The 144,179-nt window shown below is 36.6% G+C and overlaps 5 protein-coding genes across 12 annotated transcripts; 1 reads left to right on the forward strand and 4 right to left on the reverse strand.

Moving 5' to 3' along the window:
- Positions 1–15,457: 15,457 nt before the first annotated feature.
- On the reverse strand, positions 15,458–20,012 carry LOC104115965 (inactive beta-amylase 9). Its single transcript, XM_009626715.4, has 3 exons — positions 19,598–20,012; positions 16,784–17,266; positions 15,458–16,531 (listed from the first exon to the last, which is right to left on the reverse strand). The coding sequence occupies exons 1-3, from the start codon at positions 19,844–19,846 to the stop codon at positions 15,650–15,652; spliced, it is 1,614 nt and encodes a 537-aa protein (XP_009625010.1). The 5' UTR covers positions 19,847–20,012; the 3' UTR covers positions 15,458–15,649.
- A 6,169-nt stretch (positions 20,013–26,181) lies between these two features.
- LOC138898578 (uncharacterized) lies at positions 26,182–58,795 on the reverse strand. The gene is made up of 3 exons (XM_070184655.1): positions 57,833–58,795; positions 57,166–57,334; positions 26,182–26,453 (listed from the first exon to the last, which is right to left on the reverse strand). Exons 1-3 carry the CDS (start codon positions 58,793–58,795, stop codon positions 26,182–26,184), a joined length of 1,404 nt encoding a protein of 467 aa, XP_070040756.1.
- Positions 58,796–63,457: 4,662 nt separating this feature from the next.
- LOC104115950 (tubby-like F-box protein 3) lies at positions 63,458–67,368 on the reverse strand. 2 transcript variants are annotated; one of them, XM_009626704.4, is made up of 6 exons: positions 66,501–67,368; positions 65,713–65,800; positions 65,305–65,434; positions 65,046–65,225; positions 64,217–64,700; positions 63,458–63,750 (listed from the first exon to the last, which is right to left on the reverse strand). In XM_009626704.4, the coding sequence occupies exons 1-5, from the start codon at positions 66,798–66,800 to the stop codon at positions 64,229–64,231; spliced, it is 1,170 nt and encodes a 389-aa protein (XP_009624999.1). In that variant the 5' UTR covers positions 66,801–67,368; the 3' UTR covers positions 63,458–63,750; positions 64,217–64,228. The 2 variants fall into 2 exon arrangements, with proteins under 2 accessions (XP_009624999.1, XP_009624993.1); XM_009626698.4 differs by having other exon boundaries at positions 64,217–64,703; positions 66,501–67,337.
- Positions 67,369–84,214: 16,846 nt separating this feature from the next.
- Positions 84,215–105,326, reverse strand: LOC104115928 (uncharacterized). Of its 7 annotated transcripts, XR_011411266.1 has the most exons (15): positions 105,023–105,326; positions 102,451–102,546; positions 102,159–102,245; positions 101,839–101,885; positions 95,953–96,010; positions 93,712–93,825; positions 93,414–93,530; positions 92,621–92,732; positions 92,149–92,210; positions 91,584–91,697; positions 91,154–91,365; positions 88,347–88,533; positions 87,885–87,960; positions 86,340–86,445; positions 84,215–85,348 (listed from the first exon to the last, which is right to left on the reverse strand). XR_011411266.1 is itself a non-coding variant. In XM_070186112.1 (13 exons), the coding sequence occupies exons 2-13, from the start codon at positions 102,530–102,532 to the stop codon at positions 87,953–87,955; spliced, it is 1,200 nt and encodes a 399-aa protein (XP_070042213.1). In that variant the 5' UTR covers positions 102,533–102,546; positions 105,033–105,325; the 3' UTR covers positions 87,629–87,952. The 7 variants fall into 7 exon arrangements, 3 of the variants coding, with proteins under 3 accessions (XP_070042213.1, XP_070042214.1, XP_009624958.1); XR_011411267.1 differs by lacking the exons at positions 84,215–85,348; positions 86,340–86,445; positions 87,885–87,960 and adding exons at positions 89,135–89,249; positions 89,339–89,456 and having other exon boundaries at positions 88,396–88,533; XR_001973146.3 differs by lacking the exons at positions 84,215–85,348; positions 86,340–86,445; positions 87,885–87,960 and adding exons at positions 89,135–89,249; positions 89,314–89,456 and having other exon boundaries at positions 88,396–88,533.
- A 23,687-nt stretch (positions 105,327–129,013) lies between these two features.
- On the forward strand, positions 129,014–142,159 carry LOC138899561 (uncharacterized). The gene is made up of 5 exons (XM_070186114.1): positions 129,014–129,504; positions 132,637–132,705; positions 133,840–133,899; positions 140,731–140,799; positions 141,965–142,159. The coding sequence occupies exons 1-5, from the start codon at positions 129,271–129,273 to the stop codon at positions 142,109–142,111; spliced, it is 579 nt and encodes a 192-aa protein (XP_070042215.1). The 5' UTR covers positions 129,014–129,270; the 3' UTR covers positions 142,112–142,159.
- The last annotated feature ends 2,020 nt before the right edge of the window (positions 142,160–144,179 follow it).

The following is a 144,179-nucleotide window of genomic DNA, read 5'->3' on the forward strand; positions in this document are numbered from 1 at the left end:
TTTACTGTTGTAAATGCTCAAATTGTGCGGCCGCACACAAATTTATGTGGTCCGCAGACCACTTGATTAGGGCAAATATTGTGCTTGAAAAGTGCAGACCGCACTCAAAATTGTGCGGTCCGCAGAAAATATTGTGCAGCCGCATAAATATGTGTGCGACCGCACTTTTGAACTTCAGAGAATCAGTATCTCAGGATTGGACTTGTGCGGCAACACTCAAAATTGTGCGGTCCGCAGAAAAATTGTGCGGCCGCATAGAAATGTGTGCGACCGCACTTGTGAACTTCAGAGAACCAGTATCTCAGGAATGGACTTGTGCGGTTGCACTTAAAATTATGTGGTCCGCACTTCAGGATGTGCGGCCGCACTCATAATTATGCGGTCCGCACTTTAGAGTGTGCGACCGCACTTCAAAATTGTGCGATAGTCTGCGGCCGCACTCAGAATTGTGCGATCCACACTGTCTCCATTGATGACTGTTGCGCTGTAATTATTCTGTAAATGTTTGAAGTGTTTTGAACTCAACTGACCTATGTACCTTGTATTGCAGACAATGGTTAGATCATGTGGTGGAAGCAAAACATCAAAAGGGAGAGGTGAACCCTCTCGAGGTAGAGGAAAAGGCACTCGCCCTCTGCGAGTGCAATCGAAGCCTATTGTTAAAAAGCCGACCACCGGGAGAGGAAGGGCCACAGAGCCCTCAAAATCCAGTTCCTATGCCCCATCCAGGGAAGCCTCTGAGGGTCATTCAATAGAGGTCCAACCTGAGGCCCAGTCCCAACCATCCCAACCCACTGGGCATTTTCAATTACGCAACGAACCTACATCTAGTTCTTTTGGGGGTTCTGATGCGGGAAGCCAGGGTTCCGAGTTCTCCTCTACACCTACTACTCCTCGATGATGATAATATCCCAGATGATGGTAGAGGGGGGGACACTCAAGTGGGCGGACTTGAGAGGTCAAAGAAAAAGGAAATATGGGAGGATCGATTCGTGAGCTTGACAGCCTTCAACAGGTTCCGGGAATTGTGGCCCCAGAGGTCGCTCACACTTGAGCGACGGTTATTATTTATGGATTTGGATATTCATAATCCAAATGTCCTTAGACAATTCCACGAGCGCAAGGGGTGGAAGTGGTTCACTCATAGTGTCATCCATGCAAATGAGCACTTGGTCAGGGAGTTTGGCTCACATCAAGAAGGGGACGAAAGTGACAAAGGTGAGAAATTTGAAAGTCCGCTTCGACGACTGCTCTTTGAACACTTATGTGGGATATTAAGATGTGGAGGCAGTCCCCAGTATCTAGAGAAGTTGGCTCTGGGTGACGCAGCTCGGTCGTGGCTAGCTGAGATTTTGGCCGCCCGAGGACCATCACCACCATGGATTACAGCAGGAGTTCCTATCCTCCGGGCCACCTTAAACTTTGAAGCTAAAGGGTGGCAAACCTTTGTGTGTAGCAGGATTGATCCGACTTTGAATGAGAACAACCTCCCACTTCCCCGGGCAGTTTTGGTGGCTTTCATTATGGTGGGGTACCCGATTAATATGGGTGCTATCATGTCAACCAACATCACATTGGCGGTCCGAAAAAGTGAAAAGTATTACCCTTATCCAAACACCCCTCACAGAGTATTTCAATGATGCCAAGGTGGAGCCAAGGCCATATGACACAAAAGTAAAGGCCAAGAATCCTTTCTCATGGTACCACCTGCAGGGTGCTGACAACCCGAAGTTCAAGGGTAAGATCACTACCACCGTTGGTCAGTCTGACGAGCCATCGATGGTGGGTTCTAAGGCTGCTGCTGAGCCATCTATATCTCCCATGCCTTCCACAACAGCCGTGCCTTCCACCGGGACAGCTGCCATGCCTCCATTTTCATCTTCTAGGCCATCAGCTGCAGTACCAGTGCCAGCCTCATCCACTTATCCTCTCACTGTGTTGCGAGTCTCCCAGACTTTGGCGAGCCTCAACAACTGGATGCAGACAGCCACTTCTAAGTTGTCTGACATATCCAGTACTGTTGCAGCACAGTCCTCCACCCCAGCAGCACCACAGGTCCCTCCGTCAGTGGAGGAAACATTGAAGAAGATTCTGGACAACCAGAAGACTATTATGGATACTTTGGTGGCTCACGGGGGTGCTATTGAGGAGTTGACCGAGTAGGTGAAGAAGATGAGGAAATCCCAGGATTCAAAGAAAGCAGTGGAGAGTTTGAGCAGAGAGGTGAAGAAGATAGCAGCAGCAGGTGATTTGCCCTTTGACCTACTGATGGAGACAGATCCATCAGTACCAGCTGACACAGCAGCACCATCAGCAGAGGCACCAGCTGGCCAGTCTGACGAGCCAGATCTCACTGCCCTCACTGCTGAGGAGATGCTTCAGATGCTCACCAACCTTATTGTCCCTCAGCCCGATGATGATGAGATACAGTTGGAGGAGACGGAGGTTGGTGATGCTACCAGTCACCCTGAGACCACATAGGGAGTTTTCTTTACTTTTTATCCTCTTTTGTTTTGATTTTTCTAAGCATTGAGGACAATGCTTATTCTTATTCTGGGGGGTGGTCTATTTTGGTTCATTTTGGATGACTGTGATGACATTTGATTACATTTGGGCCTGTAATAACTTTAATACTCTTTTTTTTATCTTTATTTTTCTTTTCTCCCTCATTATGTATATATATTCATCCCGCTTGTATATATTCTATTCCTCTTGGTTTGTATATTCATTTGCCTTACTTTTAGTATTTTATTTCATAGCTTCTTCATTTTATTTTCTTAATAGTATAGCTTCTTAGTTACTTTATTAGCTTCTTTTTGATTTGTTAGCTTCTTTTTATGTTTTAGTGAACAATAAGTCTTTGATTTTCTTACGGCTACGGTTCTTTACAAAGGTGGTTCTTGTGTGAACCGGGCGGCTCTTCCCAACGATGGATGGAGTGACAACCTTCTTAAGGGATCGAGTCAGTTTTTGATGATTAGGTAGAAACAAGTAGTATTAATGAATAAATAAGGGTCAAGCATGCTTCACTTGGTACCAACACACTTAACTACGCGCTTATGGTTAAAAATAAGTTTTTGTAAAGAAATAGCCCTAGTTAGTGACCCTGTGACTCTTGTGTTGACTTAGGCAATCATCGGGTGGTTTAGTTGAATCATTAGCGATTTTCAATCTTGAATGCGGTTATTGTGGGCCCTCGACTCTATTCTCTTTGACAATCCGGTTGTGTGAGAGGTGAGGTATTTTATTACAAGTCCAAGTACCCATGCGAGTGGTCTAGAACTTGCTCCGAATATGTTTCTAGACGAAATTCTAAGTTAGCCTGGCTTGAGAAGTGATTGTAGGCTTTCCGTGACCCGTTTTGAAACCTTCCATGGCCCACCAATGATATCATACTTAGTAAACCCTTTTGAGCCTAAAGCCTTTTTATTCGATAACCATATTACAAGCCTTTACCCTTTTTATAGTGACTCTCTCTTGGCATTCGAACTTTCTTTAGCACTCATGTGATTCAAATGGCAAAAAATATAAGTTTGGGGGAGAGACAAGGAGTTTAAAGATGGTCTCAAGGCACAAAAAAAAAAGATAAAAGAAATGCAGAAGAGGAAAGGCAAAGAAAGGAAGAACTAAAGAAAAACACAAAAAGAAAGTGAATAATGTGAAAGGGTTAAAAAGATGTAAAATAAAGCTAAAGTTCAAAGCATGGATAACAAAGAAGGAAAGTATTAATAGCATGACAAAGAAAGAGTGATGTAAGTCCCTCTAATCCCCCTAAGTGAAAAGAAAATGACTCAAAGAGTCGGCAAAGTAAGAGCCAAAAAGAGAATATGATGTGCTAAAGGGAAGATGAACCAATTCCATTTCGATATTTTCCTCCTTAGTCAAAAAGCCTTCATTACATGCCGAAAAAGCCCTACGTGATTTTAAGCCGAGCGAGCTTACATTAATGGTGATCTACAAGAGGGACAAGCATATGGTACTTAGAGCTAGGCTTGTGGCATTCTTTTGAGAGTGATGAGCGAATCTTTCTCGAGTCATTGAATTGAATTCTTCATTCGTGAGAGAGATGAGCTTCCGGAGAGTATAGGAGGAGGAGTTTGGGATCCACAGTGGCCTACATGAAAGTGCGAGCTTCCTTGATGAACAAAGTCAATCCTTGATGCTCAAGCGTCACATTAGAGCCATTTGTGCTTTAACATTCAATTCATAGGCTTGTTAATGATTCGTGAGCGTGTGAGTAATTGTTGGTCCCAATTGATTTGTGTTTGATTCAACTTAGGCCAGATGAAATAGCCCTTTTCTAGTGGAGGTGGAAAATTGCCTTAATTTCTTGAGGACAAGCAAAAGCTTAAGTTTGGGAGAGTTGATAAATAGGGATTTTGACCGCTTATTTGCTCTCTTTTACTTACGTTTTAGCTAAAAAATACTTAAAGGTATTCCCGAGAACTAATAAAATGTATTTTCTTGCAGGAATATTGGGAAACGAGCCAAAGAAGTGAAAATCAACTCAAAAAGGAGTAAAATTGGACAAGAACCAAAACAAGGTAACAAGGCTACAGTGCGGACCGCACAATACTGTTTGCAGTCGCAAACTCTGAAGATGCACTGATAAGATTTCTTCACAGAGTGCGGACCGTACAATTATTGTGCGACCGCAGAAGACTAGATTCAGAGAGCTGAAGTTTGGAAGCTTGAAGATGTGCGGACCACATTATTATTGTGCGGCCGCAGGATGCCAAAATGCGGCCGCACTCATAAATGTACGGTCCGAAGAATGAAACCCTGATCCAGTCCAAGAGAAAGAGTGCGGCCACACTCTGAAATATGCGGTCCGCACAATTAGAGGAAGTGCGGCCGCATCTCACTTTTGTGCGACCGCAGAAAGCCATACCCACCAGTCAGTCTCAAAGTGCGGACCGCACACAGAATTGTGCGGCCGCACAACCTTCGCATGGGCAATTTTGTCAGATATTTTCAGTTGGGTATAAATAGATCTTTTTGTCATTTTTAGGTTACGTTTTTATGCACCTTAACACTTAGAGCCGTTTTTATTTACTGTATTGGGCAACTTTGTACTAGTTTAGCATTTAAGCATTAGATTTTCTTTTCTTAATCAATTATTATGTATTTTATCTTAGTTTCTTCTTTAATTTCTTCATTGTCCATGAGTAGCTAAACCCTTAGCTAAGGTTGTGACCCAACCCTAGTATGGGTACTTAATGGGTGATTGATTTAGGGCTTATTTGTGATTGGTTATATGAATTTTAGCCTAGTTCTTGCTTGAATTTGAGAATTGATGGTTGCAAACATTGATTCATGCCTAATTGACTTAGTCTGTACTTGAGAAAGTGAGACTAAAGAAATTGGGGTGAACTCAAGAAATTTGTAGCCCCAATTAAAGGGTCAAATCTAGAGATAGAAAGATCCGACTTAAGCATTTATCACTTGTTTCGTGAAATACCCATTTGGACTTGAGAAAGCCGAATTGGGCAAAATCACTCAAACTACCGAGAGGTATAGAGTGAGTAATTACGTGTGATTGCTATATTGTATCCTGATCAACCAAACATGCCCTAAAGCTATAAATCCGTTAGGTAACCAACTAGACGGAAGTCGCAACCCTAGATCTTTTATAACTTGAAAAACAACCAAAATCAAAAACATTGTCTCTTAGCTTTACAATTACAAGCCTTAGCGTAAAAGTAGAAGTAGAAACAACAATTGAAAATGTGAAAGTGTAATCTTAGGCACGTCATACATTCACACTAGGTATATACCTAATCCCACATCAAGCTCCATGTGGAATCGACCCCGACTCGCGTTGGATTTTTATTATTGCATCGACCACCTCGCAATCTAAATTAGTGGTGTGAGTTTGGGCGACACATAAATTTTTCTCGTTTCAAATAAAAGCGTGCATGTCTCTCTCTTTCACTGTTAAACGCAGTGAATATACATCAAACGCATAATTTTTCTACCTCAACTCGATATATACACGCAGTCACATATCATTGTGTATCGTCATTGGTGGCGAATCATTATCGCATTTGTATTAATCACCACGCCTTCAACTAAGTAATCTACAAATCGATTGTTGCTATCTCAGTGTCCATCGTGCTGTATCAAAATCGGCAAAGTGTTCATTGAATCTATTCTTTTATATAGAGAGATTGAAAACATTCTTCCACTGATTTCGTTGAACTAAATATACAGAAATTTTGTTTTTGAAGAAAGCACTAATTATTGAATCTGAATTCTGAAAATTGATATTCAACTGCCATGATTGTTGAAAAATCTTCGCAACCTTTTTGATTTGTGAAGGAAATATAATTTCTACATTTGTTTTTATTTGTGTCGACTGGGTAGTTACAATTCTGAAGGGATACATCGTGCAAACGTGAAGCGTGGACAGAATCCTAAACATTCCACCTATATTTGAGGGGTTATAAAATCGTGTCTGTTGGGAATTAGGCTATTTAAGTAAAAATAGAATTGCTAGCCAGTTTTCGGACTAATAATTTAAAAATAGTTAGCGTTTGCAAAATTATTGAAAAATAGACACTATTTTTTTTTTGCAATACGGACCGGTCCAGCATAATATACTGGAGATTGGTGCACCTGTGTATGAACTTCCAGCATATTATGCTGGAACTCCAACACGCGGAAAATTCCAGCATAATATACTGGAGATTGGAGCACATGTGTATGAACTTTCAGCATATTATGCTGGACCGATATATTATACTGGAACTCCAGTATATTATGCTATATACTGGAACTCCAGTATAATATATTGGAGTTCCAGTATATTATACTGGAACTCCAGTATATTATGCTGGAATATTTTCCGAATTTTGAACAGTATTTTCGTTCAGATTTATCTTTACATGAAAAGTGGCTAAATTTCAATTACTTTTGAAATTGTGGCTAATTTTTAATTACTACTTGTAAATCTGACTATTTTGAATTTCTTTCGGCTATTTAATGCCAAATTGTTTGGGCTACTATTGCCAAAGTAAATTTTAGGCCAATAAAATACCAATTATAGTTAAGCATTGTTATACCGTGTCAATTCCTCAATCAAATTCCAGGCCAACGAAATAATGTCATAGATCAAGGGGATTTTTTTCTTTCCTATATCATAATTCAAACTTATTTATCAAAATTCTTTAAACCTTGTCATTTACCCACGATAACTGTATATTATTTACAATTCATATATATTTCCCCTTAAAAAGCTCACAAATCATGGTTAGTGCATTCAATCAAGATATTTCATTACACTCTTTTCCTTTTTTTCTCCCCTCTCCCCTCTTCCTCTTATTCTGTCGCCTCTCTCTTCTTTTAATTTGCTGCCAATTTATGCCACATATTGATGCCATCAATTTTTACAAAATACCACATATTCCCATTTATGTCACATATTTTAGTTGCTGCCATTGATTTGTAGATGGTGAAGTATCCTCCATATTAGGACCAAAAAAAATACAGTGATTCAAACGAAATCGTCATTCCCAATTTTTGGGTCATTTTCTCCGGGAACATAAAATTATTCACGTATTGAAATTGGGTAATAAAATTTATTTACAACTTTCATACAATAATAATACAACTACAATATCATACAACTTCAAAATAACTTTCATAAACTATAATATAACTTAAGTACAATTTTGATACATGCATACAACTTTTATACAATATTCATACAAAAAATAATACAACTACAACAAAATATAACTTTCATACAAATTTCATATAACTATAATACATCTATTATACAATTTTGATACATAAATACAACTTTATATAAAAGAGAGTATTTACAACTTAAATATAAATTTCATACAACGATTCATATAATATACAACTTAGTTATTCAATATTCATACAAAAGAATATAGCTACAACATAATACAACTAAATATAATATTTTATACAAAGTTCACACAACTATAATATGACTTTAATACATCTTCTTCTTCGAATTTTAATATGAAAAGTCATCTAAAATCAATTCTAATATTTATTAAATACCCTTCAAATTGAGATATAAACTCCAAAAATTATTTTCGATCGTTTACAATATTACCCAATTCAAATAGATAATAATTTTTAAAAATTCAAATTCAAAATTAAGGATTCGAATTTTTTTAATCGTTTTTAATGTCTAAGGAGGCAACAGACAAGGACAGGTTCGCTGGTGACAGACGACAACGTCAAAAGAAGAAAAAGAAAAAGTAGATGGGAAAAGAGAAAATTAGCATAGAAGATATAGGACAGGAGAGAGACGAACGGGGGAGGGAAATTACTCAACGTGTTAGCTACAATCGAGGAATACCCAATTAATACTAATTTATATAAAATTAATAAATTATATATTAAATTGTTGTTAAATTAAAACCTCAATAATAAAGGTAAATAAGTTTTCAATCTAGTATAACTAAATAAAAATCACTAGATCAATGTGATGCGCATGCACAGTCAAATCGAAGTCCAATTAAAAACCTTCCAAGCCTTCAAGTGACTGGATTTTTGCCAATAACATACGATCTTATATCATATTTATTGTTATAGGTATGAAGATTCACGTGAACCCAATTAAATCAAAATTAATGGAGCTTTGTCTTCATCACAACTCCTCTTTTCCACAATTGAAAATTCTGAAGTCAAAAGTCCTCCAATTAAGTATTGAAAAGGAGGATTCTCTTTAGATTTGAGATGTTTTAGAAATTATAATCCTCATTGTTTCTTTAAATCAAATATTGTACTCCCTCCGATTTATAATAAGTAATTTTTTTAAGTTATTTTCACACATATTAAGAAATTCACCTTTTAACATTAATTAACAATAAAATTGACCATATTAACATTTACTATCTCTTCACATAAACACTCCTAACACATACTCCAACATTATTTACTCTATGGGGAATGTAGGAAAAAAATAGTTAAATCATTCTTGAAATCTGAAAAAATTACTTATTTTGGACCACAAAAAAAAAAAGCCAAAATTACTTATTATGGACCGCAAAGAATAATTTGGTGCTATTTTTCTTATCTTTAATTTCACATGCATAGAAGTTTGTGTTAGATTAGTTAGTGTTTGATGGAAGTATTTGAAAAGAGGTTGTTTTGTCCCTCGTTAAAAAAAGAAAGAAAGGAAGAAGTGTTTAAAAGTATTTCTTTATGGTTATATACACTATTTTTTTCCATTACCAGTGTAATTTAACCAATGATTGCAAGTTAGTTACTACTAATTCTTACAAGGTTAACAACTTTAATGTTTGTAATAAAGATTTGCCTGTAATTGCGTAATAAGTTATTCGATTGTATAAATATTTTACATGATCATATATATATATATATATATATATATATATATATATATATATATATATATATAAAATTTAAACCATTGCATAGTTTTCTTCTTGTCAGATATATAATCGATTATCTCATTGCATTATAGTGTCGGCATTTGAATAAACAAATAGATAATCTAGTGGACACGCCATATGTTGCCAAATGTAAGTTTTTATTCGATGTTCACAAGGTTTCTTATTTGTTTCATGTTACTCTATATTTTGGCCGGTGGCCGCTGTTACAGATACCTACTTTCTTGTCTGTACAATTTTCGTTATCTTCAAAGCAAAGGAAAAACATTATCGTAATTACATCTGTTTTGAAGTTTATGAATTTTAAACTTATTATTAAATATATAGTTTATTTTAGTTATTAAATTTATAATTATATATTAATGTATAATTAATAAATATTCTAATATAATATATCATCTAACTAAAAATTATTGAGTTCGTTCAAACCTAATATTATAGCTTAGCCCCTGGTTTTTTATTTGGTGGGATTGTGCTATTAAAACTTGGGCCCAGTTTTTTTGTCTTTGTAAGGCAGGAATGTCATTTATGTAAAAATATCAGAGATTCTGAGAGGCCCTCTCTTTAATGAACATGAGACGTGCTCTGCAACAGTACCGTAAATATAAGAGAATCCTTTTTTAAAAAATTCTCACATTAAAGAATTGGTTTCGGAAGAATTTATGTTCGGAATAAAAAATACTATCGTAAAAAAATATATCCGAAACCGCATATGAAAAGGACGCAAAAAGCAAACTTGCGCAAATACTTATTGAAACCCTCACGTAAAAGGGATAATTCTCGGAAACAAAGTGCATCGAAGAAAATATATCCGAGACCACAAATAGAAAAATGTGAACAGAAAAACATGCGCAAAATCCTTAAAAGAATACAAGGGTTAAAAAACTTGCACGGATATTCAAGCAAAAGTAATACTCAAACAAACATTTGAGCAAAAATATGTCTTTATTTACAAGAACGTGCCAAAAGAAATACAAAACGGGAAAAGACAAGTAAAGCTAAACTGCAGTACTTCCAGGCCCAGGAGAAAGAGAAGTGTCCACGCCCCCGGGAGTGGTAGACGGTTCCACCGATGGCTCGAGATTTTCCCCAGCCTGATCTCCAACATCGTCGCCCTCCGATTCTTCTTCAGTTCCCGAAAATTCGGAACCAGAACCAGATGGGCCAGATACATCGGACATCGATGGAAGGCTAGTCTTAGCGGCTAACTCAAGCTTGTGTGCCTTAGCAATTTCGGCATCAATATCAATGACACCAACTTTGGCTTCTTTCAAGGCTTTTCTCCTCATGCTGTAAATGGTGTAAGTTTTTTCAACAACGAGGGAAGCATCTCGGCGCTTGAGTTCTTCTTTGAGTTGGGTTATCTAGGCAGAAAGATTTTTCGAGCGGACCTAACAGATTTAAGGCTGACGTCAAGCTCGCGAACAGTTGAACTAAAGAGCATGTTATGCTCGATTGTTTTCCTGTACTTCGCTTCTAGTTGGGCATGCTTCGCCCCCGCGACAGCAAGCTCTTCGACTTTGGAGTTTGAGGCTGCTTCCAAATTAGTTACCATTTCAGCAGCAGCAGCCTCGCGCTCGGTTGAAGCAAGAATGGCGTCCTGGACTTCAGCCCATTTAGCCTTGGCTTCATCAAATCTAACCCTCAACAGGCCAACTTCTTGACTGAGGGTTATCAATTCTTGCTCGCTTTGCTGCAAACGAGCTTCCAAAACGTCGGCCTTGGTGGCTCTGGTTTCCAGTTTTGAGAGACGAAGAATGGTTTGGTCCCGTTCCTCCAAAAGTTGATCCCGTTCAGAAGTAAGTCCTTCCTTCTCACGAATCAACCTTTGAAGGCCCTCAGAAGCAAGAAAGTTGGCATGTAAAACAAGAAGAGGTAAAACTTAAAATACATTCATTCAAAAGTAAGAGAAATAACAGAGGAAGAAAGAAACGTATCGATGCGGCGTTATGCATAGTATTATTCAACAAACACTCTCCCGAGAGTGTCTGAATCTTTTTCCAATCCTAATCTGAAGCCAAAGGCTTCATATAGTAAGCAAACTCCACCGGCCGGGAAATAAGATTGCACCTGATAGAGACCGAAAGAGTGACATTCCTCCTTCTCTGAGGATCTTCAGAAGGGGCAGCATAATTTTGCCCCAAATTCCTATGAATTGGGGATTGTGGAAGAGGAACGCTTTCTTCATGGTCAGGTGCAGCCGCTGGAGATGATGTTGCTGGTGGAATAATGAATGAAGATGGAAGTGATATAGCAATTGCTGGTGTTGGAGAAGATGGTGGTGAAGCTGATGGGGTAGAAGAATGGGAAACAGTTGTGTCAAAAGCAACACTGGATGTTGGGTACTCGCCAACCGAAGACGGCAAGGACCCGGTACTCTGCCTTGCAGTACCGGTCACAATAATTGGGGCCCGAGAACGGGAGTTGGCATTATCTACCAAATAAAATTCTCTCCAAAGTGCCGAGACATCATCCTAGGTTAGTATGACTGTCGCAACAGGTTGAGCGTCATGTTGAGATGATAAGGATCGTCGCCTTCTATGAAGAGAAGCTCCCTCATCACTAGCTTCTTCATCGTCATCAATCATCACAGTGTCTATAACCGGCCCAGAAGGAGGACCAGGCGTCATCGCCACCGGAGATAGCTCGGGGACAGCAGTCTTCGTCCGCTTATTCTTCTCCCCGGCCACGTAGGAATGTCTTTTCTTTGGTTGCTTATCTTCTGGCCGAGGACTCCGTGAAGATGTGGTTGCACCCGAAACAGGCCCGGAGATACCTGTTCGAGTGAGAGCGTCCTGAAGCAGCCTCGATGCATCAACGGGATCAACCAAAACATCCTCATCGGGGATAGTAACAGAGCCCGCAGGTAGACCTAATTTCATAAACAAGTCAGAAGAGTTTAATCGATATGCAAAGCAGAGAAATATGGAAGCGAGGTAAGTTCAAATTATCATGATTTTTGTCCTTCCACCCGTATTTTGGGGCCAACTCTTTCCACAAGCTAGTTTCGGGCGTTGTGACATCCAAAATTTTCTGAACCCACTGGTCTAAGACTTTCACCACCGGTGAGACACATCGAGTTGCTGAAACATACAAATAATAAAAACACGTCCATAGAATAATATTTAATGAAAGAAGGAATATTAGAGATCTTACGAGCGCAGTTTCAAGCGGCCGGAAAGGATGAAGTCGTTGTTGAAATGATACTGCTAGTGGAAACCGTGGTGAACCGTTCCGTCCACCCGCGATCACTATCATCATCCATGTTGATCAACAAAGCATGGTCACCTCATTTGCAGAGATTTATCATACACCCACCCCCCCCCCCCACCCCAAAAAATCTTTGGGGAGTAGAGATTTATCATGTGAGCTAATGTTAACTCTTCTACAGTTTCTTGTCACAAACGTCGAAGGCAGGCAACCATCCTTCACACAGAACGACTTACCTGTGCTAAACACACCTGATAGCGGAGGCAAAATTATGCAATCATGGAATCAAGCTCTCCACTCAAAGAAAACGCACCCAAAGTAAAGGATATGTGTAAAAGTAGTAAAACCTTCCTTGGGAAGGGTCACTCGCTTCGATAGATCGGGAGCGATGATATCCAATTCATGGCAACGGCAACCTTTCTTCACAGCGGAATACTGGAAGGACGAATGGAAAAAGGGTACCTTCTAACAGCTCATGTACAAGCGTTAGCAGAAAGGAATTTCTCCTCAAAATCCTTTGCGGTATTGAGTCTTTTTGGTATGATGGAGTCTACGGTTGGAGCGACAAAGTCGTCAGTTTTGTTTTTGCCTTTTGAAGAACTAGTACGTTTTGAGGAAGAAACCATCGAAAAAGAGAAAGGATTTTTTCTGTTTGAAGAAGATGAAGACTCAGTAGGCGAAATAAGATGAAAAAAGTTGGAATACAAGGGGGCAAGTTCATACGTATAAGTAAAATTTTGGGGGCTAAATCCTTGGCTAAGATTACCTCGATAACCGGCAAAAAACGTGTTAAATCATGGGAAGACGCGTGTTCGGGGCATTAAATACGGAGTGACAGACGTCTAATCAACCGTCAGTGGCCTTCAAAAGGAATTATAGTAATTCCCGCCAAAAGAGTGCTTCTACCAACTTTCCGGTAACACAAAGTTATGTCACTGGAGGACTATCTGTATTGGGTAAAATATGTTATGGCATGTGGCCACCCAAGAAGGGGACACGTGGAACCTAAGCCGGGAGGACGAAAAATCGGACGCAGCTATCTCGTGTGTCACCGGAAAAGATAACGTTCATGAAGGCATTGAATACTCTGCGCCCGGTAGCATTCAATGAGGAATATTCCACAGCATTAAGAGCAACGGCCCGTTACAGAGAATTTGGCATTTATGTTCACCGTTACGTCTTCATCAATGCTCCTCATAATTGACATTAAAGAAGGGCACGACCCTAATACCTTCTTCATAACTATAAATAATAAGCTCAATGATCATTGTAAGGGACATGAATTTTCAGGCTAACTTACACTACATTCTATAAAGAATTTTAATACAGTTTTGCTTTCTCGCTTTTTGATCTCATCATTATCGTACCCGAAAATCCTGTTCCCGGACTCGACAACTCTATCATTTCATCTACATTTTAAGGCTGAGTATTTTGTATTTCATCAGTTATTTTGTTATTTTTTGGATCAAATTAATTCACTTGTCTAGAAATCACGAACAAATTCAACTGTACCGTTTTACGGATAAACATACCTGTAATTGCGTAATAAGTGACTCGATTGTATAGATTATTTTATATGATCAATATATATATATATATATATATATATATATATATATATATATATATATATATTTTAAACCATTGTATAGTTTTCTTCTTGGTGAAGATTCAATCATATATAGTGTCGGAATTTGAATAAACAAATAGATAAGTGCACACGCCATATGTTGCCAAATGTACGGTTTTTTTCGATGTTCACAAATCACAAGGTTTCTTATCTGTCTGATGTTACTCTATATTTTGGCCTGTGGCCACTGTTACAGATACCTATTTCTTGTCTGTACAGTTTTCGTTATCTTCAAAGCAAAGAGAAACATTATCGTAATTATATGTGAATCGAAGTTTATGAATTTTCTCGGTTCACTTTTGTTTGTTTTTTATTTTAAAAATAGATTTTATTTTTACTTGTCACTTTTAACATAACAATATAGACAACTTTTTTTTCTATTATACTCATAATATTAATTACTCATTTTAAATTATTTTTTCAAATTAATTAAAAATATACATCAGTTAATATGTGTATCATGGTAAATTATGCACTTCATTTATTATTTTTTAAGGGTTGTGCAAAGTCCATAGTAAACAAGTAAAAATGACGAAGGTAGTATTAAGCATATAGCTCGTTTTAGTTATTAGATTTATAATTATATATTAATACATAATTAATAAATATTCTAATATAATATACCATCTAAGTAAAAAATATTGAGTTATTTGAAACCTAATATTGTAGCTTAGCCCCTGGTTTCTTACTTGGTGGGATTGTGTTATTAAAACTTGGGCCCAGTTTTTTGTCAGGAATGTCATTTATGTGGAAAATCAGAGATTCTAAGATATCGCTTTGTCCATTTTTGGGTACATGACAATTCTTGGGAGCAATTTAGTTTGAATCATTTGCCTGATTTGAAAGAAATAATATCAATCTATTTCAAACCGTTACGAGTTCTCTGAACCTAGTCATTTTTTTAATTCACGACGTAAAATCCAAATCGTGGATATAGGAAAAAGTTAAAAACCAGAACAATGCTGCTTTAGATTTCACTGCTTGTGTTAAACAAATTACTTAGGCTCATACAACTAAGGAAAAAGAAGAGATATTATTAAGTGGTCCTATTTGGTTCCAGAAACCAGAATACTACCTTTTAACCGCAAAATACGAAAACCAATCACCATCGTAATTCATGAGCTTTCAAAATAAAATTCATAATCCAGAAGGGAATATTTGCAGAGAGACAAATCATATCCTGAGGCTCATTTTGCTCTTCAAGCTCAAGACAACCAAATAGCAGTAAGATCATAAGTTATTTTCATAATTCATGCCAAGGAACTTTCTCATACTAATTATAATAAATATATAACAGATAAACAGGTTTCAGCTACAACCAGCTTATCACTAACAAATGTGTAATACTAGCACTAGAATTTCTAAGTGATATACATAAGGTGATGTCCAAATATATACATAGAATCTGAACCTAAGCTGTTTGCTTCTGGAGAATATTACCAGTAAGCGATTCAACACGTTCTTCCTGTTTCAGCGGCTGATCATCTGAATCCAATTCTGGTTGATTAAGGCTCCGAACGAATTGAGTAAATGAAGGGAAATGTTCAGGAGAAAAGAAATCAGCACCCATTCTTTGATATGTGAACAAGCTCATGACTTCTTTTTCACCTGACAAGTTCTTCTTTATCTGTTCAAAACCATTTGAGGCATTAGCAACCATTGAGTTTTGCCCCAAGATTTCCACTCCGTGACTTCTGCAAGATGCTGCGATTTGAGCAAGCAATAACTCTGGGCTCGAAAGGGATTCATTTGGCTGGTGCTGGTCCGAGAGATCCATCCCGGGCAAGATAATTTGGCACGAATGCTTTGCGAACATCTCAACTACTGCTTCATAACCATCTCTGTTGGTAGTGTTATAGAAACCTGCTGTTAGCTCGCTAGGGTGGGATTGGGTTCTGTACCAAGAGTGCACAAGCGGAACTTTACCACAAATTGAGATCGGAACGTCATTGAAAATTTCAGAGGCAAGAGAAAGAAGTCGGTTTCCATGTGAAATCAGCTGCTCTGAGTACCAAGAAAGGAAAAAGTCACCATAAGTCGTCTCCCAAGATCCTCCATGCTCCTTGAAGAAGTTGCTTGTCATAGGTGATTGATCATATCCAGGGGCGTTGTGTGGACCGCCAAGTCCCCATAGAGGATTCCCGCTATTTTCAGCATACTGTTTGAGAGAATTCAACATGTATTCGTCATAACACTGGAATTCACCAGCTCCCTGATGATTGTTCATTTTGGATGGATTGTGATGAGAAGGATAGCGAAGCTCGCCTTCTGGTCCTAGACCAAAGGAAATTCCCTGAAAGATGACAAAATTTAGCCACTGATGATTTTTGACTTCTATATAGGTCACTTAAACGATAACTACTATAGGCAATCATTCATAGAAGTGAGATTAGTAACACTGACAAAATATCAGGTAACTTACTACAATGGCAACAGGTTAAAATATACTACTAGTATAAATTCTTTACAATCTCAATGTAAGTGAGTTAAATCCGATGTAACTATAATGCTCAAAAGATTGAACGTTAAACTGAACAATTCATACCGTGATTGTGGAATCCATGAATGGGGAAAAAGCATCCTTGAAACTCTCACAGAACTCTTTGTACACTTGAACTGGAGTCTTTCCATCAAGAACAGGAACATCAGTAACCGCGAACGAGAGACAATCTTTATAGTGTTGTCCTGAACGGTCCTTAAAGAAGATACTAGGGTCAGATTCACCAATCCGAGAAACCCATTCTGGAAGTGGGATTTTCGGTTCCTCTGACGCGTGGAAGCAAAGTGAGACATGAAGCTTAAGACCCAGTTTTTGGATCATTTCAGCAAGTGCAAGGTAGCCTGTCCAGTCATACTTTCCCCTGGTTTCCTTCTCAACAACCCCCCACCAAACTGGGAGTTCTATGCCATCTACACCGAGTAACTTCAACGCTTTTAATCCAGCTGCAATTGCTCTAGCATGGTTTACCGTATTAGTACTTGAAACAGCATCAAGTGGCAACCCAACAAATAGTTTCACGCCATCATTCTGCGAAAGCAAGAAATGTCAATATAGCAATAGAACAGTGTTTTCAAAAGCAAAAAGTGCACAAAAACAACGACAAGGTACATCGGGCTTGAAGCAAAAGCGGGAAGTGAAGCGCACAATTTACGAAATTAAAGAATATCAAACATACGTGGATTTAGTATTATAATAATAAAATCGCAATTAGCATAACCAATTTTAGCATCCAATGCACAATAATGTTGATACTAATCCAACTTCTCAAAAATGATATTCAAAAAGACTGATCACTTCTCGTTAAGATCACTTTTCCGTTGTTGTTTGAAGCGCACACTTCTCTGAAGCACATACCTTCACTAATGAAGCAATAACTTTTCACTTGCATGGCTTCATCGCTTTAAGCGACCAAGCGATGTCTTTTAATAAACTGCTATAGATCATGCAGAATTCACAATTACAAGAAAATACAAGGCAAGAAGAAATTCTCCTGAAAAATAGGCATTGGCTTACAAAATCATCAGCAAATACAATGTTGATATGCTGATTGTCATACATTGGTCTATTGACATTCCTAACTGTTGAACTACTTGAGATTTTAAACAAGTCATGCTCAGAATTATCTTCAACAGTATCTAGCTAAGCTCCTAAGAAACAAAAGTGGCCCCTTATAACTAACCTAAATGCAAACAATGCACTCATCATGGTACTGCAGAAGGCACTCAATATTTCTAGCTAAATGCTTTACCAAGCAATGCTGAATGTTGTATTCACAAATTTATAAACAAAGCCTAGGACAATTCAAACCATAAGAAACCATATTTATTGATTAAGGAAACAATGCAATCTCCATTAGCTTGATTAGACTGGCAAAAACACCGCAGGATACAAGTTACTCTCTAAAATTTGAGTAAATTTTATGGGTGGTCATTCAACTTTGTGTTCATTACGCAAAAGTTATTTTTCTTCTTTTTGTTACGTAAAAATCATTCAACTTTGTGTTCATTACTCAAAAGTCACTTTTCTTTCTTCTGTCACACAAAAATTATTTTACTTTTCTCTATTTATCACAAAAGTCACCTTGGACAGATTTTATAATACTTTTATTTGAAAAGTCTATTATGTCCTTGACATTATAAATCCTCTCATTTATGTAATACCTTCTATATTATATACTATATAATTTTTATTTAGGTATTTTACTTATAATTAAAATAAATTTAAATTATTTTATTTATTATTTTTATAATATATCCATACATTTAATTTTTTCATGGCACTCAATTTGTTTAATCATATTCAAACATGAACATATTTTAAATATAAGAATGATAAAAAAAATATTTATTTTTTAATATTTATTTAAAATAATAAAAACATATTTGTTTAACAAATGATAGTTTTTTATAATCAATAAAATTTTAAAAAAAGCTTCAAAGATATATGTGTTTAATATTAAGTTTTTTAAAGCTTTATCTGTTAATATTATATATTTGAAAGTATTAATCTGATGTGTCATTTTGCTAAATGTGCGTATTTTATTTATTAAATTAATGTGTATGGCTTGGCTGATAAATCAATGAGTTTGATTTTTTAATTTTCATTAAACATATTTCATTAAGCATGATTAAGAACGTTAACTTGAGATTTATTCACGGTAATGTTATTGACAAATTTAATTATGCTACTCATATATCTTGAAAATTAATATTAAGAAAAAATTAAATATACAAATATATTATAAAAATAATAAATAAAACAATAATAAATTATTTTAATTATAAGTAAAATATCTGGGTAAAAGTATATTATATTATATAGAAGGTATTACATAAATGAGAATATTTATAATGTCAACGACAAAATAGACTTTTTAGGTAAAAGGTTTGTAAAATATGATCAAAGTGATTATTGTGATAACTAAGCATAGTAAAATTATTTTTATGTAACAAAAAAAAGAAAAACCACAAAGTTGAATGTTACGTAACAAAAAAACAGCGTTTTTTTGGTAAACAACACAAAGTTCAAAGCATTCTAAGCCCCTTTTTCACCATAATTTATAGCAAGAAAGCTTCACTGTTCCTTTAGCCGAGCGTCCGTCAGAAACCGCCTCTCTATTTTATATAAGATAGGGGTAACTTACTAACTACCCAGATTTTACACTAGTTTTTTTTTTGTTGTTCTTGTTATTATAGCTGCAAAGCCCCAAATTTTACAGCAAAACAAAACAATTAACATATTTTCTGAGAAGCTCAAATTTACCAATCTTTTTTTTACCATACAAATGAAATAATAATAGTAATAAACTAGAATCAAGTGAAAAAAAGAAAAAGAAAAAAACAAGAACAGTTCGCTTACCGGCTTAGATTTTCTGTTGGTAGAATCATTCTCTGATATAACTGGTTCAACTTGTGAACAAGCAGAGGCTTTCAAACTGAATCCATTCAAAGATTTTAAAGGCCATTTAATACTTTGGCCAATACATACTCTTGAAATCTTCACAGAAGAAGATATCTTTGAATTTAAATTAAAACTAGCAATTTCTCTACATCCCAAATCACTCCTACCCAAATTTACCTGAGAACTTCCCATAACTGAAACCTCCATAATTTCCAAAGAAAAATCCGGAAAAAGTTTGAATCTTTATAAAATTACAACCAGAAATTTATGATATGACAAGTAAAAGGGGCTTGATTTGAAGAAATTTGGTAAAATAAAGGATTTAGAGGTAAAAATTGAAGAGTTTTGAAGGAATTGTAGAAAGAGGAATGGAGATTGAATTGGATTTGGGACCAGTTTATAAAGAAAGAGAAAAGGAATAAAAATAGCCGCAAGAAGAATGAGCCACGTGTCGCTTCCACGGCAAAAGAAAATTCAGCCGCATGATTTTAAGCCTATTTTCTTTCACTGTTCTTTTCTCTTATTATTTCCCTTTTTTGCTCGAATATTCTGAACTGTTGCGTATGTACAATTTGCTTAAAGTTATTTTGATTGTTTAGGGAAAAAATTAATACAAAATCTCGATAGTTCTAATGAATTAATCAATGTTGCTGGATGATTGTTGGAAATCTAATTTAAAGTTAATGTAGAAAATCTAAATTATTTATGATATAATATTTGTTCGTTTTTTTAATTTATATTTAAGTAGAGTTTGTATTCAGAATTATATTAAAATAAATTTTAGTTTTGAGTTAAAGTAAATTTTATATTATTATAAATATTGGTGTTGCTACCTATTATTTTGTGTGGGGAGTTGTGGAAAATATTGAAAGATGTATTTAACTTAATTTGTTAAATTAATGATGAATTTATTCAATTGATATGTTTTCTTCCGGCTGGATTCACAGAATAATATGTTAAATTTAACCCCATGTTCATTGTTCAGAATAAGAGGGTACTTTTTCTCATAAAGAATTAAGAATGATAATATCTTATCCAACTACTTTAAATTAGCTGAAATGATGAATCAAAATGGAATTAAGTAGAGTACATTTTTCTTTTACCTTTCTTAGGGTGCAGTGTGTAGATTTCTGGTTAAGCTTCTTTCTCTTTCAAAAATATTTTAAAATTATCCATTTAAAATTTTCTGTGGATATTAGAAAAGATCAAAGGTGCACTGCTGCTGACATGTTAAAAGGGCCAGGGATGCCAACCAAATTAACGACCATTTGTTTTATTTACTTTATTTCTCACTTTTTGTTTTTTATAATATAATTTTCATCTTCTACTATTTAAAATTTAAAATCAATTGAATAATTCAGAAACCATAAACGAGATGGCAGGACACGTGTCATGATCCTATGGCTCTGCTGACTCAACTGCTGACTCATTTCCTTGCCAGCTTGTTCAAACAAAGCATTCATTAGATTCGTTGACTGATTGGTTTTGATTGCTGACCATATGAATAATCATTAACAGTACAACCTCAAGAAAATGTGGATAAGGTTTATGCCTTTATGGAAAATAGATTAATTTTTAATTATAATTTTAGGTTGTCTATTTTACTAGAACAATATATGTAATGGACATAGAAAGTTAAGAATATTAATAAGGGATAAAATAATTATCTTCTCTTTCCCAACTAATTGTGATTACATTTCTAGCTTAAGATACTTTTTAAAAATGAGAAAAACTAATTAAAAGTGCAATGGATTTGATCCTAATTCATGTTATGGGGTGCTTTTGGCCATAAAAAATTACATTATAAAAATTTTAAATTTCACTTGAAGTTGAATTTTAAAATTTTTTGAAAATTTTAAAAACTCTAAAAAATCGGTTTTCAAAATTTTCACTTCAAATCACTTAAAAATAAAAATTCAAAAAAGTTCCAAATTGTATTCATGTTCAAACATAACTCTAATTTTCAAATATCATTTTCATTTGAATTTTTTTCCCAGAAATTTCAAAATTCTTATGTGGAAAATATGTCTTATATGGGTTTGGTAGTTGAAAGTCCCACTCAGAATAGCACAAGACTATTATGTAAGCCTTGGTCGATGTCTATTTTGTTAGAAAAATTCTAGATGATCTATAATCCACTTAAATTTTGATAAATTCGTGACCAAGGAAAGTAAGAAATGACTCATTTATATTGTATTATTGTTTATTATCATCATCATGATGTCATGTATTAAATTCCCATCATTCTTTTGCAATTTGTTACGCATAATAAGTGTGCTTTGTCTATCATAAGTTCATAACTAAGAGGACTATTACATGAAAACTTCGACTCATTATTTGTAAATCAAATTATTGTTTGGTTTATTAGCGTAATATTATTTCACAACAAAATTTATACTCCCTCTGTTTCAATTTATGTGAACTTATTTTTTTTAGTCCATGCTAAAAAGAATGACTAATTTTCCTATTTAGAAATAATTTACCTTTATGCAATAATTTATAGCCATACAAAATATATCTGCCTCATTTTATACCACAAGTTTAAAAATCTTATTTATTTTCTTAAATTCCGTGCACAATCAAATGATTTCACTTATATTGAGACGGAGGAAATATAAATTTTTTGAACTTAATGCCAATTCAAATGATGTGACATAAAGTTCAAGTAATTACATACATCACGTTTCTTGTGTTAGGTCTGTCTCCTATTAAGACTAGCTTCTCATGTTCTTGAAAATGCAACTCCAACTAAAATTTGTAGGTAAAGTAAATTATAAGTAATAGCTTGCAAAATAGCAAGAATCTCAATGACTTGGAGCTAAATTATATACATTGGTAGTATATGTAATCAGTTGTAACATATTAAATTATTAGGTTTTTTTTTTGGTAATTAGAAAATTTTATTACCAAGGAGAAAATATTTACAAGCAGGAAAAAAAAACTAAAGTTGAACATAAGCCCCCAACTTTAGTATGAGCAAACTAGCAATCTATCCTCCATTCTACCAATTAATATATCAAACAACAACTAAGGATAAAAATTAAACATATCAAGTTTGTTGGATGAAGTTAGGTTGGCGGAAGGAGTTCGGTTAAGTTAAATCCTCTTCGCTGAAACTTATTTGTATATATATATGGTTAATTTGTTTTTCCATATATTTATATTAAGTGTTGAATATATCCTCTAACTTCTTTGCGTGTTTATTTTTTAAATTTTTTTAAATTTCCTTAATGAAAATTATGTTTCCGCTACTTTGATTCTTATTTTCCATATCAATCTTGAATAATATGATTGATAAAAAAATATAATCTACATTCCTTGTAGGTTCTCTTTTGCCATACATGTATCAATATATCAAACAACTTATCATCTCTTTTGAGCTACAAAAACACGCTTAATTACTATAAACCATCATAGTAATAGTAATCCCTATAATTAAGGCACGGATTATATATGGGGATTGAATCAAGTAGCTCCCACGTAGACGTAGTGGTCAAATCAGCTCATGCAATTTGGCCAAATAAACGTTTAAAATTTGTACGTCTTAAATTATTTGCTTGTCGTTTACGTCTATGTTGCATGATTAATTGCACTCAAGTAATAATTAAACACACCTAGCCCCTTTTCCGCAATGCTTAACAGCAATCATATATTAGTATAAGTGAGTAGAATTATTTAGATTTGTGACCTGGTCAACATGAGACTATGACCTCAATTCTATGTTGATTCACATTTATAATTGACAAGTATTCATTATATATTAAATTTTAGATTGCAATACCGTGTCGAAACTCAACTGGTCAATTGCGTTTGAAAGACCGAAAATTTGCGATCAGACTTATAGTACTTTAAGTTTTTATGCAGTGATAATATAAACAATATTTATATAATTATGTCATTTATAAAGCAATTACCAAAAAAACTCTATAATAAATATTTGATAATAATAATAATGATAATAAATAATATGTTATCACATATTTAAAAATCTCATATAGTATGGCAGAGAGTTATAATTATGTTATCCAGGGAAAGTATTTTATTTCACAATCATTTATGCACAAGCCTGACACAAAAATTATTTATCAGAAATGCAAAAACTGAATATTTGTCTATAGAAACCATTGGCGGTGAACATAACTAGTGCCTAGTGGATATTCCTGTGTAGGCACCAATTGTTTTGTGACAAAACAGAGGTAATTAATTATGTGATACAGGCTAGGTAGGACTAAGGACAAGTTATTACAAAATAAATGTAATAATTCATTCTGCCCATATCATGCATGTAATGTATAAAAACTCTTGAGAAAATTCCAATTTATTATTTCCTCTGCAACATAATCTCTTCCCTTTTTTTTTTTCCTAAAATAAAATATGAGTAAACACATAAAAATGAGTGGCAACATTGACTGCCAGACTGAGATATGTGTAGCCAATAAGGATTCAAGATTAGATGCAGATGGGGTGAGTCATGAGTGAGTCATTGCTACTGAAAAATGCATAGGAATTAGAGAATTGACCAAAGCGGGACGTTTCTAATAAGTTTGATTCATCACAACCCATAGATGGATAGGCCAAACAAATATTACTATACTACTATATAGAATGAGATGCACAATCATTTAAATATTCAACACAACTGCGTACGCAGCAGCTATGCTGTCTGCCTCTATACACCATTACTTGAAATCGGAAGATCGTGAGTTAACTAATACACAATCACACACAAAGTAAATATAGAAGAAAAATTAATATAAGGATTTAACGAGGTTCGGCTAAGCCTAATCTTCGAGGCAAAAGCAAGAGAGTTTTCTACTATGAATTAGAAGAAAAGCACAATACAATTTATACAATCCCAACTACAACCCCTACGTATAGATCCAAAATAGTCTCAAACCTAAAAGAGAAAGGTTTTTCAATTTGACAAGAACTATAGGTTTTTCTTTCCCAAATCTATTAGGACCATGAGTTTTCCTAAATCTATAGGGATTATGGGTTTCCTAAAAATACAAAGAAATAATTCAAGCCACAAAATAACAAATCTTCCCCTTGGCTTGATTTCTCTTCATTAAAGGGAACAACGTCTCTCTACCTTGCCCTCGGCCCTCACGAGGGCTCTATTCATTATCACACACATCAACCAAGGCTAGGCAACGCCTAAACTTATTAAGAGACTCAATCTCTTTAGCCATAACACTAATCCATCGATTTGGTTTTATACTCTAAATAGCTTCTGGATTGCTATAACACTCAAACGCCTCAACGGTCTCTGCAATTGCCAAAGCAAATCCCACGGGATTTGTATATCCGAGAAGATTCCCACCAACTACGTTTGCAAACCTTTGTGGTTGGTTGATCACTCTTTTCTCTCTACTTGTTGCAATGCTATATAGTTGTTGTTGCGCAAGTGCATTAAGATTATCATCTTGATCAATATTTTGCACCTCCTCCACTTCATCTCCTTTAGAACTACTGGGCTGAGATTCAATTTCTAGCTCTATGTCGTCACTGACACCACGATTGTTTCTGCTGTTGCCTTCTCCCTCTGACTGTCCAGCGAGGCAGATTCATTGAATGTTACATCCCTGCTGATAATTAGCCCTGAAGTCTTTTGACCTGTGCACCACAACCTATAACCTTTCACTCCAGTTGCATACCCTAGAAATATGCACTTCTTTTCCCTCGTCAAAAGTTTTCCATCCCTCGCATGAGCATAAGCACAACAACCAAATATCCTTAAATTTGAATAATCAGCAGGCGAACCAGACCATATCTCAAAAGGAGTTTTGAACTCAATAGTTGTGGATGGAGATCTATTGACCAAATAACAAGCTGTATTCATTGCTTCTGCCTAAAAATCCTTTCTAACACACGAGTGTGAAAGCATGCTTTGTGCCTTATCACAAAGCGTTATGTTCATACGTTCTGCAATACTATTTTGTTGTGGTGTTCCGACACAAGTGCGGTGTCTCACTATGCCCTCTCTGCTGCAGAAATTATCGAACTCAGAATTGCTAAATTCCAACCCATTTTCAGTTCGAAGACGCTTAACTTTTCTTTCTGTCTGTGTCTCAACCATCGTCTTCCATTTTAAAAATGTCGGAAATGCCTCATCTTTTGTTTTCAAAAAATACGTCCACACCATCCTTGAGTAATCATCAATCAAAGTCATAAAAAATCTGGCACTACTCTTGGAGGGAACTCTGTTTGGACCTCATAAGTCTGAATGTATATAATCTAACTTGTCTCTGGTCTTGTACTCGGCCATCTTGCTGAACTTTACCCTTGTCTGTTTACCAAACAAACAATGCTCACAAAAATTCAAAACTTGATTTTCTTACCCCATTCAACTTATTATGCTTACTCAACAAAGACAACCCCTTATCACTCATATGACCAAGTCGCAAGTGCCACAACTAGGACTCATTAAACTCATTTTTCCTAGAAGCTACAACAGCTTCCCCTTCAACTACACTGCATGAAGATGATACAATTTAGAATGAAGTTTACCCTTCATGAGTACCACGGAGCCTTTACATACTTTAAGTATTCCATTCTCGGAGTGAAACATATATCCCTAATCGTTCAAAGTCGGAAAGAGAAATCAAATTTTTCTTTATTCGAGGAACATGCCAACACTCAATGTTTCTGATAATTCCATCGAACATTCTCAATCTGATGTTACCAATCCCCTCTACTGGTAATGGATTATCATCTCCCATGTAGACAGTCCAACTCATTTGCTGGAAAGTAGCACCAGAATCAAGAACCCAAGAATTCTGCCCATGACTAGAACTCACGGCACAAACTTCCCCTACATAATCACTATCATCAAAACTATTGCAGTGTCAACAACATGTGCCGAATTATCTATTTTTTGCTTCCCTCTTTTCTCCTTCAGCTTAGCACAATCTCTCTTGTAGTGACCTTGCTCCCTCCACTCAAAACAGTTTTGCTTCCTTGCTCTAGACTTTGATGTGGCATTTTTAAAGTCCTTTTGTTGTGTTCTTCCTCAAATCACAAGACCCCCGCCCTCAATTCTGTTGTGTGGAAAGCTCTTTTTCAACTCTTTAGAGTTTAGGGTATTACTAACATCTTCCACTAAAATATTATCTTTTTCATATAGCAGCGTATCGACAAAGTATCATAAGACTGTGGTAAAGAGCATAACACAATCAAGGCCTGATCCTCACTCTCAATTTTGATATCCACGTTCTTCAGGTCCATTATAATTGAAGTAAACTCATCAAGGTGAGTTTTAACATGTGTACCTTTGTTCATACGGAGATTGTATAACCTCTTTTTCAGGTAGAGGCGGTTTGTCAACGATTTCTTAGAATACAGATCTTCCGGCTTCTTCCATGCCAATATGTATTTTTAGCGGATCTTCCGGGTATGCCACTCGACAGGGATATTGACTTTGGCATTGATTTATTACCGAGCACTCAGCCCATTTCTATTCCACCATATCGTATGGCCCCAGCAGAGTTGAAAGAATTAAAAGAATAGTTACAGGAGTTGCTTGATAAGGGCTTCATTCGGCCCAGTGTATCACCTTAGGGTGCTCCTGTCTTATTTGTGAAGAAGAAGGATGGTTCTATGCAGATGTGTATAGATTACCGCCAACTAAACAAGGTTACAGTAAAGAACAGGTATCCATTGCCACATATTGATGACCTATTTGATCAGCTTCAGGGTGCTAGAGTGTTCTCTAAGATCGACTTGCGTTCAGGCTATCATCAGTTGAATATTTGGGAATCAGATATCCCAAAGACTGCTTTTAGGAGGCGGTATGGTCATTATGAGTTCCTTGTAATGTCATTTGGGCTAACCAACGCCCCAACAGCATTTATGCACTTAATAAATAGTGTATTTCAACCCTATCTTGATTCTTTCGTCATTGTATTTATTGACGACATTCTGGTATATTCCCGAAGTCGGGAAGATCATGAGCAACACCTGAGGACTGTGCTTCAGACTTTGAGAGAAAAGAAGTTATATGCAAAATTTTCAAAGTGTGAATTCTGGCTTGATTCATTGGGATTTTTGGGTCATATAGTTTCGTGCGAAGGGATCAAGGTAGATCCGAAGAAGATTGAAGCAGTGCAGAGTTGGTCCAGACCATCATCAGCTACTGAGATCCGGAGTTTTCTTAGTTTGGCGGGGTATTATCGCCGATTTGTAGAGGGTTTCTCTTCTATTGCTGCATATATGACCAAATTGACCCAGAAAGGTGCTCCGTTCAGGTGGACCGCAGAATGTGAGGAGAGCTTCCAAAAGCTCAAGACAGCTTTAACTACAGCCCCAGTATTGGTATTACCTACAGGTTTAGGGTCTTATACTGTGTATTGTGATGCATCGCGTATTGGTCTTGGTGCAGCCTTGATGCAAGACGGTAGGCTGATTGCCTGCGCGTCTAGACAGTTAAAGGTACATGAGAAGAATTATCCGGTCCACGAGCTTGAGTTAGCAGCTATTGTTGATGCCTTGAAGATTTGGCGGCATTATTTATAGGGTGTCCATTGTGAGGTCTACACCGATCACCGTAGTCTACAATATCTGTTTAAACAAAAGGATCTTAATTTGCGGCATCGGAGATGGTTGGAGTTGCTTAAGGATTATGATATCACCATTCTCTATCATTTCGGGAAGGTCAATGTAGTGGCCGATGCCTTGAGTCGTAAGGCGGAGAGTAAGGGTGGCAAATGGGCCGGTCCCGGGCATTAACGGGCCAAGTAGAACGGTTCAAACGGTCTCGGGCCCGATCCCGGGCCGGTCCCAAATTAAACGGGCTAAACGGTCTTTTTGTATGGACAGGTCCGGGACCAGACCGTTTGGTCCCGGGCTAAACGGTCTCGGCCCACGGGCTAAATGGGCTAAGTGGGCCTAACAGATTTTTTAAAAAAAATTAAATAGAGGTTATCTTATTATCTTATTATATTGTTATATAAAGGGGACAAAAAGTAATGGAGAATAAAGGGGTTATCTTATTATATTATTATATAAAAAAGACAAGAAGTAATGGAGAATAAAAGAGTTATCTTATTATATTATTAAAGGTAATTAAAAAAACAATACACACATACACACATATCTTAGTAACAGGCTGTTACTAAGACTTTCAAATCCACTCTTGGACATAAGATATTTTTATTTAACTCTAATAACAACTATCTTTGACGAAAAAAAGATAATAATAACAAACTATCTACTTTTGGCATTGCAACCGAAAAATGAATCTGGATTGAAGTTGAAATGCTTTTTCCTGTTAGACTGAATTGTTTAATATAGCTTATATATTATACATTTAGTATATACTATACTATACTATACTATATAATATATATATATATATATATATATATATATATATATATATATATATATATATATATATTATATAGTATAGGGTATTTATATATAGTTTATCGAATATAATTTTTATATATATATATATATATAGGTTAAATGGCTATTTTATAAATAGCCCAACGACTATTTAAAAGTTGACCGTTGGGACCGTTTGGCCCGCTAAGGGACCGGTCCGGTCCCGATCCCTGACGGGCCAAATGGTCCCGGGCCTGGCGGGCCCAAAGCATAGGACCGACCCACGAGACCGGACCGGCCCCACTAAAACTGGTCCTAACTGTCCTGGCCCGTTTGGCCCGCGGTCCCGAGCTGGTCCTGGGACTGGACCGGCCCACTTGCCAGCCTTAGCGGAGAGTTTGGGCAGCTTAGCATATATACCGGTAGCAGAGAGGCCTTTAGCCTTGGATGTTCAGGCCTTGGCCAACCAGTTTGTGAGGTTGGATATTTCCGAGCCGAGCCGAGTTTTGGCTTGTGTGGTTTCTCAATCTTTTCTTTATGATCGTATCAGAGAGCGTCAGTACGATGATCCCCATCTGCTTGTCCTTAAGGACACGATTCAGCACGGTGATGTCAAGGAAGTCACTATTGGAGATGACGGTGTATTACGGATGTAGGGCAGGCTATGTGTGCCTAATGTAGATGGTTTGCGTGAGTTGATTCTTCAAGAGGCTCACAGTTCGCGCTACTCCATTCATCCGGGAGCTACAAAGATGTATCAGGACCTGAGACATCACTATTGGTGAAGGCGGATGAAGAAAGACATAGTGGAGTATGCAGCTCGGTGTCTCAATTGTCAGCAGGTAATATATGAGCATCAGCGGCAAGATGGATTGCTTCAGAAGTTAGAAATTCTGGAGTGAAAATGGGAGCGAATCACTATGAATTTTCGTTGTTGGGCTTCCACGGACTCAGGGGAAGTTTGATGCAGTTTAGGTGATTGTGGATAGGCTGACCAAGTCAGCTCATTTCATTCCTGTGATGACTACCTATTCTTCCGAGCAGTTGGCTCAAGTCTATATTCGCGAGATTGTCAGACTTCAAGGCGTACCGGTATCTATCATCTCTGACCGGGGTACACAGTTTACTTCACGGTTTTGGAGGGCTGTACAGCGAGAGTTGGGTACTCGTGTGGAGTTGAGTACAGCATTTTACCCTGAGACAGACGGGCAGTCTGAACTCACTATTCAGATATTGGATGATATGCTTCGTGCGTGTGTGATAGATTTTGGGGGTGCTTGGGATCAGTTCTTATCACTTGCAGTGTTTGCTTACAACAACAATTATTAGTCAAGCATTCAGATGGCGCCGTATGAGGTCTTATATGGCAGGCGGTGCCGGTCTCCAGTGGGTTGGTTCGAACCGGGTGAAGTTATACTATTGGGTACAGACATGATTCAGGATGCCTTGGAAAAGGTTAATTTGATTCAGGATCGACTTCGTGTAGCCCAATTTAGACAGAAGAGTTATGCAGATCGGAAGGTTCGTGATGTTGCATTCATGGTTGGTGAGCGGGTCTTGCTCCGGGTTTCGCCTATGAAGGGTGTGATGAGGTTTGGAAAGAAGGGCAAGTTGAACCCTAGGTATATTGGGCCTTTTGAGATTCTTGAGAGAGTTGGAGAGGTGGTTTACAGACGTGCACTACCACCTAGTCCCTCTGCAGTTCATCCGGTATTCCATGTTTCTATGCTCCGGAAGTATCACGGCGATCTGTCTCATGTGTTAGACTTCAATTCAGTTCAGTTGGACAGGGATCTATCTTATGTTGAGGAACTAGTGGCTGTTTTGGACAAGCAGGTTCGAAAGTTGAGGTCAAATAACATTTCTTCCGTGAAGGTGCAGTAGAGAGGCCAGCCAGAAGAACAAGCTACTTGGGAGACGGAGCGGGAGATGCAGAACAAATATCCACATCTATCTGAGACTCCAGGTATAATTCTAAACCCGTTCGAGGACGAACGTTTGTTTAATAGGGGGAGGACCCAGTCTGTCATTTTAAAAGTTATAACCCTGTTTCCCTATTTATTGTTCATTCTGTACTTTATAACTGATATATGACTTGCCGGAGTAATTGGTTTAGGTTCGGTGAGGTTTTGGAATGAATTGGAACACTTAGTTCCAAGTTTTAAAGCTTAAGTTCAAATAGTGACCAGATGTGAACTTATGTGCAAACTATCCCGGAATAGAATTTTGATGATTCCAACAGCTTTGTATGGTGATTTTTGACTTAGGGGCATGTTCGAAATTTTATTTGGAAGACCGTAGTTAAATTAGGCTTGAAATGGCTAAAATAGGAATTTAAGTTTGAAAGTTTGACTGGGGAGTTGACTTTTTGATATCGGGATTAGAATCTAATTCTGAAAATTTTCATAGCTCCGTTATGTCATTTATGAGTAAAGTGCAAAATTTGAGGTCAATCGGACTTGATTTGATAGGTTTCGACATCGAATGTAGAAGTTGGAAATTCTTAAGTTTCATTAAGCTTGAATTGGGGTGTGATTTTTGATTTTAGCGTTGTTTGATGTGATTTGAGGTTTCAAATACGTTCGTGTGATGTTTTAGGACTTGTTGGTGTACTTGGTTGAGGTCCCGAGGGCCTCGGGTGAGTTTCGGATGATTACCGGATTAAAAGTTGGACTTAAACAGCTGCTGCAAAAGTTGCTGCAATTTCTTCTGCTGGAAATGCAGAAAATCGAGCCCAGGATCGAAGCCCAGAAGTCGAGCCCAGGGTCGAAGGCCAGGGTCGAGGGCCAGGATCGAAGCCAGGGTCGATGCTCAGGATCGAGGGCCATGATCGAAGGCCAGGGTCGAGGGCCAGGATCAAAGCCAGGGTCGATGCTCAGGATCGAGGGCCATGATCGAAGGCCAGAATCGAGGGTCGTGATCGAAGGCCAGGATCGAGGGCCAGGATCGAAGCCATGATCGAAGCCATGATCGAGGGCCATGATCGAAGCCATGATCGAGGGCCATGATCGAAGCCTTGATCAAGGGCCAGGATCGAGGCAGGACCGAGGGCTGCCTGGACAGAATTATAAAACAGGGGACTTCATCCCCTGTGCCATTTTTGACGAATTGGAGCTTGAGGAGAGACGATTTTTGATAGATTTTCAAGAAAACAATATTTGGGTAAGTGATTCTAACTCGGATTTGGTCAATATACACGAATATGTCATTGTTTTTACCATTTAATTAGTGTATTGAGATGGAAATTTGGAAAAATTTTAGAAATCTCAAACAAACGAATTTTTGAGATTTCGGTGTCGACTCGGAGTCGGATTTGAGTGAAACTGGTATGGTTAGATTCGTAATTGAATGGGTTGTCGGATTTTGTAAGTTTCGCAGGATTCCGAAATGTGGGCCCCACGAGCGATTTTTGAGTTAATTTCGAGTGTTTATTGAAAAATATAGTATTTTCTTATGAAATTGATTCCTATAATTTTTGTTGATTGTATCAAATTATTTTGGCTAGATTCGATCCATTCAGAGTCGGATATTCGTGGAAAAGGCATTCTTACCGATTGATTGAGCTTGGTTCGAGGTAAGTGACTTGTCTAACCTTGTGTGTGGGAAATTTTCCCTATGATTGGTATTGGTGTGATAATTATAATGTGATGAAAGTCATATACACGAGGTGACGAGTGTATACACGGGTTAAATGTGAAAGATTATATTTTTAAATTTTGTAGATCACTATTGCATATTAATTAAATTATTAAATCTTGTTATAATCTCCAACATTGATCTAATTTATATATTTTGAATTTGCTTGACCTTCTCCTACTAATTGTTTTTACCTGTTTAGCTGAAACTTAGTTTCTTTTATTCTGTGCATTATTTGAAGGTGGAATTTCTTTAATTTAAATATTATTAATATGAAGTATTTGATATTTTAAATTTGGAACTGAGGCAACGTATTAAAAAATTTTAAATATTATTTTTGTCACGACCCAAACTAACCCTGTCGTGATGGCGCCTATCGTGGAACTAGGAAAGCCGACTCATTTCCAAAACAAACCGATACTTTCATTTCAAAGAAAATTTCAAGGCTATTTAACATAAAAACCTTCGTAAAGGAGTTCAAATAAAAATAAAAGTGCGGAAAAGAAAAGCCCGACATCGGGGTGTCACTAGTCATGAGCATCTACTATAATTTGTTTGACAATATCGAGACTAACATAGTTTGGAAAATAGATAAATACAACTAAATGAAGATAAGAGGGAGAAGAGCAGGGCTACGATCAACAGGCAGTTACCTTGCTATCTCCGAGAAAATCTGCAACCGGAATAGTCAACAGTCGCTACCGTGTCCAGCTACACCTGGATCTGCACACAAGGTGCAGGGAGTAACGTGAGTACGCCAACTCAGTAAGTAACAACAGTAAATAAAGACTGAGTAGTAGTGATGAGCAACAACGCATATAAAGTTCATATCATGAAATCTCGGAAAAATACAACATGCTTTAAAAATAAGTGTTTAAATCAAATCATCTAGTTTAAAACCCAGTTCTAGTAAAAATCATTTAAAGATATTTTTTAACAGTTTCAAACAGAGGCTCAATGTAAAGGTGAGCAAAAATGATGAAATCATAAACAACCCCTCGGGCAAAATATCACTCATATACAGCCCCTCGGGCAAACCTCACAGTCACTCATGCCTCTCGGGCATACCTCACAATCACTCATGCCACTCGAGCATACCTCACAATCACTCATGCCTCCCAGTCACTCAGCACTCGGCACTCGTACTCAGTAGGTACCTGCACTCAATGGGGGTGTGTACAGACTCCGGAGGGCTTCTTCAGCCCAAGCGCTATATCAAGCCAAATCATGGCATAAATCTATCAGTTCCACGGCCTATATCAAACATGCTGTGGCGTGCAGCCCGATCCCATAAATATCCTCATAAATCAGGCCCTCGTCCTCACTCAGTCATAAACCTCTCAAGCCACTCAGGCTCTCAGTAAAACAGGGTATTCAGCCCAAAACAACATTTACATGCATCAAAATAAAGTAATAAAAACTGAGTTATGCAGTAAACAGGTATAATCATGACTGAGTATAAATTTCAAATCGAAAACAGTGAGGGGATAGTAAGAAAAGGCCCCTAAGGGTCCAAATAGCACTGGCACAAGGCCCAAATATGGCATTCAGCCCAATTTACAGAAATTCTTTCTAAAACACATAAGTATCATATAGTTTCAACAAAATATGCAACTTTACAGTTGCTACGGGATGGACTAAGTCACAATCCCCAACAGTGCACACCCACACGCTCGTCATCTAGCATGTGCGTCACCTCAAAATAGAAAAATGATACGAAATCCGGGGTTTCATAACCTCAGAACTAGATTTACAATTGTTACTTACCACAAACCGGTAAAATCTCTACCCCGCGATGCTCTTGCCTCTCGACTCGGCCTCCAAATGCTCCGAATATCACAATCAGTACAATACCATCAATATATACTAATGGAATAAATTCCACAAGCAAAACTACCAATTTAGACCAAAAATCGGAAATTGGCTCAAACCTGGTCCCCGGGCCCACGACTCGGAATCGGGTAAAAGTCATAAATTACGAACACCCATTTACTCACGAGTCCAATCATACTAGTTTCACTCAAATCCGACTTCGAATCGACATTCAAATCCCAAAAATTCATTTTATGAAGTTTCTATAATTTTTCCCAAATTTCCACCTCAAAGTACTAATTAGATGATGAAATCAATGATATATTCATGTATATTAACCAAATTCGAGTTAGAATCTCTTACCCAGATGAATTTCTTGAAAAACCCATGAACAATCGCCACAAACCGAGCTCCCTAGGTCCAAAATGTGAAATAATACCCTAAACCCCATTTATATAGTGCACCCTCTGAACTCCCACTATGCGGTCCGCAAAATTCCAAGCACGGTCGCACCTCCCAGGTCTTGCGGTAGCGAAAAAATGGTGCGGCCGCACTTTTGGTGGCTGCACTGCCAGGCTTTAGTATTTTGGCTATAACTTTCCCTACAGATGTCCAAATGATGACTTCTTTACCTTTATGGAAACTAGACACGAAGGGCTACAACTTACTTTTTCGAATCATCTCAAAATCTCTTGTAGATCAAACGATATAGGCTTCCGAAGTCGGACCAGCGGATCTACAAAACTTTTCCCCGGAGTGCGGCCGCGGCAGAATTATGCGGTCCGCGAAATTCTGCTGAGGTCCGCAAAATTCAAAGCGCCAGAACCATACCTGAGTTCTGAAAATGCCCGGACTCGCTCAAAACCCACCCGAGGCCTCCAGAACCTTAACCAAAGGTACTATCAAGTCCTAAAATACCATACAAACTCAATCTAGCTCTCGAATCACATCAAACAATAACAAAAATATGAATCGCCCACCAATTCAGGCTTAATGGACTTGAAACCTCAAACTTTCACAACCAATGTCGAAACCTATCAAACCTCGTCCGAATAACCTCAAATTTTGCACACACGTCACAAATGACACTACGAATCTAATACAACTTCCGAAATTCCATTCTGACTCTGATGTCAAATTTTCCACTACCGACCGGAAATCACCAAATTTCCAATTTCGCCAATTCAAGCCTAATTCTACCACGGACCTCCAAATTATATTCCGGATATACTCCTAAGTCCAAAATCACCTAACGGAGCTATCCGAATCATAAAAATCCCTATCCAAGATCGTTTACTCATAAGTCAACATCCAGTTGACTTTTCCAACTTAACCTTCTAAATAAGAGAGTGAGTGTCTCATTCCACTTCGAAACTACTCCGGACCCGAACCTACCAACCCGATACAACACAACACAGCTGAACAACACATAAAGAAGAAGAAATAGGGGAAACGAGGCTATAACTCTCGGAACGACCGGCTAGGTCGTTACATCCTCCCCCTCTTAAACAAACGTTCGTCCTCGAACGAGTCTAGAAACATAACTGGAGTCTCAAATAGGTGTGGATATCTGCTCCACATCTCCCTCTCGGTCTCCCAGGTGGCCTCCTCTACCGGCTGCCCTCTCTACTGCACCTTCACTGAAGCTATGTCCTTTGACCTCAACCTTCGAACTTGCCGATCCAAAATAGCCACCGACTCCACATCATAAGTCATATCACCCTACAACTAAACCGTACTGAAGTCCAAAACATGGGACGGATCTCCAATATACTTCCGGATCATGGAAACATGAAACACTGGGTGCACACTCGACAAGCTGGGTGGCAAAGCAAGCTTATAAGCCAGCTCCCCTATCCTCTAAAGCACCCCAAAAGGCCCAATGAACCGGGGGCTCAACTTTCCCCTCTTCCCAAACCTCATAACACCCTTCATGGGTGATACCCTCAGCAAAACTTTCTCCCCAACCATGAAAGATACATCACGGACCTTCCTGTTTGCATAGCTCTTCTGCCTAGACTGCGTCATGCGAAGCCGCTCCTGAATCAATTTCACCTTATCTAATGCATCATGGACCAAGTCTGTACCCAAGAGCCTAGCCTCACCCGGCTCAAACTATCCAATCAGAGATCTACACCTCCTCCCATATAAAGCCTCGTACGGAGCCATCTGAATACTCGACTGATAACTATTGTTATATGCAAACTCTCGAGTGACAGAAACTGGTCCCATGAACCCCCAAAGTCAATGACAGTAGCGCGCAACATGTCCTCCAATATCTGAATAGTGTGCTCGGATTGCCCGTCCGTCTGAGGGTGAAAGGTTGTGCTTAACTCAACCTGAGTACCTAACTCTCGCTGCACGGCCCTCCAAAACTGCAATGTAAACTGAGTACCTCTATCTAAAATGATGGAAACTGGGATATCATGCACGTGAACAATCACTCGGATGTAAATCTCAGCCAACCGCTCTAAAGTGTAAGTAGTACCAACTGGAATAAAGTGCACGGACTTGGTCAGCCGATCCACAATCATCCAAATAGCATCGAACTTCCTCGAAGTCCGTGGGAGCCCAACTACGAAGTCCATGGTGATCCCCTCCCATTTTCACTCTGGGATCTCTAATCTCTTAAGCAAGCCACCCAGTCTCTGATGCTCATACTTAACCTGCTGACAGTTGAGACACCGAGCTACAAACCTAATTATATCCTTATTCATCCGCCTCCACCAATAGTGCTGTCTCAAATCCTGGTACATCTTTGCGGCACCCGGATGGATGGAATACCGCGAGCTGTGGGCCTCCTCAAGAATCAACTCCCGAAGCCCATCTACATTAGGCACACATATCCGGCCATGCATCCTCAACACACCGTCACTGCCAATAGTCACATCTCTAGCATCACCTCGCCGGAGCCTATCCTGAAGAACAAGCAAGTGGGGTCATCATACTGACGCTCCCTGATACGGTCGTAAAGAGAAGACCTGGAGACCACGCAAGTCAACACCCGACTCGGCTCCGAAATATCCAATCTCATAAGCTGGCCCGCTAAGGCCTGAACATCCAATGCCAAAGGTCTCTCTACTACTGTAAGATATGCTAAACTCCCCAAACTCTTCGTCCGGCGACTCAAAGCATCGGCCACCATATTGGCCTTCCCCGGATGGTACAAAATAGTGATATCATAGTCCTTCAGAAGCTCCAACCATCTCCGCTGACGCAAATTAAGATCCTTCTGCTTAAACAGATGTTGCAGACTCCGGTGATCAGTATAGATCTCAGAATGAACCACATACAAATAATGACGCCAAATCTTCAAGGCGTGAACAATGGCTGCTAACTCAAGATCATGGACAGGATAGTTCTTCTCATGGGTCTTCAACTGGCGCGAGGCATAGGCAATCACCCTACCCTCCTGCATCAGAACACAACCAATACCTACCCTCGATGCATCACAATACACGGTGTAAGAACCTGAAGCTGATGGCAGAACTAACACTGGAGCTATGGTCAAGGCAATCTTGTGCGTCTGAAAGCTCTCCTCACATTCATCCGACCACCTGAATGGAGCACCCTTTTGGGCCAATTTGGTCAAGGGCGAAGCAATAGATGAAAATCCCTCCACAAAGCGACGGTAATAACCCGCCAAACCAAGAAAGCTCCTAATCTCCGTGGCTGAGGATGGTCTAGGCCAACTCTGAACCGCCTCTATCTTCTTCGGATCTACCTGAATTCCCTCACTGGACACCACGTGCCCCAAGAATGCTACTGAACCGAGCCAAAACTCACACTTGGAGAACTTTGCATAAAGCTTCTCCTCCCTCAATCTCTGTAATACAATCCTCAAATGCTGAGCATGCTCCTCCTGGCTACGAGAGTACACCAGGATGTCATCAATGAATATAACAACGAATGAGTCAAAATAGGGCTGGAATACACTGTTCATCAAATGCATGAACGCTACTGGGGCATTAGTCAACCCAAAAGACAACACTAAGAATTCGTAATGGCCATATCGGGTCCTGAAAGTTGTCTTAAGAATATCCGAATCTCGAATCTTCAGCTGGTGATAATCGGACCTCAAATCAATCTTGAAAAACACACTCGCTCCCTGAAGCTGGTCAAATAAATCATCAATACGAGGCAAAGGATACTTGTTCTTGACTGTGACCTTATTCAGCTGCCTTTAATCAATGCACATTCTCATGGAACCATCCTTCTTCTTCACAAATAGAACCGGTGCACCCCAAGGTGACACACTAGGCCGATTAAACCCCTTATTAAGGAGTTTAATAAGGTGACACACTCTGCCGGTGCCATACGATACGGTGGAATAGAAATGGGCTGAGTGCCCGGCACCAAATCAATACCAAAGTCAATATCCCTGTCAGGCGGCATGCCCAGTAGGTCTGCAGGAAACACATCCGAAAAATCACGTACCACCGGAATAGAATCAATGGTAGGAGTCTCTGCACTAACATCCCTCACAAAAGCCAAATAAGACAAACAACCCTTCTCAACCATACGCTGAGCCTTCAAATATGAAATCACCCTACTTGGTACAAAATCTACAGAACCGCTCCACTCAACCCTCGAAAATCCCGGCATCGCCAACGTCACGGTCTTTACATGACAATCTAGAATAGCATGACATGGAGATAACCAATCTATACCCAATATCACATCAAAGTCAACCATACTGAGCAGCAAAAGGTCTACTTAGGTCTCCAGACCCCCAATAGTCACCACACATGACCGATATATGCAGTCCACAACAATAGTATCGCCCACAGGAGTAGATACATGAACAGATGAAACTAAAGACTCACGGGGCATATCCAGAAAATGGGCGAAATACGAGAAATCATATGAATACGTAGAACCAGGGTCAAATAATACGGAGGCATCTCTGTGACAAACTGAGACAATACATGTAATCACAGGATCTGAAGCAATAACATCTGGTCTGGCAGGGAGGGCATAGAAACGGGTCTGGCCACCCCCTGATCTGCCTCCCCCTCTAGGGCGACCCCTAGCTCACTGACCTCCACCCCGAAATGACTGGGCAGGTGGTGAAGTAAGTGGTGCTGAAGTCGAAGGCTAACTCCTCTGCTGAGATAGACCTCCATGACGACGAGGACACTACCTCCACATATGCCCAAACTCTTCACACTCAAAATAACTCCCTGGTGCTGGTGGCGGGAAATGAAGGGAACCCCTAGCACCGGGATTACTGGTAGAAGAACCTGGCATGGAGGAGCCCTGAACTGGTGGAGCACGAGACGAACTATGGACTGGAAGGGCACCAAGTGATGAGTGGACCTGATGAGAACTGTGAGAACCATGGCCAGATGATGCACCACGGTGAAATGGCCGAGCTGACTGAGCCTGTCTGAAATGACGACCTCTACCGTACTAGAACTGAACCCCAAAAAGAGCACCGCTGAATCCACCCTGACCACGAGGCCTCTTGGCCTCTCTCTCAACCCTCTCCTGACCGCGAACCATATCAATCTGTCGAGCAATGTCGACAACCTCATCAAAGGTAGCACCAAACACCCTCTTTATGGTCATAAGCAAATGTAGCTGAAAAGTGAGACCATCAATAAACCTCATGATCCTCTCCCTATCCGTAGGAACCAACCAGATAGCTTGACGGGCCAACTCCGAGAATTGCATCTCATACTGCATCACAGACATATCACCATGGCGAAGCCGCTCAAACTGTTTATGCAGCTCCTTTCTGCAGGACCGAGGCACGAACTTCTCCAAAAAGACCACGGAGAACTGCTGCCAAGTAAGGGGTGCTACGCCTCTCGTAAGTATCCCACCATCTGAGTGCAGCCCCAAAAAACTGAAAAGTAGTGAATGAGACCTCACAAGTCTCTAGAATACCAGCTGTACGGAGTATCCTCTGACACCTGTCCAAGAAGTCCTGAGCATCCTTTCTCTCTGTGCCACTGAAAGGTGGTGGCTGGAGTCTCCCAAACCTCTCCAACCTACCCTGATCATCCTCAGGCATAGCAGGAACCACATAATCCTATGCAGCTGCAACCGGCTGGGCTGGTGGTGCCCCCGGTGTCTGGAGTCCCTGAACAACCTACTCGGGTGTGCGAGCGACGGAGTTTGAGATCCTATGCCTCCCCCGGCCTGAGAAGTGGTTGCGGCCGTCGAGATAGAGACCGCCTGTGCAAGGCCGGTACATGCTGCCAGAATTTGAGCTAGGGCCTCCTGAGGCCTGGAATCACAATAGGCACAGGTGGTGCCGGAGCGGGTGCATCAACAACTGAAATTTGGTCCCGATCTGGGACAACTGGTGGATCTGCAGGTACTGCCCCAGCTGCGGTGCGGGCTGCACCTCTGCCCCTATCACGACCTCTACCGCGGCCTTGGCCTCTCGCGACCCTGGCTGGTGGTACTAGTGGCTGGCCCTCCTGACCGGTAGCACGAGTCCTCACCATCTGTGAGAGAATGAAACAATAGATGTTTAGTTACTAGAATCAACAGATTCGCACGACAAGAATTCAAGAATGTGGAGTTTCCTAAAGGTTCTACAACCTCTCGAAGATAAGTACAAACATCTCTGTACCGATCCGCAAGACTCTACTAAACCCGCTCATGACTCGTGAGACCTATGTAACCTAGGCTCTGATACCAACTTGCCACGACCCAAACTAACCCTGTCTTGATGGCGCCTATCGTGGAACTAGGCAAGCCAACTAATTTCCAAAACAAACCGATACTTTCATTTCAAAGAAACTTTCAAGGCTATTTAACATAAAAACCTTTGTAAAAGAGTTCAAATCAAAACAAAAGTGTAGAAAAGAAAAGCCCGACATCGGGGTGTCACTAGTCATGAGCATCTACTACAATTTGTCTAACAATATCGAGACTAACATAGTCTAGAAAATATCTAAATACAACTAAAGTAAGATAAGAGGGAGAAGAGCAGGGCTGCGATCGCCAGGCAGCTACCTTGTTATCCCCGAGAAAATCTGCAACCGGAATAGTCAACAGTCGCTACCGTGTCTAGCTACATTAGATCTACACACAAGGTGCAGGGAGTAACATGAGTACGCCAACTCAGCAAGTAACAACTGTAAATAAAGACTGAGCAGTGGAGACGAGCAACTAAGCATATAAAGTTCATATCATGAAATCTCGGTAAAATACAACATGCTTTAAAAATCAGTGTTTGAATAAAATCATCTCGTTTAAAACCCAGTTCCAGTAAAAATCATTTAAAGATATTTTTCAACAGTTTCAAACAGAGGCCCAATGCAAAGGTGAGCAAAAATGATGAAATCATAAACAACCCCTCGGGCAAAACATCACTCATATACAGCCCATCGGGCAAACCTCACAGTCACTCATGCCTCTCGGGCATACCTCAAAATTACTCATGCCACTCGGGCATACCTCACAATCATTCATGCCTCCCAGTCACTCAGCACTCGACACTCAGCACTCGACACTCGCACTCATTAGGTACCTGCGCTCAATGGGGGTGTGTACAGACTCCGGAGGTGCTCCTTCAGCCCAAGCGCTATATCAATCCAAATCATGGCATAAATCAATCAGGCCCTCAACCTATGTCAAAAATGCTGCGGCGTGCAGCCCGATCCCATAAATATCCTCACAAATCAGGCCCTCGGCCTCACTCAATCATAAACCTCTCAAGCTACTCGGGCTCTCAGTAAAACAAGGTATTCAGCCCAAAACAACATTTATATGCATCAAAATAGAGTAATAAAAATTGAGTTATGCAGTAAACAGGTATAACCATGATTGAGTATAAATTTTTAATCGAAAACAGTGAGGGGATAGTAAGAAAAATCCCCTAAGGCTCCAAATAGCACTGGCACAAGGCCCAAACATGGGATTCAGCCCAATTTACAGAAACTCTTTCTAAAACACATAAGCATCATGTAGTTTAAACAAAATATGCAACTTTACAGTTGCTACGGGACGGGCCAAGTCATAATCCCCAACAGTGCATGCCCACACGCCCGTCACCTAGCATGTGTGTCACCTCAAAATAGTAAAATAATATGAAATCTGGGGTTTCATACCCTCAGGACTAGATTTACAATTGTTACTTACCTCAAACCGGTCAAATCTCTGCCCCGCGATGCTCTTGCCTCTCGACTCCTCCTCCAAATGCTCCGAATCTATTCACAATCAGTACAATACCATCAATATACGCTAATGGAATGAATTCCATAAGAAAAGCTACCAATTTAGACTAAAAACTCGAAATTGGCTCAAACCCGGCACCCGAGCCCACGACTCGGAATCGGGTAAAAGTCACAAATTATGAACACCCATTCACTCACGAGTCCAACCATACTAGTTTCACTCAAATCTGACTCCGAATCGACATTCAAATCCCAAAAATTCATTTTATGAAGTTTCTACAATTTTTCCCAAATTTCCACCTCAAAGTACTAATCAGATGATAAAATTATTGATATATTCATGTATATTAACCAAATTCGAGTTTGAATCACTTACCCTGATGAATTTCTTGAAAAATCCACGAAGAATCGCCACGAACCGAGCTCCTTAGGTCCAAAATATGAAATAATGCCCTAAACCCCATTTATATAGTACACCCTCTGAACTCCCACTATGCGGTCCGCGAAATTCCAAGCGCGGCCATGCCTCCCAGGTCATGCGGTCGCGAAAAAATGGTGCGGCCGCACTTTTTGGTGGCTGCACTGCTAGGCTTTAGTATTTTGTCCATAACTTTCTCTATAGATGTCCAAATTATAACTTCTTTATCTTTCTGTAAACTAGACACGAAACGCTACAACTATTATTTTTGAATCATCTCAAAATTCCTTGTAGATCAAAAGATATAGTCTTCCGAAGGCGAACCAGCGAATCTGCAGAACTTTTCCCCGGAGTGCGGCCGCGGCAGAATTTTGCGGTCCGCGAAATTCTGCTGAGGTCCGCGAAATTCAAAGCACCAGAACCATACCTATATTCCGAAAATGCCCGGACTCGCTCAAAACTCACCCGAGGCCTCCGAAATCTCAACCAAAGGTACCATCAAGTCCTAAAATACCATACAAACTCAATTGAGCTCTCGAATCACATCAAACAATAACAAAAACATGAATCGTACACCAATTCAAGCTTAATGGACTTGAAACCTCAAACTTCCATAACCGATTCCGAAACCTATCAAACCTCGTCCGAATAACCTCAAATTTTGCACACATGTCACAAATGACACTATAAATCTAATCCAACTCCCGGAATTCCATTCCGTCTCTGATGTCAAATTTTTCACTGCCGACCGGAAATCACCAAATTTTTAATTTCGCCAATTCAATCCTAATTTTACCACATACCTCCAAATTATATTCCGGACACGGTCCTAAGTCCAATATCACCTAACAGAGCTATCCGAACCATAAAAATCTCAATCCGAGATCGTTTACTCATAAGTCAACATCCAGTTGACGTTTCCAACTTAACCTTCTTAATAAGATACTGGGTGTCTCATTCCACTCTGAAACTACTCCGGACCCGAACCTACCAACCCGATACAACACAACACAATTGAACAATACATAAAGAAGTAGAAATAGGGAAACGGGGCTATAACTCTCGGAACGACCGGCCGGGTCGTTACATCCTCCCCCTCTTAAACAAACGTTCGTCCTCGAACGAGTCTAGAAACATACCTGGAGTCTCATTGTGATTGAGCCGTAAACTCTCTCTTGTGGAATGTATTGTTGATGTTGTTTATTTTGGCAAATTGAATTATTTGGGCACTTGAGGTGCAAATTATGATATATTGTGATATTGATACGCATGCGGTGGTATAAGGTCTGGGTGTTGAAACGCATACGGTGAGATAAGGGTGGCTTGATACGCGTGGCTAGTAGGGAAACTACTACAAGTCATGCGGTGTGATAAGGGTGGCTAAAATGCGGGATGCTATTTCGGGAAAAATATTTTTCTTTAAAATTAAATGTGAAGGCTCCTGCGGTGATATAAGAAAATGAGATATTGTGAATTTATTTATGATTTTGGACTACGAGGCGGTACCTCGGAAGTGCCCTTGTTGATATTGATTTATGACCGCAATTGCCTTTGAATATTGTTGTGATTTTCTTAAAGTTAAAAAAAATTCTGTTTTGTTTCCACGAGGTATTATTTGCCATTATTTTGCGTAGTTAATTGGTGACATACTACTTACTTGATTCATTTCCATTGTTATTTCATTTTTATTATATTATTAAATATTTTACCTTGTCTTTTATTATTCCAGTAGGGCCTGACCTGACCTCGTAACTACTCTACCGAGGTTAGGTTGGCACTTACTGGGTACTGTTGTGGTGTACTCATACTACACTTCTGCATATCTTTTTATGCAGATCCAGATATATCCTACTAGACATCAGTGAGCTACCTGTGTACGGAGATTTCGAGGTATATCTGCCAGCGTCCGCAGACTCCGGAGTCCCCTTCTATCATTATTATGTTGCTTCCTTATTTTTCTTAGACCCTGATATATATAGATACATTGAAGATAAATTCTTAGAAGCTTGTGACTTATGTCTACCGGGTTTTGGGAGTTGTAATTATGTGAATTTAAAGATTATTTATTTCAGATTTCTATTGTTATTCCACATTGATAGGCTTACCTAGTCTTAGAGACTAGGTTCCATCACGACATCCTACGGAGGGAATTAGGGTCGTAACATAAATGTATACATGTAGTTGTACAATTAAGCATTGATACACATGTACATCTACTCGTGTTGTGAAACCGATATTTGTCTATTGTCTTGCTTAATTTACACACTATCAAGCGTTGAAATCTTTAGAGCGTCATTATCTGATTGTCATCTCTTTGCCTTAAAACAATCAATAAGGTCGTCCTTTTGATACTCTATCACAATTGGAAAAGTAGGCATCCTTGAGCCTATTTGATCAACTATAAGTTCCCTCATCGTTGACCTCACCAACACACCTTAGTCCAGATATAAATATCGAAATACTCGTGCTATAAAAATTGCATAAATATCGAAATACTCGTGCTTCATACTAGTAATTTCTTAATTTGACCAAAAAAGCGAAAGATACTTTTATCCAGCAAAAGATAAATAATACATTAAAAATATTATTTCCTAGTAAGCCATAATAAAATATAAATGTGTTTACAGATCCCAAAATAAAAGATAACTAAACTAAAGAATAAGACTAATTGTTCTTCAATATTACAGGAGCATTTTTCCTGAAGCTTCTTTTAGAAAACTCTGGCTCACTTTCAACTTCATTCTCTTGTTTGGTTCTGCCATAATCCCATAACAATGTACCAAGTCGTTTGCGATGTTGCTCTACATCGAAGTCAACTGGAATTGGTCTTTGATGGATAAAACACTCGGTAAAAGATGCCACATATACACCACAATGACTCATCCACGGTTGCAGAAATATTTGTAAACACCAACTACAATAAACAAAAAAGTCAACAATTTATGATGGTAAGTACAAAAAATTTGCATAAATATTGTATATCAAGCATCATACAACGAATATTATTATGCATAGTAATGTGTATCATTGTGTTTTAGCGTAAATCTAAAAATATCACAATTATTTAGCATATGTACAGAATACTTTAAAGTGCAAATATAAACTTCACAATGTTACCTTGTTCCTTGATTCTCCCAACATGACGTTGCATAATTTCTCAAGCTAGGCCTTTCTGTTACACTCCAATTTAGGATCCGTGGCACTAGGCTTGCAACACGAGTGGCAATATTGGGGTCTACTTCAGATTAACACTCATAAATCCAAATCTGCAATGCAAGTGATAAACTGCCAGACCTATAAAACATCTTTACTAATTTAAACCTATTTCTCAGTGAACCAATCAAAGCTTCAAATACAATATTCCCCCATGGAAACTGCTCGTATTCCCCACTCTCAATCAAATAAAAATCTCGATTACTAACAAATGATCTTTTACTAATTGTGGAAAATAAGAAGGTGTATATGAAGTACAATAACAAAATCTTTAGAGCGCCATTATCTGACTGCCATCTCTTTGTCTTAAAACAATCAATAAGGTCGTCCTATGATACTCTATCACAATCGAAAAAGTAGGCATCCTTGAGCCTATTTGATCCATTCTAAGTTCTCTCATCATTGACCTCACCAACACACCTTAGTTTAGATATAATTGTAAATTTTTTAATCCCAAAACACAGAGTACTATGATTGATCTTGACGTAAAACTCATGATCACTATCTTGAAATAACCCCCTTGACGTTAAGAACCGTATGACATGATTCTGAATAATAACAGGAGATAAATCAAGGAAATAGCCGAAACAAGTTTTCCTAAGCATTTGAATCTGCTCATCAGTCAATTTCGACTTTAACTCATCAATAACTTCAACATTGGTATGTGAGCTCCAACGAGAAGTGGATAATTTTGTATCCAATGCGACACAAATATCCCATTTCTACATTTAAAAAAATACTAATTATACTAAGCCACATATGTAGAAAGTGAACATCATTAAATTCTCTACAGCTACACATCTTCAGAAAGAATAGTTCAATACCTTTTCATAAATGTTAGAGTTTAGCTGCTGCATTTTAACATAATTCTGTCACGACCCAAAATCTAAACATGGTCATGATGGCGCCTATCGTGTTACAAGGCAAGCCTATTTCCCAAAATATTACTACTAAATCGATTCTAAGAATTTAATAAAATAGTACCAACATTTGAATTTCTCATAAACTAAATCAACTCTAAATATAATATAGAAAATACGAAAATGAGCCCCAAACATCGGGGTGTCACTAAGTCATGAGCGTAACAAGGTCCTGCGGACGCTAACAGCTACCTTGCAGTCTCCAAAGATAGCCGGCCTGAACTCAACGATCGTCGCCTTCTAACTCACCTGGATCTGCACATAATGTACAGGGTGTAGTATGAGTACAACCGACTCAGTAGTAATAGAAATAACTAAGGAACTGAGCAGTAGTGACGAGCTAAGGAGAATAATCCAATTATTATTTCCACAATTAAGTACAAATAGGAGTAGACAGGTAATTTCATAAATCAGTAAGACTACAAGGAAAATTAACAGGTAAATGCAGCAACAGAAAAAGTAAATGCAACCTCACAACAATGTCACTCAATCACTCAGCACTCGCACTCAGCACTCAACGCTCAACACTCTGTGCTCACTGGGGGTGTGTACGGACTCCTGAGGGGCTCCCAAAGCCTAAGCGCTAAGCACAGACAACTCACGTGCCATCATATCATTACCTGGATCTGCACGGTCAACTCGCATGCTACGCGGACAACTCACGCGCTATGGTATCAATACCTGGACCCGCACGGTCAACTCACGTGCTACGCAGACAACTCACGCGTTATGGTATTAATATCCTCACAACCAGGGCCTCGGCCTCACTCAATCATGTACCTCACTAGCCTCACCATCATCAACAAATAAGGGAACACAGCCCACATCAAGTATCACAGCATATTAGCAAATAATATAGACTGAGGTAAATATGTACAATAATTTCTATGACTGAGTACAAATAATGTGAGCATGAATAAAGCCTAAGCATGATCTCTAATATGAAGGCAGACAAGTTCAACAACAAGTAACTACGTAAACACAGATGATGGCCATGAGGCCTCACGGGACGGACCAAGTCTCAATCCCTCGAGGTATACACCCACACGCCAGTCACATAGCGTGGGTATCACCTCCATACAGTCACACGATATCAAATTCTTTGGGTTTATACCCTCAAAGCCAGAGTTAAAACTGTTACTTACCTTAACAACGTAAAATCCCACTCCGGACTCGGTCTCCAAAAGCTCCGAATCTAACCAAAAATTAGAATACTACTATCAACATAGTCTAAAGAATCGAATTCCACAATAAAAACTACATAAATATGCCAAAAATCCGAAATCGGCCAAAACCCGGCCCCAAGGTCCAACGTCTCGAAATCAGTCAAAAATGGCAGAATAATAAACCTCGTCCTCTCCCGAGTCTAACCATATAAAATTTATCAAAATCGGACTCCGTTTGGTCCCTCAAATCCTCACTTAAACTCTCCAAAACTCAAACCTTAACTCCCTCAATTTTACTTTGAAATCATCAATCAAATCCCAAAAACGAAGATGGATTCATGAAATATAATCAAAACCGAGTATTAAACACTTACCCCAATTTCTATGATAAAAATCTCCCCCAAAATCGCCCAAATCCGAGCTCCCCAACTCAAAATATGACTGAATAAACAAACTCTTGTTTTATATATTTTTCGGCTAGATATTCTGCCTCGTTTCTCATGCCAAACGATTCCAAAACTCGCTTTTTATGCCTCCAATGGATTACTTGTGAAATTCTAGTCAAGTTAGAATTTTGAATCACTTAATTTGACCTTATAATGAAGGAGATATGTTGGTTTCAATATTTGCAAATAATACAGATTTTTAAATACGCCGTCAGTGGCAATTTTGCAATTAATCTGAAAAATCTGGCAACCTAGTTCTTAGTTAAATGACCATAAAATCCTCATACGATGTCCAAATTCGACGATTCTTTTTGTTACCAGTCCGTAATTACGATACGGATCTAATGTTTCAATCAAAAAAGAAATTGGAGCTCATTAGTTCAATATGATATCATTTATGCTTGAAGAAATGGCGTCGAAACATAAGAAAAACGAGCGCAACACAACTCAAACCTATCCGAAACTCACCTGAGGCCCTCAGGACCTCATAATTTCAACAAGTCATATATCACTACCTGAACTTAGTCGAACCTCCGGAACACCCAAAACAACATCAAAACACCAAATCAACCCCGAATTCAAGCCTAAGAACTTCTAAACTTCCAACTTTCGCCAATTCAAGCCTAATTCTATCACGGACCTCCAAATTACATTGCGGACACACTCCTAAGTCTAAAATCACCCAACGAAGCTAATCAAATTATAAAAATCCAAATCTGAATTCGTTTACTCATAAGTCAACTTCCGGTTGACTTTTCTAACTTAGCTTTTTAACTAAGGGACTAAGTATTCATTTCACTCCAAAATTACTCCGGACCCAAACCTACCAACTCGATGTAACTCAACGCAGCTGAACAACACATAAAAAAGTAAAAATTGGAAAACAGGGCTATAACTCTCGGAATGACTGGCCGGGTCGTTACAAATTCAAATACTAAAACCTTGATCCACTACTGTACGGATAGCGTTTGCTGATGCGGTTTGAGTAGCAAATGGTGTAAAAGATACTAATACTAAATAAAAAATGATTAAAAAAAAGAAGAAGAAGATGTAGTCAAGTATGGGGGTTCTATCAATACTTTTAGTATTCTATGTTAAACATGAAAAGGAAAAAGGAAAGTTTAGTGTTAAAATTCACTCTCAACAAGGTGGGCAAGATAAGTTGATCACTTTGTAATTCCTAGACCACGATATGGAGCTAAAACACCCAAAGTCATTATGTAAAAACGAAAAGGAGCTAACTATGTGAAAGGCGTAACATTCACTCAAGCACTAATAAGGGCAAATCCAATTTTTCTATTCTTACTGAAAATTCAAAAGAATTAACAAGAATTGGTAGCAAAAAAAAAGGTGCCCAACCTTTTATTTCAACTTTTATATTCATATAACATCTAAGTATACATTAAGCAAGGATGCTAATGCTTAAATACGCTTTGCACGAAACCATAGGTTTAGCTGATAACTTTATTTAAGCAGTAGAAACGATCCAGGCCTAATTGTTCAAGCAGAACCCAACAAAAAAAAGAACTATAGCTAACACTATGTGAAGGATAAATCAGATATAATACATTAAATCAATTGAGATTAAAAAAAAATACCTTCAAATGATGTTTATCACATTCAACTTCCTCTGTGCTAACGTGCTTTCTCTTTTTGGGTTTAACAGCAACATTTTGTTGTATACCAGGCGCGTTTGCTATTTTTTTTCCTTTGTCTTTTATATACATTGCAATCAGCCCGTTTTTTCCTTTGATTGTCATGTCGAATATCTATTGCATGTGGTGAATTCGATCCCTTTAACACCGTAACTTCGAAATCAAAGTCATAATCGACATGAAGAGATGAAGATTTGACCACTGTAGCTTTAGATTTTGATTTCTTAGAGGTTGAATTTTTACCCATCTTTCAACTTGGAATGAATGCAGATATTCTCGGCGAAATTCTACTTCAGACTCTTGATATAGAGAAATAGTTGAAAAAGGATTAAGAAGAGACCATAACAGAATATTTATCAGAGAAGAAGAGAGAGATTTGGGGAATTTGAAAAATCTGGAATTTGGGGAAGATATAGAAGAATAGCATTAAAGAGGGAGAGAAGGGAATGTACTGAACGTTAGTTTTGATTTTGAATAAAAATACTTTTGGCTATGATATATCAATTAAAAAGAAGAAAAAGTTAAAATTGGGCTATAGGGTACCAATATCTAAAACTAAGGCTTTTTAATACCAATTCTCTTCCTAGATTGTTATACCATGCTATTTTTCCAATTTGATTGTACGAGTCATGTCACTTGCCATATGGGATGAGTTTGGGCCTAGGATGAAATAACAATGTGAAATTCAAAAATAGTCAGATTTACAACTGATAATTGAAAAATAACCACAGTTTTAAAAATAATCAAAAGTTTGCTACTTTTCATGTAAAGATAAATCTGAATAAAAATACTGTCCAAAATCTGAAAATATTCCAGCATAATATGGTGGAGTTTGAATTTTTTACATATGAACTTCTAGCATAATATATTGGAATTTTATAATGTGTTGGAGTTCCATCATAATATACTGGAAGTTTAAAAGCAGGAGCTCCATAATCCAACAAATTATGTTGGGAGTTTATACGCAGGAGCTCCATAATCCAGCATATTATGCTGGAACTTTTTGTGTTTTAGCAAAACAATGGCTATTTTTCAATGACATCGCAAACGCTGGCTATTTTTTAATTATCAGTCCGAAAACTAGCTAACCCGTGCTATTTTGACGAAATGACATCCGGAATGAATTCTAGGTTCGAGCCATCATATGAGCTTATTTTGTGTCTCAATAAAATTGAACTTTTATTTAATGGGATTTTTATATAAACAATCAGTCGAATTTATTGTTTACTTTTTTTAGTTGGTATATATGAATTATAAACTAATTATATAAGATTATACACATATAATACACAAATTTTACATCTCTCGGCTATCTTTAATTTAAGCGATTGGGCGGGCGACTATTTTGATTAATTCTTCTAATTTAAATCAATATACTTAGAGCCCGTTTGGACGTAAGAAATTTTTTTCTTTTTTCCAAAAAAAATTTCACTTTTTTTCGAAATTAGCGTTTGTTCATAAAATTTTTAATTTTCACTTGAAGATACATTTTGAAAATTTTCGAAAATTCGAAAAACTCCAAAAAAATATTTTTCAAAATTTTCACTCAAATCACTCACAAAACTTCAAGAACAACCCAAAATTATATTCATGTCCAAACACAACTTTAAATTTCAAATACCATTTTTACTTGAAAAATATTTTCCTCTATTTTGAAATTTTACAATTCTTATGTCCAAACGCCCACTTAGACTTAATTGAGGTGAAAACTTTTGCCAATATCTTATGAATTTAAGAATTGAGCCGATAGTTTATATGGACTACATTCAATAAAATTCAAATGTCTACATACATCTCCAATCTCCTAAATCTACTTTTTTAGCAATCGAAACTTGAATTGGACGTTAGATCAGCGATGGCGTTGAGCCAGAGGAGGTCCAATAGCTAAAGCCTGAATTTGTGGTGCTATGGAGCGACGATTGCTAGCTGAAATGGTTAATGTTAGTATATATATTAAATATCCCCTAGAGATAAATGATAGTCGCATTTGCATATCTTTTATATTTTCCTATGCACCAGAAAGGCAAAAACCATAGTCCATAAATATAGAAGCGGAGTAAGGATTTGAAGTTTATGAATTCTGAATTTACCATCAAACTAATAGTCCGTTTTAGTTACTGATATTCAATTAATTGTTAACATATATTTAATGAATTTCTAATACAAATACAATGTCTAAGCAAAATTAAAAAAAATTCACGGCAACTTTGCTATTTAACTTTTATCCAATTTTCAAAATTATTTAATATGTACCTAATTTTAGAAAACATCATACAGAACACGCTGCCGCCTCCTCTTATTTTTAGTTGCTGTAATGGTATATATATATATCATTACAAACTGAGATGATTGCAAAGGTAATTTTGCCTAAAGTTCAATTATGTAGGTGACCTCCCAGCTTTAGATAAAATTTGTAACTTTATACGGGTATATTTGATATGGTAAACTTGCAAAATATTATGAACTTAGGGCATAACATAAACAACGGCCCCAAAATCGGCTATATGTGCACTTTGCCCTGAGTAAAAGTTACTGTATTTGTCTGACTAATATGGTATGTCCGGCCCTGGTACATATGCAATACATGATTACCAATAAATCAAAGTATATAGAAGTTCATGTGACCTCCATATAATAATTGACGCGACAAGTTTGCATTCAATGAAAGTGATACGTAATAAGGCCGGTCCTTTTATATATATATATATAATTTCAACCTGTTTGTCATTCCGTAAAATAAAAGGTTTTGCAACTAAATTCGTGAATTCAAATATCGAAATTTCTTCTGCGAAAGTTTAGGTGCGAAAGTTGAAGCTATAATCATTATTCTGTCGAGTGTCAACCCAAAAGACGGTCAGTGATGGTTAGTCAACAGGTGAGAAAAATTAGAAAAACGATTTAAAAAACGGAAAATGGCCAGTCTGTCCCTGAAGTATCCGAATTAGTACAAAAATACCCTTCGTTCACCTGTTTGAATAAAAATATCCCTACCCTTTTTTTGGGCTCAACATTACTCTTTTTACTAATAGAAAATTTTAGAAAATAAAAAAATCTATATCTATATCTATCTATATCTATATTATATTAAAAGCACGAAGACCTTTAGTGAAATGTCGTTTGCCTTTTTTACCCTTCAAAATTAAAGTTTACACTAGATAAAATAGTCATTCAATTATTTTTCTAATATTTAGGAATATTTATTTAATTAATTCCCTACTATTTAGGAATAGTCATTTAATTAACTTCCTAATATCTAAGACTTTAAAATTAACTAAAATTTGACTTATTAGTAAATTTTTCCTTATTTTAATTATGTAGATTAATCCCACCAAAGTTTTTTGTCTTATAAACGTTTGTAGTTAACATTATGACTTAAGATAGTAGTCACTTTTTTTATTTTGACATTTTACTTAAACTGAGTAATTAATTAAGTTGATCTTATACCATTCAAACAATTTGTTTGTAAATTTTCCTCCTTATTCAACGTATATAGACATTAGGAATGAACATTTGATAAGGATTTCAATGTTAGTTTAATATTGATTTATCTCCTTTATTAATTATTTTATATTTTTAGATACAAATTCTGTTCACGATATTTTATTATTTATTTAATATTAAAAATTTTAAATCAACTAAAGCTTTAGTTATTAAATAACTCTTTATTTGAATTAGATAAAAAAATTCTAATATTTTAAATTTTGAATCAATTAAGATTTTACTTTAAATAAATTATTTACTTTTTGAAGTTTGTACCATAATTATAATACATTCCATGTTAAATGTTTTATTATTTAGGATTTTAAAATTAATTAAAATTTTATTTTTTAAAATTAATTAAAAATTTATTTTTTAAAATTTTTATATAATATTTAAAGCTACACTCAATAATTTTTCACTTGCAAACATCATCTATAAATGTATAGAATTTACTCAATAATTGTAAAATAACATATAATCAATAAATAATTTTCTATTGACGTATGCAAACTTGAAATAATAAAGATGAAATCTATTCTAAATGAGTTATTGTTAATTATTTTTCTTTTTCTTTTTACAAATATTCTAACAAATGATAACTCCGTATATTTTTATATATTAGTTTTAAATTATTGACTCAACAATAGTCATTTTAAAACTTAAATTTTTACTTATTAAATTTTATAGGAATTACAGGCAGGCCAACTCGTCGTGATAAAAGTAATTATTTTACTTGTTTGTTCGATATTAAGGCATAAAAATAACAAAAAATTTCATAAGATATTCTTACAAAACTTAAGTACTTTCATTGGGTTGGATTTGGGATCAACATATATACTTTTAGAAAGTTATATATTTTATTTTTATTAGAACTCAAAGATACTATTTAATATAATACTTATGTGAGTTTTTGAAAATTATTTACTTATTGATGTGGGGAATACGTGCAACGCGCGTACCCTAAGACTAGTACTATATTAAAAGCACGAAGGCCTTTAGCAAAATATCGTTCGTCTTTTTTACCCTTTAAAAATAAAGTTCGTTCTAGACAAAATAGTCATTTAATTATTATCCCATATTTAGTACTTTAAAATTGCCTAAATTTTTGGTTATTAAATCTTTTCCTATTTGAAATAGGTAGGAATTCCTAAAATATAGGAATTTAAAGTCAATTAAAATTCTACCTTACATAAATTTTTCCTTATTTGAATTATATATGTAACTTAATTATAATTCTTACATGTTACTTTCGTGGATGTATATTCCGTGGAATAAATAAATAAATGAAATTAAAGTAACTAACTGATCCTAGTGCTAATATTTAAAAGGGACGTAAAAGAAAGTCCATGAAAAATATAATTTTGATAAAAAAAATGGTGGAAGAATTAACAATAATTCATATTTAAGGTAAGAGGTAGGCATGAATTTATACTTTAAAGAGCAATTAGGACGTTCTTTTTGCTTTGAACGTACTCAAATTCTTTGTCCACTTTTATTGTCTAAATATTAAAAAATAATCAAATAAATTTTTTTTTAAAATGTGAAATCCATTTTAAACGGTAAAAAGATTGTTAACATTTTGCACAAAGGAATATAACTAGGAAAATGACGTATATAAGTAATTGGTCCCGAGTAAAAAAAGTACTTTAGAAAGAAATCGTAGGTAATATAAGATAACGATCGAGCTAAAACTTTATAAGAACTATTAATAATGATTGAGTTTGGATGCATGTGTGATTACAGAGATATCAATAGAATAGCGTGGATCAAACTCCTAAATATGATAATATCTATCATTTTGAAACTTGTAAATTTTTTAAATTTTTTTATATTATAACATAAATATGTCTTTTGAATATTTTTATATTATTTTTAAAAAATTATTTTCATTAACACGAAGGACATGCGCAACGCGTGTATGTTAAGACTAGTTATATTAAAAGCACGAAGGCCCTTAGCGAAATGTCGTTCGCCTTTTTTGCCCTTTAAAAATAGAGTTCACACTAAACAAAATAGTCAACAACAACAACCCCGTAAAATCCCACTAATGGGGTCTAGGGAGGGTAGTGTGTACGCAGACCTTACCCCTACCCCAAAGGAGTAGAGAGGTTGTTTCCGAAAGACCATCGGCTCAAGAAAACAAAAAGACAAAAGGACAAAAGGAGACAATATTAGTATCACCACAACAATCATAGGAAAAATAGGAACACCATGAAATGCAGAAGAAAGATGCAAAGCAAAAGCGATAGCTAGTAAATAGGACATGCACTAAAAAGCGAAGTAGTAAAATACAATATTGTCACTAGCTATCTTAAACAAAAACCCTACCTGGCTAGTCCCACAATGGTACGAAGTAAGTCAAGACACAACTACATCCTAACCTACAACTCTAATACTCGACCTCCACATCTTCCTATCAAGTGTCATGTCCTCGAAAATCTGGAGCCTCGCCATATCCTGTCTGATCACCTCTCCCCAATACTTCTTAGGCCACCCTCTACCTCTTCTCGTGCCCTCCATAACCAGCCGCTCACACCTCCGTACCAGAGCATCTGGGCTTCTCTTTTGAACATGTCCGAACTATCTAAGCCTCGCTTCCCGCATCTTGTCATCAATGGGAGCCACGTGAACCTTCTCCCGAATAACATCATTCCTAGTGTGCTCGCACATCCACCTCAACATCCTCATTTTTGCTACTTTCATCTTCTGGATATGTGAGTTCTTAACGGGCCAACACTCAGCCTCATACAACATGGATGGTCTAACCACCGCTTTATAGAACTTATCTTTGAGTATTGGTGGCACTCTCTTGTCACACATGACTCCAGATGCTAACCTCAACTTCATCCATCCTATCCCAATACGGTGTGTGACATCCTCGTCGATCTCCCCTCCCCCTGGATAACCGAACCAAGGTACTTGAAGCTGCCTCTACTCGGGATGACCTGTGATTTAAGCCTCACATCCACGCCTACTTCCCCTGGATCAGTGCTGAATTTACACTCCAGGTCATGCTCAGCTTAAAACCCTTAGACTCAAGAGCCTGTCTCCAAACCTCTAGCCTCTCGTTAACACCGGCTCGCGACTTATCAATCAGAACTATGTCATCGGCGAATAGCATGCACCATGGCACCTCCCCTTGAATATGGTGTGTTAACGCGTCGATCACCAGGGCGAATAAGAACGGACTGAGCGCAGAACCTTGGTATAACCCCATTACAACCAAAAAATGCTCAGAGTCGCTTCCTACTGTCCTAACCCGAGTCTTAGCCCCATCATACATGTCCTTAATCGCCATAATGTAGGGAACCGACACACCTTTTGCCTCCAGGCATCTCCAGAGAACTTCTCTAGGAACCTTATCATACGATTTCTCTAGGTCAATAAAGACCATGTGCATATCCTTCTTCCTCTCTCTGTACAGTTCCACCAACCTCCTAACAAGGTGTATAGCTTCTGTAGTCGAACGACCCGGCATGAACCCGAACTGGTTGTCGAATACAGACACTGTCATCCTCACCCTCACTTCAACCACCCTCTCTCACACTTTCATAGTATGACTCGGTAATTTGATACCTCTATAATTGTTTCAACTCTGGATATCACCTTTGTTCTTATACAATGGGACCACCGTACTCCATCTTCACTCATCCGGCATCCTCTTCGCCTTAAAAATAACATTAAACAACCTAATCAACCACTCCAAACCTGCTCTCCCCACACACTTTCAAAATTCCACCGGAATCTCGTCTGGCCCGGTCACTTTGCCCCTACTTATCTTACGCATTGCTCCCACGACCTCATCAACCTCGATACGCCTGCAGTACCCAAAGTCACAGTGACTCTCGGAATGCTCCAATTCGCCTAGCACAATATCCTGATCCCCTTCTTCATTCAGACGTTTATGAAAGTAAGTCTGTCATCTCCTCTTAATCTGGGCATCTTCCATTAAGACTCTACCATCTTCGTCCTTGATGCATCTCACTTGGTCCAAATCCCGATCCTTCCTCTCTCTCAACTTGGCCAGCCGGAATAACTTCTTCCCCCCACCTTTTTTTCCCAGTTCCTCGTACATGCGACCATAAGTCGCAGTCTTAGCCTCTGTGACCGCCAGCTTAGCCTCATTCCTATATATCTTATACCTATCCATGCATGCTCGCCTCTCCTCCTCATCTATGCTCCCCACTAACTTCAGGTACGCCGCCTTCTTAGCTTCCACTTTACCTTGAACCACTACATTCCACCACCAGTCTCCTTTGTGCCCACCAGAGACGCCTGTCGAGACTCCTAACACCTCTCCCGCAGCCTCCCTAATACAATCTGTTGTCGCTGACCACATAGTGCTTGCGTCACCACTGCTCCTCCAAGCTCCCATAGCCGACAACTGCCCCTCCAACTCTTGGGCTTTATCCTTAGTTAAAGCTCCCCACCTGATTCTTGGACTTTCTCGAGTAGACCTTTTCCTCCTCTTTAACATAATACCAACGTCCATCACCAACAGCCTATGTTGCGTCGCGAGTATCTTACCCGGAATCACCTTGCAATTCTTGCACAATCCTCTGTCACCTCTCCTGAGGAGGAGATAGTCAATCTGAGTCTTCCCCACCGCATTTTGAAAAGTAACCAAATGCCTCTCCCTATTTGGAAAGTTAGAGTTCGCAATCACCAACTCAAAAGCCTTAGCGAAGTCCAACAGCGATGTACCTCCTCCGTTTCTCTCCCCAAAACCGAAACCTCCATGCACCTCACCATAACCACATGCAGTCGACCCAATATGCCCATTGAAATCCCCTCCTATGAATAGCTTCTCAGTAGGCGGAACCTGACGCACAATCTCATCTAACCCCTCCCAGAAGTGTCGTTTAACCTCCTCATCTAGGCCCACATGCGGCGCACAGGCGCTAACGACGTTTAGGGTGCACTCTCCAACCACCAACTTAATAATCATCAATCTATCATTCACTCGTCTAACCTCGACCACAAACTCTCTGAGTTCCCTATCCACCAAGATGCCCACTTCATTCTTACTTTTCTGGACTCTTGAGTACCAAAGTTTATACCCGTCCGCGTCCTTTGCCCTCGACCCTACCCACCTAGTCTCCTGGACACATGCTATATTGACCCTCCTCTTCTGGAGGATCTTCGCCAACTCTATAGACTTACCCGTCAATGTAACTACGTTCCATGACCCAATTCTCAACCTACAGACACCCTTGTTCCCTTTACCTCCCTTGCCTCCCGCCCCCACCCCCTGTTTCCCCCAAGGACACCCCACTTTCCCCCCGAGGACATGACCTCACTTGACCATCCCAGACCACAGCCACTATACCTACGGCAGAGTAAGGGGAATCACTATCACACACAATATAACATACCAAACCAAAAGAAGACAAGTTGCAACTACAGGCACACTAATACGGTGAATAAACTAATACGAACTAAGCTGACAACAATTTAACTAACACAACAAAGGAAAACTGGAAAACGGGAGGTACCAACTCACACGAGTCTCAATTTAACTAACACAACAAAGGAAAACTGGAAAACGGGAGGTACCAACTCACACGAGTCCAATATTAACAAATAGCAAATTCTAAGGAAGAACAATAGAACCTAAAGTCACAACGAGTGCCGAGAAAGGTGTTGTCCACAGCAGCTATGTTTTGGAAGTTCCCGCCCGCTTCGCCCGAGGCTCGCTGAAAAATTGTCTCAGCCGCCGCTGCCGCTAGGCTAGGTCAGTGCGCCAGAAAATAGGGGAACGAGGTCACACTGAACAAAATAGTCATTTGACTATTTTTCTAATATTTGAAATTATTTATTTGGTTAATTTTTTAATATTTAGGAATAGTCAATTAATTATTTTCCTAATATTTAGAAATTTAATATTTGAATTTCCCTCCATTTTAGGAGTTCAATGACGTTCAATTCACACTAGGAAAGCTTATATCTTAGAGAATTAATTTAATTTTCCAATTCCTTGGTTAGGAAACTTTATTTCTTTTCAATTCCTTCACTAACAAAGTTTCGTATATTTCCAATCCCCTCAGTTGGAAAGTTTCCTTCTTTTTCAAACCCTTAAAAATATACTTTAAATAGTAATTTAGTTATTTCTTAATTTTATAGACTTTAAAATTAGATAAAATTTTGATTATTAAACCTTTCCTTGTTTAAAATATGTATCTCTTTATATAATGATATTAAATGCACTACATCTCTTTTTATAAACTACTTATATTTAGGAGTTTGAGATCATTAATGAATTTGCCATTTTTATTCTCAAACAAAGTTCAACGCTAAAGTCTTTATGAATGGAAATAAGTTTAAAGCCTCCGATCACCAAAGTATGCATTCTAAAAATCCTGCCAAATCTGGTGGCTTTGGGTTCACCTAAATACAAAATTCACCGACAGGAAAACTTTTCTTTTTCCATTGATTCCACCAAATGACTCAATGTAGTTTTTCAATTGCACGTCAAGTTCAAATGATACACCTAATTTTAGAGGAGAGAAAAATATTATTATTTCATCCTTATCATTTACTTTATGTATATCAAGTATATTCTATTAATTAATTTCAAAATAAAGAAGAATCGGGCAACTTCAATAACGTAATTGGAAGCATAAAAATCGCCACCATTTAATTTTGAACTTTATTAAAATAAGAAATGAAACTATAAATTACGTGTCAATCGGTAATTGAATACTCATTATCATTATGTAAATTTTTCCGTATATTTCGAAGTTTTTAATTAATTAAATTTATGGATTAAATCCTTCACTATTTGAATTGTATATAAATTTTTAATATTACATACATTACGAATTCTTTTCTTATTTAAATTATGCAAATTTTTATTTTATAACTCAAACATAATTTTAATATATATTTACATAATTATTTTAAATATATTAATTCATCGAGATGGGGTACACGCGCAAAGCGCGTACCCTAAGACTAGTTTTATTAATATCCACTTGTCGCCGTTTCATTGGCCTAACTTGAACTTCAATCAAAATATAATTAAAATCACTTGTAACCCGTCCGAATATAGACCCGCTCCGATTTTAAAACACAACTCTCTCTCTCTCTCTCTCTCTCTCTATCTATCTCTCTCTCTCTCTCTTTGCCTTCTTCTCCTCGTTGTTATTTGGGCGGAATCCACGATCCGTCGAAACTAGCAATAAACACAATAACCCATCTCACTAGCAAATTATGGATAGAAATTCTTTTTTTTACTAGATTTAGCATAGTAATCTAATCAAAAAAATTGAATTCATGATAACAAAAATGATTTCACAAGAAGAAAACAAATACTAGTGAAGAAAATATCTAAATAATTGCCAACTATTATTAATACATCATATGAACCCAGTGTGTATGAAATGTGATAATTGCACAATACTCGTTACAAAGAACAGAAAAGCTTACAAATTAATAGAGCAAATAGCGAAATAAATTAAATATAGAAATACACGTTACATAAACAGTAAAAAAGATTGAAAAAAATGCTCAAATTTTCGCAGAGGAATGACAAAAAATAATAAAGAAACCCACTAGAATTTTCAAATAAAAAATATAATGAAGAATACCTATTAAATAAACAAAAAGAATCTAAAATGTTTGCATAAAGAAGAATATGACACTTCCTTCCGTCTTCCATAAAAATTATTCTAATAAAGAACTCAATTTTGAATTTGTCTCATGAATAATTGTAAACATACACTCGTACAAAAATGCTCAATGGTGAAGAGACAGAGGTTAGAGAGAGAGTTATATTTTAAAATTTTGTCAGATCAATATCCGGGCGGGTTACGGGTGAGTTTAATTATAATTTGACTTAGGATTTACATTAGGCCAATGGGACAGTGACACGTGGAATTAATTAAATTTTCTTTTTTTTTCAAGAATTTTTTTATTAATAATAAGGGTAATGTTGAGCCAAAAAAATAACGGAAAGGACATTTTTATTTAAATAGGTGGACGGAGAGTTTTTTTGTACCAATTCCAATACTTTAGGGGTGATTTTGGCCCTTTCCGTTTAAAAAATTATTCTCCATACAGAAATAGACTAAGAGCTCGTTTGGACATAAGAAATTTTTTTCTTTTTTCAAAAAATTTTTACTTTTTTTCGAAATGAGCGTTTATTCGTAAAAATTCTAATTTTCACTTGAAGATGCATTTTGGAAATTTTCAAAAATTTGAAAAACTCCAAAAAGTTATTTTTCAAAATTTTTACTCACAAAACTTCAAAAACAACCCAAAATTATATTCATGTCCAAACACAATTCTAAATTTCAAATACCATTTTCACTTGCAAAAACTTTTTCCCCTATTTTAAAATTTTACAATTCTTATGTCCAAACGCCACTAAATAGACATACAAATTTGACCAAAAACATGTTGACCTGTTCAAATCTTAACAAAATTACTTGTACCGAACGACTTTTATATTTGACATTGACTCGTACTATTGGGGTGTGCGTGAACAAAGTCTTATAAGGAGTTGAATACTCTCAATGATTTGAGACTTTTTTAGAAAAATCATGCAGACTTCGCTCAAAACAAATAATATCACACCATATTAAATAATATTTTTGAACAGTTTTAATCCAAACACATAAAACAAGAAGACAAAAATGTAGATTGGCATGGCCTTTCGTTATAACCCATATAAGCACGTGGAACTGCACGAAAAAAATCATTAAAAAGATGAAATTTCACCTTGATATTCTAATTAGAATCTCAATTATTGACTCGGCATGATGGGAAACAAAGGATCAGAAACCACGCACATATTCTGTGAGCTTATCTAATCTGATCTTGTGCTGGGTTAGATCAGGTGTTGTTCTCTACGCTGATCTTGTGTGAGTTAAAGTTAAACTTAACAAGGAAAGAAAAGTAAAATCTCTGAACTTTTCTTAGTTGAAATTCTCTAGATTTTATTAGACATTTATGGAACTGTACTCTTTCAACTTGTACATACAATTGAAGGTATATCGAATAGATTCACATTCATTTGTATAAGAGATTTCTTCGTGTCGGTTTGTGAGTAGCACGAATACGTAAGTTCAAATTCGATAAGAAAAAGAGAATTTAGGTAATAGAGACGTTATACAGAAAACATTTGGTCAGACATTTTAAAGCAAGTGCGCTACTAGAGAATATTATTATCCCACCAATTGATTCCCAGGTTTTATCCAAAAAGGAATTAGATTCTGTCAATTTTCAATTTCAGAAATGCATAGAGTTGAGTCCACATACTCCAGTATATCAAAATCTTGTTCAGCACTCTCAAAATTATAGTCTGGTAACAAATACATTTTCGGACTTTATAGAGCGAGCCGTCGAATCAACCTCCAATACTTGCATCAGGTTAGGCCGCATATATCATACCTTTTGGGAACCCTTCCCCAGGATGCTCCATGCACCGGGCTGCCTTTAAATATCGACAAGACACAAAATCTTGATTATATGAAGAAAGTCCTTTGAAACTTAATAGACTAATGAAACGTTGATGTTTTCAGTTCCAGGCAGCAAATTACTTACCGTCGAATTATGGTAAACACTGAAAGATAGTCTAAAAGATATAGAAAGAGAGGTAAGGAAGGAGTGAAGTTCAAATGGCAACAACAATATTGAAGATTTCTCAAAGAAAATTATGTACACAAAACAAACGAAATGTACAGAAGATGTTTAGAGTAACATGCTTTTTTCTACTCTGTAGCTGCAATATTCTTTGGTTCTTTAGTTTCTGTCCGTCTTTTGTGCTAACATCCGAGAAGTTACAGTGTGAAAAATCATAATCAGCTTTAGCATCTTATTTGTATTATACACCATTCCTGTGCTTCCCATTCCATCAATTGCCCACTGAAATAATTGCAGTTCCAAGCAGTAGAGGCCCCTCTGTTAAAGCACAAACAAATGCAAAGTCGCATTTTAGAAGCCAGACGAACATATTGAAGTTAATAACAACTCTGTACTAGTATGGCTAATGCAATGTTATGTGAGTACATGTTAAGACACTTGAATTTTTATACGCCCTTATGTGTGACATGCCAAGATACTTGAATTTTTATACGCCGGTGTGTCCATGTGAAAACTTTTTATATGATCTAATCTTTGGTTTCACGTAAAAGTTAATCGCAAGCTTAAAAGAGAAAGTTAAGCCATAATTACTATGAACTTCTTTTTCGAAGCTTCATAATTGATGCAAGTGACAAAGTTAGCACAATAAACTTATATAAGTTTCCTCCTCGACTTTATTGAACATGAAAACAAGACCTTGTTATATTGATAATTGCCAAAGACTACCCAGTAAATGAGATGTTTGAAAATTTGAACTCTTGCAAGGAAAGAGTTAGAGCCAAACCTCCAAGACAAGTCATTCACAAGCAATTTTAGTGTCAAAGCTGCTAAGGCATATAGCAAATGCCTGGAATGCTGATAGTGGGTAGCGGTAATCCATTGTAAACACGTCCTTCCCTACTTTGCCAAACTGCAGAATAACCTTCTCGTGTTCTGGTCCAGCCACACCATTCTCTGGAGAAGCCACCAACTGAAAGTTCTTGACCGAGGCAACAGTTACGCGACCATGAAAGTTCAAACACCAGCACTGGAGCTGCTCATGCCATCTGGGAGCCTTATTTTTCAGAACAAGTGAACCTTCTCTCTGAGTTTCTAAAGGTCCAGATAAGGACTTCTCCATGCGATTTGATTTGGATCGAAGAAACCGAAGTGGAAGTGAGGAATCACTATTGCCCATTGGAAAATCAACCTGTGTTGGAGCTACACCTCCAGGTTTAATGGAAGAAGTGGGGATAGCATCCATTACACAATGCATTCTTCTCGGCCCCCTGCTAGTTACATAAGACGATTGACCTATCATTATCCACTGTCTAATACTAACCAATGTATTATTACCATTAATAATAATAATACTAATATTCCTAGCAGAGGATAGTTTCATACCTTTTTTTTTTGAGAACGAAACATATTTTATATATAAGATAAAGTAACCCTTATCATAAAGATTGTGCTAAGAGATTACAGAAAGTTACAAGACCCCCGAAAAGAGCAAAAACCTAGCCTTAAGAGGATAGTTTCATACATCTAGCAAAATTTAGTCCATAGTGCGAAGAAGAGCAATTAATTTGATTAGAAGTCTCTTCCAAACTTTTGTAAGAAAAGCAAAGCCTCACCTGGCTCCAAGTACATTCAACTCGTACGAAATATGAGCAACTTCATAGTTTCCAGAAGCAACTCTAGGATTCATTTGTTTTGACCCCACAAGCCTAGTGGAACGGCTCTTCACCATTTTCGCTCCAGCATAAGGTAGAATAGCATCATACACAGTGAACTTGGTTCCAAGGAAATTTGATCTAGCCAAAAAGAAAATGACTCGTTAAACACCATCTAAGCATTACCACTCACCCCATCAACACAAAAAGCAAGCCAAACCTTAGTTTCCCGATACAAGTTCCACCTCCCTTTGACATTTCATCCGCATCCAGTGATATAATGTAGTCAGTGCAGGTCGGCCTCCTGTATTTCCGAGCAGCAAGAAGAAACTTGCCATCATCAGCCAATGCTGCCACAATAAACAGATGGAAGAAAAATGTCAGATGATTCCAAACTTGAGGATACATTTCTAGCTGAACATAAATCATGCTTCCCTACACAACCAACTTGCTCGAAAAGATGAACTTCCATAAATTGAAGGCCCGGATTCTGGAAGGGGTATTATCACTTTAAGCCCGCGCCAGAAACTAGTTACATTCGGTAGCCGAAATAGTATATAAAATTGGTTATTATTTTGAGAGCGGCTATATAGTGTCATTTTCCCATTCTGAAACAGTGAATGCTCACCTTGAGTCAAACTGAGGTAAAGATGATATGTCTGTGTTGCCTGGTTTCGCTTTATAAAGCACTGAAGGAGTGTCTCTCGTGGACCAGGCTGCAAAATATAGGGAAATACTTTTAAAATAGATGAAACAAAGATAAAAGTAATAACAAACTTCATAATTGATATATGTAACTTCTTATTCGGACCTTTACAATTTCATTATACTTCATTCTTGTTTTCACTCGTGAGAGGGATGACTAACCATCCTTGTTTTCAAAATCTTGTTTTCACTCGTGAGAGGGATGACTAACCATCCTTGTTTTCAAAATCTTGTTTTCACAATAATTTTATCCGGTATGCGGATATGAAAATCATCATTTTTGCATAACAATAAAACTTGGAAGAAGTTGTTTAGAAAGAAGAAAAAGGTGATTAAGCATATAATTGTCGACAAGCTAGAACAGATACAAGAAAATGAACCAAAGAGTTGGCTAGTGCCTAACATATATCATTTCATCAGCTTCCAAATCGGCAAGCAAGCTCAGTTCAAGCCAAGCTAATCTTGAATTTCAATATATGTCCTTCAAATTAAGCTATAGAACAAATAACAAATCTAAGCCTTGAAGAAATGAAGCTGTATTTGTTTTAAAGGGTAAAACCACTAAAAGAAACAAGAAAACTCCAAATCAAATCAACACAATAAGCAACAAATTACTCCTAAAATATGACCACCTCAAATCTAATGCAAACCACAAAGAAAATAAACATAATTAACACATCCTTGATCAATTAAAGAGTGAGTTTCTTTTACCTGCTTAACTGAAATTGGGAAGGTTAATTTGCCAGAAACTTCAGGGGTCTTAACCAACTCCTTCACAATCTCTCTCCAGCTCCTACAAACTCCAGCACAAGCCACAACATTTTTTCTCAGAGGCCACTTAGATTCTGTATCCTCAATTCTCATTAGAACTTCTCTTAATAGCTCTGAAGGCAAATTAGCCCAATAGCTTTCTATAAACTCTTCATCAATCTCAATCCCTTCTGTTTCCTCTGCCACAGCTACCACTGAGCTGTGGCGAGATCTTGATTTAGACCCATAACCCCACTTCATTCCAACCCCAAAATATAAACAAAAAATGAAAATAAATTCTCAAACAAGCCTCACAAGCTCAAGAAAAACAGACCCATCAAACGAAATTTCGTAAATTTAAGACGGAAAATTCAAAATCTACAATTCAGAATGCAACTTAAATCTAGATCTGAAACCCAAGATTCACCAAACACCAAAAAGATAAAACTTTAATCACCAAACACCAAAAAGATATAATCTTTAGCACTCATCTATGTCTAAGCTCAAGACCCATCTTCAAAAAAAAAAAAACTGATATATGCATTAACACACAAAATTGAACCCAAAAAAACCAAGAAACCAGATGGGTTTTGAATGAAACTGAAAAAAATGAGGAATTGCTGAATCTTGAAGTGATAGGAATAAATAGAAATCAAAGAAGGTAATTTGGAAGGTGAAAATGAATAATAGTGGAGTATATATATGTGTTTAAGATTAGGTTTGTAGTAAGAAAAAGAGGTGGAGGAGGAAGAAATGAGGAAGTAGATGTGTGTAAACTGTAAAGAAGAAAATATGGAAACTACTGTATTTTTATTGTTTTCTGGAAAAAAGTACGATAAATACTGCTAAGTAGGGGATGTTGTCGAGAGAGTGATAGTGGATAGATAAGTGAATCATTGGGTGAATGGTCCCACACTTTCCTTTTTTTTTCCTGAGTATTGAGTATTTAGTAGGCGTTTGAAATTAAAAATTACTTACTATAATTTTTGAAAAAACAAAATTTATTTGAAGTTAAGTTGAAAATTTTGAAATTATGTTTGGATATAAATTTACTTGAAATGCTGCAGTTATGTAAGAGGGGAAAAAGTTTTGAAAATTTATTTTTGAAACTTTTTAAAAAACTTACAAAATATATAAACAAATATATTTTTGAAAATTACTCCATTCTTCAGTTTCTATTTTTTTAATATATAATTAACTTAAATTTTAAAAATGAAGTATGTGCGATTAGTTACTATTTAAAAGTTGGTGATAAGATGTAAACTACATGGAAATTTTCTAGTAATTGTTAATTACACGAGTTCACATTTTTCATGTGGTAATCTAAAGATATTAGGAGTTGGTTCAAATAAAATTCATTTATTATGAAAGATAATATTTTAGATAACTATAATTATTAAAACCACAACTATAACAAAAGTCTTTGTATGATAAGGACTCATAAATAATATGGATATGTAATTGGTTTGAACTGGATAATAATGGCGTATAAATACTCTTAGACTAAAATCGTACCAACTTCTTTTTATTAAACAGGAGTTGGTTCATTGAAAATAACACGTTACCTTATTTAGTATTTTAAATTATATTTTTTGTTTCTTAATAGTTAAATATTCAGGTTCAATTCTCACTAAAACGTTTCTTGCCCTTTTACTTTCAATACTTTTTTCAATTGCATCCGAAAATCATACTGCGATTTGTTCTATTTTCTATATAGCTTTAAGAATGAAATTTTATTTTAATTCAAACACTAAGAAATCAATGTCTAAATTCATATAGAAAGTTAGATTCGTTAATTTTTATATTTTTATTTTTTAGTGACATGATAGTAATCTCTTTTCTCCTTCATTACTCAACCTTAAAGGTCTCATACTTAGAAAATTTACATTATTCTTTTATTTATTTATTTATTTATTTAAGAAGCTTACAAAATTATCTGTCTTTTCATTTCATGTGCTGCTCTGACATTAATGAGTATCACTTAGGCCTTAGTAGTATATTTTATGTACATTTATAGATAATACAATCAAAATAAAATTACATTATTCATTTTCTCTTCTTTTAACCTCTACTTTTCTTCCCTCATTTTTAAGAGCATCTGAGGGGTACATTCCATTCTCACAGATTTTTCATTTCCTACTCTAAGCTCTCAAATAGTGTTTGATAAAATCCATAAATGTAATAAATTAGTTAAAAAATTATCTTCTTCTTTACCTAATTAATGAGGAAATAGGAAGACTTCATTAAACAATAATAATCAAGATCAGTATTTTACAAGGCGAGAACGTAAGACATGATATTTTACTTAATATGGAGCGAAGCCGTATGCCCCGACACATTGGGCGTAAGCTTCATGGATCTTTAAATTTTTAATTAATAAATTAATAAAATAGCATAATACCCACAAATAATATATAAAATACATTAAAAGTTTAAGAAAAATATAAAAGAAATAAAAAAACTCATAAAAATAAAATATCCAATATTTTTTTTTATAGATATAAGCAATGCAATAGTGTTTAATTTACTATGAGATAAAAATCAACTATAACGTCTTATCTTTTAAACAATTAAAAAAATTATATTATAAATAATGTCACGGCACTTTGTCATATAATTTTATGATTAAGAATTGTTAGGGATTTCATTCAAATTCAGCTCGCAAAATTGACATCATGGTATGGGAGGAAGCAATTTTCTACTATTTAATATTGAATTATCCTAAAAAAATCTTTTTTCAAATAACATCGATGATGTGATGTTAACTTTAATTGCGAGATGGACTTCCATTAGTTTATATATCTACAAAAAGCTTGCTATTTCCTCTCTTTATCTAGTTACTCCCTAAATATAATCAGTGAACAATTTTGCTTCCACGTCACAAATATCTATATATAGAAAATACCATACTATATCTTTTTCCATTTTTGGGGAGAATATAACATAAGAACGAGTATTTGATAGAGGTAAGAATATACTGGAGTAACGTATTTTTGCAAATAAAAATTAGAAAAGAAAATAAAAACTCGATAAGAATCTCTGCTTGATCAATTGGATTTAGTAAATAAAATAAAATTCATATGGTACAATGAGGCCCATAGCTATGTGAACATTTGATCCGACAAAGATAAACAACATGATCAAATATATATGGATAAATAATAAAAATATTTGGTGAGAATTCAAATACCTTAAAATAGTCAACAATCCAACCTGAAAGACCAAAGTATTAGCTGTTTTTGTCCACCTTTAAAGACCAAACTGCTTATAATTTCTAAACTGTGAATGAGGTCGTTGAGCTACTCGTTTTGAATAATCTTAAATCCATAGAAATTAGCAATAATCTTACATGTTTTATTCCACACTTCACATTAAATTTTCTATTTAAAAAATTGATTTTCGTATTTACCAATTCACGAATATTGTTCCTCCTCATTTGTCAAAGGAGTAACACAAAACTCTCTATAGATTTTGAAGGCATAGCACTCAATTGCTTTACATAAATATGTCACACTTTCAGATCTTAATGATAATTTACAAAATTAATTCCTTAGTCCATTTTTACTTGTTTACTGTACAAAATAAAATGTCTACTTTAGTTGTCCAATTTATATATTCAAGAGATAATTTATCATTTTATATATATTTTACTTCTATTATTAAGTACTGCTAACCATTTCCAGGTCATTCCCCAAATCCCAACATGCTAAAATTAGGAGTAGTATAGTCAAATTATTATTTTATTAATTGCTTCTTAAGGGATGTGTCAAGTGAAACATGGACAAGTAAAAATAAACAAAAAAATTATTTTAGAAATATAATTTATCTATACTATATTAAAAGTACGAATGCCCTTAGCAAAATGTCATTCGCATTTTTTACCCTTTAAAAATAGATTTCACAATGGTTTAGAATTTTCAAATTAACTTCAGTTAATACTTAGCCTAATATTTAAGACAACAATGTATAATAAATTCCTCAACTTAGATTTTCTCTCTTCGTTAGACAATATAACAAATCCTTTTAAGCTTCAAATCTTACATGAAGCTAAAAAGCCACAAAAAACCTAAAGCCACAAAACCTTGCCATCATCCGCGAAGTAATACTACAAAAGTGTACTTGTTTAAATATTATTATTATTATTATTATTATTATTATTATTATTATTATTATTATTATTATTATTATTATTATTTAAATATCATTTATGATTCTTTTAGGAGCATGATCCAAAAATTAGACACGAAGTAACAATACATAAAGCTCCAATATTCAGTGTGTGTGCTAAAAAATTTAAAAAATTATAAAAGTATACTTATTTGCTAACAATGAAGCAAGAATATTCAAAGAATGCATAATCGTACAATGAATAATCCAATTATTTTTTTACTGCATGCAATTTTGTTAGAAGTTAGAATATGATATGACACAAATCACCAAAAAACATGGCTACATGATTACTTGCGCCAAAATGATCTCAATTCCAATTGACAAAAGAAATATTATGTTTAACGACAAACGAAATAACCTTATTGTGACCGAACTAAAAAAAACCAAAAAAAAAATCATTTACATGAAAGAATTCTTTTTACTTATTATAGAGATTTACGCGACGATCATTTTTCTCATTATACTAGACTGCAAGCTATCAAATTCTTTGGCTCTAGAACCGAATTGAAACATTGAAAATAAACAGAAATACATCTTTCGAATAATTAATTATGCTATTTTAGTAAGTTTTTTCTCATTGGGTACACGTGTCACGCGCGTACACTAAGACTAGTAAAGATAAAAACCGGGTAGTTGGTTGAGGATGATGGAATGGGCCCACAGCACTTACTAAGAATGGGCCCATCAATTCACAACGCAGGGAGGAAGATGCCTTTTGGTCCAATGGGCTGTATATTGTAGAATGGTTGGCCCATTTATCTTCTCTTTCCAACCCTAAAAGACGCACGAACTAGAATTTCTACTTATATTAAAAAATACAATATATATAGTAAAGCTAAACGGCATTTATTTGCAGCTTCGCTTTCTTGTACTTTGTTCTTCTCTAGATTTAGTATGTCAATAACAAACAAAAGGAAGTTATGTAGGAAGTTTCAGCTGTCCCAAAAGATATTTGTAATTTACTTCTTTCATTCGTTACAAAGTTGGATTCAAGATTTTCATCATTATATTACTAAATTAATTATTTCCTCGTAGCATAGATGCAGACAAAATAAATAAAAAATTAAACTTCATAAGTAACTAATATGTGTTAACGAATAATTCCTTATATTCTTCAATCAAGTTTTAGCTAAATTTCGTTATAGCTTAGCTAACTAGGTTTCTTGTAATAGTAGTTTATTTCCAAAGAGATATATTTGTTAGTCAACTAGTCTGTGTTTTTATTGAGTAAACAAGTGTATAAAAATCAAAAACACTATTCCGATAATAACTTTAAATTATGTGTATATTCTTATACTATATGAGTATGTACTTTTAATATAAGATGCCTGTAAATTGCAAGATCAATAAGACAATAATCTCTCTTACGGAATATTAACTAATCCTTCAACTGATGCCAAGATAAAAGTGTTTAGCATTTCAGAAGTGTTAAAATTAATTGTTATATATGTGAAATCTCATATATACCATTTGTTCATAGTGTCTTTCATTTTTTTTTCTCTCTATATCTCTATGTCTTCGTTGAAGAAAATATTTGAATCACCGACCTTAGCTTCTTCAAAAAATTTCTTTTGGATTACGTTTCTATTATATATTGAGTTGTTCTTAAAAATGTGGAGTTGGAAGAAACCTTTAGTAGGCCTACCAAATTTGATGATAGGTTTCGAACAAAACTTGGTTGACATTACCAACAATAAGCTGCTAATTAACAAACGAAATGCGTTATTTCTAATTTCTCGCTCTCTTATTATAACTATTCCAACAAAAAAAAAAAGGTAAAGAAGAGAGGGGAAAAGATAAAGAATAAAAGAATTCAAGTACGACATATAAATTACACATCATGGTCGACTTTTAAAATATACTGTTAAGTAATCATAAATTTAGAATAACTAGCATTTTCATGCAATTTTGAAACTTCACAGGATTACATTGAAACCTGCAATAAAACATCTTATTATGTTTATTATTAATTGTTGGTAAGGTTGTTCCTCGAAAAACTTACATAATGACAGTTACATTAGAATATGAATAAATACAACTATATAATGTAATTCTTAGATAATACATACTAAGATTGTACAAATCATTCAATATAAGTTAATACTCTACGAACTAGAACGAAAATAGAAACCTCTCAAACCAAGAAGCCGACTTAAGGGAACGCACAATAACCTGACTAGTAACACAAATTAATAAGAGTTTTCTCGTGAATCCTTTAGTTTTCGATCGGCCAGATTGTTAAAGGAAACTTAAAGAAATGTCCCAAATAAGTTTTAAACTTACCAACCTCTAGCCATTAGTCATAAACTTACCAAAAATAACTATTTATGTATCAATTTCGGGCCAATTCCCCATGTTTCCGCAATCCCTTGTGGAGTTCCATACGATGCGAACCAACCCTTTTACCATCATAGCTTCTTCCCCCACCTTCTGTACTCCAATAACGACGGTCCTTCTGATACTTCTGGTGCGACGACTAATATGATAGCTGTTGTATACGGTCCAAATAGATTTCGGCCTCCGTACGTTTGATCGAGTTCAAATGGTAAGCGATCGAAGTGAGAGCTCGAGACAAGTTCCGAGGATAGTACAAACAAGCCTCGAGCTCCAAGACCGATCGAGGAATCGGCTCGGTATCATTATCAAGCCCATGACCAAATCGAACCGCAAGGCAAAAAGAAGGTTGGCGGAGATGCACAGACCGATTGACACTCACCTCGAATGTCGAACTCGAACTCAAGGCCGAGGGCTCGACCCAATACCGAGCTCGAGCCAGTATCGAGCTCGCAGACAGGAGTCGTTGCAGCCGCACTAGAGGAGAGAATCTTGGCAGGAATCGAGAAAGAGACAATTCATCATGGGGAATCCTTGTAAGCACAAGCAGGTTGACACATTGTAAGAAAAAACTACTTCTATTTATTGAAGAATAAATCTCTTAAGCTTGTTTTACTCAGCATACTCACTTTTCCCGTTCAACAATTTATATCACATTTCTCTAGCGAAGAATCTAAACATTTTCACTTCTACGTACGATTTATGTCAAGCTATATCACATATCCTTAGAACCACTTATAAATTCAACTATATCCGATTTTTCGGGTAAACAGTTTGGCGCCCACCGTGGGGCTAAGGATAACAGTGGTTGTTTGATACAAATTCGCAATACGCACCAGTTTACAACTCTGGATCAGCAATGGCAAACCCTCGATTCATGGCTTTACCTATCGACCACAAAGTCGGCCTTCAGGATGAAACCAACAACTTGATACCCAGGGCCGGAAGGCCACTTAACGATGTCAGTGAAGCTCAAATCGAAGTACCTGAAATCCGAGTCGAAGTACCACTAGATGTCATTTCACAAGTGGCTCTTGAGGTGAACCAATGTTTTGAACCGTAAAAAAGCATTCAGGGCGGTACTCGATCCATAACTCGAGACGCCCATACCGTGGAGGAGATCGGAGTCAGCTTATGGATGATCTTCGAGATGTTACAAGCCCAGCAAATAGTGATAGCTCAGTTGCAAAGCCAAACTCAGGTACAAAGCAGGCCGGAACCCGATCCGCTTCGGGAAATTACCCACAGAACGGAGCCAGCCATAGTGAAGTCAAATGAGCAAGAAGCGGGGACTACTTCCGAAATTACTAAATTGCTCGAGGAACTCACAAAACGAGTCGAAGCTAACGATAAAAAAGTAGAAACATATAATTCCAGGGTCGATCAGATCCCGGGAGCTCCACGAATGATAAAAGGGCTGGATTCGAAGAAATTCATCCAAAAGCCTTTTCCCTCGAGTGCAGCCCCAAAACCAATCCCCAAAAAATTCCGTATGCTAGAAATTCCCAAATATAATGGTACGACCGATCCCAACGAACACGTCACCTCTTACACGTGTGCCATCAAGGGTAACGATTTGGAAGACGACGATATCGAATCCGTGTTATTGAAAAAATTTGGAGAGACCCTCTCGAAGGGATCAATGATTTGGTATCATGATTTTCCCCCAAATTCTATTGATTCTTTTACCATGTTAGCGAATTCGTTTGTAAAGGCACATACTGGTGCCATAAAGGTTGCAACAAAGAAATCGAACCTCTTCAAAGTAAAGCAAAGCGGTAATGAAATATTGAGGGAGTTCGTGTCCCGATTTCAAATGGAACGCATGGAATTTCCACCGGTCACAGATGACTGGGCCGTCCAAGCTTTCACCCAAGGGTTGAACGAGCAAAGTTCAATAGGATCACGTCGGCTGAAGCAAAATTTGATCGAGTATCCAACAATAACTTGGGCGGATGTACACAATCGATATCAGTCAAAAACCAGGGCCGAAGACGACCAGCTGGGAGCTCCTTCCGGATCCATGCACCAGAACAGGGCAGCTATTAAAAACCAGAGGGATATCGACAAAGAATGAAGGTCGAACAGAGACCGATATCAACCGTACGTCGCAGATCGAATGAACAACAGCTCAGCGCGCAATTTCGCTCGGAATAATCGAAGGAGTGATCGAGGACAAAATTCTCGGGGGCTTATGAGCAAGAGTGGCTTCGATAAATATGGCGATCCTATAGAGGCACCTCGACTATCGGAGTACAATTTCAGCGTCGACGCATCGGGCATTGTATCGGCGATCAGAAGAATGAAAGATACTAGGTGGCCCAGACCCATACAAACCGACCCTTCCCAAAGAAACTCGAATTCGATGTGCAAGTATCATGGCACGCATGGCCACAGGACCGAGGATTGCAGACAATTAAGAAAAGAGGTAGCCCGCCTATTCGATGAGGGCCACCTTCGAGAGTTCCTCAGTGACCGAGCCAAGAATCACTTCAGAGAAAGGGACGCCAGCAAAAAGGATAAACAAGAGGAACCTGTGAATATCATTCATATGATTTTCGGTGGGGTCGATACTCCACAGGGACCCATGCTCAAGTACGGCAAGATACCGGCCACAGGGGAAAAATGAACTCAAGGTTATGTACCCGAGGGCACTTTATCATTCGGAATTGAAGAAGCCGAGGGCATCTCTCAACCTCATAACGACGCTCTGGTATTTTCTGTCTTATTAAATAAAGCTCAAGTTAAGAGTGTTTTAGTGGATCCAGGTAGCTCTGCCAATATCATTCGATCTTGGATAGTGGAGCAGCTCGGTTTGCAGAATCAAGTCGTTCCCGCAACTCGGGTCTTAAACGGTTTCAATATGGCCAGTGAAATGACTAAAGGGGAGATTACTCTACCAGTGAATGTAGCTGGAACCATCCAAAATACCAAATCCCACGTAATCGAAGGGGATATGAGGTACAATGCCCTACTCGGAAGACCTTGGATCCACAATATGAAGGCAGTGCCTTCGACCCTCCACCAAGTAATGAAATTTCCTACGTCGGACGGCGTGAAAATAATATATGGGGAGCAACATGTTGTGAAGGAAATGTTTGCGGTCGATGAGGTAACACCGATACCAGCGCTATCAGTCTAGGAAAGATCGAGCACTAAAGATAGACGAGAAACCAAATAGCAATCACAGCCACCACTCTCGACCGAACCGGTGGAACAGGAAATAGAGGATGACGAGGAAGAGTTTCTGACACCTCGAGCTTTCATCATCCCCGACGACTCTGATGCCACCAAATCTACGATCGAACAACTGGAGCAGGTTATATTAATTGAATATCTGCCCGAGAGAAAGGTATACCTGGGAATGGGATTGACCCCCGAACTCAGGAAAAAACTCATTCAATTTCTTATCGATAACATAAACTGTTTTTCTTGGTCCCATTTAGACATGGCAGATCCCACCGTCGATAACAACGCACCAGCTGAGCTTGGACCCTAGGTTCAAACCGGTGAAGCAAAAAAGAAGACCTCAGTCCGAGGTAAAACACACATTTGTAAAGGATATGGTAACTAAACTTCTCAAAATAGGGTCAATTCGGGAAGTAAAATATCTCGAGTGGTTAGCCAATGTAGTTGTAGTCCCTAAAAAGGGGAACAAACTTAGAATGTGCGTAGAATATAAGGATCTAAACAAAGCATGCCCTAAAGATTCTTTTCCACTGCCTAGCATCGATCGCATGATCGATGCCAAAGCCGACTACGAGATCCTTACTTTTCTCGACGCCTACTCCGGGTAAAATCAAATTTGAATGAACACGGAGGACTAGGAAAAGACTTCATTTATCACCAAGTACGGAACCTATTGCTATAAGGTAATGTCATTCGGGCTAAAAAACGCAGGAGCTACTTACCAACGCCTAGTGAATAAAATATTCGAAGAACAAATAGGTAAGTCGATGGAAGTTTACATTGATGACATGCTAGTTAAGTCCCTGCGCGCAGAGGACCATTTGACTCATTTGCAGGAAACGTTCAAGATCTTAAGGAAATACAACATGAAGCTCAACCCCGAGAAATGTGCTTTCGGGGTTGGATCAGGCAAGTTCCTTGGTTTCATGGTATCGAATCGGGAAATTGAGATCAACCCCGACAAAATTAAGGCCATCGAAGACATCACCGTCATGGATAGCGTGAAAGTAGTGCAAAGGCTGATTAGGCAGATAGCTGCCTTAGGCCGATTCATTTCGAGGTCATCAGATCGAAGCCACAAATTCTTCTCTCTACTCAAAAGGAAAAACGATTTCGCTTGGACCCCGGAATGCCAACAGGCACTAGAACAATTGAAGCGGTACATATCGAGCCCACCACTACTTCACACTCCGAGGACAGATGAGAAGTTGTACTTATACTTGGCGGTATCGGAAATCGCACTAAGTGGTGTCCTAATTCGAGAAGAGAAAGGTACACAATTTCATGTTTATTATGTAAGTCGGACCTTGGGGGAAGCAGAGGCTAGATACCCTCACTTAGAGAAATTAGCACTTGCACTAATAAACGCCTCTAGAACGTTAAGAACATACTTTCAATGTCACCCCATATGCGTTTTGACCACTTACCCACTTCGCAATATTTTGCACAAACCCGAACTATCGGGTCGATTGGCCAAATGGGACGTCGAACTCAGTGGGTACGATATCGAATATCAATCCCGTACGACCATCAAGTCCCAAATTTTAGCGGACTTCGTGGCCGATTTCTCGCCAACCCTCGTACCCGAAGTTGAAAAGGAACTCTTGTTAAAATCGGGTACGTCGTCGGGGTTTGGACCCTCTACACAGATGGTGCTTCAAATGTGAAGGGGTCCGGGATTGGCATCATACTGAAACCTCCCACAAGTGGCATTATTAGAAAATCCATCAAAACCACTAGATTAACTAACAATAAGGCTGAGTACGAGGCCATGATTGCAAGTCTCGAGCTAGCTAAAAGCCTGGGAGCAGAAGTCATTTAAACCAAATGTGACTCTTTACTAGTGGTGAACCAAGTAAACAAAACTTTCGAGGTTCGAGAATATAGGATGCAAAGGTATTTGGACAAATTACAAGTAACTCTGCACCGTTTCAAAGAATAGACCCTACAACATGTGCCTCGAGAACGAAACTGTGAGGCCGATGCACTCGCAAATTTGGGGTCGTCGGTCGAGGAAGATAAGATCAACTCGGGGACTGTCGTTCAACTCTCGAGATCTGTAATCGAGGATGGACATGCTGAAATAAATTCCACGAGCTTAACCTGGGATTGGAGGAATAAGTATATTGAATATTTAAAGAACGGAAAACTCCCATCGAACCCTAAAGAATCGAGGGTTCTACGAACCAAGGCTGCTCGATTCATGCTGGTTGAAGATGGAACATTATACAGAAGGACGTTCGACGGACCACTGGCGATATGTTTGGGACCAGGAGACACCGATTATGTTTTACGAGAGGTCCATGAAGGCACTTGTGGAAACTACTCTGACACCGAACCATTAATTCGCAAAATCATCAGAGCAGGGTACTACTGGGATAGCATGGAAAAGGACTCTAAGGATTTCGTTCGAAAATGTGATAAATATCAAAGGTTTGCACCGATGATCCATCAACCCGGAGAGCAGCTCCATTCGGTCATTTCTCCATGGCCATTCATGAAATAGGGAATGGATATCGTGGGCCCTCTACCATCGGCCCCAGGTAAAGCTAAATTCATTTTGTTTATGACTGACTATTTCTCTAAATGGGTTGAAGCACAGGCGTTCGAAAAAGTGAGAGAAAAAGAGGTTATAGATTTCATCTGGGACCACATCGTGTGTCGATTTGGGATACCAGCAGAAATAACATGCGACAATGGTAGACGCTTTATCGGCGGTAAAGTGACGAAATTCCTCGAAGACCATAAAATAAAAAGAATATTGTATACAACATATCATCCTAGCGGGAACGGATATGTCGAATCAACGAACAAGATTATCATCCAAAACATAAAGAAAAGATTGAACGAAGCTAAAGGAAAGTGGAGAGAAATTTTGCCCGAAGTCCTTTGGGCATATCGGACAACATCTAAATCCAGTACAGGAGCAACCCCATTTTTCCTAGTTTATGGATCTGAAGCTCTAATTCCGGTCGAAGTCGGGGAACCAAGCGCAAGGTTCTGACATACATCGGAAGAATCGAACTACGAGGCAATGAATACTAGCCTCGAATTATTAGATGAAAAATGAGAGGCGGCACTGGTTCGAATGGCTGCACAAAAATAACGAATTAAAAGGTACTACAATAAAAGAACCAACCTCCGCCATTTCAAGGCCGGGGACTTGGTCCTCAGGAAGGTCACCGTCAACACTCGAGATCCTAATGAAGGGAAGCTCGGCCCAAATTGGGAAGGACCCTATCAAGTCCTCGATATAGTCGGGAAAGGGTCTTAAAAACTTGGAGCAATGGATGGAAAACCATTACCAAACAATTGGAACATATCGCTTCTCAAATGATATTATTGTTAAGGTATGATTTTCTCCTCTATCGTCTATATATGTATATTCGACACTAACTCATTGCAGGAATTCGACGAAAAACATCAAGACCTCTGGTTTCAAAGCAAGTGTTATACTCTTTTTCCTTTAAGTTCTCCTAAATGGGTTTTTCCGGCAAGATTTTTAATGAGACAACAACTATGTGCTACGTGGGGACAAATCAATAGTATCCGAGGCTCCTTCATAATCAACCTCGAATACTGGGGGGCTACTAAGCGAATAAATCAAGTTCGACACAAGAAAGCCGCTCCATATCAAATTCATGACAAACAGGGTCTCGATAGAGAAAAGTGTAAGGGCCAAATAGTCAAAACGAACCATGCCCATGTAGTTTTGCTCGAACTCTGGCACAAGATACAAACACATGTGTAATGACTTATAAAGGAGAACTTCTTTTTCATATATCTCACACTTTGAAAAGATTTTCCTGTTTCATGATTCAAACAGGCTCAAAGGCCAACCACCATCAAATGGATCTTTGACACAAGCGATCATAAAAATCCTACGGGCTAAGATATCCTGAGTTCGAGTTCGAAACAATCGCTCACTCAATTATTAAAGCTTAAGGGCTATCTTACTTCGAGTTCGAGCAATCACTCACTCGGTCATAAAAAGCCTACGGGCTAAGATATCCTGACTTCGAGTTCGAAACAATCACTCACTCAATTATTAAAGCCTAAAGGCTATCTTACTTCGAGTTCGAACAATCACTCACTCGGTCATAAAAAGCCTACGGGCTAAGATATCCTGAGTTCGAGTTCGAAACAATCACCCACTCAATTATTAAAGCCTAAGGGCTATCTTACTTCGAGTTCGAGCAATCACTCACTCGGTCATAAAAATCCTACGGGCTAAGATATTCTGAGTTCGCGTTTGAAACAATCACTCAATCAATTATTAAAGCCTAAAGGTTATCTTACTTCGAGTTCGAGCAATCACTCACTCAATTATTAAAACCTAAGGGTTATTTTACTTCGAGTCCAAGCAATCACTCACTCGATCATAAAAGTCTATGGGCTAATATACTTTGAGTTCGAGTACGAAACAATCACTCACTCAATTATCAAAACCTAAGGGCTATCTTACTTCGAGTTCGAACATTCGCTCGACTACTACGCCTGTGGGCTACTTTTATTTTTTGAGTTCGGGCAAGCGCCCACTCGACCACTAAGCCTGTGGGCTACTTTTATTTCAAGCTCGAGCGAACACTCACTCGGCCATAAAGGCTACGAAGGTTGAATTCGATGAAATCACCTAAATTCTCATGAAAACATCCGCAAGGCATGAATGAAATCTTCACGAAGCAAGTCAGTAAAAGAAAAAGATATTTGTATAGATATACAAGGACAGTTTACATAAATAAATACAACATAGAAGAAGCTAAGGGCTAAGCTTCTGGGTTATCATCGAGAGCGGTCTCTTCTCCACCAGGCTCCCTCCATCTTCGGACCCGCTCTTGCTACCATCATCATCATCATCGTCGTCGTCATCAGAAGCCAAGGCCTCAGCTTCAACTTCGAGTTCTTTAGCCCTTTTTATCTCTTCAGCAAGGTCGAAACCTCGAGCGTGTATCTCCTCGAGGGTCTCCCTCAGAGACTGACACTTAGCAAGTTCGGCAACCCAATGTGCTCGAGTGTCGGCAGTATCCGCTGCCTCTCTTACCTCCATTTGAGCAGCCTTAGCATCGGCCCGATACACGGTAATAGACTTGTCCGACATGACTTTCGACGACTCAACCTCCGCCTTGGCCTCAGCAAGCCGTGTTTCAAGCTCCTCGATCCTCTTGGCCTGAGCCGAACCCTTTTGCTTGACGCTTCGAAGCTGAACATCGACCGATAATAATTTGTCCAAGATGGTTTCTTTTTCTGCAGCCAGGCGGTCGATAGTCTCCTTTCACCGGTCACATTCGGCCTTGATTTGATAGACTTCTTCCCGAAGCAACCAGATCTTTTCAACCTTTTGCTGCAGCTGAGATAACGAAGGGTTAGCTTCCACAGTTGGGTCAAACCCATACTCTAACAGAACGAGGTTCACTTGCTTATCTAGTTCGGCCTCTTCTTCACGAGCCTTAGCCAAATCTGCTTGGAGGTCCTTTATAGCCTCGTCCTTTTGGCTGCAAAGAAGCTGCAAAGCATCTCTCTCCCCCGAGACCTTTTAAAGCTCGACCTCACACTAGCTGAGGTCAACTCGAAACCTGTTAATGGCCTACACAGTAGGGAAAAAATACAAGTCAAGTTTAGAAAAGAACGAAGAAACCAAGCACAGTAAAATCATTACCCGAAAAATGAAACGTTGGGCCTCTTCTAGGAGAAAAGAAGTGTCACTAATGTCGGAGGCATCATCGACTCCAGTAAAGCAATCCCGAAAAGGGTCCCCTACACTAGAGTCTCCGCCCATATCGGGGGTCTTCAATTCTCGAGATTCCTTTAACGCCTTCTCAGAAAAGGTCGGAAGAGAAGGCAAATGACCCACTATCATAGTCCCAAGCGAATCACTCGGGACGCTCTGATCGAGACTCGGGGTATCGGAACCAACCCCGACCGATATAGCCGTCATCAGCTTAGGAGGTCTGGCGACCTCGATAGCTTTCGCAGATCGGATCACGAAAGCCGAGACATCATCTTCTTCTTCTTCTTCTTCTTCTTCTCTCAGTTGTTGGACCGAGTTCGTCGAAAGAGCGATTGCCTTCCTCCTCACCCTTCGAGTTTTGGGCTTGGAGTCCTCTGACCGAGAGACAACTTTTCGCTTCTTATCTTTCCCCGATTTCGGTTCCGGGACCGGGGACTTGGTTCCTTCCTCACCACTCGAAGGCCTCAAAATAGCATCCTTGGTTACACTTGCATGAAAGGAAATCGGTAACGAATGGAGCATAAAAAAAATATTTCGAAGAACACGAGAAGTGACCCTTACCATGATTCTTGGCCTCCCATCTACCTTTTGCCAAATCACGCCAAGCGCGTTCGGCATAAGAGAAAGTTGAGGCTAACTTCCAAACCCAATCCTCGAGGTCGGGTACCGCTTGTGGCATCCAAGAGGCAGCTGTATATCGGAGAAAGATATCAGATAGAATCAGAAATACACAAAAAAAGCAATGCCTTATGAAAACCACTTACGGTCGAAATTTCATTCCTCGTGGAACGACATCTTCTCTTCCGGAATGAGGTCACGGGTCCTCACCCGAATATAACGACCCATCCAACTCCGATCCTTGTCTTCGTCGATGCTCGACATTAAAGATTTCGATGCCCGACGATGAAGCCTGATTAGTCCTCGAAAGATTTAAGGCCGATACAATCGTATGAGGTGATTTAGGGTGAAATCCATCCCCCGACCTTGTTGGGGAAGAAGCGAAGTAAGGTTACTATGCGCCATAGAGAAGGATGAATTTGACCGAGGGTGACCTGATATCTTTTGCAAAAATCAACGATCACTGGGTCAACGGGACCCAACGTGAAGGGGTAAGTATAAACACTTAAAAACCCCTCCACATGAGTGATGACGCTCTCTTCGGGAGAGAAAATTTGCAACACAACCTCGGGACCCCAATTGCAGTCTTTCCTCACAACCTCGAGATGGCCTTCTATTATCGAGCACATATATATCGACACATGCTCACATCGACCCAGAACCGACGAAGGATTTTCAACCTTAAAATCGATCTTCAGAGTACACGGGCCAGGAACATACTCATGGGGAGGCGGCTCCACCGACGCCTTGTCGCAGGACAGCCGTGAAGAGGAAGCTTTCTCCTTCTGAGGTACGGTTTTTAAAGTTTTTTCCATTGATGTAAGAGAAAGAAAAGCAAAGAAAGATAAAAGGTTGATGGTGCCAAACGCTGATGAAGGTGGCTCTACAAGCGGCAAAATAGAGGCAGAAATAGTAAGAAAATTTGGGAGACTGAAGATGTAAAAGTAGTAAATGATAAATGGAAGGGCTATTTATAGGTTTATGCCATGGCGGTTCAGTATCAGCGGTGGCCGACCACCGTCTGACGTGCATTAAATACCTTGAAAGACTAAATCGACAAGACAGCTATCACATACGTCACAATCGAGCCCAGTAAAAACGTCAGCTTACAATCCGATCGGGTCGTCGAAAATCATATTGTTTCTCACCACATTCTTCCTGAGAAACGAGGGGACTATCTGTATACGGTCGAAATAGATTTCGGTCTCCGTACGTTTGATCGAGTTCAAACGGTAAGCGATCGAAGTGAGAGCTCGAGAGAGTTCCGAGGATAGTACAAACAAGCCTCGAACTCCAAGACCGATCGAGGAATCAGTTCGGTATCATTATCAAGCCCATGACCAAATCGAACCGCAAGGCAAAAAGAAGGTTGTCGGAGGTGCACAGACCGATTGACACTCACCCTGAATATCGAACTCGAACTCAAGGCCGAGGGCTCGACCCAATACCGATCTCGAGCCAGTATCGAGCTCGTAGACAAGAGCCGTTGCAATCGCACTAGGGGAGAGAATCTTGGCAGGAATCGAGGAAGAGATAATTCATCATGGGTTTTTCACTATATATTGTTTATTATAAATAAAGCAAGATCCCTCTACTATAAAGGGGGAATCCTTGTAAGCACAAGCAGGTTGACACATTATAAGAAAAGACTACTTCTATTTATTGAAGAATAAATCTCTTAAGCTTGTTTTACTCAGCATACTCACTCTTCTAGTTCAACAATTTATATCTCATTTCTGTAGCGAAGGATCTAAATATTTCCACTTCTACGTACGATTTATGTCAAGCTATATCGCATATCCTTAGAACCACTTATAAATTCAACTATATCTGATTTTTTGGGTAAACAACTGTAATAATACCATTACTGCAATTATTGACCGAGATCTTCATCTGACCTCATCAGTCCTATTGATCTTGCAAGATAAGATAAGCTCTGGTAGCAACAACAACAACAATAACAAACTCAGTGGAGTCCAAAAATCTAAGCAAAAAAGAAATTTTTTCAATGGATATAAGTGAAATTCATTGAAAACATATAGATAAGTCAACATACAAAATTTGAGGAAGATTGGAGGTGATTTGGACTGGATTTGTATCAAAATTCGTAATTAAACCGAGTTCAACAAATGCTCATGCGACACATATATCAAACATGTATCACACATGTATGTAACACACAGGTATACATGTGATACACAATTCATACAAATATGATTTATATGTGATACACAGTGTAATACACATATCATTTTTTTTCATGTTCGGTTTTTACTTTGAATTTTTAATTCAAACCACCTCAAAATTTTACCAAATTATCCCAAAACTGAGATTCAAGCTCCTTAAAATGTACCCAATCTATTCTAATAACACTCACTCAAAAGAAAATAAAAATTTGATATTTTTTGCTATAAATAACTAATTGGCTAATATTAGTAATATTTTATGAATTTGTAAATTTTAGTAATGAACTACTTATAAATAAGACATAACAGGTAGTTTCCCATTGTTAAACTAAGAGGAAAAAAAGAAACCTAGCACTAACTGTTTAAGGGAAAGTACCTGGCCATTAAATATACAACAACAACGATAATAACAACCCAATATAATTTTACTAGTGGAGTCTGAGGAGGATAGTGTGTACGCAGACCTTACTCCTACCCTGGGATAAAGAGGCTGTTTCCGATAGACCCTCGGCTTCCTTCCTCCAAGAACTCCCCACCTTGTTCTTGGAGTGACTCGAACTCACGACCTCTTGGTTGGATCTCATCTTAAATATAATAAAAAAATTATTACCATACGATAGTGGCCTAACCCGGTGAATGTAAAGTTAAAAGGAAAACATATTTAACTTCACTATAATATGTTGAGAGTGGTAATTTGATGTCTAAAGTCTTTGAATTCAGGAGAACATATGCAAACAAAACAGAACCTCTTTCAACAATTAAATATCGATTATCATTGTCTTATTATGATACTCCAAGGTTAAAAAAATTTAAAAAGAATTAAAAACGTGAGGAAAGTGAAGTGCGCTTCAACTGAATAAAGGAAAGCATTTCTTTTTTAATCAGAAAAGAGATGGATCTTTCCACCTCTACAATCTCCAAAAAAGTAAAACAAGAAACGTAAAGTGAGTTAAAAAGAGATTCTCCAAAAAGGGATTGCTGGAATTTTCACTTTTCAAGTGGATGATGATATCATAACTATGTCATTGGCATTAGATTCTGCACTTCATTCTTTTTCAGGTTGAAGTATTTTATAGGAGTATTTTTCTTTTTAGCCAAACCCATCAAATTTATAGTTGGCACGACGTGTCTCGAACAATTCCTACTCCATCTTTGCCTTATTCCTTTACCAAACTTTTATTTGGACAAACCACTAAATAATCAATTTATATGAGATAGTTTGGTTCGACTCGGAGTTTAAAAAAAAAAAAGACGACTTTTGTAACTTGTGATCTTAAAAGTTTAAGGGGCAAAAGCTTTGTGGGGCCATGACATTTGTGTGGTTATAAAAACTTTTTATTATAGGTAAAATGAAGAGTTTAAAGTTAAATTATTTTTAAATTTAGAAATGTATCATTTATTTTGAAACAAATTAAAAAATAAATTACCTCGTCTAATTTGAAACGGATGGAGTAATAGACACTAGGAGTTTGTGTGTATATGTGGTTTTGCTATATACTCATACTGTACTATCCATTTATAACTTTTGTCTGTTCATTTCAGATACGAAATTAGGGGTAATTGTAAGGGCCATACCAGCATTAATGGCTGTTGATTTTTGTTGGCTAGGTGAAGAATGACATGTACGCGCGCTTTACTCTTTACACAGCACAAATTGCAGCCCGAACACGAGTATCAGACACTAAATGAGAAACCAAAAAATAAAGAAAAGAGTAAGTATATAAAATTTAGTAATAATGATCAAACAAATATTGTAATTAGATCTAATAAACTGCAGATAGATATAGTTACGGATTCTGACTTATCCTAAGGTCTCTACTTGTTTGGTCGTTCTCAATTCTCATCATGCGTATATAATTTAACTTTTGGTATGCCTCCATGTGAGATATAAAAATTGTCAAATGGGTATTGATTACCCCATTACCATAATATCTTTGCGCTTTCAATATTATCTACTTAAAATTAAAATATCTATGGGCAGTAGTGTAGAGGAGACCATACAAATATCTACTCCTAGGCCTTAGCAAGTAAAGGATCGTAGTGTCTTTATCTTGAGGAATCTGAAACATATTGATGTGTGCACCCTCCAATTTAATTTTCTGCGACATTATCAGACTTAATTCAATCAATTTTCAGAGCCAACTTGGACTAACTAATTCATTTTATAAAATTAATTATTGATATTCCTGTAGATTGTAGTACACCTTATAATAATAATAATAATAATAATAATAAAGTGTTGATCAAAGCTCACTTAATTTGACCGTGTCAAAAAAGATGCCACCACTCTAGAGATCACAAATTTCAAATAGAAAAATGATCTGTTTTTAGGAGTGTAGAGGACTAGATTTTGTACAAAACCCAGTGACATTATTCTAAATACACGTTTTTCTGTTTCACATCTTTTTCACCACCGCTACAAACGCAATTCCTGGAAATGGACCTTCGGGGGCATGAACCCATCTATATCTTTCATTATCATAACAACTAGTATTTGAAACTCCTGTTTGCTTTATAAACAGAGCAAATAATGCAATCTTCCACTAGAACAAACTTTTGTTTTTGACTAGCAGCACAAAGCCACTTACCACCAAACATCCGATAACAGTAATACAAAATATGAGTATTCCTAGCAGCTGGATTCCAAATTGGTGCACTCATAGGCTGCCACTTATTGATTACTTAGGAACATAAAGACCAAACTTGTCAATAGTGTCAACCAAAAAGTCCCTATCAGTGAGTTAGTATTTTCTTTTTCCAAATTATCATAGATAGAAGAACATCTAAATAAAGCCAAAACAATAATGAAATATCAAGGCAATTATAAGAGATATCATGATACTTCCCAGGATTTTCCAAGACTATGGACATTAACAAAAGTGATTATCATTAGCGGTTAGGGTCTGCATTCTCAAGGATGTTGTGTATGGAAGATTATGTACAATTGGCAGTTAGCTTTGTGAGTCAGAGAAGGAAGGAACCTTCATGTACCAGATTCTAAATCAAAGGAAGAATTACTGTACTGTCTTCCATAAGGGAGTCAACTCTCGAATCTAGTGGAGAAGCTTAGGATGGAATAGTCCTACCATTTAGCACAGTTAGTCAGTGGATGTATCCTACCTTACAAAGTTCCCTCAGTAATTCTGTACAACTGCGCAATTTCCCTCAGCCTGCTGCATAGGTTGTAGCTACTTGCCTACAAAAACATGGTATTTGTTAGTGAACCCAAAATAGAGGCCATACATTTCTCTCTAGTCATTTCAGATAGCCGCAATAAATAGCATGGTGTCCATACTAGAGAGTACAATTCCAGAAGGAATACAAGAGAATTTTAAGATCTCAGAGATAAATGCCAAACTTCGTTATCTAACCAAGCAACCTAGTTACGACTGCATAACAATATTCCTCTTCAACCGCAACACCACTTTTCGCTTTTTCACGTAATTTAAGAGGTATATCGTGGATGGAATAGAAACTCTATTATCTTGGTTATCTTTGAAACCTAATTATTGAATAAACAGACCTGGATATGAATATAGCATCCATCAAAGAGAGTACAAACAGGCCTGGATAGACCAATACCTGAGTGGCCTGCAAATGAATTAGAATTCGAATTATAGTTGCTGTTCGTCACGGCAATGGAGGTGATTGTTAGTACATTAATCACAGGAAACTGGGATGCGATGTTCATAGGTGGCGGATATCCTCCAGAATCAACCATTTGAAGTACATTAGGCTTTTGGACCAGCGGAAGGGCATGATCATGTGCCTGTCCCACAAGCCAACATTAGCATTTGCCGCCAGAAAAATGATCAAGATCAATATAAATCAACTATGCTTCAATAACCATCTAGTTGGGTCAGATAGAAATACCAATATCAATCAATTCAAATCAACTACACCATAATCCCAAACTACTGAGCTATATGAATCCGCTATAGGAATACAAAGATCAGTAACATCTCAAAAAGATATCCGTCATTATTCAGCCAAGCACCAGAAATGTAGGGTTGAGGCGTTTTACCCACATATACACCGGAAAAAAGGAAGACTTTACACATGGAAGATCATAAAACCAAAAAATTAAAGATTTTAAATATGGAAGAGCTAAAAGAAAAAAGAAAAAGAATCCGATAGGTTAAGAAAAGATGTTGATCCTTTTCAATCCAAATAGTTAAGGAATTGAAACGTTTATTTAAATCCTTTACGTGCATACAGGATTTAAAGAAATTTGATTCCTTCAAGAAAATGTATTAGTCCTTTATTTACGTTTGAAAGTTTCAAATTCACTAAAGCATTCTTGTGATTTAAGCTTTCAAACTTCACCATACTGAAAAGAAAAAGAACGGAAGCCTCATTCAAGTACTAACCAGGTAACTGACACCAACATTTTCAAAGGGTATGGGAATATCCTCACCAAAGTGATTTAATCAGTATCTGATTTCAGCACAAATTATCTCGGCTATGGAAGAAGAATCTCTGCAACTGTGTAGTCCCAACTCAACCACAAATTCTACACCAGAAAAGGGAAGAAAAAAGGACGTCGCACCCATAAGATGAGCAACGACAACAACCTCAAACATCCTGAAACGCCAAGCTACTAGGAAATAGAATTGAATTAAGGTTTTAGGTCTAGGGGATAGAGCAAGGATCAGGTCAACTGGATCAGAAGCAGTATAAATGTTTTACATCCTGGAATTGACAAAGACAAAAATTTGTTATCAGGATAAAACAACCATCACCGCAATTAAAAGAACCCGGAAAAGCTATTAGTAGAAGATTTAACTGTAACCATTTTCAACAGGCTCAATGAAGGGTTCACACCCTAATTGATGAAGAAAGAACTGAGGATGGATTTATTATACTTCAGGAAACCCACGAGAAAAAGACAAGAACACGCTGCAAAAGACAACACTACCTTCTGGCCCGTTTGCTTTTGGTAACTACATATTTACAGCCAGTTTGGTAATGAGATTCCATAGTTTTCCTCTCTTTTTTTGTGGATTAAGTACTCTACAGTTTTCCTCCTTGTTGCATCCCCAGGAAATAATTAGCAGACAATCTGACATCTAAAGATCAAGAGGTGACATAGTCTTTGCTCATTGAAGGAGCACTTGCAATGAAAAACTATTGGTTGCATGCTAAATGAAGATAAGTTCATTTGTCATTGCGATCTCAAATGGAGATCACAGTTCTTAAAGGCGAAAAGCACAAAAAAGAACTAAAGTTTGCTTGTGTTTGAGTAAGAAAAACACTGATGAACAGAAAATAAGGAAATAAGAATGCAAGAAAAAAATAACTACAAAAGTAAATAATTATTTGAAAAAAAAGGGCAGTCCGGTGCACTAAGCTCCCGCTATGCGCGGGGTCCGGGGTCCGGTGCACTAAGCTCCCGCTATGCGCGGGGTCCGGGGAAGGGCTGGACCACAAGGGCCTATTGTACGCATCCTTACCCTACATTTCTGCAAAAGGCTGGTCAAGTAATTATTACTTTTGAGTTAATTGTCCCACTTGTGGGATTACACTAGGCATGTTGTTGTTATTTTGAGTTAATTGTAAAAACAACAACTAAGTAAAATATATGAAATAGAAATCATGCAGATCAAGTTCACGACACATTTTAAATTTATCATCTAGATGTAAAGATTACCGGCTTATGTTTTTAGTGACTAGTTTCTTTTTTACACTAAATTCTAATTCCATATACCTAGTCACTAAATAATTCATTCATAACTCTTTGTTAAAAACTAATACATCATATTGCCATATATATATTTGTCTAATGCTGCCCTGATAAACTCACAACCCACTGGCAATTAGGAGCATGCAAAAGCACTAAAGCACCAACTAAGCAAGGAGAAGCTCCACTTGGGCTTTAACTAGCTTAAGAACTTAGCAACTTTTTAACACTGAAGGAGAAAAGAAGCACTAGAATATGAAATGCAATTATAGGCACTAGTTTCTCATGATAAGCAGTGTGTTTTCATTCATATTCTATCAATGTTACAGGATTTTCTATAGGAAGTAAACTCTAGTAATAACTACTTCTATGCCTCAATCCCAAATAAGTTCGTGTTGGCTATATGAAGCCTTAGTGACCATGTGAGGTCATCTCAATCCAATAAAAAATAAGAAAAAAATGGAAATAAAAATTATTCGAATTTCCCTTTAATTTCTATTGGCATATAAAGCTCCGACATGACTAAAAGATCTCTATAAAACATAGGAAGGAAGTAATCTTAGTAATTTGCCACTTTTTCCAATTACAACAAATTTTGATGCATGAATTTGATGAATGGTAATTATCTGAAATAGAAATTAGCCAGGACGGCCCGAGGATGAAGCAAATATAACTACCTCTTCCGAAAGTAAAAAGAAAGAGGTCAAACCTTCTCCTGCTGGTAATCAATTTGTATATGGGAGTTATTGCTATGATACAATATGTCAGCTGGCATAACATTATTTTTTAATACTTTTGGACAGGCAAACTCGCTGCCACTGTCATTACATGATCCCTCATGATACAGATAGCTGAGAGCTGATTTGAGACGATGTTGTCTTTGAGAATAATACATCTTAGTTGCAAGTGGATGTGGAACATCTGGAGGTCAACAGCATACAAGCAGTACCATGTAAACATTAGCATTAGAAGTTAAGAAAAAAGACACTGTAGAAAATTACTCAAAGAAGAAATCACCATGAGCATTAAAAAAAGTGACTTTGGAAATTCTTTTGACTACAGAAGTTTAGGACTTTGTCTTTCTAATATGGAAAATCTGGGGTCGCTATGAGCAACTGAAGGAAAAATGTGAATACTACCTTCAGCCCTCGAACGAAATTTTTGGACTTGAGTGGGAATTTTAACTGCGATAGCAGGACTGCCAGTATTGTCACTGCCTGCACTTGACCTTTCTTGATGCTCTTCACCTGAAACTTCAAAATATAAGCTACAGATGAGCCACTTTAAACAATGAGAACAGACCCCAACACGAATGCCCTCTATTTTCTCCTAAAAGAGTATAGAGAGTTTTCCCATGTGCTAGCTAACTATGTGAACCGCCTTCAGGAGGTAAATCTGTCTTTTGCAACCCTTCACCCCAAGAATAAGGCACCCAAAGAAAACACCGAATTTATTACAGGAAATCTCTTGTTTACCACTCAAAAAGTTCGATAATAAAATTTTGAATAAGACATTTCCACACAATATGTACGGAGTAAAGCCTAACAAGATATATCCTGGTACAACAAACAGAAGAGTGAGTGTTGAATAGAAGCGGATCTCAGATTTTTTACCTTTGCTAACGCCAAAAAATGGAAGTAACAAATATCTTCATTCCAACTATATAGAAAGTAAATATATGAAGAAATATAAATCTGTCCTTACAGGGAATACCCTCTCCCGAATTTGCCGACCAACTCTTAGTAAAAGTATTTGCTGCACCAAAACTACAAAATGAAGAAAAATGCCATTAATTTATGAAATATATCCCAACAAAATTCAAAGAAATTACCCACTTAATTTGACCTGTATATGACTTTTCCCGGTGCACGTCTTTATAATTTAGGAACTAATCAACTGGTAAATTAAAACGACCTGAACTACCCTATAAAGCAAGCATATATCTCAATCTTTAAAATGAAAAAATAATATTGCATTTGCTTCAGGTATGGGGCATCATCAATAGGTTTAATGGTTTTCCTGTCAAGAGACAACACACAATATGCTCCAATTTTAACAACCGTTTGATTCCAAATAATTGTAATAACTAAACATCAAAAGACAGTTGGAATTATGCATTCAGAAAGATGGAGAAGAAAATGCATGAGATTGCCTACACCAAGGGATAAGTGCATACATCTTGGAATGTTTTTCCTGGTGTGAGATTGCACCTTCTGAGCAATCTACAAGTCCAGGACTAACCATGGAACAACTTCTCACGGTGGTCACGTTTAAGTGTGATGAAATTCCTGCAGTTGTAGGGAAATGAACCAGGAAATTTGCAAAATTACTAAATATCAAGCTCCTTGGACTGCAAGGGAACAGAGTAAGGCAATATAGAGGGACACACAGGTAACTGCACAATCATTTTCATTTGGTGAAGCACCTCCTAAGAAATAGAAGCTCCTAGAATTAAAGTTTCACAACCCTCTCCCACCTACATTGTAGCATTAAAAAAGGAACACTTTGTCCTAGCATTGAAAAAGAACTTCTTCCTCAGTTTCACTTTATATGACGGTGTTTGACAAGTTACGGAGTTATGAAAGAGAGAAAGAAAGACTTCTTACACATATCAATAGTACCATTGGAACTTGTGGTCTTAAAGGATTCCACAATATTTCCATAGCTATAAGATCATGTCATTAACTGTAAAATGGGAAGTTAAAGCTTATTTTGGAACAAACTAAAAAGAAAAAAAGTGGCATATAAAATTAAATAGAGGGAGTATAAACTTTCCACTAAAAATGCGCATTTTAATTAATCGAACAAAGTGAGGAACATAATAACAGTACCAAAGAAGCGTCAAGTTGAAAGTAAAAAACCAACGAGAATACAACTAAGCTAAATCCTATGAATCGTCAGTAAAATAAGGAACATGACTACAAGGATCATAAGGAGAACAAAGAACATGAGCAGAAGGAGGATGATACTTTTATCTTCAGGAAAGGAAACAGTTGAAAGATGCTCCTCTGAACAGCATGGCAATGCAGCAAAATCATTTTCTAACAATTCAAGTTTGGCTTGCTTTCTGACTGATCTAGGTTGGTCTATAGGAAATTAAAGATAGCAAATCATTATTAACCAGCAAAAGAGAAGTTATACACCATAACATCAACTTTAAGTATGCCATCAGATCTAAGCTTACAGAAAACTGCAGCGATGATCTCATGAACTTTTCTTCAAGAGCATGAGACAACAAAAGACAATGCTCATATAGGTAAAGGATACTAGAAGATGCAGTTAGTGACTTTTTTCTCTCTTTCCTTGGACGTTTCTTGTGTGCTGCACCACCATTGACCTCCAAAACAATATCTTCTGTGGAGTATAATGACTTACAAAGCTCTGAAAAGATAAAACTGTACACATTAAACATAATGAAAGATATTCATTTAAAAATTGGAGGATAGAGAAGGCAAAAGACACAGTTGGTTTAAGGCTGGTCATCACTTTCCAGACTAAGTTAAGACATAACTCAGCCATGGTGATATTATCTTTTTTAACTTTGGAGAGTTAATATGGATTGTGCAAAGACTCAGCCTACTCGGAAATTTAAGGGTCTTTCTGCGTACATCAACCACCCAAAGAACGAGGTTGATTAGTACACGAGGAGAATAAAAAGATACTGTTTATATATCAAAGAATTCAAGGAGAAGCATTGGAGAGAAGCTACTACTACGACTCAATCACAAGTTACTTAGGGTTGGCAATCCTCATTATAAATTTGGCACTGTTTATTTAGGGTACACCTCTAAGCCTAGAGGTCTTCCACATTTTTTACTGATCTACTAGGGAAGGACAATGTGACATTTATTCTCAAAACACAGGCAACTGTCAAGATGGTTTTTGTCAAGCTTGAAAGGTCAAATAGAAAATCAACACATCAGCAAGAGTTTTAAGATAAAATCTAGCAGAACACATTTATGTTAAAACTAGAAAAGATTGAGATGGTAAGGAGAGATGGACACAGTCCACCTTGTGCAACTAGTTAAAAGGGACAGGGTAATAAGGATTAACTACTGTCACTTAACAGAGAGCATAGTTCTTTATCTGGAGAGGGTAGAGTGTACGCTGACCTTACCCCTACCTTATTGCTTATCAATGACGGCATTTGGTTTCTCGTCCAGTAAATTAACTTTACATGTTAATGTATCCAGGGGTGTAGCCAAGTGATCAATGGAGTGGGTGCAAACCTAGAGGCCAGGATTAAAATCCCACTAAAGACAAAATACCAGGTGATTTCTTCTCATCTGCCTAATCCTTAATGGACATAGTTACCCGATACATGTGCTGGTGGGATATAGCAAGTGCCTGATGGAATAATTGAGGTGCGTGCAAGCTGGCCTGAAGACCATCATTATCATAAAAAAAAAAAAAACTAATTTCATGTTGACTCTCTATATCACGTCGACAAATTAGGATATCCCAGTTATCATCATGCTTCCCCCCTCTTTTTAAAATCGAGCTAGCATGTGCTTCAACGATGAGACATTCTTTTTTGTCATTGTGAACAGTCACTATAAATCATTTAGGATTTAGAACAAAATTCCAGACAAGATATGGTAGAAACATTAAAAATATGTAATTAGTTAAGAGCACTCATTTGCACAAAATTAATTTTGAAGAGTCTCTAAAGGGGTTTATAACTTCTGGGTACTCCACTCCCTCTTCCACCAATATCTTGCCTTCCTGGTCTTTGATGCACCTCACTTGATCCAGGTCCCAAGCATTCCCCTCTCATGGAAAGAGATGGCTATGAGACTAGTGCAATCAGGTAATCGACCAAGTAATCCACATACATGATAAAAGAGTAATCCAGCCCTAGTGTACTTATCCACTTGCACGGAAGGAGAAGAATGACAAGGTCTGCTTCCACAGTAAGGATTGCTGCTTAGTCCAATCCAAGAGCAAACAAGGGACGCCAGAGAGGGAACCAAGCACGAAAGTCGGACTGTTGGAGATAGTGTTACAGTAATAATTAAACAAATAAAAGTATCCTCTCAGACAGTTTGAAACTTCTAGATGAGATGGAGAAAGAACTCAATACGGTTGGTCACACAAGCTTTTTGAGAATATACTTGTCCCAGATTGGCTAAGTAAGGGTCTCCAACGGCTCCAGACCTCGACATACAATGAAAGGAGAATATGATCTATAAAAGAAATGAAGAATCCCAAAAAATCCATTACATTGTAATTGTGGCGCTAAGAATAGCATTTTGGAGTTACTTTAAAAGATAGACATTTGCGCTGTCTTAGAGAAGAAATCCTTGAGGGAGGTAATGATTGTGTGACTAGTATCCTATAGTATATCATGTATGCTGCTATTTCCAACTATGATAAGTCCATGCAAATGTAAACAGAAAGAAAAAGCATCTATTAAAATGCAGAAATAAAACTATGCAGAGCAATTGATGTATGACTATAGCAACACTAGAACACATGATGTTTTAAATTATTAAAAACAGAAAAAACCTGCGTGGGCAACGTATTGGCTGGCCTTTATTGGCTTCTTACAAGCATTGCAGCATACCTTAAAAACAAATATTCAAGAATCAAATACTCCACATACACGAGACTACAAATGCAGTGCATTAGGAATGATCATCATGCAAGCAATCATGTAAGTCTTTATGAGGTTATCATCACCTGGTTATATATGTCAAATATTCTTTTTTATCCGTGTTAAATCTACTATTAGGAGAAAATTCCTAACAGATGTCAACCATATGTCCTTGTACGAGTTGAGAGTAAACTCTTTGCCGCTAAACTTACAGAATACGTTCGGAAGGAGACCAAAATTAAACCAAATACTGCCATTATGAGGACAAGCAACAAAGTTAAGGGCTATGAGAGAGTTGTCGTGCACACTTTCCATTCCAATAAGATTCGGCTACTTTTATTTTTATTTTTTTGAGTAAGAAGATTGGCCTACTTTTTTTTTTTTTAATGATCGAGAAATCCGTCTGGGGCCGATCCTTTGGACCAACCGCAGCCATCGAAACTCGGTGGATAATGGGTCCGTCCCTCTACCCTTCTCCACTTAAATACCAGGCTTTGCTTTGCATGGTGTGGGGGCTTGAACCTGTGACCTAAGACACAAATCCACCACTCTTTGCCACTTGAGCTAGGCCCTGGGGGCAGACTGGCCTACTTTCACTCTGCCTAAAAAAAGGTTCTCCTATTTCCAGAAATGGAAAACTTTTTCCTTCCAACAATTCAAACTAATATAAACTATTACAACTCTATTATTTTAAATTTGATGCAACAACATTTTAACGAACTACTTCATTTTTTATAGTTTTCAACTACTATTTTGAATATTTCGACATCAAAACCAACCCGTCGCCGTAGCGTACACGAACATTGGCTCGAGGCATTTTCTCTACCCCGTCTTACCCTGAAAAAGCAAGGACACCTTACGTTCTTGAACCGATAACTATCTTGCGGCTAACCTAGTCTCCTCCGCCCCTCGCGAGCAACAAGGGTTAGTACAGGAATATTCACATGTTGTCCATTGACTACACCATTCGGCCTGACCCTAGGCCCTGATTCACCCTCCGTGGATGAAACTTGCGGAGGAACCGTTAGGTTTTACTGTAAAAGGAGTATCATAAATTTTGAAAATTAGACTGTTGGTAATTCAAAAATAGTGTTTGGAAATTAATGATATTCTCGTCTAGTAACAATGTCTAGAGACAACTTTTTACTAGCATCATCATCAAGGATCCATTTGAACAAAATCTGATGTCCTAAACAATCATGTTTTGAGCAAACAAAACGATGTGGAACCCACTTGTTGGGTAGAACAAAAAAGTATCACAGTGTTGACAAGTGTGTGTTTCGTCACATTCTGGCTTTTCAATCATCACCTTTGTGATGACCCAAAAGGTCATCTTTAAATTTAATAATTAATTCTGTGTTCTAAAACCTCGAAAAGTACTATTTATCATTCCTCGACTTGCATGTACAGTCTATATAATTTTTCGAAAATTTTTTATATGAAAAATTGATTAAAATGTGAAATATAGCCTTAAAACTCAATTAAGTTGACTTTGGTCAACATTTTTAGCAAACAGACCCGGATCAGTATTTTGACAGTTCCGGTAGGTCCGTCTCGTGATTTGGGACTTGGGCGTATTCCCGGAATCTAATTTGGAGGTCTCTAACTCAAGTTATGGCCATTTAACGGAAACTAGAAATTTTGGGTAAAGATTTCCAAAGTTTGACCACGAATTTGACTTTTTGATATCGGGGCCGGAATCCGATTCTGGAAATTGGAATAGCTTCGTTATGTCATTTATGACTTGTGTGCCAAATTTGAAGTCATTCTGGATTCATTTAACATGTTTCGGCACAAGATTTATAAATTGAAAAGTTTGAAACTCAAAAGTTCGAATCGAGGTGTGAATTGTAATTTTAGCGATATTTGATGTGATTTGAGGTCTCGACTAAGTTCGTATGCTGTTTTAGAACTTGTTGGTATATTTGGTTGAAGTCCCGGGGTCCTCAGGTGGATTCCGGATAGTTAACGGATCAAAATTTGGACTTAAGGAAAAATCTGAAATTTTGGCCTTCGAGTGTAATCGCACCTGCTGATTTTAGACCGCAGATGCGGAAATCGCAGAAGCGGTCAAATTTCTGCAGAAGCGGAAATGCTGGACAGAACACATAAAAATCGGGAGTTAGCCATTTTTACTCATTTTTGAGTTTTGAGTCTCGGATTTAGGCGATTCCAAAGCGATTTTTCACGATTTTGAATTGGGTAAGTGTTCTATAACCAAAAGTGATTATATTTCATAAATCCACGTCTATATTAATCATTTATTTCTGCTTTAGATGGAAGAAATTGGAATTTTTGTAAAACTTTCCAAAAATGAAAATTTAAGATTTGAAGGTTCATTTGATATCGGAATTTGATAATTTTTGTATGGTTGGACTCGTATCGGAATGGGTGTTCAGATTTCGTAAGTTTTTCCGGATTCGAAACGTGGGCCCCACTGTCAATTTTTTGAGATGAATTTCGGATTTAAATCAGAAAAATTAGTAAATTCATATGGAATTAATTCCTACGATTTGTATTGAGTATATTGAATTGTTTATGACTAGATTTGAGGATTTCGGACACGAATTCGCGAGGCAAAGGTTTATTGGATTCTTGAACTTGGTTGCAAAGCGAGGTAAGTGTCGTGGTTAACCTTGACTTGAGGGAATACAATTTGCTATGTGAATTTCATGTGCAACGATGTATAGGCAAGGCGACGAGTGCCTATACTTTGTCAATTTAATTCTTTGCTTAATTATTTAAACATCTTAAATTGTTTTAAGACACGAATTAATTGTTATAATAATTTTTTCTCTCCTATTCCTTGTCAAATATTAATTCTTGAATTCCTGTAATAATTGTCACATGCTTATTTGATTTATGTGTCTCAATTGCTACTTGACATTTAGCATATAAAATATTATACTGCCTATTTTCTCCCTGATTTCCACAATTAATTGCAACTTGTCATTGTTTGTTTCATAAATGAATTATAATTATTGTATGCCTTGATGCTTAATAGTTTCTCATTGAACGTGGTATTTATTGGAGTATTTTTATTACATTTAAGAGTTGTTAAAATATATGGGGGGATCAGGTTGCACGCCGCAACGGAAATAAAAATAAATATATTGGGGGATCGGGTTGCACGCCGCAACAGAGTTGTTTAAAGTTTGCATTGGGGAATCGGATTGCGCGCCGCAACAGATTTATTTAAAGTTTATATTGTTGGAGCTGGTTGCACGCTGCAACGAAAATTTATTGAGGAATTATATTGTTGGGGCGGGTTGCACGCCGCAACAGAATTGATTGAAATGAATATATTGGAGGAACGGGTTGCACGCCGCAACAGAATTAATTGAAATGAATATATTGGAGGATCGAGTTGCACGCCGCAACAGAATTGAATGTGAATATATTGTGGGATCGGGTTGCACGCCGCAACGAAAACTGATTGAAATAATAATTGGTTATGACTGCCGAGTTGGCTTCAATTGGTTATTATTATTATTATTGCGTACATGTTAATGTAAGTGACCTGCCTTAGCCTCGTCACTACTTCGTCGAGGTTAGGCTCGCCACTTACAAGTACATGGGGTCAGTTGTACTGATACTACACTCTGCACTTCTTGTGCAGATTTCGGAGTTGGTCCCAGCGGCGTACTGTAGATTTTCCCGGATACAGCTACCAGTGGAGACTTGAGGTATAACTGCACATCGTTCGTAGTTCTGAAGTCCCCTTCTATCTTATCTCAGTTGTGTATTATATTTCAAACAACATGAATTTTATTCAGACCTTTATTTGTATTATTCCAGAAGCTCGTGCACTTGTGACTCCAGTTCTGGGATGGTATTTAGATATCGCGATTATTATGGAATACTCACTTTATTTCAGACTTTATATCCGCATTGTTTCCTTGTTATTAAATAAATTTAAAATTTTGTTAAAATGGTTAGTTATATTCTAACGTTGGCTTGCCTAACAAGTGAAATGTTAGGCGCCATCACGGTCCCGAAGGTGAGAATTTCGGGTCGTAACAAACTCCCCCAACTTCTTCATGATCTTTGCTTTTTCTTAAAACAAACTTTTTTCAACATATATGTACTATATCTCTGTGCGTGTGTCATATACACACACATAGCGAAAAGAAAAAACAGAAAGATATTTAGTAGGTTCTAATGAATTAATCTCATCCGTAGGAAAGCCTCAAACATGATTTATAGCTTTAATAAGAAATTCAAAAGACAAACACAACACTAGTTCCTCCAAAAAACACAAAACCAATTCTTTCAAATCCTAACACACTAACTGTTCTCCAACAACAAAACAAAACAATTTGGTTTCTAAAACCGAAATAAAAACCAAGTGCTTACGATGACTAAATAAAAACCAAAATAATTTAACTTTTCTAATCCATTATGATGACTGAAGGCGCTAAAATTGAATAAGGTAGACTTAATAAACACATGGATGAGAATTGTTAGAAATGACTTTCTCAAAAGGTGGATTAGTTAAGAGTAGAAGACAATGGACACAAAGGATCTATATATACTATACTGGAAGTAGGAATCAGGCGTAGTTGTTGTCAAAATTAAACTAAGTGCTTACCAAAATCCTTTTTATTCTAGTTAGAGACTTCAACATCCATGTAAGGATAAATGTAAATTTTGAGAAGGACCATAAATTTTGTATTGTGGACTCAAATAGAACAGAATGGTTATGGAGGATTCATATTGTCAACCTGAATTGTTTTGGGATTGAAATCTAATTGATTGACTGAATAAGAATTTTGTCTCCCTTGTACAGTTGCTATTATAACTTCATATTAACATATACCATTGTCCCTCCCCTTAATATAAAGGTGTAATTTCTTCTAATGGCAGCACCGCAGCAGCCAAAAGAATATCTTCAATTTATTCGTAACTTCATAGTTTTAAAATACTATCTTCAATTTCTAAATTTAAAATTCTATAATACAGTAACACTTGAGCTGAGGGTCTATCGGAACCCGCCTCTCTACCTTCACAAGGTAAGGGTAAGTCAACGTACACATTAACCTCCCTAGACCCCACTTGTAGGATTTCACTGAGTTTGTTGTTGGTGTTGTTGTTATAATACAGTAACTAATATCTCTTCATATGTTTAAACTCAATCAAGATATCAAAGTCCAAAGGTCTCATTTGTTCTACTATTCCCACGAATATCATCACATCAAGTCCTAGGGTAATCACTTGCCAAAGTAGCATAACCCTGCAAAACCAGCCCTTTCTACTTTAGTTGATCGATACATTTTATCAACAGAGCAAGCGCAGTTGTTTTTTTCCCTTACTACCTTTTTCAAGCAAAACATGAAACAGAAGTTCCTCCTAGATTCTCTGATTTTTTATTCCACATAAGATGGGTAATTTATCAGAGTAGATGCTGAAGGATGTGGTTTCTCCAGCAGTTTCTCCTCAGACACATTCAGACAAAAGTCAAAGCTGAGTGTTATAAGTAGCGGTACAGCCACTTGTGACCCAATTTCTGCCTTAAAACATATGGCAGTCCACGCACAGCCCTGCAGATAAAGCTTATTTAGCTATATCCGAGGTTAAAGAAAACATGTATGGTACTGCATTTATATCGTTATCATTCTATTTTTCATGTTTTTTTAATACTGACATAGACAAAAAAAGTCGTACTCTCTTCTAAACTGTGTGCACAAATGTGAAGCAATTATGGGATGAGAACTTGTCTAGCAATAAAATTTTACGATGATATCAACAAGTACGATGATCTTATTCCAGAACTAACAGGTGCACTTTTTGGACCTTACCAAATGCAAAGGATCAGTAAGTGGCCTCAAACCAAAAACGTGCATATCTGCAAAAAGAGCATGTCAATGTACTTGAAGAATAAGAGCAAACAGTAGATGAGTTAAATGGTAAACCGAATGATACACCTGAAACTTCAAAGCTTGCTGCACCGAGATTTCTTAAACTAGTATTTACCTAAGAATTAAATTGTGAATCTAGATAAAAAAGTAGATCTTTATCAATTAAGTGAGTAAATCAAGCCAAGATCACCATGAACTTTTTCTCATCTTCCCCATCAAGTATCTGGACCAGAGGTGCAAAAACTAGAGAACATAAGTACCTTCTTCATCAATCAAATTTACTTCATCTGCCTCTCTCAATTCTCTTTGAATGTACTGAGCAGCAAATTTAAGGCGGCCTGCTTCATCTGCCAAGGAAAGAAGGCAGTGAGAAACAGAGGAAATAATCTCAACAAACAAAAGAAAAAAAGATTTAGTGGGAAAAGCAAATAGAAGGATATAAGACAACAAGGAGTACACTGGACCAGGTCAAGATCTATTGCGAACATGATAGGGCACTATTAAATGCACATATAAGCACATAAACCATCTAAATTGAGTTGTATTATTCACCTGAAGCTGCCTGTTGGATATTTCCAGCTACAAGAAGCCTTGCCAAGGCTTTCATTCTCCCACTTCCAAGAGGACATACCATCAAGCTTTGAGAATCTGCAATTCAAAAAGATAACTTTCCAGTAAATTTGAGGAATTTTATGCTAGAAAACTATGTTCGATTAAGTTATGTACTAAGTGAACAACCTATAATTCTTGACGCAAAGGAAGGACAAAAAATACGACATGCAGAATAAAGAGCATAATAAAACTTCAAATGGACTTCCACCTCATGGCTGCAGTAAGCACTCCTAGCCTTACAACTTACAAGTCCCTTTCTTTCATCATTAATAGTTCCACTAGTATACATACCCGCGCCATGAGCGGATAATATTCAGAAAATAAATGGCAGAAAATGTTATAAGTAAAAAATAGTAAAGACATATGATACTTCTTTTAATTAATTTTGTCTTACCATTCAAAAAACTACTTTTACATATAGCACCGATTCTAAGATGGAACTCTGTCTATGAAAAAATGAAAAAAAATTGCAATCGAATAGATAGTTTTTTAAGTAATATACATGTATGAAAAATCAATTATATATTAATAAAATTACAAATGTATAAATATATTTAGTAGAATTAGAACCAAGGCGAACTACATATTTTATTATCAAGGTGTAAGGGACATTAATAAACAATTCTTTCTTTCTTTATCCTGTAATCTTTGTCTATTATCCATCTTTCAAATAAACCCCTATTATGCCAATCCCTAAATTGCATGTTTTCTTCCTTCTTTCCTTTTCTCCCTCTCTCCTACGATTAACTGAAAAAAGATTTTGCTCCCTTTTTGGTAGTCTACGAAGTTTTAAAATATACATTATATTCCTTTCTATCTCAAGCACTGAGATATGATTACCTTTCGAGACTCTAGTAATTATTAATATTAGATATTTTTAGTGTTGTATAGACACACCAAAGTTTCTTTGATCTCATATGATTCAAAGTTGAATTATTAATAATATTATGTGATTTAATAATCAGAACAATTTCTGTCCCAAAAAAGATGCAGTTTTGCTGCATCATCACTCGAAAAAAGATAAACTATGATCAACCCCCTATTCTTAAAGAACGCTAGCCTTAAAGTTGTAACATCACGGAAATGTAAGACAAGAAGGAAATGGGTAACAAAAAGAAGTCGTCAGGTGTGGTAAGGCCATTATAACAAGCTAACTTCTGGATTATGAAAATCAAAATTTTCCTAAGAATGTAGAAGTAACCTCGACCAATAGACTCGTGTAGTGGACCCTTTCGTTAAGAAGATGTTACAAGTGCTTTGTTAAGTGCATTACATGTAATAGGATATCTGTTTATGAGTGTAAAACCTATGATAAGAGTGTCACGCATAAAAGTAAAATAAATTGAGGAAGTTGCCCGGATTCAATCAATCTGTTAATCAACAACTTAGTCAATCCCAAATTAGTTGAAATAGGTTATAAAATTCTCTGTATCCATTTCGCTCTGTCGAGTATTTGGAGGATTCGTCATAGTTAGACCATGTTATGTTGGATATCAACCTATGGGAACCCTACCCTAAGTAATACTCTGGAAAAACTAATGTCAGGCAAAATTAGAACTTCCAGCAACAACTACTACTAATGTTACTGCAACTATGCCTCAGCCCAAACAAACTGGGGTAAGCTATATGAATCCTCGCTGACCACGTTACTCCATTAAAAATTATCTCATGTCAATATTATGCAAGTACAAAGAAAAGTACTAGAAGTTCTGTATATCTCATAAATGTATAAATCTCTGAAAGGTTAAACCACTCCTAGAAAGCATAAAACCTACAGCAAAATTGCTAATGTCTAAAACATATCCTCAACTAATATGTATCACCAATATAGATATTTTGCTTCCATTATACCCTATCTTTTTCCAAGTCAGTGCGGATCCCCAGAAGTTGTAGGCCCTTCGAGATAACATCATTCCACATAATTTTAAGTCTACCTCATCTTCTTTTAACACCTTCACTCATCATGGTTTCACACCGATGGACTGGTGCATCTGGAGGTCGACGCAGGACATGACCAAATCCTGTCAAGTGACCTTCTCTTGTTTTACCGTGATGTGTGCTACTTGAACCTTCTCGCGGATGTGATCATTTCTAATCTTATATAATCTTGTATGAACAGTACTCCCATATTAAATTATCAAGAATCCATTCTCAACAAAAAAAAAATATACCAATGATGAAAAGTTTCAGTTATCCAACAAAAAATGTGGTATTTTATAAAGGAAATCCATAATGCATGTCCTGATATGTAGCAATACGTGAATGAAAAAAACTAAATAAATATCAGTGAGTGTTCCCACAAAACTGGTATGTCAAGTACATTGATCATGAACTGCACATTTGGCACAATGCCACTACTGAAAGTCAGACATAAATTGTTAAATTGACGAAACAATTGATGAGTTATACTTCGATGAATCCATCATAAAACGCTTATAATAGAATTAAAAATAAAATTTTCTTTTCAGAAAAATAAAATTAATTGAAGAAATGGATAGCATAGCGACATTACCAGACCTCACCTTCGGCGATCAGTTAGAATTTCGATAGAGCGGATTCGGTGGGTAAACGATGAGAATTGAGCGAAATGTAGAGCAAATTCGGGGAAATTCAGTTTGAAAATGCAAAAGAATGGATAAATGAGGGGGGAAATGGCAATGCTGATCATTGAAACCCTAGAATTCCATTGGACGAACTCGGCATACTTGAGTGCAGAATTCACGTAACCGATGAAAGGGGCGAAGGGGAAAAAAAGAAGAGGTGGAGCAAGGAAGCCAAATAAGCGAGAGCAGTTTTAAATGTTTACACCATTTTAATTTAAAAATCAAACTCCCATCTCTACTAGGACTCTAGGAGTATTATATTATTCTTCCCCTTATTTCTTAATTAATTGATTTTTTAAAATACCTATTTTTAAAACAAAATTATAAGAAATATCATATAAAATAAAATAAAAATAGCATTACATAGAGGAGTGAATTGAAAATGACAAGGACAAAATAGATATTGTGTAGGATAAAGGGAGAAGAAAGATAATTGTTCGAAATTGAAGAGAGAAATTGAATTTTAAAACAAGGGTGTCGATGATTTTCACCCATTAAAATCTTATATTAATGAATAAAAAAAAATAAAAGATGTGTAAAGTCAATAATGTAAAATTACAAAGTTTTTAAGATTAGCGTCAGCTCGTCTTTCTTTTATTTCATTTCTTGGTTCTTCTTCTTCTAGCTTTATGGCTTATTTTAAGCTTTTACCTTATTGCATTAAGTTACCGCTATGTACGGGGTCCGGAAAGGACCGAACTACAATTTTTATTTTTTATCATAGCTGTATGATTAGTGTTTACCCAACATATATGAGTAGTGGTATTAGTCTTTACTTGGTTATCTGAAAAAACTTTGGTGTATTTCATTATAAACCTCATTTAAAACCAGGTCATGTTCTTTCTTTTGAAGTCTTAAGTGAGTAAAGGAGAGGACATTCATTTAAAGATGTGCTGATCGAAACCTGTACTGCAAATGATCTCCTAGTTGCACCTTCCTTTCTTTGTAAGGGGAGGTACAATTTCATGTCACTTACAATTACATTTTTCAAATGTTATATTGTTAATTTAAAACCAATATATAGTTTGAAACATTAACGACAAAAGAATTTCCAAAAAGAGGACATTGGAATTTCCAAATTACTATTTAACCTCAATATTTTTCATTACGCAAGTCAAACATGCTTGGGACATGATTTTCACCTCGGGAACTAATCTAATATTTCACTTAAAATTGAAGAAATTTATGAAAGTGTAAATAACTTAAAACCAGAATGAAAAATAAAAAATATACAGTGGCAAGTATATTTTTATTAAGGTTAAAGTGTTTATGCTACAAATGATAGTTAGAAAACTTTAATGGTAGTTAGTACTTAATATGACCAGTTATGGCCTTTGGGACGTGGTTAGTCATGGCACAAAAAGCGTCAATCTACTCGAATTACAGTCTAGAAGATAATGTAGAATAGCACGACTATTAAGTATTTTTCTAGAGTATTAATTAAATAAGATCCTGTGCAAGACACGTGATAATTAATTGTGATTAAGTACTAATAGTTCTAGTTAAATAAAATGACATGTGCCATTTGTTAATTAAGTTAGTTGTAAACACCCGTGCAGGTAAGCTTTTACCGAAAAATATCTTGTTTGTATCAAATCTTATAGTAATTTATATTAGAATTAAATATATTAAATTAAATTTTGATACAATTAATTAACATAGTTGAAGATTATAATAGTAAAAATATCTAAATATACCTGGACTATTTTTGAATTTTCAATTGTACACCTGTATTTTTTAGGTCTTTTTGTCGTTCGAATTTTTTTCCGGATGAACCTATTATCACCCTGAGTATGACATTATAGAAAAATTTAGTTTTACATTTTGGAGTGTGTGAAAACATGAAAAGAAACTTTGTCTTTGTGAAAAATATTTCCCATAACCAAAAAACCTTTGTTGCTATGACCATTGATACAAACCACCATTACACTTGCAAAGTACATTTGCAATTACAAATCTAGGACAAGTCTGAGAGTACTTGTACTTTTTCTCTTTGAATATATACTTGTACCTTATATTGGCTTTCTTCATCTTTTCAGTTAGGTGTTACAACTTTCAAATTTGCTTCTCTTTTAATTTTTACTCAAATCTTCTTTTTTCATCTTCTTTTCTTTTCCTTATATTTTCTTCTCTTTGAACTTCACAAATTCACCTCATTATTGGTCCATCAACCCATATATAACTATATATTTCAATTTAACCTAGCCTAGACTTGACCCGGAGATCCACGAGAGTAAAACGAGGAATTGAGACTAACTAGTAAACCAAGTTAACTTGATTCCCCTTTGTTTCCTCTCTTTTGCTGCAGGTAAAAAAATTACTAATTATTTCTCCAACAAATACGAGGGAATTGGACCTAATTTCTTCATTCTCACCAGAAATAGTATCTTAGAAAAAGAGAATTAGCCCTTATTCGATGACGAATACTATCAGGGGCGGAGTCACAGTGTTAGTTGCGGGTTCGATCGAACCCAATAGTTTTTGTTCAAATTTTGTATTTGTATTAAGAAATTCAATGAATTTGTATAAATTATTAATTTAGAACCCAATAACTTAAAAGGATTATAATCTCGGACCCATTTGGTTCAAATCCTAGCTCGGCCGCTGAATACTATATAGATTACTAGCGGACTGAAAAAGGACTCGAAACGTCAAACTACTATTGTAACGACCCGACTTGTCGTTTTAAGAATTTACGTTCCGTTCGGTGGCTTAAGGTCTCGAGCAACTTTAAATGTGTATTATGAATTGTGAGGGTGGTCAAGTTTGATTTTCGGATGATTCACGATCAAATTGGAAGAACAATTTTTATTTAAGAAGCTTAAAAGAAAAGAGTTAGACCGGAGAGTTGACTTTTGAGAAAACAACTCCGGAATAGAGTTTTGATTATTCCAATAGTTTCGTATGGTGATTTCAGAGTTTGGACTTAGGCGTATGCCCGGAATTAGAGTTGGAAGTCCATAGAATAATTCAGCGCATTTTGGCGAAATTAAAAAGTTGATGTGTATTAATTATATTATTTTGTGTGCAGACGAGGACTATTAATATGATGGATATCAATTGGATATGATAATAAGTGTAGAAGACATATTATAAGTGATGTGTGGTCTAAGAAGAGCCCCAAGGCTAAGTCAAGTTGGAAATTATATGATGGGGTAAAGTTTCAAGTGAGTTCGCACAAGACCTAAATTCAAACGAGCATAACTCTCAAGATATGAAGCGTTATATGGTGTATGACCTATCAAACGAAAGGTCTATGTGTCTAGTGTCTAATAATTCAAACTGTTTGTCATTTTGGAGATTCCTATAAGAAGTTCTGACCTTTTTACTAAGGGCTGGCAGAACAGCTACGCGAGCCTTGCGTAGCCTATGCAGCATAGCAGCGTAGCCTACGCATCATTCCGTAGGCAAATCCAGCAGCTTCTAACTGAAGGGGGATAGAAGTCTACCTTGCGTAGCCTTTGTGCGCAGCCTACGCATGAGGCTACGCAGCTTCAAGGGATATTTTAAACGGGCTGAAACAAGGGGTTTAGAGAGAGAAAACATTAGTTCTTCAACTTAGAATTGATTTCTAGAGAGAAGGAGGAGCTCTTCCGCCATGGATACACTTCAAGGTAAGTTGTTTGGCACAGGGATGATTATATAACATCATTTAGTAATAATACTAATATTTTTATGGATTAAATCCATAGAAAATGTGTTGAATCTTCAAGAACACCAAAAAGATGAAAAGTGAGATTCTTCCACCAAGAGGTAATCCCTTCACTTGAGCTTCATATATATGTCATATTGGAGTATGGGTAGCATGTTTATGAGTTTTATTTGAAATTATAATGGGATATTGCATGAACCCTAAGGGTGGGTCTTGAGAATGCCATTTTTGGGTAAAGATGGATAGTTGGGAGTATGATTCTTGGGTGTAAGAGTATTATTTATACATACACGTACCAATAAGGTTTGTGGAAATATTATTGAGTTCAAATGGGTAAAGATTGGGTTGAAAATGGTAGAAAGTTTCAAAAACTTTAATTGAAGATTTGAGGGTCGAGTTGATGTCGGAATTTAGTAATTTTGGTATGGTTGGACTCGTGGTTGAATGGGCGTTCATATTTCATAACTTTCATCGGATTCCGAGATGTGGGCCCTAATGGCGATTTTTTAGATAATTTTGAATTTTTTTGGAAAATTTAGTATTTTTATATGGGATTGATTCTTATAATTTGTGTTGATTGTAATGAATTATTTTTGGCTAGATTCGAACCATTCAGAGTTGGATAATCGAGGAAAATGTCTACTATTGGATTGAGATAGCTTGATTTGAGGTAAGTATCTTGCCTAACCTTGAGTGGGGGAATTAGCCCGTAGGCATCGAGTCTTATGTGCCATTTGTGAAATGTGAAAAGTCGTGTACGCGAGTTGACGAGTACGTACTCGGACTTATATGTATAAATTTTATTGGGTTAAAGTCTTAGGCATATTGTATAGTAAATTGGATAATTATTGGCATTTATTAAATCATCTATTTGCCATGCCTCAATTTACGTTTGTTAAATTTGTTTTTATATGACAATTTGATGTGATTATCAATTATATATTTATGTGAATTCCATGAGTTTGGTGATTTGATATTTCCTGGAAATAATTATATTATGGATTTTTTATCTGCAAATAATTAATGAAATAAGTTTAAACTGAGGCGTTAATAAAATTATCAAAAATTTGGATTAATGAATGTGTTGCCCTATACTAAGTATTTTCCATCTCTGTTGTTGTTTTAAGGTTTTATACACGTTGTGTGGAACCTTGAGCTATTTATTGTGAAATTAATTGATTTTGCTATATCTTTGAAATTGGTTGTGGCCATTGGGCAAATTGTGATATGAATTTATTTTGTTATATTGCTGTGATAATATTCCGTGTAAATAGTTGTGTTATTTGAATTATTATTTTGAGGATATAAGGGTGGCATTCCACTGTTGATACTATGTGGGTATAAGGGTGATATTTCACTGTTGTTATGTGTGTTGGGATATTGTCTGGTCGGAGTGATATGGGCAGCTATAGGAGAGATAAAGGTGGCTATAGGAGCGATAAGGGTGGCTATTGATATTGTCAGGGCGGAGGGGGAGGCTATTATAGGAGTGATAAGGGTGGCTATATGAGAGATAAGGGTGACTATTGTCAGGGATGATATGTGATGATGTGGAGTTATTGCGTCAGTAATTTTTATGTGATGTTGTAATTTTCCTTGTGTTTATTTCTATATCTTGTACAATTTGTCTTGTTGTTTCGGTAAACTTGATAATAGTCTGATCTATGTTGAAAATAGGAGCCCATGGCTATTGCTAGGCGAATTATGAAATGAAATATGGGCACGAGGTGCCGTGAGTAAATAATGATGATAGTGACACGTGAATTGTCCATGCAATTGTGATATGAAATGTGGGTACGAGGTGTCGTGAGTAAATAATGATGATATTGGCACGTGAATTGTCCGTGCAATTATGATATGAAATGTGAGCACGAGGTGCCGTGAGTAAATAATGATGATATTGACACGTGAATTGTCCGTGCAATTGTGACGAGGTGTCGTGGTTAAATGATGATGATATCGGTACGTGAGTTGTCCGTGCGGTTGTGATAGAGAAATTGGCACAAAGTGCCGTGGAAATATGAAAGTAGGCTGAGACCCGTATTTTATGATTTTGAATGAGGTGTCACGGGATGACTTTTATTTGAAAGATATTTATTTGAAGAATTATATTTGCAAGAGATTTATTTGAATGAATTATATTTGAAAGATATTTATTTGAGGGAATTATATTTGAGAGAGATTTATTTGAAAGAATTATATTTGAAAGATATTTATTTGAAGAAATTATATTTGAAAGATATTTATTTGAAAGAATTATATTTGAGAGAGATTTATTTGAAGGGAGTATATTTGAAATATATTTTATGGAAAGTATTATATACTGAAGATTATTATTTTAGAAGCATATATGCGAAAGATTTATATTTGAAGGACTAGATTAATTGGTTGTACTTGTATTTATTATTTGTTGAGCAATATTAATGGTATTCTTGTTGCTCTGCTGTGTATATCACTGGTTGATTAGTGTCTCCATTATTTCTATTTGTTTCCTATTATTCTTGTAGACTATATTGCACAGGTTAATAGACTAGTGAGTGTCTTGACTATACCTCGTCACTACTCCACTGAGGTGAGTCTTGATACTTATTGGGTACCGACTGTGGTGTACTCATACTACACTTCTGTATATTTTTATGCAGAGCCAGGTATTGGAGATATCGGACTCGGACAAAGTTAGAGCGTGATCGCAAGGATTCAAGGTGGAGCTGCTTGGTCGTCGCAGCCCCTTTGAGTCTTTTTATTTTATTGTACTGTTAATTATTAATCAAACAGTATTGAGTATTCGATCCTTGAGATCACTTCATGTATTCAGTTAGAGTTCGTGACTCAGTATTACCAGTCTTGGGAGGTTGTTTGTAATTATTTCCGTTGTTGGTTTCTATTAAAAAATATTTGGCTTGAATTGTAATTATAATCGGCTTACTTAGTCTTAGAGACTAAGTAACATCACGACGCCTGTGGTGGAATTTTGGGTCGTGACAAGTTGGTATTAGAGCTCTAGGTTCATAGGTTCTACGAGTCACGAACGAGTTTAGTAGAGTCTTGCGGATCGGTACGGAGTGTACTTATCTTCGAGAAGCTACAGAGCTAGTAGGAAAAAAATGTCACTTCTTTCATTCCTTATTGTGCGGTATTTATTCAGCTTGAAGCATATATCTTATGTTCGTTTGCATCCACTCATGTATGAAATTGCGCACTCGGTATCAATTATACGCCAACGGTTCGTGATACTACAAAGAGGTTATAAGGGAGCCAGGGTTGCTCAACCATTGTTACAACGTGTCGTCCAGATCGAGGATACGAAAGTATTGAGAGATCATTCCATTGTGCATATGGGGGTGCAGCAGGTTCTGACATCTAGTTGATAAGTATGATCTTAAGAAGGTTTAATTAATTACCTAATCGTCCCAATCGTGGCAGGGTCGGGAGGTGGATGTAGATCTGAAGATAGTTGGTGGTATTAGAGACTATGTAGTTCGTATGGGATTTCCATTTAGTGAAAGGTACATACTAGCAGTCAAGGCACTCGAGGAAGCAATTTTAACTGTCACGAGGATGACATGCGCCTAATAAATGGCTTGATGTGTCTTATGACTGGTGACATACGAGCAGTGAAGGTTAGTATTGTGGATCATCGGACTGTGTCCTATGGTTTCACGCCAAGTGAGGGGATTCCACTATTAATGATCAGATTGCGGGGTCATGTGTTATATCAGTTTTTGCCTGAGATGTATATATATGGTATTGAAAGGTTCTCTAAAACTTGTATATGATTAAGAGCTGAGATTTGTATGGGATGATGTTGGGACTTGCGGTATTCTCGCGTCCTTAATAATTCTACATTTCAGTATCAGCTGGGTCATGGAAACAATTTCAGAATACTCAGGGTGCTCCAGTAAGTTATTTTAATGCACCACCGGCACGGGGTTCCTATAATAGTTATTCTAGTTATCCGGCACAGACTCAGTATGAGCAGTCGAACCCGCAAAAGGGTTGTTATCAGTGTGGTTATACTAGGCACATCATAAGAGATTGTCCCAAACTTGGGAGAGGTAGATTTCATCAGAATACTCAGGCTACAGGCTCTATTCCAGTTACTACCCCACATGACAGTCAGTTAGGGGTGGAGGACTGGCGGGTAGAGGGCGCCCTAAAGGGGGAGGCCCGACCCATTGATATAATTGATATGGTATGGCTGGGGCTGCTACACTAGATGGTATCGTTACATGTATGATTTAATTCGTAATAGAGGAGCAATGTTCTTATTTTGATTCAATTTCAATTATCGAGGTGAGATCTTGTATCATGCTCCATGTATGGTGAGTTAGTGATTTTGTACACCACTCACGTATTTATCCATGTTGGGAGATTTGATGATGTTAGCCCGTGTCTATCATTTTTATTTTTGTTCACTATTGAGGGTTATAAGTCCAAAAAAATGACTTTATATTACTCACTACATTGGTTTTTGATGTGATTTCGGAATAATTGATTTCAATTTTATGAATTATATGCCCTATTGGTATACTTTTTTTAAGCAACTATACCACTCGGCAGCACTTGCCTAGTGGCTAATATATAAATAAAATTCCAAAATGGGTCCAAAGCTTACAAAATGTCCAAAACCAAAATAGAAGTTGCATGAAGCTACTAGCTATTAGAAAGATAGAAAAGCTAAAATCTAATGAACTAGCTATTACAACATGATAAGTTGAATGCTTCCTTCTCCTATTATTGGTATGGGGGTTCATTATGTGTTGTGAAAAAAAATTGTTTACGAATTTATTGAAAAGAAGAAAAAAAGGAAATTGAAAATTTTAGTTGGCACAATGTGCAAAATACTTGTGATTCGGAGTTGAGGACGAGATCCTCACATTTTTATATGATGTGAAATATTTAAACTGGGCTACAAGCCAAGGTGAAAGTTATATAAGGACGAGGTCCTTGTGGTAAAAAATTTATGAGTTTAAATTCTCCCTTTGTGAAATTAAATTTGAACTATAGTATTAATGAGGAGTCATGCTTGTTAGGCTTATTTGATAATTCTTTTATATGTTTCTGTGCATATTTAGCCATATTCGTGCTGTAAACATTGCGTTTTAGCCTATAAGGTGAGTGCGCAGGTGGTGTTAAATGCGACTCGTTGATTCAGATAAATAATTATGAGGTATTCATATCTCGCGTGTTGCAAAAATTTAAAATGAGATTTTAGTTAATATGAGATTAATTGAGCATGATGGAATTATTTATAAACAGCTATTATGACCAGAGATGTGGTTATGGGCATACGTTGATGTGTGCGTATGCACGAGTTGCTATAGCTGGTTGAAACTAATACCGTGTGTTGATGTGATAATAAGGCCTTTTGAAATTAATTGGAGTGTAAGATGTTGGCTTTAAATTTTATAAATGAGGATAAAAGAAATAATCTCAACTGAGATAGTGTTGTCGGACCCATGCTAAATTGTGGTGACATAGAATCACCCGCGAGTATGTGTGTAATAATACACTCAGAAATTTAATGTCCTCATAATAATTCTTGCCACGTTCGAGGACGAACGTATGTTTTAAGAAGGGGAGGATGTAACGATCCGACTTGTCTTTTTAAGAATTTACGTTCCTTTCGGTGTCTTAAGGTCTCCAGCTTTGAAATGTGTATTATGACTTGCGAGGGTGGTCAAGTTTGATTTTCGGATGATTCGGGATCAAATTGGAAGAACAATTCTTATTTAAGAAGTTTAAAAGAAAAGAGTTGTCCGTAGAGTTGACTTTTGAGAAGACGACCCCGGAATAGAGTTTTGATTATTCCAATAGCTTCATATGGTGATTTCGGACTTAGGCGTATGCCCAGAATTTGAGTTGGAAGTCTGTAGAACAATTCAGCGCATTTTGGCGAAGTTAAAAAGTTGATGTGTGCTAATTATATTATTTTGTGTACAGACGAGGACTATTAATATGATGGATATTAATTGGATATGATAATAAGTGTAGAAGACATATTATAAGTGATGTGTGGTCTAAGAAGAGCCCCAAGGCTAAGTCAAGTTGGAAATTATACGATGGGGTAAAGTTTCAAGTGAGTTCGCACAAGACCTAAATTCAAACGAGCATAACTCTCAAGATATGAAGCGTTATATGGTGTATAACCTATCAAACGAAAGATCTATGTGTCTAGTATCTAATAATTCAAACTGTTTGTCATTTGGAGATTTCTACAAAAAGTTCTAACCTTTTTACTAAAGGGTGGCAGAACAGCTACGCGAGCCTTGCGTAGCCTATGCAGCATAGTAGCGTAGCCTACGCAGCATAGCAGCGTAGCCTACGCACCATTGCGTAGGCAAATCCAGCAGCTTCCAACTGAAGGGGGATAGATGTCTACCCTACGTAGCCTTTGTGCGCATCCTATGCAGGAGGCTACGCAGCTTCAAGGGACATTTTAAAGGGGCTAAAACAAGGGGTTTAGAGAGAGAAAACATTAGTTTTTCAACTTGAAATTGATTTCTAGAGAGAAGGAGGAGCTCTTCCACCATGGATACACTTCAAGGTAAGTTGTTTTGGCACAAGAATGATTATATAACATCATTTAGTGATAACACTAATATTTTTATGGATCAATAGAAAATGGGTTAAATCTTCAAGAACACCAAAAAGAGAAAAAGTGAGATTCTTCCACCAAGAGATAATCCCTTCACTTGAGTTTCATATATATGTCATATTGGAATATGGGTAGCATGTTTATGAGTTTTATTTGAAGTTATAATGGGATATTACATGAACCCTAAGGGTGGGTCTTGAGAATGCCATTTTTGGATAAAGATGGGTAGTTGGGAGTATGATTCTTGGGTGTAAGAGTATTATTTATACATACACGTACCAATAAAATTTTGTGGAAAGATTATTGAGTTCAAATGGGTAAAGATTGGGTTGAAAATGGTAGAAATTTTCAAAGATTTTAATTGAAGATTTGAGGGTCGAGTTGATGTCGGAATCTAGTAATTTTTATATGGTTGGACTCGTGGTTGAACGGGGATTCATATTTCGTAACTTTTGTCAGATTCCGAGACGTGGGCCACACGGGCAATTTTTGAGTTAATTTCGAATTTTATTGGAAAATTTAGTATTTTTCATATGAGATTGATTCCTATAATTTGTGTTTACTGTATTGAATTATTTTTGGCTAGATTCGAACCATTCAGAGTTGGATAGTCGAGGAAAAGGTCTACTATTGGATTGAGATAGCGTGATTTGAGATAAGTATCTTGCCTAACCATGAGTGGGAGAATTACCCCTTAGGCATCGAGTCTTATGTGCCATTTATGAAATATGAAAAGCCGTGTACGCGAGGTGAAGAGTACATACTCAGGCTTATATGTGCAAAATTTATTGGGTTAAAGTCTTAGGCATATTGTGTAGTAAATTATATAATTGTTGGCATTTATTAAATAATTTATTTGCCATGCCTCAATTCGCGTTTGTTGAATTTTTTTTTATATGATAATTTGATGTGATTATTAATTATATATTTATGTGAATTCCGTGAGTTTGGTGATTTGATATTTCCTGAAAATAATTATATTATGGATTTTTTATCTGCAAATAATTAATAAAATAAGTTTAAACTGAGGCGTTAATATAATTATCAAGAATTTGGATTAATGAAGGCGTTGCCCTATACTGAGTATTTTCCATCTCTGTTGTTGTTTTAAGGTTTTATACACAATGTGTGGAACCTTGTACTATTTATTATGAAATTAATTAATTTTGTTATATCTTTAGAATTAGTTGTGGCCATTGGGCAAATTGTGATATAAATTTATTTTGTTATGTTGCCGTAATAATATTCCGTATAAATTATTGTATTGTTTGAGTTATTATTTTGAGGATATAAGGGTGACATTCCACTATTGATATTATGTGGGTATATGGGTGATATTTCATTATTGTTATGTGTGTTGGGATATTGTCTGGGCGGAGTGATAAGGGTGGCTATAGGAGAGATAAGAGTGGCTATCGATATTGTCAGGGCGGAGGGATAAGGGAGGCTATTATAGGAGTGATAAGGGTGGCTATTGTTAGGGATGATATGTGATGATGTGGAGTTATTGCGTTGGTAATTTTTATGTGATGTTGTGATTTTTCTTGTGTTTATTTCTATATCTTGTGCAATTTATCTTGTTGTTTCGGTAAAATTGATAATAGTCTGATCTATGTTGAAAATGGGAGCCCGTGGTTATTGCCAGGCGGATTATGAAATGAAATGTAGGTACGAGATGCCGTGAGTAAATAATGATGATATTGGCACGTGAATTGTTCGTGCAATTGTGATATGAAATGTGGGCACGAGGTGCTGTGAGTAAATAATGATGATATTGGCACGTGAATTGTCTGTGCAATTGTGATATAAAATGTGGGCACGAGGTGTCGTGGTTAAATGATGATGATATTGGCACGTGAGTTGTCCGTGCGGTTGTGATAGAGAAATTGGCATGAGGTGCCATGGAAATATGAAAGTGGGTTGAGACCCGTATTTTATAATTTTGAATAAGGTGTCACACGGTGACTTTTATTCGAAAGATATTTATTTGAAGAATTATATTTGCAAGAAATTTATTTGAAAGAATTACATTTGAAAGATATTTATTTGAGGGAATTATATTTGAGAGAGATTTATTTGAAAGAATTATATTTGAAAGATATTTATTTGAAGAAATTATATTTGAAAGATATTTATTTGAAAGAATTATATTTGAGAGAGATTTATTTGAAGGGAGTATATTTGAAATATATTTATTGGAAAGTATTATATCTTGAAGATTATTATTTTAGAAGCATATAGGCGAAAGATTTATATTTGAAGGACTGGATTAATTGATTGTACTTGTATTTATTACTTGTTGAGCAATATTAATGGTGTTCCTGTTGCCCTGCTGTGTATATCACTGGTTGATTAGTGTTTCCATTATTGTTATTTGTTTCCTATTATTCTTGTAGACTATATTGCACATGTTAATAGACTAGTGAGTATCTTGACTGTACCTCGTCACTACTCCACTGAGGTTAGTCTTGATACTTACTGGGTACCGACTGTGGTGTACTCATACTACACTTCTACACATTTTTGTGCAGAGCCAAGTATTGCAGATATCAGACTCGGACAAAGTTAGAGTGTGATCGCAAGGATTCAAGGTAGAGCTGCTTGGTTGTCGCAGTCCCTTAGAGTCTTTCCATTTTATTGTATTGTTAATTATTAATCAAATAGTTTGAGTATTCGATCCTTGAGATCACTTCATGTATTCAGTTAGAGTTCGTGACTCAATATTACCAGTTTTGGGAGGTTGTTTGTAATTATTTCCGCTGTTGGTTTCTATTAAAAAACAATTGGCTTGAATTGTAATTATAATCGCCTTACTTAGTCTTAGAGACTAAGTGTCATCACGACGCCTGTAGTGAGATTTTGGGTCGTGACAACTATAGAATGTATTCTACTACTAATTGATAAAGGCACACTCTTTTTCTATTATTTCATTTTTATGTCAAAAAGAAATTGAACAAAGTTTCTTCATTTGCTTGTTATCTGCCTTTACGAAATTTGCTTACAATGACTATGGGCGTGTTAGGTACAAAGTAAAATATTTTTCGAAAAATATTTTTCAATTTTCTCATATTTGGTTGGCTTAAATGTTTTGAAAAATATTTTCATCATTAACTCATTTTTCTCCAATTGGAAGAAAATATTTTTCAAAACCTTTTTTCAACCTTCTCCACCCTATTCCCTATGCCCACCAACCCACCCCCACCCACCCCACCCCCAAACCACCCCCTCCCCCCAACCACACCCCACCCACCCCAATCTCGCGCACCGCCCACCCTAAGTAGAACTATTATTAAGAGTACTTTCTTTTTATGTTGTAGATAGAATACTTTTTTTTATTTCAATAAAATGAGTATATTCTTTTCATGATTTAGTAAAACTATTTTATTTCATTTCAATAAAATGAGTACTTTTTTTTCATGATGTAGAATTAAGTATTTTCTTTCATTTAAACAGAACGAGTACTTTCTTTCATGATGTAGAAAAATTATTTTCTTTCATTTCAACATACTAAATATTTTCATTTCCTCGAATAAAAAAAGTATTTTTTTCAAAAAATGAGTACTTTATTTTCATGATGTAGAAAAAAGTAATTTCTTTCATTTCAACAAAACAAGTACTTTCTTTTCTTGATGTAGAAAAATTAATTTCTTTCATTTCAACAAAACGAGTACTTTCTTTTCATGATGTAGAAAAAGTTATTTTTTTTATTTTAACAAAACGAGTACTTTCTTTTCATGATGTAGAAAAGTAATTTCTTTCATTTTAACAAACTAAGTATTTTATTTTCCTGAAATAGAAAAAGTATTTTTTTTCCAACAAAGCGAGTATTTTCTTTTCATGATGTAAAAAAATATTTTCTTTCATTTTAACATATAGAGTATTTTTTCATGATGTAGAAAAAATATTTTCTTCCATTTCAAGTTTTCATCAAACTAAGTATTTTTTTTTTCATGATGTAGAATTAATTTTTCTTTCTTTTAACTATCACGACCCAAAATTCCACCACAGATGTCGTGATGGCACTTAGTCTCTAAGACTAAGGTAAGCCGATTACAATTACATTTCGAGCCATTTTTTTAAACATATAATTTAATACAAGTGTCGAAATCAAAAGCGGAAATAATTATAACAACCTCCCAAGACTGGTAATACATAGTCACGAACTCTAACGAAATACATGGAATGATCTCGAGGATCGAATATATAATACTGTTCGAATGAGAGTTGACAGTACAATAAAATGGAAAGACTCCAAAGGACTGCGACGATCAAGTAGCCCTATACTGAATCTTGCAATCACACTCTAATCTCTGTTCGAATCCGATATCTTCAAAACCTGGCTCTGCACAAAAATGTACAGAAGTGTAGTATGAGTACACCACAGTCGGTACCCAGTAAGTATCAAGACTAATCTCGGTAGAGTAGTGACGAGGTACAGTCAAGACACTCAATAGTCAAATAACCTGTGCAATATAACAATATACAATAGTACTGAAAAACAACTAGCAATTATAGCAACAAAAATCAACCAGTGATATAAACAACAAGGCAACGAGAACATCATAATTATTGCTCAAACGAATAGGGAACACAAGTACAACTAATTAATCAAGTCATTCAACTATAAATCTTTCACATGTAAGTTTTTCAAATAAAAATATTTCGAATATAATTCTTTCAAATAAAAAACTTTCGAATATAATTCTTTCAAATAAAAAACTTTCGAATATAATTCTTTCAAATAAAAATCTTTCGAATATAATTCTTTCAAGTAAATATCTTTTGAATATACTTCTTTCAAATAAATATCTTTCGAATATAATTCTTTCAAATAAATATCTTTCGAATATAATTCTTTCAAATAAAAGTCACTATGTGACACCTCATTTCAAAATCATAAAACACGGGTCTCAGCCCACTTTCATATTTCCACGGTACCTAGTACCCATATTTCTATCATAACCACACGGATAACTCACGTACCAATAATAAATATCATCATTTACTCGCGGCACCTCGTGCCCACATCTCATATCAAAACTGGATGGGCAGTTCACGTGCCAATATCATAATTATTATATTTTTCCGGCACCCCGTGCCCATATTTCGTATCACATCTGCACGGACAGTTCACGTGCCAATAACATAATCCGCCCGGAAATAGCCACAAGCTCACAATTTCAACATAGATCAAGCTATTATCAAGTTTACCGAAACAACAAGACAAGTTGCATGAGATATAAAAACAAACACAAGGAAAATCACAACATCACATGAAAATCACCAGCACAATAACCCTACATCATCACATAAAAATTACCAACACAATAACCCCACATCATCACATATCATCCCTGACAATAGCCACAATTATCTCTCCTACAGCTACCTTTATCACTTCTATAATAGCATCCCTTATCTTTCCGCCCTGACAATTTCAATAGCCACCTTTATCACTCCTATAGTCACCATTATCACTCCTATAATACAATGCCTTATCCCTCCGCCCTAACAATATTAATAGCCACCCTTATCACTCCGATAATAGCCTCCTTTATCGCTCTATTTAATAGCCTCCCTTATCACTCTACCTAGACAATATCCCAACACACATAACAATAGTGAAATACCATCCTTATGCCCGCATAATATCAATAGTGGGATGCCACCTTTATACACCGCATAACAGTAACCCAAATCATACAACAATTCACACAGAATATTATCACAACAGCATAATATAATCAACTAATATTTATAAATTGTCCGTAGGCCACAACCTTTCCAAAGGTACAATGAAATCAATTATTTTCACAACAGATAGACCAAGGCTCAACACATTGTATATAAACTCTCAAAAACAACAACAAGAATGGAAAAATAACTCAACATGAACAACGCCTTCTTTAACCCATTCTTTAATCCATATTCGTGGAAAATAAAGGATTTAATAAGCGCCAACAATTTCCAATTTAATACATAAGGGTGTCTACGAATTTTAACCGGTATAATTTGTACATATAAACTAAGTATGTACTCGTCACTTCGCGTATACTGCTTTCAATCACAAAATTTCCACATAAGACTCAATACCTAAAGGGTAATTCCCCCACACAAGGTTATGCAAGATACTTACCTTTTTGAAGTTAGGCCGATATTCCAAAGTAACCTTCTTGCGTGAAATGACCTCCGAACGGTTCAAATCTAGCCAAATTAATTACATAACTTTATTAAAATTTATTAAAAATAATTTCGGATAATAAAACGTCGACTTTAAATTTCACATTAAAATGTCAACGAAAGTCAAATTCCATTAACGAATCGACCTCCAAATCTAAATTTTTCGTTTTTGAAAGATTTTGTAAAAATTTCAATTTCTTCCATTTAAATCCAAATAAATGATGAATATAACCATGGATTTATAAAATATAATCACTTTTGGATATAGAACACTTACCCAAGTCGAAGTCGTGAAGAACTCCTCCAAAATCTCCCAAAATCGAGCTCCCAAAATCCAAAACGAAAATGGAAAATGACCAAGTCTGATCCTTAAATGTTTCTGTCCAGTTTGCTTCTACGGACAGATTTTGCGTGCCTGCGAGCTCGCTTTTGCGAGACAAATCTATCTTCTGTGATTCTGCTGTCCAGTTGACCACATCGCACCTGCGGCAGAAGGTCTGTTTCTGCGATCACGCAGGTGCGAATTGGAACTCCGCTTCTACGCTAGCATCGCTCCTACATTTCAGGCACCGCACCTACGGTGTCGTAGGTGCGCATTTTCTTCTGCTTCTGCGACCAAATGCCAGCCCTGTCCAATGTTGCTTCTGCGATGACTGTCTCGCTTATGCGATCACGCATGTGCGAAAAATACTTCGCACCTGCGACCTCTATCCAATCCCCCATTCCAGTCACTTCTGCGAGCTCAACCTCGTTTCTGCAAGGTCGCTTCTGCGACCAAGACATCGCAGAAGCGATTGCACCAACAGTCAAATTTTCAGCAGCTCCAAATGTCCAAAATCAAATCTGTTAACCTTCCAAAATCCACCCGAAGCCCTTAGAACCTTAACCAAATATACCAACACGTCCCAAAATACAATACGAACTTAGTCGAGGCCTCAAACCACATTTATCAACGTCGAAATTAAGAATCGCGCCTCGAATCGAATTATGAGTTTATGAACTTTTTAAATTCTAAACTTTACGCCAAAACGTATCAAATCAATCCGGGAAGACTTTAAATTTTGCACACGTATCATAAATGACATAATGGACCTGTTCCAATTTGCGGAATCGAAATCCGACCCCATTATTAACAAATCAACCTTCAGCCAAACTTATAAATATTTTAAAACTTCAACTTTTTCAAGTTTCGCCAAAATGCGCCGAATTATCCTACGGACTTCCAAATCCAAATATGGGCATACGCCTAAGTCGAAATCACCATATAAAACTATTGGAATCATAAAAATTCTATTCCAGAGTCGTTTGCTCAAAAGTCAAATTTCGGTCAACTCTTTTAATTTAAGCTTCAAAAATAAAAGCTGTTCTTTCAATTTAATTTTGAATCTTCCGAAAACCAAACTCGACCGCACACGCAAGTCATAATATATATTACAAAGTTGCTCGAGACCTTAAGTTAACGAATGAGACGCTAATTCTTAAAATGATAAGTCAGGTCGTTACATTAACAAAACGAGTACTTTCTTTTCATGATGTAGAAAAATATTTTCTCATTTCAACAAATTGAGTATTTCTTTTCATGATATAGAAAAAATATTTCTTTCATTCGACAAAATGAGTAATTTATTTTCATGTTGTAGAAAAGATACTTTCTTTTTCAACAAAATAAAGTATTTTCTTTTTAGTTATCGAGCTCAAATTTTAACGTTGTTCTTGTGTGAAAAAGTAAAGTAGCACATTAGTTCCTTTGATTTTATGTAAATTTTGAAAAGAATAATTAAATTCATGAATAAAATAGAGTTCGGGGAGGGTGAGGCGGGGAAGGAGTACATGAAACATGGGGATTTTGGGGAAAGTGAGCTGAGGAGAGTAGCATAGAAATTATTTTCCTAAAAAATAATTTATACTCTTTAACCAAACATTAGAAAATATTTTCTGGAAAAAATATTTTCACTCACCAACCAAACAAGGAAATATAAGTGATAAAACTACTCATTTTCCACGTAAAACATTTTCCTTCGTACCAAACACCCTATGTGACATCTCTTGATGTATAGTGATATAGATTAATTTGGGTCCTGCATGTGAAGTAATATGTACAAAGTACGTACTAGCTATGTTTATTAATTAGCGATGTGCTATACTAGTTTATATATGATTATCAACAATCTAACTAAGTTTCAGAATTCTCAAAAGAAGTTGGCCATGTTTGATGTGATATGAAATATCAAACTCGGTACTACATGAAATCCATATATATGGGGTTCTTTAGATTTGGACCAAAATTTGTTACATTTTGTAAACTTAATGGACTATATATTTACAATGTTATATGAGAAACACTGGAATGGCTACTCCAAACATAAGGACCCTAGCTAAAGTGATTTAAGAAAACGATTTTGCCTTTTTTATATTACATTTCCCATCATAGCTGATAATTAAGTCTACGTCTAATAAGTTGGTAGAAAGATATGGTTTTGATTGTTCAATTTAACAATATTATCATAAATTAGACATGTGTAGATAAATATAATCATGCAATAAGGGAGAGAAGATGTTGTCAAAAATTGCTAGGAATCTTTTATTTGTCTAAAGTTTGATGAATATAATTATTTGGTACATATAATCGTGGAATGCAAGTACCTAATGAATTGGTCGAGCGTAACATATCTACCATCATATTAAAAAAGAAAATGTGTTGTAACTAAATTGGTCGTTGCCTTGGTCTCCCACTTTTTAGCGGATAGCTCATAGATTTATTTATATTTTTTCTTTAAAAAATCTGCCTATTGAATCATAAAAATCAACATATAACATACATACTAAAAAGAAAATAAATTTTGTGTATACAATATCAGGAGCTAAGGGTGTGTTTGGTATAATGAAAAATGTTTTCTTGGAAAATAAGTAGTAATCTTACTTATTTTTCGGTGTTTGGTATGCAAATTAAGGAAAATAACTTCTCAAGAGTATTCATAAATAATTTAGATACAATAAACATGAAACCATAAACTTTCGAACTAACAACCTTCTGAACCCACAAATTTCATAAACTTCTGAACCGCTAAACTTTCGAACCCGTAAACTTTGTAATTTCTAAACCTCCAAACCTCCAAACGCATAAACCTCCGAACTCATAATTTTGGAACTCGTAAAATTTCGAACCTGTAAACTGAAAATATAAATAAAAATATTTTTTTGCGGGGCGGGGAGGGGCGCGAAGTGGGTGGGTGCAGAAAAACGAAAAAAAAAAAACAGAAAACAGAAAATTTAAAATACAAAAAAAAGTAAAAAAAATAAATTGTGGGGGGTGGGGGTGGTGCAGAAAAAAAAAAATAGAAAACAGAAAACAGAAATTTGAAAATACAAAAAAAAGTAAAAAAAATTAAATTGCGGGGGTGGTGCAGAAAAACAAAAAAACAGAAAACAGAAAAAAGTTAAAAAAAAATTTGCGGGGGGTAGGAGGGGTGGGTGGTACAAAAAAAACGAAAAAAAAAAACAGAAAATTGAAGTTGGATGGGGTTTGGGGTTAGATGTTAGGGTAAGTGAAGTTTTTGGAAAATGTTTTCCTAACTTTTTCTATTGAAGTCATTTCCTCCAATTTCAGGAAAATGTGATATCTAAGAAAAATTGTTCTATACATAATTTTAACTTTTTTGTGCAACCAAACAGTGGAAAATGATATTTTCATACCAAACACACCCTAAATGTTTAAATCATAGTGGATTATACATTAATCTGCTTGTCTTGGATCTGCAGTTAATATTGGGCCTGCTCTCTGAATTCAGAGGAATTCAAAGGTTCAAAGCCTATATTCAAGTTGGACTTAGTGGCCCTTACGACTGCACCAATGTTTTCTGCCATATTTTATTGAGGTTGAAGCCGTTTTTTTGGACCTCTATTTAAAAAATATTCAAATTTTACAAAATTCTGAAACTTTACCCGTCTCATAATCAACTCCAGACATTAGTTTAGAGTAGAAAATCACCAGTACAAAGTTTCCAAATTCAAACCTTCTGGTCGGCGAAATTACACAAATATTCATTTTTAAGCCATTATTTAATCTTCGTTCCTATTTTAAAAATTGTGCAAATATAGCCCTTAAAAAATTACTCTCAGATAAAGTTAGATTCGAGTCTAATGTTTGCGCATGGAATTTCAAATTTTCTCACAAAACATTAGACTGTTGTCTAATATTTGCAATAACTTATAAAATTATAGACAACAATCTACACTCAAAAGATTTTTAATTTGCTCAAAAAAGATCTTTGGACGGTGATCTAAAAGTTCACTAGTTGCAAGAGAAATAACAAGACGATCATTTACTAAATAGCTGATAAAAAAAGAGACAACAGGCGAAAAATTCACCCTTCAGGTATGAAGTTGGGCTCTCCTAAAGCCTAACTTTAGACGTTACGAATACAACAACAACAATAACAAACCTAGTATAATCTCATAAGTAGGATTTGTGAGGGTAGCGTGTATACAAATCTTGCCCCTACCTTGAAGATAGAGAATCTATTTCCGAACAGCTCAAGAAAAGATGAATAAATCTGAAGTTTGAATAAAGTTCAAATTTAAACGTGAGGTATAAATTTAGGTTTTGATGGAGTTCAAAATTCATACTCGAAGGTATGAAAAAGAAGAAGATGATGATGATTATAAAGCAGCAGCACGTTCGATCTGAAATTTTCTTTAAGTGGTTTTTAAAATTAAATATATTTTAGATAGGATACTACAAGAGACTACCTGTTTCTACTTTTATCCAAACAAATGAAATTGTTTTTACTCGTTTCTTCATAAGAATCGCCGAGGAATAACAAAGCCAAAGCATCTAATATTTAGTATAAGTTCTTAGTCTTTCCTTCTTAAATAAATTTATACAGAATTTTATATAAAAGACAGTAGTAATATAAAATTTTATCGTAGTCAAAAAAAAGAAGAAAATTCTGTACTCAACTCAAGTAATAATCTTCTATGTAAAAATAAAACAGACGAGTATTAAATTTGTGTGTTTCTTTCCATTGCCTTTGAACTTTTGATTTTTATTTATTCATCTATTATTAGGAAGTATGAGTTGGGCTGTCAATTTCCTACAATTTAAAACACATATTTTTTTGGATGTTTTTAATATTTATTGAATTAGTCTCTTATTAATAGTATTGTTTCAAAGAACTACGAATACTTTAAAAGTCAGTGTGAACCAATAATAGTTATTTTCATATTTTACTTAGAATGAAACCAACGTGTTAGCTAAAACTAATCTATTAAATATGAATACATCAATAGAAACAAATCTTTTTGAAAAATCACAAATAATGCTAATAATAGTTGAATACATGACATTATTGATCATAAAGTCTCATTTCTAACAATTTGAATTAAATCTCTGTAGCAAGATTTTGCTCCTTTAATCAATAAATCTACAATTAGAATGCATGACTAGGACAGGGTGGCTCTCTCTTTGTTCTTTTTATTTTTGGCAATAATGCATGACTTGTGCATATTTATAAAGAAATTAAAGATTATTATCAATCTGAATTATTAAAAATGGAGAGATAATGGGCTTATAAAAAAAAACTTTTTTATGTTTTCCGTTTTTGACTTTCTTCCTTTTTATATTTAAATATTTATTTCTGTTCTTGGTAGGACCCGTGCTGCTTATATGCATATTTATCAAAACTTTATATGCATAGGATTCCCTTGGCTTTGTCAACCCTTCGGATAATTGGGCACATGATGTCTGATAGCATAAATATGTGACTTTAAATTTTCTCTTTGTTATTTTTTGTATTTTACCGAAAAAATAGAGTTATGTTTTAATATAATACTGAAAACAAAATCACTCATAGCAAAAGGAGCTAATGTTTTGATATATTATGAAGATTAAGTTTTGTCACCGACAATCATAAAAAAATATTAACTGACTAAACACTTTATAATATGACTCGGTTGCATATACATCCCCTTATATTTTTAATCCATATACTTAGCTTCCTATACAATGAAAATTCTACATAAATATTAGTTTGAATAAAATTTTCATTTTACAAGGGTGTTGAAGTGTTAAATTTTTAAAAACATGGAGTATACATGTAACTAGAGATATCAAAATATATAACAACTATAAGATAAACTAAAGTAACGAATATGAAGTTCCTATACATTTAATTTTATAAAATTTAAGAAAGAGAATAAACACTTTCCTGGAAACGTATATCTTTTAGACTCCTACATAGGAATTAGGAAGTAACCATAATTTGTTTTATATATATATACACACACACACACACACATACACACCATTTACAAATAATAACATATTTTTTCTTGAACATATAGCTACTTATTTTTTTTAAATTACTAGTCTTAGGGTACGCGCTTTGCGTGTGTACCTCTATCAATGAATATAAAATTTAAAAATTATATAAATATTATTCCTATATCAATGAATATAAAATTAAAAAATTATATAAATATTACTAAATAATGTATTTGAGTTATAAAATAGAATTTAAAAAATATAAGTTCTTGAAAATGACGAATATTGATCCTATTTGGTCAACAAAAATAATTTTGATAGCTTAGTGATCTATTATTTATCCTTCTTTTGTTTTAACTTCGGAAGAAAATAATTGTTTAGGTAATATGTATTCTAGACAGGGCAACTAAAGAAAATAAAAAAAATTATAATAAATTACGTAGCTAAAAGGAAAATATTCATTGCTGGGTAGAATTTAGCTATGGGTTAGTGATAGAAATATCCTATTAGCTATGAGACGAATTTGAAAGCTAATTCCTATTTTTCTTAAAGTCAAATTCTGTAATAAATATTTTTTAACCAAAAAAAGTCCTTTTCATCTAGTTGACGGAAAAAGCATTAGAGTAAATTAAGGTATTGCCTTGGAAACAAAGTGTTTTAATTTAGTATTTTCTGAAATGTATTCTAGGTAAAAATTTTAATGATTTTATAGTCCTAAATATAAGGACTTCTTACTTAATTCAAATAATACATCTGATTTAATTCAAACACCTAAATATTAGATAGGAGAATAATCAAATAACTATTTTGTCTATTCTGAACTCTATTTTAAAAGGATAAAAAAAGCGAACGATATTTCGCTAAGGGTTTTCGTGCTTTTAATATACTATAGATAGATTAAAAGGGTAAAAAAGGCGAACATATTTCGCTAAGGGCCTTCGTGCTTTTAATATAGTATAGATAGATATAAATATAAATATAAATATAAATAATATTTGATATTCTTGAATTTTTCTTTTTCTTAGCTTGTCTTTTTATTCTTCCACTTCAAAATATATTAACTTTACCTGACTTAGATGAATATTCGTGTGTCTATGATTCCTATTATACAGGGGATTGTTCATCTTAGAAATACATACGGATAAGGCTATTATATTTATACCAGATTTTTGTTATATATGAGATATAAGTATTTTATTTTATTCCTAAGGGCTACTTTAGTCTTTTCGTAAATTTTGCTAACAGCTAACACACGTAAAGTAACTTTGACGGGTGGTGCGATATAGGGACTCTCACTGCCAGCGACTAATCCCTCCCTCTGCTCATCCTCTTTCTTTTCTCTGCTTCATTTTCAGATTTCTTTCTATCTCACAACGATTAATCTGCTTCCGTTTACCTCTGCCCATCCTCTTTCTGTCTCTGCTTCATCTTCAGATTTATTTTTATCTCAACTTCACCGATTTTGATGTCACTTTCGACATCATCGGTTAATCGAAGGTCTTTGAGTAGGAAACTTGGTTCACTGACTTTCCTCCTAAGGTTTTATCACCAATATATTATCAATCGTTTTCGGAATAGCCGAGGAAATAGTTGTGGAGATTTTAAGATAATATTTGATACTAGAAATAACCTGTGTTTCGGTTTCTACAACCTTAGCAAAGTTCAACAACTCAATATTGTCCTCTTGCAATATCTGCTTGTAAGTCTTGAACTTTTTTATTTGTTTTCACATCCTTGATAAGAGTTCTTTCCCCAACTTTTCTACCAAGAATGTTTGATGTGGTTGAAACAAATGTTGTTATTATGAAAAGGGTGATGAGAAGGGAAATAAGTTTTGTGGATTTCGTCGCATTTTGATGATTGAAATTTTATGAATGTTTGGGAGAAGAAGGGGAATAATATTCGTACTAAGTCAAAGAAAGAAATGAAACAAGAAATAAACACAATAAGTGTAAAGAATCACCAATTGTTTGCTAGATCACAATTTTTTCTCTTTGCTAGCTTTGGTTTAAGTTAGCCAGCCTGCTATGTCTTTGCCAACTTTGCTTTTAGTTAGCCAGCCTGCTATTGCTTCCTCTTTGTCAGTCTTTATTGAGAATATGTCAATAAATTTTGTTGTTGTTCTGTTGGTTCTTGCATAAAGTACTGAAAGGTCTTTCTTTGGGTTTGTAAATGTATTATGATCAAAATTTTGATTACATCTTCTACTGATTAAGTTACTACACTTCTAACAAAACTCATGTGGTCGCTAAAATTACAAAAATGTGTGGGATTGATTTCCAAAGAAAAACCTTATTTGATTTTTTTAACTTTGGGTATCGAGGCATCGGAAGGTAAAACTTTGGATATCTAGGCATCGAAAGGTAAGCACCACAGTATAATAACATTCTTCTCAAATAGCTACGGGTGTCTTTGTTTCTGCCCAAGTGAGTAATTTATCGATCCCCACAAGGTGTTTATTTTTTCTCCTTCTGCTGATATCAATTTTGCTCGTGAGCTTTGTCTAGTGTCCATCGATATTAAAGTTTGTCACTCTCATATATGAGTTGGTACAAGAGTTCTACTATTTTTAAATATTATAAAATTCATCGTCAGTAAACAAACAACACTGTAACCATACTAAGAGATAGTTGCTTTCCAAATTTTTTCTTGCTTTTAACTTTTTAATTGAAGAAAGGAAAACCCAACTGATCAAGTGTGAAACTTGTGCAGGATTTTCAGATATAATTAACTTCCAAAGCATTTATTCATTTGTTTATGTCTTCATTTTGATCTGCTGTAGTTGAGGTTTGTTGCAGCATGATGGATTTACTGTCCAGTATGTGATATTTAAATTAAGAAGGAACTTTAAGAGTGACATTGGAAGTGTGATTGTGAAATTCTCATGTTATCTTATTTAAAAAGACAACATCTTTAAGGGAGTCTCGCAGTGATAGTAGAATATGAAAAGTAACTTTTCAATACATGTCCATCAATTTCTTATCACAAAGTCCTTGAATGATCAGATTCCTATAATAAAATACTTCAATAGATAGACTCTTTTATTTTTAGTTTTTTATACTGTTAATTTACAAAGGAACATATATGCTATAAAAGGTCAAAATCTTTTCTGAAAAATTAAAATTTCAACATTTATTAACTGTTAATATTCTCTATAACAGAAAATACATATATATTTATGTATAGGTATTTACACCTCTGTTTAATCTAGCTCATTTTTGTTCTGTTATTACTGTGCCTTTTTTTAAACCTTCAGTTTCATTTATTTGGATAGTAATTACTTTCGGCGAATTTTGAGAATATTTTTCTTTATAAGGTTATTGTAACGACCCGGCCAGTCGTTTTAAAAGTTGTAGTCCCGTTTCCCTATTTACTGCTCATTCTGTACTTTATAACTGATATATGACTTGCCAGAGTAATTGGTTTAGGTCCGGTGAGGTTTTGGAACGAATTGGAACACTTAGTTTCAAGTTTTAAAGCTTATGTTCAAATAGTGACCGAATATCGACTTATGTGCAAACGATCCCGGAATAGAATTTTGATGATTCCAACAGCTCTGTATGGTGATTTTGGACTTAGGAACGTGTTCAAAATTTTATTTGGAATTCCGTAGTTAAATTAGACTTGAAATGGCTAAAATAGTAATTTAAGTTTGGAAGTTTGACCGGGGAGTTGACTTTTTGATATCGGGGTCGGAATCCAGTTCCGAAAATTTTTATATTTTCGTTATGCCATTTATGACTTGTGTGCAAAATTTTAGGTCAATCGGACTTGATTTGATAGGTTCCGGCATCGAATGTAAAAGTTAGAAATTCTTAAGTTTCATTAAGTTAGAATTGGGGTGTGAATTGTGATTTATTGTTGTTGGATGTGATTTGAAGACTCGACTAAGTTCGTATGATGTATTAGGACTTGTTGGTATATTTGGTTGAGGTCCTGAGGGGTTCGGACGTGTTTCGGATGGTATTCAGATTATTTTCCTTCATTTTGGCACTGTTGGTAGCTGTTGTTTGCTGGTGTTTCAAACCTTCTTCGCGATCGCGAAGATTGGGATGCGATCGGAAAGATTGGGACGCGATCGCGTAGGCTTAGTTGAGGCAGTGTTGATTTTGTTTTTCGCGATCGCGTGAAGTCAACGATCGCGTAGGTTGGGCCAGTCTGTGTATCGTGATCGCGTGGCATTGTTTGCGATCATGTAGGGGAAACTTGAGAGCAAGTTGGGCCACGTATTTACTCTATGCGATCGCGTGAAGAGGGATGTGATCGCGTAGAGCTGGAATCATGTGCATCGCGATGACGTGGCATTGTTTGCGATCACGTAGGGTTAAACCTGGGAAGTGGAAAACTGTGCTTCGCGATCGCGTGTGATTGTTCATGATCGCGTAGAGCAAATGTCTAGGCAGAGAGTTTAAGTTCTGAAAATGGAACTTCGTCCCATTTTTTATTTTTGACGGATTGGAGCTCGGGAAGAGGCGATTTTTAGGAGATTTTCAGAAAAAATATCGGGGTATGTATTCTTAACTCAATTTAGGTTAGATTACCCGAATCCATCACTGTTTTTAACATTTAATTGGTGATTTAAGTTGAAAAAAATTTGAAAACCCTTTATTGGATAAATTTGAGTATTTGAGGGTCGAATTGTTATCGGAATTTAATCATTTTGTTATGGTTAGACTCGTGGTTGAATGTGCGTTCATATTTCGTGACTTTCGTCGGATTCAGAGACGTGCGATATTTGAGTTAATTTCAGATTTTTATTGAAAAATATAGTATTTTTTTATGGAATTGATTCTATAATTTTTGTTGACTATATCGAATTAATTATGACCAGATTCGAGTCGATCATAGTCGGAAAATCGAGGAAAGGGCATACTACTTGATTCAATTGGAGCAAGTCGAGGTAAGTGACTTGTCTAACCTTGTGTGGGAGAAATTTCCCCTACGATTGGCATTGATGTGATAATTGTAATGTATTGAAAGTCGTGTATACGAGGTGACGAGTGTGTACACGGGCTAAATGTGGAAGATTATATTTTTAAATTGTGTAGATCACTGTTGCATATTAATTAAATTATTTTATTTTGTTATATTCTTCATCATTGATCTTATATTTATATTTTAAATTTGCTTGACCTTTTCCTGCTAATTGTTTTACCTGTTTAGTTGAAACTTGGTTTCTTTTATTCTGTGCATTATTTGAAGGCTGAATTTCTTAAATTAAAATATTATTAATATGATGTATTTGATATTCTAAATTTGGTACGGAGGCAACATATTAAAAATTTTGAAATATTATTTTTGTTGAGTTATTTATTCTCGAATATTTTTGTGAGATTTTTGTACTCATTGTGATTGAGCCGTGAGCTCCATGTTGTGGAAAATATTGTTGATATTGTTTATTTTGGCAAATTGAAATGTTTGAGCACTTGAGGTGTAGATTGTGATATTTTGTGATATTGATACGCATGCGGTGGTATAAAGTCTGGGTGTTGAAATACATGCGGTGAGATAAGGGTGGGTTGATACACGTGGCTAGTAGGGGAACTATTAGAAGTCATGCGGTGTGATAAGGGTGTCTAAAACGCGGGCTGCTATTTCGGAAAAAAATATTTTTCTTTAACATTAAATGTGAAGGCTCTCGCGGTGATATAAGGAAATGAGATATTGTGAATTTATTTATGATTTGGGACTACGAGACGGTACCTAGGGAGTGCCCTTATTGATATTGATCTATAGCCGCAGTTGCCTTTGATTATTGTTGTGATTTTCTTAAAGTTGAAAAGAATTCTATTTTGTTTCCACGAGGTAATATTTGCCATTATTTTGCGTAGTTAATTGGTGACATACTACTTACTCGATTCATTTCCATTGTCATTTCATTTTTATTATATTGTTAAATATTTCACCTTGTCTTTTATTATTTCAGTAGGGCCTGACCTGACCTCGTCACTACTCTACTGAGGTTAGGCTTGACACTTACTGGGTACCGCTGTGGTGTACTCATACTACGCTTCTGCACATATTTTTTGTGCAGATCCAGGTACATCCTACCAGTCCAGACATCAGTGAGTTACCTGTGTACGGAGACTTCGAGGTATATCTGCCAGCGTCCGCAGACTTCGGAGTCCCCTTCTATCATTATTGTGTTGTTTCCTTATTTTCCTTAGACCCTGAAATATAGATACATTTAGGATAAATTATTAGAAACTTGTGACTTATTTTTACCGGGTTTTGAGAGTTGTAATTATGTGAATTTGAAGATTTTTTTTAATTTCAGATTTCTATTGTTATTCCGCATTGATAAGCTTACCCAGTCTTAGAGATTATGTGCCATCACGATATCCTACGGAGGGAATTTGGGGTCGTTACAAGTTGGTATCAGAGCTTTAGGTTCATAGGTGTTATGAGTCACAAGCAGGTTTAGTAGAGTCTCGCGGATCAGTACGGAGACGTTTATACTTTTCTTCGGGAGGCTATGGAACTGTTAGGAAAATATTCGCTTCTTTGATTCCTTATCGTGCGCACTGTTGAATTCAAAGTTCTAAACCATTGTCTTTCTATTCTCTCACAGATGGTGGACATGCATAACTGGATCCGATGATCAGACTCCCACACCCCCTGTTAGAGCCGCAAGAGGCTAGGGTCGGGGTAGAGGTTGAGCCAGAGGCCGAGAAAGACCACGTGGTGCAGCCAGAGCACCTGTACGAGCTGCTGCAGCAGATCCACTAGTAGCTCCAGTTGGAGAGCAGGCGCCTGAGACGCCTGTTACTACTCCTGCACTTCAGGAGACCCTTGGCCAATTTTTGAGCATGTTTGGCACTCTAGCTCAGGCATGGTTGATTCTACTTGCTCCTGCCACATCTCAGGCCGGGGGAGGAGCACAGACTCCCGCCGCCCGTACTCCCGAGCCACGGGCCCAAGTTGACCATGCCCCAGAGGTTATACCAGTGCAGCCAGTTATCCTAGTTCGGCCTAAGGTTAGGACAACAGTTTCAGAGGGGGAGCATCTCAGGCTCGAGAGGTACAAGAAGTACCACCCTCTCACATTCAGTGGTTTAGCTTCAGAGGATGCTCAGGGTTTTCTTGAGGAATGTCACCGTATCCTCCGTACCATGGGTATTGTGGATTCCAGTGGGGTTTCTTTCACGACATTCCAGCTTAGAGGAGCGGCCTACCAGTGGTGGCGGGCATATGAGTTGGATAGTCCGGCTGAGGCAGCTTCACTTACTTGGACTCAATTTTCTGATATGTTCTTGAGGGAATATGTTCCTCAGAGTCTTAGAGATGCATGGCACGCAGAGTTTGAGCAGCTGTGCCAGGGTTCTATGACCGTGTCGAAATATGCGGTCTGATTCAGTAATTTGGATAGGCATGCACCAGCCTTAGTTGCTACTGTTCGAGAGCTGGTTCGTAGATTTATTGAGGGTCTCCACCCTAGTATCAGATTCAATATAGCCCGAGAGCTAGAGATGGACATCACATACCAACATGTGGTGTCAATTGCTAGGAGATTAGAGGGTATGCGGACCCGGGAGAGGGAAGAGAGGGAAGCTAAGAGACCCCAAGATTCTGGCACATATAATAATTCGTGTGCCCCAGCTGCAGCCCGTCATGGTAGAGGCTATGTGAGTCGTCCTATTCATTCAGCACTTCCAGCTTCCAGTGGTATTCCGGCTACTCCCAGACCTCAGGTTCTATATTATGCACCGAAGTGTCTACTGTACCTCCTGTACGGGGTGCCTTCAGTGGGCAGTCTAGTCGATAAGGCCCGAGCCAGTCCCAACAGCCACGTCCTCTGAGGGCTTATTTTGAGTATGGTGACACTCATCATATCATGAGGTATTGCCTCAGACTTAGGAGGGTTGTACCTCTATAGATTTCTCAGGCCCCACCCATTCCACATGGCCCTTAGGCTTCTCAGGCCATGATTACTGCACCAGTTGCCACTTCACCTGTACAGCCAGCTAGAGGTGGAGGTAGAACAGGTAGAGGTTGCCCTAGAGGGGGAGGCCAGACCAGATATTATGCCCTTCCTGCTAGGACGGAGGCAATTGCATCCGATTCTGTTATCATAGGTATTATTCCGGTCTGTCATAGAGATGCATCAGTCTTATTTGATCCAGGATCCACTTATTCTTATGTGTCATCTTATTTTGCCCCGTATTTGGGCGTATCACTTGATTCCTTGAGTTCTTCTGTTTACGTATGCACACCCGTGGGTGAATCTATTATTGTGGACCGCGTGTATCAGTTGTGTTTAATTGTTATCGGTGGTTTTGAGACCAGAGCTGATTTATTATTGCTCATTGTATTTCGATATTATTTTGGACATGGACTGGTTGTCACCTTATCACGCTATTCTTGATTGTTATGCCAAGACGGTGACGTTGGCTATGCCAGGTCTACCGTGGCTAGAGTGGAGAGGTATCTCGGATTATGTTCCTAACAGGGTTGTTTCATTTCTTAAGGCTCAACGGATGGTTGAGAAGGGGTGTGATGCGTATCTGGCCTATGTGAGAGATGTTAGTGTTGATACTCCTACCGTGGAGTCAGTTCCTATAGTAAGGAATTTTCCTGATATATTTCTAGCGGATCTTTCGGGTATGCCACCTGACAGGGATATTGACTTTGTCATTGATTTGTTACCGGGCACTCAGCCCATTTCTATTCCACCACATCGTATGGCCCCAGCAAAATTGAAAGAGTTAAAAGAAAAGTTACAGGAGTTGCTTGATAAGGGCTCATTCGGCCAGTGTATCGCCTTGGGGTGCTCCTGTCTTATTTGTGAAGAAGAAGGATGGTTCTATGCGGATGTGTATTGATTACCGCCAGCTGAACAAAGTTACAGTGAAGAACAAGTATCCATTGCCATGTATTGATGACCTATTTGATCAGCTTTAGGGTGCCAGAGTGTTCTCTAAGATCGACTTGGGTTCAGGTTATCCTCAGTTGAAGATTCGGGAGCCAGATATCCTTAAGACTGCTTTTAGGACTCGGTATGGTCATTATGAGTTTCTTGTAATGTCATTATGCATTTGATGAATAGTGTATTTCAGCCCTATCTCGACTCCTTCGTCATTGTATTTATTGACGACATTCTGGTGTATTCTCGGAGTCAGGAGGATCATGAGCAGAATTTTCAAACTTGTGAATTCTGGCTTAATTCAGTGGTATTATTGGGTCATATAGTTTCGTGCGAGGGGATCAAGGTAGATCCAAAGAAGATTGAAGCAGTGCAGAGTTGGTCCAGACCGTCCTCAGCTACGGAGATCCGAAGTTTCCTTGGTTTGGCAGGTATTATCGCCGATTTGTAGAGGGTTTCTCTTCTGTTGCTGCACCTATGACCAAATTGACCCAGAAGGGTGCTTCGTTCAGGTGGACCGAGGAATGTGAGGAGAGCTTCCAAAAGCTCAAGACAACTTTGACTACAACCCCAATATTGGTATTGTCTACAGGTTCAGGGTCTTATACTGTGTATTGTGATACATATTGGTCTCGGCGCAGTATTGATGCAAGACTGTAGTGTGATTGCCTATGCGTCCAGGCAGTTAAAGGTACATGAGAAGAATTATCCGGTCCACGACCTTGAGTTAGCAGTTATTGTTCATGCCTTGAAGATTTGGTGGCATTATTTGTACGGTGTCCATTATGAGGTTTACACCGATCACCGGAGTTTACAACATCTATTTAAACAGAAGGATCATAATTTGAGGCGGCGGAGATAGTTGGAGTTGCTTAAGGATTACGATATCACCATTCTCTATCATCCCGGGAAGGCCAATATAGTGGCCGATGCCTTGAGTCATAAGGCGGAGAGTTTGGGCAGCTTAGCATATTTACTAGTAGTAGAAAGGCCTTTAGCCTTGGATGTTCCAGTTTGTTAGATTGTATGTTTCTGAGCCGAGCTGAGTTTTGGCTTGTGTGGTTTCCCAGTCTTCTCTGTATGATCGTATCAGGGAGCGTCAGTATAATGACCCACATCTGCTTGTCCTTAAGGACACAATTCAGCACGGTGATGCCAATGAAGTCACTATTGGAGATGACGATGTATTACGGATGCAGGGCAGGCTATGTGTGCCTAATGTAGATGGTTTGCGTGAGTTGATTCTTTAGGAGGCTCACAGTTTGCGGTACTTCATTCATCCGGGTGTTGCAAAGATGTATCAGGACTTGAGACAATACTATTGGTGAAGGCGGATGAAAAAAGACATAGTGTAGTATGTAGCTCGGTGTCTATGTAGCTCGGTGTCTAAATTGTCAACATGTAAAATATGAGCATCAACGACCCGGTGGATTGCTTCAGAAGTTAGAGATTTCAGAATGGAAATAAGAGCGGATCACTATGGATTTTGTTGTTGGGCTCCCACAGACTCAGAGGAAGTTCGATGCAGTTTGGGTAATTGTGGATAGATTGACCAAGTCACCTCATTTCATTCCTGTAGTTACTACTTACTCTTCGGAGCAACTGGCTCAGGTTTATATTTACGAGATTGTCAGGCTTCATGGCGTACCGGTATCTATCATCTTCGACCGGGGTATGCAATTTACATCACGGTTCTGGAGGGCCGTATAACGTGAGTTGGGTACTCGAGTAGAGTTGAGTACAATATTTCACCCACAGACGGACGGGCAGTCCAAACGCACTATTTAGATACTTAAGGATATCCTTCGTGCGTGTGTGATAGATTTTGGGGGTGCTTGGGATCAGTTCTTACCACTTGCTGAGTTTTCTTATAATAACAATTATCAATCGGGCATTCAGATGGCGCCGTATGAGGCCTTGTATGGTAGGCAGTGCCGGTCTCCAATGGGTTGGTTCGAGTGGGGCGAAGCTAGACTATTGGGTACAGACTTGCTTCAGGACGCCTTGAAAAAGGTTAAATTGATTCAGGATCGATTTCGTACAACCCAATCTAGACAAGCGAGTTATGCGGATCAGAAGGTTCGTGATGTTGCATTCATGGTTGGTGAGCGGGTCTTGCTCTGGGTTTCGCCTATGAAGGGTGTTATGAGGTTCGTGAAGAAGGACAAGTTGAGCCCCAGGTACATTAGGCCTTTTGAGACTCTTGAAAGAGTTGGAGAGGTGGCTTATAGACTTGCACTACCACCTAGTCTCTCTGCAGTTCATCCGGTATTCCATGTTTTTATGCTCCAGAAGTATCACGGCAATCCGTCTCATATGTTAGACTTCGGTTCAGTTCAGTTGGACAAAGATCTATCTTATGTTGAGGAACCAATGTTGTTTTGGACATGCAGGTTCGAAAGCTAAGGTCAAAGAACATTGCTTCCGTGAAGGTTTAATGGAGGGGTCATCCGGTCGAGGAGGCGACTTGGGAGACTGAGTAGGAGATGCGCAACCGTTATCCTCATCTTTTCACCACTTCAGGTATATCTCTATGCCCGTTCGAGGACGAACGATTGTTTTAAAAGGGGGAGGATGTAATGACCCGGCCAATAATTTTAAAAGTTGTAGCCCCGTTTTCCAATTTACTGCTCATTCTGTACTTTATAACTGATATATGACTTGCCAGAGTAATTGGTTTAGGTCCGGTTTTTGGAACGAATTGGAACACTTAGTTCCAAGTTTTAAAGCTTAATTTCAAATAGTGACCGGATGTCGACTTATGTGCAAACAACCTCGAAATAGAATTTTGATGATTCCAACAGCTCCGTATGGTGATTTTGGACTTAGGTGCGTGTTTGGAATTTTATTTTGAAGTTTATAGTTAAATTAGGCTTAAAATGGCTAAAATAATAATTTAAGTTTGAAAGTTTGACCGGGGAGTTAACTTTTTGATATTGGGGTCGGAATCCAGTTTCGAAAATTTTTATAGTTTTGTTATGCCATTTATGACTTGTGTGCAAAATTTGAGGTCAATCGGACTTGATTTGATAGGTTCCGGCATCGAATGTATAAGTTAGAAATTCTTAAGTTTCATTAAGCTTGAATTGGGGTGTGAATTGTGATTTTAGTATTGTTGGATGTGATTAGAAGACTCAACTAAGTTCATATGATGTATTAGGACTTGTTGGTATATTTGGTTGAGGTCTCGAGGGGCTCGGGCGTATTTCGGATGGTATTCAGATTATTTTCCTTCATTTTGGCACTACTGGTAGCTACTGTTTGGTGGTGTTTCAAACCTTCTTCGCGACCGCGAAGATTGGGATGCGATCGCGTAGGCTTAATTGAGGCAGTGTTGGTTTTGTTATTCGTGATCGCGTGAGGTCAACCGCGATCGCATAGGTTATGCTAATCTGTGCATCGCGATCGCGTGGCATTGTTTGCGATCGCGTAGGGGAAACTTGAGAGCAAGTTGGGCCACGTGTTTGCTCTATGCGATCGCGTGAAGAGGGATGCGATTGCGTAGAGTTGGAATCTTGTGCATCGCGATGGCGTGACATTGTTTGCGATCGCGTAGGGTTAAACCTGGGCAGTGGAAGACTGTGCTTCGCGATCGCGTAGAACAAATGTCTGGGTAGAGAGTTTAAGTTCTTCGTCCCATTTTTCATTTTTGACGAATTGGAGCTTGGGACGAGGCGATATTTGGGAGATTTTCAGAGAAAATATCAGGGTAAGTATTCTTAACTAAATTTAGGTATCGGGGTAAGTATTCTTAACTCAATTTAGGTTAGATTACCCGAATCCATCACTGTTTTTAATATTTAATTGGTGATTTAAGTTGAAAAAATTTAAAAACCCTTTATTGGAGATTTGAGGATTTGAGGGTCGAATTGTTATCGGAATTTAGTCATTTTGGTATGGTTAGACTCGTGGTTGAATGGGCGTTCATATTTCGTGACTTTCGTCGGATTCCAAGACGTGCGATATTTGAGTTAATTTCAGATTTTTATTGAAAAATATAGTATTTTCTTATGGAATTGATTCTATAATTTTTGTTGACTGCATCGAATTAATTATGACTAGATTCGAGTCGATCATAGTCGGAAAATCGAGGAAAGGGCATACTACTTGATTCAATTGGAGCAAGTCGAGGTAAGTGACTTGTCTAACCTTGTGTGGGGGAAATTTTCCCTACGATTGGTATTGATGTGATAATTATAATGTGTTGAAAGTCGTGTACACGAGGTGACGAGTGTGTACACGGGCTAAATATGGAAGATTATGTTTTTAAATTGTGTAGATCACTGTCGCATATTAATTAAATTATTTTATTACTTTATATTCTTCATCATTGATCTTATTTTTATACTTTAAATTTGCTTGACCTTTTCCTGCTAATTATTTTACCTGTTTAGTTGAAACTTATTTTTTTTTATTCTGTGCATTATTTGAAGGTTGAATTTCTTAAATTTAAATATTATTAATATTATATATTTGATATTCTAAATTTGGTACAGTGGCAACATATTAAAAATTTTAAAATATTATATTTGTTGAGTTATTTATTCTCGAATATTTTTGTGAGATTTTTGTACTCATTGTGATTGAGCCGTGAGCTCCATGTTGTGAAAAATATTATTGATATTATTTATTTTGGAAAATTGAAATGTTTGAGCACTTGAGGTGTAGATTGTGATATTTTGTGATATTGATATGCATGCTGTGGTATTTTGTGATATTGATATGCATGCGGTGGTATATGGTCTAGGTGTTGAAATACATGCGGTGAGATAAGGGTGACTTGCTACGCGCGGCTAGTAGGGAAACTACTAGAAGTCATGCGGTTTGATAAGGGTGGCTAAAACGCGGGATGCTATTTCAGGGAAAAAATATTTTTCTTTAAAATTAAATGTGAAGGCTCTCGCAGTGATATAAGGAAATGAGATATTGTGAATTTATTTATGATTTGGGACTACGAGACGGTATCTCGGGAGTGCCCTTGTTGATATTGATTTATAGCCGCAGTTGCCTTTGATTATTGTTGTGATTTTCTTAAAGTTGAAAAGAATTCTATTTTGTTTTCACAAGGTATTATTTACCATTATTTTGCGTAATTAATTGGTGACATACTACTTACTTGATTCATTTCCATTATCATTTCATTTTTATTATATTGTTAAATATTTCACCTTGTCTTTTATTATTCTAGTAGTGCCTTACCTGACCTCGTCACTACTCTACCGAGGTTAGGCTTGGCACTTACTGGGTACCGCTGTGGTGTACTCATACTACACTTCTGCACATCTTTTTTGTGCAGATCCAGGTACATCCTACCAGTCCAGACATCAGTGAGCTACCTGTGTACAAAGACTTCGAGGTATATCAGCCAGCGTCCGCAGACTCCGGAGTCCCCTTCTATCATTATTATGTTGCTTTCTTATTTTCCTTAGACCCTGATATATAGATACATTGAGAATAAATTCTTATAAGCTTGTGACTTATTTCTACCGGATTTTGGGAGTTGTAATTATGTGAATTTGAAGATTTTTTATTTATTTCAGATTTCTATTGTTATTCCGCATTGATAGGCTTACCTAGTCAGACTAGGTGCCATCACGACATCCTACGGAGGAAATTTGGAGTCGTGGCAATTATACGCTGTGGTATCTTTCCAGACAATTTTTATTTATTTGATGCACGCAATTTTTTTTTTTTTTTTTGTGACTTGGTTGATGATAGAGGTGTATTTAGGATTTGAACTTTATGGATTCGAGTTCAGCATTCAACTAGACTACCACATCCCATTTGACTTACTGAGTTGAAAATATATTATTTGTACTTTTGTACTGAATTTTGTAATAAATTTACTAAGTATGAGCTAGATTTGGACGAACCCATAACATTAACGCTATCCTAGCGGATGAATTAGAAAGAAACTTTGTACTCTTTCATTTTTAGTTTGATGACAATTAATCAAGAAAATGTCTTAAGCGCGTGCGATTTATAAAATTATGTTGACTTTATGTTATTCGTGCATACATCTATTTTGCATTTGTTCTTTCATAAGATCTCTTTTTGAAGAGCGACCGATATCTCAGGTTGCAAGATATAAACTGTACTTTGCATGATGTTGCGCTTACTATTTTGTTGGTGGTGGAACCTGAGACTGAAAGGTATAAAAATATATTTGCAGGATGATATTCTTTGTGTTTTGTTATTGGTTTGATTTTGAACTGTTTGCTTTAATTATTGCTTCTTTTTCTGATGTAGAATTTTTAGTTGAACTTGATGAGTTTTGTATTATAATCAAATTTGACATTTTCTTTGTGTTATTATTGAAGTCGATCATCTTACTGATTGTGGTTACACAGGTAGCATATACTGTGATGCATGACTCTTTCGACACAGTCAATTTTCTTCTCCATCATATTGTTGTTACTTTTTCAAGTGTTTTGTATAAATTATTATATTGGAAATTCTTCTTTCAAAATTTCCTCACACTTGTATTCTTGCAGGTTGAGCTCAACTAGCTCATCAACTGCATCTCTCATCTCTTGTTCAGACCTAAGAATACTTTCCATATAATTGAAGTGCAAGGACTACTTCAGTGAAAAAAAGAAACAACATCCATCAAATGGATGATCAAGTGAAATATTACTTTGTACATATATTCTTTATAATTAACTCAATTTATTTGTGACTACAATAATAAATAAAGACAACTTTAGAATTGTTGGCCCATGCGAAGCATGGCCAAGATTGTCTAGTATGTAACTATAGGTGTTTAGGATAATTTACTTTTAGATATTTAAATAATTTCTTACTCATAGAAAAATATTTCGCTTAAAATATTTAAGTGGATTATTTTCTCCCATTTCTTGATCTACTTTCCATTTTATATTTTTCAATTGTTCATAGCACATAATATTGTTCCATTGTCCCCTCCCTTCGCTGAAGTAATGTCATTGAATTTGAAATTTTATTTTGTTTGATACTAAATGAGGCAATATGCAAAGGACTTAATAAAGCATAAAATGGGATCGTCTGGTTATAGAATTAATTATCCAGGATTATAATTACAGATTATAATATGATAATTAAATAGTAATAAATTATTTAATTAATATATTTTTATTAATAGATGTTTGATTTATTCGATAAAAGAATGGATATACGAGTATAATATAAAACAAATATTTGGTGTATACTAGATAAGTTGAGATAAATTTTTATTTTCAATTTTAATCTTGGATTTTTTTTAAGGATATGGGTGAAAGAGCCTTGGAGAAGGATATTTTTGTCATGGTAGTATTTCATCCCGATATTAGAATTATTATCCTGCGCTTAATGTGGGATAGAATAATATCACAGTTGTAGTATAGATTAATCTCAAAATTGCTAATTTCAAATTCAAATATTTAATTAAAAGTGGAATAAAATAATCTCACTTTCAATTCGAGATTATTGTCCCTTATCCCACCAATCATTATGCAAGCGCACTGCAGTGCTTTGTCATTATTACCAAATAAGCG

Source organism: Nicotiana tomentosiformis, chromosome 9 (assembly GCF_000390325.3).
Source record: "Nicotiana tomentosiformis chromosome 9, ASM39032v3, whole genome shotgun sequence".
In the NCBI taxonomy this organism is placed as follows: domain Eukaryota; kingdom Viridiplantae; phylum Streptophyta; class Magnoliopsida; order Solanales; family Solanaceae; genus Nicotiana; species Nicotiana tomentosiformis.

Bases quoted from the DNA above. Each gene is read 5' to 3' on its own strand.
- LOC104115965 (XM_009626715.4), bottom strand. From the start codon at position 19,846: ATGGAGGTTTCAGTTATGGGAAGTTCTCAGGTAAATTTGGGTAGGAGT. The intron at 17,267-19,597 runs GTAAGCGAACTG...TTGCTTTCGCAG, and splicing joins CCAACAGAAAATCTAAGCCG to AATGATGGCGTGAAACTATT. The intron at 16,532-16,783 runs GTATGAATTGTT...GTCATCTTTCAG, and splicing joins TCATGGATTCCACAATCACG to GGAATTTCCTTTGGTCTAGG.
- LOC104115950 (XM_009626698.4), bottom strand. From the start codon at position 66,800: ATGAAGTGGGGTTATGGGTCTAAATCAAGATCTCGCCACAGCTCAGTG. The intron at 65,435-65,712 runs GTGAGCATTCAC...TTATTGTGGCAG, and splicing joins TTACCTCAGTTTGACTCAAG to CATTGGCTGATGATGGCAAG. The intron at 64,704-65,045 runs GTGAGGCTTTGC...TTATGTAACTAG, and splicing joins TTGAATGTACTTGGAGCCAG to CAGGGGGCCGAGAAGAATGC.
- LOC138899561 (XM_070186114.1), top strand. From the start codon at position 129,271: ATGTCACTTTCGACATCATCGGTTAATCGAAGGTCTTTGAGTAGGAAA. The intron at 129,505-132,636 runs GTAAGTCTTGAA...AATTATGACCAG, and splicing joins TCCTCTTGCAATATCTGCTT to ATTCGAGTCGATCATAGTCG. The intron at 132,706-133,839 runs GTAAGTGACTTG...TTTTTTGTGCAG, and splicing joins TTCAATTGGAGCAAGTCGAG to ATCCAGGTACATCCTACCAG.
- LOC104115928 (XM_070186112.1), bottom strand. From the start codon at position 102,532: ATGGTATGTCCTCTTGGAAGTGGGAGAATGAAAGCCTTGGCAAGGCTT. The intron at 101,886-102,158 runs GTACTTATGTTC...CTCTTTTTGCAG, and splicing joins AAATTTGATTGATGAAGAAG to ATATGCACGTTTTTGGTTTG. The intron at 92,211-92,620 runs GTATGCACTTAT...TTCATTTTGTAG, and splicing joins CAGGAAAAACATTCCAAGAT to TTTTGGTGCAGCAAATACTT.
- LOC138898578 (XM_070184655.1), bottom strand. From the start codon at position 58,795: ATGATTATTAAGTTGGTGGTTGGAGAGTGCACCCTAAACGTCGTTAGC. The intron at 57,335-57,832 runs GTGAGATGCATC...TTCGACAACCAG, and splicing joins AGGATCGGGATTTGGACCAA to TTCGGGTTCATGCCGGGTCG. The intron at 26,454-57,165 runs GTGTGTCGGTTC...GTGATTATGTAG, and splicing joins GAGATGCCTGGAGGCAAAAG to GGGAAGTTTGTGCCGTGAGT.